We start from the raw sequence: 144179 nt of genomic DNA, 5'->3' as shown, positions 1-144179 counted from the left end.
ATTGTAGAACCCTGTACCCTGGAAACATGACTGCGACCTGATACTTGAAACCCATGGCTTGGGAACTTGACATTGGTTTGATTCTGGAACCCTGTGGCCAGGGAACATGACTGAGGCGAGATTCTGGAATCCTGTGCCCAGGAAACATGACTGTGGCTTGGTACTGGAAACCCATGGCCTAGGAATTTGACATTGGTTTGATTCTGGAACCCTGTGGCCTGGGAACATGACTGAGGCGTGATTCTGGAATCCTGCGGCCTGGGAACATGACATCTGTTTAGATTATGGAATACTGTGCCCTGGGAACCTGACTGAAAGCTTGGTTCTGGAATCCTGTGGACTGGGAACATTACTGAGGTTTGATTCTGGAACCATGTGGCCTGGGAATATGACTGTGGTTTGATTTTGGAAACCATGGGCCTGTGAACATGACTGATGTTAGATTGAGGAATCCTGGGGCCTGGGAACATGACATCACTTTGGATTCTGGTACCCTGTTGCCTGGGAACATGAAATCGGTTTGATTGTGGAAACCTGTGGTCTGGGAATATGACTGAGGTTTGATGGTGGTACCCTATGGCCTGGCAACATGACTGAGGTTTGATTCTGGATCCCTGTGGCCAGGGAACATGACTGAGGCGTGATTCTGGAAAACTGTGGCCTGGGAATATGACTGAGGTTTGACTCTGGAAATCTGTGGCCTGGGAACTTGACTGAGGTTTGATGGCAGAAATCTGTGGACTGGCAACATTACTGAGGTTTGATTGTTGAACCCTGTTCTCTGGAAACATGACTGCGACCTGATACTTGAAACGCATGGCCTGGGAAATTGACATTGGTTTGATTCTGGAACCCTGTGGACTGGGAACATGACTGAGGTTTTATTCTGGAACCCTGTAGCCTGGGAATATAACTGAGGATTGTTTCTGGAACCCGGTGGCCTGGTAACATGACTGAGGCGTGATTCTGGAAAAGTGTGGCCTGGGAATATGACTGAGGTTTGATTCTGGAAATCTGTGGCCTGGGAACTTGACTGAGGTTTGATGGCAGAAATCTGTGGACTGGCAACATTACTGAGGTTTGATTGTAGAACCCTGTGCCCTGGAAACATGACTGCGACCTGATACTTGAAACCCATGGCCTGGGAATTTGACATTGGTTTGATTCTGGAACCCTGTGGCCAGGAACAAGACTGAGGCGTGATTCTGGAATCCTGTTGCCTGGGAACATGACATCTGTTTAGATTGTGGAATACTGGGCCCTGGGAATCTGACTGAGGCTTGGTTTTGGTACCCTGTGGACTGGGAACATGACTGAGGTTTTATTCTGGAACCCTGTAGCCTGCGAAAATAACTGAGGATTGTTTCTCGAACCCTGTGGCCTGGGAACATGACATCAGTGGATTCTGGAACCCAGTGGCCTGGGAACATGAGAACGGTTTGATTCTGGAACCCTGTGGGCTGGGAACATGTCTGAGGTTTGATGGTGGAAACCTGTGGCTTGGCAACATGACTGAGGTTTGTTTCTGGAACCCTGTTCCCTGGGAACATGACTGAGGTTTGATTCTGGACACCTTTGTGCTGGGAACATGACTGTGTTCTGATTGTAGAATCATGGGTCCTGCAAACATGACTGAGGTTTGATTCTGGAACCATGTGTCCTGCGAATATGACTGAGGTTTGATATTGGAAATCTTTGGCCTGGGAACTTGACTGAGGTTTGATGGCAGAAACCTGTGGACTGGCAACATGACTGAGGTTTGATTGTAGAACCCTGTGCCCTGGAAACGTGACTGTGGCCTGGTAGTGGAAACCCATGGCCTAGGAGTTTGACATTGGTTTGATTCTGGAACGCTGTGGCCTGGGAACATGACTGAGGCATGATTCTGGAAAAGTGTGGCCTGGGAATATGACTGAAGTTTGATTCTGGAAATCTGTGGCCTGGGAACTTGACTGAGGTTTGATGGCAGAAATCTGTGGACTGGCAACATGACTGAGGTTTGATTGTAGAACCCTGTGCCCTGGAAACATGACTGCGACCTGATACTTGAAACCCATGGCTTGGGAACTTGACATTGGTTTGATTCTGGGACCCTGTGGCCAGGGAACATGACTGAGGCGAGATTCTGGAATCCTGTGCCCAGGAAACATGACTGTGGCTTGGTACTGGAAACCCATGGCCTAGGAATTTGATATTGGTTTGATTCTGGAACCCTGTGGCCTGGGAACATGACTGAGGCGTGATTCTGGAATCCTGCGGCCTGGGAACATGACATCTGTTTAGATTATGGAATACTGTGCCCTGGGAACCTGACTGAAAGCTTGGTTCTGGAATCCTGTGGACTGGGAACATGACTGAGGTTTGATTCTGGAACCATGTGGCCTGGGAATATGACTGTGGTTTGATTTTGGAAACCATGGGCCTGTGAACATGACTGATGTTAGATTGAGGAATCCTGGGGCCTGGGAACATGACATCACTTTGGATTCTGGTACCCTGTTGCCTGGGAACATGAAATCGGTTTGATTGTGGAAACCTGTGGTCTGGGAATATGACTGAGGTTTGATGGTGGTACCCTATGGCCTGGCAACATGACTGAGGTTTGATTCTGGATCCCTGTGGCCAGGGAACATGACTGAGGCGTGATTCTGGAAAACTGTGCCCTGGGAATATGACTGAGGTTTGATTCTGGAAATCTGTGGCCTGGGAACTTGACTGAGGTTTGATGGCAGAAATCTGTGGACTGGCAACATTACTGAGGTTTGACTGTTGAACCCTGTGCTCTGGAAACATGACTGTGACCTGATACTTGAAACGCATGGCCTGAGAAATTGACATTGGTTTGATTCTGGAACCCTGTGGACTGGGAACATGACTGAGGTTTTATTCTGGAACCCTGTAGCCTGGGAATATAACTGAGGATTGTTTCTGGAACCCGGTGGCCTGGTAACATGACTGAGGCGTGATTCTGGAAAAGTGTGGCCTGGGAATATGACTGAGGTTTGATTCTGGAAATCTGTGGCCTGGGAACTTGACTGAGGTTTGATGGCAGAAATCTGTGGACTGGCAACATTACTGAGGTTTGATTGTATAACCCTGTGCCCTGGAAACATGACTGCGACCTGATACTTGAAACCCATGGCCTGGGAATTTGACATTGGTTTGATTCTGGAACCCTGTGGCCAGGAACAAGACTGAGGCGTGATTCTGGAATTCTGTTGCCTGGGAACATGACATCTTTTTAGATTGTGGAATACTGGGCCCTGGGAATCTGACTGAGGCTTGGTTTTGGTACCCTGTGGACTGGGAACATGACTGAGGTTTTATTCTGGAACCCTGTAGCCTGCAAAAATAACTGAGGATTGTTTCTCGAACCCTGTGGCCTGGGAACAAGACATCAGTGGATTCTGGAACCCTGTGGCCTGGGAACATGAGAACGGTTTGATTCTGGAACCCTGTGGCCTGGGAACATGTCTGAGGTTTGATGGTGGAAACCAGTGGCTTGGCAACATGACTGAGGTTTGTTTCTGGAACCCTGTTCCCTGGGAACATGAGTGAGTTTTGCTTCTGGACACCTTTGTCCTGGGAACATGACTGTGGTTTGATTGTGGAACCATGGGTCCTGCAAACATGACTGAGGTTTGATTCTGGAACCATGTGTCCTGGGAATATGACTGAGCTATGATTCTGGAAATCTGTGGCCTGGGAACTTGACTGAGGTTTGATGGCAGAAATCTGTGGACTGGCAACATTACTTAGGTTTGATTGTAGAACCCTGTGCTATGGAAATATGACTGAGACCTGATACTTGAAACGCATGGCCTGGGAAATTGACATTGGTTTGATTCTGGAACCCTGTGGACTGGGAACATGACTGAGGTTTTATTCTGGAACCCTGTAGCCTGGGAATATAACTGAGGATTGTTGCTGGAACCCTGTGGCCTGGGAACATGACTGAGGCGTGATTCTGGAAAAGTGTGGCCTGGGAATATGACTGAGGTTTGATTCTGGAAATCTGTGGCCTGGGAACTTGACTGAGGTTTGATGGCAGAAATCTGTGGACTGGCAACATTACTGAGGTTTGATTGTATAACCCTGTGCCCTGGAAACATGACTGCGACCTGATACTTGAAACCCATGGCCTGGGAACTTGACATTGGTTTGATTCTGGAACCCTGTGGCCAGGAACAAGACTGAGGCGTGATTCTGGAATGCTGTGCCCTGGGAACATGAGATCTGTTTAGATTGTGGAATTCTGGGCCCTGGGAACCTGACTGAGGCTTGGTTCTGGAACCCTGTGGACAGGGAACTTGACTGAGGTTTTATTCTGGAATCCTGTGGCCTGGGAACATGACATCAGTGGATTCTGGAACCCTGTGGCCGGGGAACATGTCATCAGTGGATTCTGGAACCCTGTGGCCTGGGAACATGAGAATGGTTTGATTCTGGAACCCTGTGGCCTGGGAACATGTCTGAGGTTTGATGGTGGAAACCTGTGGCTTGGCAACATGACTGAGGTTTGTTTCTGGAACCCTGTTCCCTGGGAACATGACTGAGGTTTGATTTGGACACCTTTGTGCTGGGAACATGACTGTGTTCTGATTGTAGAATCATGGGTCCTGCAAACATGACTGAGGTTTGATTCTGGAACCATGTGTCCTTCGAATATGACTGAGGTTTGATATTGGAAATCTTTGGCCTGGGAACTTGACTGAGGTTTGATGGCAGAAACCTGTGGACTGGCAACATGACTGAGGTTTGATTGTAGAACCCTGTGCCCTGGAAACATGACTGTGGCCTGGTAGTGGAAACCCATGGCCTAGGAGTTTGACATTGGTTTGATTCGGGAACGCTGTGGCCTGGAAACATGACTGAGGCGTGATTCTGGAAAAGTGTGGCCTGGGAATATGACTGAAGTTTGATTCTGGAAATCTGTGGCCTGGGAACTTGACTGAGGTTTGATGGCAGAAATCTGTGGACTGGCAATATGACTGAGGTTTGATTGTAGAACCCTGTACCCTGGAAACATGACTGAGACCTGATACTTGAAACCCATGGCCTGGGAACTTGACATTGGTTTGATTCTGGAACCCTGTGACCAGGAACAAGACTGAGGCGTGATTCTGGAATGCAGTGCCCTGGGAACATGAGATATGTTTAGATTGTGGAATTCTGGGCCCTGGGAACCTGACTGAGGCTTGGTTCTGGAACCCTGTGGACAGGGAACTTGATTGAGGTTTTATTCTGGAATCCTGTGGCCTGGGAACATGACATCAGTGGATTCTGGAACCCTCTGGCCGAGGAACATGTCATCAGTGGATTCTGGAACCCTGTGGCATGGGAACATGAGAACGGTTTGATTCTGGAACCCTGTGGCTTGGGAATATGTCTGAGGTTTGATGGTGGAAACCTGTGGCCTGGCAACATGACTGAGGTTTGTTTCTGGAACCCTGTTCCCTGGGAACATGACTGAGGTTTGCTTCTGGACACCTTTCTCCTGGGAACATGACTGTGGTTTGATTGTGGAATCCTGTGGCCTGCGAACATGACTGAGGTTTGATTCTGGAACCATGTGTCCTGGGAATATGACTGAGCTTTGATTCTGGAAATCTGTGGCCTGGGAACTTGACTGAGGTTTGATGGCAGAAACCTGTGGACTGGCAACATGACTGAGGTTTGATTGTAGAACCCTGTACCCTGGAAACATGACTGGGACCTGATACTTGAAACCCATGGCTTGGGAACTTGACATTGGTTTGATTCTGGAACCCTGTGGCCAGGGAACATGACTGAGGCGAGATTCTGGAATCCTGTGCCCAGGAAACATGACTGTGGCTTGGTACTGGAAACCCATGGCCTAGGAATTTGACATTGGTTTGATTCTGGAACCCTGTGGCCTGGGAACATGACTGAGGCGTGATTCTGGAATCCTGCGGCCTGGGAACATGACATCTGTTTAGATTATGGAATACTGTGCCCTGGGAACCTGACTGAAAGCTTGGTTCTGGAATCCTGTGGACTGGGAACATGACTGAGGTTTGATTCTGGAACCATGTGGCCTGGGAATATGACTGTGGTTTGATTTTGGAAACCATGGGCCTGTGAACATGACTGATGTTAGATTGAGGAATCCTGGGGCCTGGGAACATGACATCACTTTGGATTCTGGTACCCTGTTGCCTGGGAACATGAAATCGGTTTGATTGTGGAAACCTGTGGTCTGGTAATATGACTGAGGTTTGATGGTGGTATCCTATGGCCTGGCAACATGACTGAGGTTTGATTCTGGATCCCTGTGGCCAGGGAACATGACTGAGGCGTGATTCTGGAAAACTGTGGCCTGGGAATATGACTGAGCTTTGATTCTGGAAATCTGTGGCCTGGGAACTTGACTGAGGTTTGATGGCAGAAATCTGTGGACTGGCAACATTACTGAGGTTTGATTGTTGAACCCTGTTCTCTGGAAACATGACTGCGACCTGATACTTGAAACGCATGGCCTGGGAAATTGACATTGGTTTGATTCTGGAACGCTGTGGACTGGGAACATGACTGAGGTTTTATTCTGGAACCCTGTAGCCTGGGAATATAACTGAGGATTGTTTCTGGAACCCGGTGGCCTGGTAACATGACTGAGGCGTGATTCTGGAAAAGTGTGGCCTGGGAATATGGCTGAGGTTTGATTCTGGAAATCTGTGGCCTGGGAACTTGACTGAGGTTTGATGGCAGAAATCTGTGGACTGGCAACATTACTGAGGTTTGATTGTAGAACCCTGTGCCCTGGAAACATGACTGCGACCTGATACTTGAAACCCATGGCCTGGGAATTTGACATTGGTTTGATTCTGGAACCCTGTGGCCAGGAACAAGACTGAGGCGTGATTCTGGAATCCTGTTGCCTGGGAACATGACATCTGTTTAGATTGTGGAATACTGGGCCCTGGGAATCTGACTGAGGCTTGGTTTTGGTACCCTGTGGACTGGGAACATGACTGAGGTTTTATTCTGGAACCCTGTAGCCTGCGAAAATAACTGAGGATTGTTTCTCGAACCCTGTGGCCTGGGAACATGACATCAGTGGTTTCTGGAACCCTGTGGCCTGGGAACATGAGAACGGTTTGATTCTGGAACCCTGTGGCCTGGGAACATGTCTGAGGTTTGATGGTGGAAACCTGTGGCTTGGCAACATGACTGAGGTTTGTTTCTGGAACCCTGTTCCCTGGGAACATGACTGAGGTTTGATTCTGGACACCTTTGTGCTGGGAACATGACTGTGTTCTGATTGTAGAATCATGGGTCCTGCAAACATGACTGAGGTTTGATTCTGGAACCATGTGTCCTGCGAATATGACTGAGGTTTGATATTGGAAATCTTTGGCCTGGGAACTTGACTGAGGTTTGATGGCAGAAACCTGTGGACTGGCAACATGACTGAGGTTTGATTGTAGAACCCTGTGCCCTGGAAACATGACTGTGGCCTGGTAGTGGAAACCCATGGCCTAGGAGTTTGACATTGGTTTGATTCGGGAACGCTGTGGCCTGGAAACATGACTGAGGCGTGATTCTGGAAAAGTGTGGCCTGGGAATATGACTGAAGTTTGATTCTGGAAATCTGTGGCCTGGGAACTTGACTGAGGTTTGATGGCAGAAATCTGTGGACTGGCAATATGACTGAGGTTTGATTGTAGAACCCTGTACCCTGGAAACATGACTGAGACCTGATACTTGAAACCCATGGCCTGGGAACTTGACATTGGTTTGATTCTGGAACCCTGTGGCCAGGAACAAGACTGAGGCGTGATTCTGGAATGCAGTGCCCTGGGAACATGAGATATGTTTAGATTGTGGAATTCTGGGCCCTGGGAACCTGACTGAGGCTTGGTTCTGGAACCCTGTGGACAGGGAACTTGATTGAGGTTTTATTCTGGAATCCTGTGGCCTGGGAACATGACATCAGTGGATTCTGGAACCCTCTGGCCGAGGAACATGTCATCAGTGGATTCTGGAACCCTGTGGCATGGGAACATGAGAACGGTTTGATTCTGGAACCCTGTGGCTTGGGAATATGTCTGAGGTTTGATGGTGGAAACCTGTGGCCTGGCAACATGACTGAGGTTTGTTTCTGGAACCCTGTTCCCTGCGAACATGACTGAGGTTTGCTTCTGGACACCTTTCTCCTGGGAACATGACTGTGGTTTGATTGTGGAATCCTGTGGCCTGCGAACATGACTGAGGTTTGATTCTGGAACCATGTGTCCTGGGAATATGACTGAGCTTTGATTCTGGAAATCTGTGGCCTGGGAACTTGACTGAGGTTTGATGGCAGAAACCTGTGGACTGGCAACATGACTGAGGTTTGATTGTAGAACCCTGTACCCTGGAAACATGACTGCGACCTGATACTTGAAACCCATGGCTTGGGAACTTGACATTGGTTTGATTCTGGAACCCTGTGGCCAGGGAACATGACTGAGGCGAGATTCTGGAATCCTGTGCCCAGGAAACATGACTGTGGCTTGGTACTGGAAACCCATGGCCTAGGAATTTGACATTGGTTTGATTCTGGAACCCTGTGGCCTGGGAACATGACTGAGGCGTGATTCTGGAATCCTGCGGCCTGGGAACATGACATCTGTTTAGATTATGGAATACTGTGCCCTGGGAACCTGACTGAAAGCTTGGTTCTGGAATCCTGTGGACTGGGAACATGACTGAGGTTTGATTCTGGAACCATGTGGCCTGGGAATATGACTGTGGTTTGATTTTGGAAACCATTGGCCTGTGAACATGACTGATGTTAGATTGAGGAATCCTGGGGCCTGGGAACATGACATCACTTTGGATTCTGGTACCCTGTTGCCTGGGAACATGAAATCGGTTTGATTGTGGAAACCTGTGGTCTGGGAATATGACTGAGGTTTGATGGTGGTATCCTATGGCCTGGCAACATGACTGAGGTTTGATTCTGGATCCCTGTGGCCAGGGAACATGACTGAGGCGTGATTCTGGAAAACTGTGGCCTGGGAATATGACTGAGGTTTGACTCTGGAAATCTGTGGCCTGGGAACTTGACTGAGGTTTGATGGCAGAAATCTGTGGACTGGCAACATTACTTAGGTTTGATTGTAGAACCCTGTGCTATGGAAACATGACTGAGACCTGATACTTGAAACGCATGGCCTGGGAAATTGACATTGGTTTGATTCTGGAACGCTGTGGACTGGGAACATGACTGAGGTTTTATTCTGGAACCCTGTAGCCTGGGAATATAACTGAGGATTGTTTCTGGAACCCGGTGGCCTGGTAACATGACTGAGGCGTGATTCTGGAAAAGTGTGGCCTGGGAATATGGCTGAGGTTTGATTCTGGAAATCTGTGGCCTGGGAACTTGACTGAGGTTTGATGGCAGAAATCTGTGGACTGGCAACATTACTGAGGTTTGATTGTATAACCCTGTGCCCTGGAAACATGACTGCGACCTGATACTTGAAACCCATGGCCTGGGAATTTGACATTGGTTTGATTCTGGAACCCTGTGGCCAGGAACAAGACTGAGGCGTTATTCTGGAATCCTGTTGCCTGGGAACATGACATCTGTTTAGATTGTGGAATACTGGGCCCTGGGAATGTGACTGAGGCTTGGTTCTGGTACCCTGTGGACTGGGAACATGACTGAGGTTTTATTCTGGCACCCTGTAGCCTGCGAACATAACTGAGGATTGTTTCGCGAACCCTGTGGCCTGGGAACATGACATCAGTGGATTCTGGAACCCAGTGGCCTGGGAACATGAGAACGGTTTGATTCTGGAACCCTGTTCCCTGGGAACATGACTGAGGTTTGATTCTGGACACCTTTGTGCTGGGAACATGACTGTGTTTTGATTGTGGAATCATGGGTCCTGCAAACATGACTGAGGTTTGATTCTGGAACCATGTGTCCTGAGAATATGGCTGAGGTTTGATATTGGAAATCTTTGGCCTGGGAACTTGACTGAGGTTTGATGGCAGAAACCTGTGGACTGGCAACATGACTGAGGTTTGATTGTAGAACCCTGTGCCCTGGAAACATGACTGTGGCCTGGTAGTGGAAACCCATGGCCTAGGAGTTTGACATTGGTTTGATTCGGGAACGCTGTGGCCTGGAAACATGACTGAGGCGTGATTCTGGAAAAGTGTGGCCTGGGAATATGACTGAAGTTTGATTCTGGAAATCTGTGGCCTGGGAACTTGACTGAGGTTTGATGGCAGAAATCTGTGGACTGGCAATATGACTGAGGTTTGATTGTAGAACCCTGTACCCTGGAAACATGACTGAGACCTGATACTTGAAACCCATGGCCTGGGAACTTGACATTGGTTTGATTCTGGAACCCTGTGGCCAGGAACAAGACTGAGGCGTGATTCTGGAATGCAGTGCCCTGGGAACATGAGATATGTTTAGATTGTGGAATTCTGGGCCCTGGGAACCTGACTGAGGCTTGGTTCTGGAACCCTGTGGACAGGGAACTTGATTGAGGTTTTATTCTGGAATCCTGTGGCCTGGGAACATGACATCAGTGGATTCTGGAACCCTCTGGCCGAGGAACATGTCATCAGTGGATTCTGGAACCCTGTGGCATGGGAACATGAGAACGGTTTGATTCTGGAACCCTGTGGCTTGGGAATATGTCTGAGGTTTGATGGTGGAAACCTGTGGCCTGGCAACATGACTGAGGTTTGTTTCTGGAACCCTGTTCCCTGGGAACATGACTGAGGTTTGCTTCTGGACACCTTTCTCCTGGGAACATGACTGTGGTTTGATTGTGGAATCCTGTGGCCTGCGAACATGACTGAGGTTTGATTCTGGAACCATGTGTCCTGGGAATATGACTGAGCTTTGATTCTGGAAATCTGTGGCCTGGGAACTTGACTGAGGTTTGATGGCAGAAACCTGTGGACTGGCAACATGACTGAGGTTTGATTGTAGAACCCTGTACCCTGGAAACATGACTGGGACCTGATACTTGAAACCCATGGCTTGGGAACTTGACATTGGTTTGATTCTGGAACCCTGTGGCCAGGGAACATGACTGAGGCGAGATTCTGGAATCCTGTGCCCAGGAAACATGACTGTGGCTTGGTACTGGAAACCCATGGCCTAGGAATTTGACATTGGTTTGATTCTGGAACCCTGTGGCCTGGGAACATGACTGAGGCGTGATTCTGGAATCCTGCGGCCTGGGAACATGACATCTGTTTAGATTATGGAATACTGTGCCCTGGGAACCTGACTGAAAGCTTGGTTCTGGAATCCTGTGGACTGGGAACATGACTGAGGTTTGATTCTGGAACCATGTGGCCTGGGAATATGACTGTGGTTTGATTTTGGAAACCATGGGCCTGTGAACATGACTGATGTTAGATTGAGGAATCCTGGGGCCTGGGAACATGACATCACTTTGGATTCTGGTACCCTGTTGCCTGGGAACATGAAATCGGTTTGATTGTGGAAACCTGTGGTCTGGTAATATGACTGAGGTTTGATGGTGGTACCCTATGGCCTGGCAACATGACTGAGGTTTGATTCTGGATCCCTGTGGCCAGGGAACATGACTGAGGCGTGATTCTGGAAAACTGTGGCCTGGGAATATGACTGAGCTTTGATTCTGGAAATCTGTGGCCTGGGAACTTGACTGAGGTTTGATGGCAGAAATCTGTGGACTGGCAACATTACTGAGGTTTGATTGTTGAACCCTGTTCTCTGGAAACATGACTGCGACCTGATACTTGAAACGCATGGCCTGGGAAATTGACATTGGTTTGATTCTGGAACCCTGTGGACTGGGAACATGACTGAGGTTTTATTCTGGAACCCTGTAGCCTGGGAATATAACTGAGGATTGTTTCTGGAACCCGGTGGCCTGGTAACATGACTGAGGCGTGATTCTGGAAAAGTGTGGCCTGGGAATATGACTGAGGTTTGATTCTGGAAATCTGTGGCCTGGGAACTTGACTGAGGTTTGATGGCAGAAATCTGTGGACTGGCAACATTACTGAGGTTTGATTGTTGAACCCTGTTCTCTGGAAACATGACTGCGACCTGATACTTGAAACGCATGGCCTGGGAAATTGACATTGGTTTGATTCTGGAACGCTGTGGACTGGGAACATGACTGAGGTTTTATTCTGGAACCCTGTAGCCTGGGAATATAACTGAGGATTGTTTCTGGAACCCGGTGGCCTGGTAACATGACTGAGGCGTGATTCTGGAAAAGTGTGGCCTGGGAATATGGCTGAGGTTTGATTCTGGAAATCTGTGGCCTGGGAACTTGACTGAGGTTTGATGGCAGAAATCTGTGGACTGGCAACATTACTGAGGTTTGATTGTAGAACCCTGTGCCCTGGAAACATGACTGCGACCTGATACTTGAAACCCATGGCCTGGGAATTTGACATTGGTTTGATTCTGGAACCCTGTGGCCAGGAACAAGACTGAGGCGTGATTCTGGAATCCTGTTGCCTGGGAACATGACATCTGTTTAGATTGTGGAATACTGGGCCCTGGGAATCTGACTGAGGCTTGGTTTTGGTACCCTGTGGACTGGGAACATGACTGAGGTTTTATTCTGGAACCCTGTAGCCTGCGAAAATAACTGAGGATTGTTTCTCGAACCCTGTGGCCTGGGAACATGACATCAGTGGTTTCTGGAACCCTGTGGCCTGGGAACATGAGAACGGTTTGATTCTGGAACCCTGTGGCCTGGGAACATGTCTGAGGTTTGATGGTGGAAACCTGTGGCTTGGCAACATGACTGAGGTTTGTTTCTGGAACCCTGTTCCCTGGGAACATGACTGAGGTTTGATTCTGGACACCTTTGTGCTGGGAACATGACTGTGTTCTGATTGTAGAATCATGGGTCCTGCAAACATGACTGAGGTTTGATTCTGGAACCATGTGTCCTGCGAATATGACTGAGGTTTGATATTGGAAATCTTTGGCCTGGGAACTTGACTGAGGTTTGATGGCAGAAACCTGTGGACTGGCAACATGACTGAGGTTTGATTGTAGAACCCTGTGCCCTGGAAACATGACTGTGGCCTGGTAGTGGAAACCCATGGCCTAGGAGTTTGACATTGGTTTGATTCTGGAACGCTGTGGCCTGGAAACATGACTGAGGCGTGATTCTGGAAAAGTGTGGCCTGGGAATATGACTGAAGTTTGATTCTGGAAATCTGTGGCCTGGGAACTTGACTGAGGTTTGATGGCAGAAATCTGTGGACTGGCAATATGACTGAGGTTTGATTGTAGAACCCTGTACCCTGGAAACATGACTGAGACCTGATACTTGAAACCCATGGCCTGGGAACTTGACATTGGTTTGATTCTGGAACCCTGTGGCCAGGAACAAGACTGAGGCGTGATTCTGGAAAGCAGTGCCCTGGGAACATGAGATATGTTTAGATTGTGGAATTCTAGGCCCTGGGAACCTGACTGAGGCTTGGTTCTGGAACCCTGTGGACAGGGAACTTGATTGAGGTTTTATTCTGGAATCCTGTGGCCTGGGAACATGACATCAGTGGATTCTGGAACCCTCTGGCCGAGGAACATGTCATCAGTGGATTCTGGAACCCTGTGGCCTGGGAACATGAGAACGGTTTGATTCTGGAACCCTGTGGCTTGGGAATATGTCTGAGGTTTGATGGTGGAAACCTGTGGCCTGGCAACATGACTGAGGTTTGTTTCTGGAACCCTGTTCCCTGGGAACATGACTGAGGTTTGCTTCTGGACACCTTTCTCCTGGGAACATGACTGTGGTTTGATTGTGGAATCCTGTGGCCTGCGAACATGACTGAGGTTTGATTCTGGAACCATGTGTCCTGGGAATATGACTGAGCTTTGATTCTGGAAATCTGTGGCCTGGGAACTTGACTGAGGTTTGATGGCAGAAACCTGTGGACTGGCAACATGACTGAGGTTTGATTGTAGAACCCTGTACCCTGGAAACATGACTGCGACCTGATACTTGAAACCCATGGCTTGGGAACTTGACATTGGTTTGATTCTGGAACCCTGTGGCCAGGGAACATGACTGAGGCGAGATTCTGGAATCCTGTGCCCAGGAAACATGACTGTGGCTTGGTACTGGAAACCCATGGCCTAGGAATTTGACATTGGTTTGATTCTGGAACCCTGTGGCCTGGGAACATGACTGAGGCGTGATTCTGGAATCCTGCGGCCTGGGAACATGACATCTGTTTAGATTATGGAATACTGTGCCCTGGGAACCTGACTGAAAGCTTGGTTCTGGAATCCTGTGGACTGGGAACATTACTGAGGTTTGATTCTGGAACCATGTGGCCTGGGAATATGACTGTGGTTTGATTTTGGAAACCATGGGCCTGTGAACATGACTGATGTTAGATTGAGGAATCCTGGGGCCTGGGAACATGACATCACTTTGGATTCTGGTACCCTGTTGCCTGGGAACATGAAATCGGTTTGATTGTGGAAACCTGTGGTCTGGGAATATGACTGAGGTTTGATGGTGGTACCCTATGGCCTGGCAACATGACTGAGGTTTGATTCTGGATCCCTGTGGCCAGGGAACATGACTGAGGCGTGATTCTGGAAAACTGTGGCCTGGGAATATGACTGAGCTTTGATTCTGGAAATCTGTGGCCTGGGAACTTGACTGAGGTTTGATGGCAGAAATCTGTGGACTGGCAACATTACTGAGGTTTGATTGTTGAACCCTGTTCTCTGGAAACATGACTGCGACCTGATACTTGAAACGCATGGCCTGGGAAATTGACATTGGTTTGATTCTGGAACCCTGTGGACTGGGAACATGACTGAGGTTTTATTCTGGAACCCTGTAGCCTGGGAATATAACTGAGGATTGTTTCTGGAACCCGGTGGCCTGGTAACATGACTGAGGCGTGATTCTGGAAAAGTGTGGCCTGGGAATATGACTGAGGTTTGATTCTGGAAATCTGTGGCCTGGGAACTTGACTGAGGTTTGATGGCAGAAATCTGTGGACTGGCAACATTACTGAGGTTTGATTGTAGAACCCTGTGCCCTGGAAACATGACTGCGACCTGATACTTGAAACCCATGGCCTGGGAATTTGACATTGGTTTGATTCTGGAACCCTGTGGCCAGGAACAAGACTGAGGCGTGATTCTGGAATCCTGTTGCCTGGGAACATGACATCTGTTTAGATTGTGGAATACTGGGCCCTGGGAATCTGACTGAGGCTTGGTTTTGGTACCCTGTGGACTGGGAACATGACTGAGGTTTTATTCTGAAACCCTGTAGCCTGCGAAAATAACTGAGGATTGTTTCTCGAACCCTGTGGCCTGGGAACATGACATCAGTGGATTCTGGAACCCAGTGGCCTGGGAACATGAGAACGGTTTGATTCTGGAACCCTGTGGGCTGGGAACATGTCTGAGGTTTGATGGTGGAAACCTGTGGCTTGGCAACATGACTGAGGTTTGTTTCTGGAACCCTGTTCCCTGGGAACATGACTGAGGTTTGATTCTGGACACCTTTGTGCTGGGAACATGACTGTGTTCTGATTGTAGAATCATGGGTCCTGCAAACATGACTGAGGTTTGATTCTGGAACCATGTGTCCTGCGAATATGACTGAGGTTTGATATTGGAAATCTTTGGCCTGGGAACTTGACTGAGGTTTGATGGCAGAAACCTGTGGACTGGCAACATGACTGAGGTTTGATTGTAGAACCCTGTGCCCTGGAAACGTGACTGTGGCCTGGTAGTGGAAACCCATGGCCTAGGAGTTTGACATTGGTTTGATTCTGGAACGCTGTGGCCTGGGAACATGACTGAGGCATGATTCTGGAAAAGTGTGGCCTGGGAATATGACTGAAGTTTGATTCTGGAAATCTGTGGCCTGGGAACTTGACTGAGGTTTGATGGCAGAAATCTGTGGACTGGCAACATGACTGAGGTTTGATTGTAGAACCCTGTGCCCTGGAAACATGACTGCGACCTGATACTTGAAACCCATGGCTTGGGAACTTGACATTGGTTTGATTCTGGGACCCTGTGGCCAGGGAACATGACTGAGGCGAGATTCTGGAATCCTGTGCCCAGGAAACATGACTGTGGCTTGGTACTGGAAACCCATGGCCTAGGAATTTGATATTGGTTTGATTCTGGAACCCTGTGGCCTGGGAACATGACTGAGGCGTGATTCTGGAATCCTGCGGCCTGGGAACATGACATCTGTTTAGATTATGGAATACTGTGCCCTGGGAACCTGACTGAAAGCTTGGTTCTGGAATCCTGTGGACTGGGAACATGACTGAGGTTTGATTCTGGAACCATGTGGCCTGGGAATATGACTGTGGTTTGATTTTGGAAACCATGGGCCTGTGAACATGACTGATGTTAGATTGAGGAATCCTGGGGCCTGGGAACATGACATCACTTTGGATTCTGGTACCCTGTTGCCTGGGAACATGAAATCGGTTTGATTGTGGAAACCTGTGGTCTGGGAATATGACTGAGGTTTGATGGTGGTACCCTATGGCCTGGCAACATGACTGAGGTTTGATTCTGGATCCCTGTGGCCAGGGAACATGACTGAGGCGTGATTCTGGAAAACTGTGCCCTGGGAATATGACTGAGGTTTGATTCTGGAAATCTGTGGCCTGGGAACTTGACTGAGGTTTGATGGCAGAAATCTGTGGACTGGCAACATTACTGAGGTTTGACTGTTGAACCCTGTGCTCTGGAAACATGACTGTGACCTGATACTTGAAACGCATGGCCTGAGAAATTGACATTGGTTTGATTCTGGAACCCTGTGGACTGGGAACATGACTGAGGTTTTATTCTGGAACCCTGTAGCCTGGGAATATAACTGAGGATTGTTTCTGGAACCCGGTGGCCTGGTAACATGACTGAGGCGTGATTCTGGAAAAGTGTGGCCTGGGAATATGACTGAGGTTTGATTCTGGAAATCTGTGGCCTGGGAACTTGACTGAGGTTTGATGGCAGAAATCTGTGGACTGGCAACATTACTGAGGTTTGATTGTAGAACCCTGTGCCCTGGAAACATGACTGCGACCTGATACTTGAAACCCATGGCCTGGGAATTTGACATTGGTTTGATTCTGGAACCCTGTGGCCAGGAACAAGACTGAGGCGTGATTCTGGAATTCTGTTGCCTGGGAACATGACATCTTTTTAGATTGTGGAATACTGGGCCCTGGGAATCTGACTGAGGCTTGGTTTTGGTACCCTGTGGACTGGGAACATGACTGAGGTTTTATTCTGGAACCCTGTAGCCTGCAAAAATAACTGAGGATTGTTTCTCGAACCCTGTGGCCTGGGAACAAGACATCAGTGGATTCTGGAACCCTGTGGCCTGGGAACATGAGAACGGTTTGATTCTGGAACCCTGTGGCCTGGGAACATGTCTGAGGTTTGATGGTGGAAACCAGTGGCTTGGCAACATGACTGAGGTTTGTTTCTGGAACCCTGTTCCCTGGGAACATGAGTGAGTTTTGCTTCTGGACACCTTTGTCCTGGGAACATGACTGTGGTTTGATTGTGGAACCATGGGTCCTGCAAACATGACTGAGGTTTGATTCTGGAACCATGTGTCCTGGGAATATGACTGAGCTATGATTCTGGAAATCTGTGGCCTGGGAACTTGACTGAGGTTTGATGGCAGAAATCTGTGGACTGGCAACATTACTTAGGTTTGATTGTAGAACCCTGTGCTATGGAAATATGACTGAGACCTGATACTTGAAACGCATGGCCTGGGAAATTGACATTGGTTTGATTCTGGAACCCTGTGGACTGGGAACATGACTGAGGTTTTATTCTGGAACCCTGTAGCCTGGGAATATAACTGAGGATTGTTGCTGGAACCCTGTGGCCTGGGAACATGACTGAGGCGTGATTCTGGAAAAGTGTGGCCTGGGAATATGACTGAGGTTTGATTCTGGAAATCTGTGGCCTGGGAACTTGACTGAGGTTTGATGGCAGAAATCTGTGGACTGGCAACATTACTGAGGTTTGATTGTATAACCCTGTGCCCTGGAAACATGACTGCGACCTGATACTTGAAACCCATGGCCTGGGAACTTGACATTGGTTTGATTCTGGAACCCTGTGGCCAGGAACAAGACTGAGGCGTGATTCTGGAATGCTGTGCCCTGGGAACATGAGATCTGTTTAGATTGTGGAATTCTGGGCCCTGGGAACCTGACTGAGGCTTGGTTCTGGAACCCTGTGGACAGGGAACTTGACTGAGGTTTTATTCTGGAATCCTGTGGCCTGGGAACATGACATCAGTGGATTCTGGAACCCTGTGGCCGGGGAACATGACATCAGTGGATTCTGGAACCCTGTGGCCTGGGAACATGAGAACGGTTTGATTCTGGAACCCTGTGGCTTGGGAATATGTCTGAGGTTTGATGGTGGAAACCTGTGGCTTGGCAACATGACTGAGGTTTGTTTCTGGAACCCTGTTCCCTGGGAACATGAGTGAGTTTTGCTTCTGGACACCTTTGTCCTGGGAACATGACTGTGGTTTGATTGTGGAACCATGGGTCCTGCAAACATGACTGAGGTTTGATTCTGGAACCATGTGTCCTGGGAATATGACTGAGCTTTGATTCTGGAAATCTGTGGCCTGGGAACTTGACTGAGGTTTGATGGCAGAAATCTGTGGACTGGCAACATGACTGAGGTTTGATTGTAGAACCCTGTGCCCTGGAAACATGACTGCGACCTGATACTTGAAACCCATGGCTTGGGAACTTGACATTGGTTTGATTCTGGAACCCTGTGGCCAGGGAACATGACTGAGGCGAGATTCTGGAATCCTGTGCCCAGGAAACATGACTGTGGCTTGGTACTGGAAACCCATGGCCTAGGAATTTGATATTGGTTTGATTCTGGAACCCTGTGGCCTGGGAAAATGACTGAGGCGTGATTCTGGAATCCTGCGGCCTGGGAACATGACATCTGTTTAGATTATGGAATACTGTGCCCTGGGAACCTGACTGAAAGCTTGGTTCTGGAATCCTGTGGACTGGGAACATGACTGAGGTTTGATTCTGGATCCCTGTGGCCAGGGAACATGACTGAGGCGTGATTCTGGAAAACTGTGGCCTGGAAATATGACTGAGGTTTGATTCTGGAAATCTGTGGCCTGGGAACTTGACTGAGGTTTGATGGCAGAAATCTGTGGACTGGCAACATTACTGAGGTTTGACTGTTGAACCCTGTGCTCTGGAAACATGACTGCGACCTGATACTTGAAACGCATGGCCTGGGAAATTGACATTGGTTTGATTCTGGAACCCTGTGGACCGGGAACATGACTGAGGTTTTATTCTGGAACCCTGTAGCCTGGGAATATAACTGAGGATTGTTTCTGGAACCCGGTGGCCTGGTAACATGACTGAGGCGTGATTCTGGAAAAGTGTGGCCTGGGAATATGACTGAGGTTTGATTCTGGAAATCTGTGGCCTGGGAACTTGACTGAGGTTTGATGGCAGAAATCTGTGGACTGGCAACATTACTGAGGTTTGATTGTAGAACCCTGTGCCCTGGAAACATGACTGCGACCTGATACTTGAAACCCATGGCCTGGGAATTTGACATTGGTTTGATTCTGGAACCCTGTGGCCAGGAACAAGACTGAGGCGAGATTCTGGAATTCTGTTGCCTGGGAACAAGACATCTGTTTAGATTGTGGAATACTGGGCCCTGGGAATCTGACTGAGGCTTGGTTTTGGTACCCTGTGGACTGGGAACATGACTGAGGTTTTATTCTGGAACCCTGTAGCCTGCGAAAATAACTGAGGATTGTTTCTCGAACCCTGTGGCCTGGGAACATGACATCAGTGGATTCTGGAACCCTGTGGCCTGGGAACATGAGAACGGTTTGATTCTGGAACCCTGTGGCCTGGGAACATGTCTGAGGTTTGATGGTGGAAACCTGTGGCTTGGCAACATGACTGAGGTTTGTTTCTGGAACCCTGTTCCCTGGGAACATGACTGAGGTTTGATTTGGACACCTTTGTGCTGGGAACATGACTGTGTTCTGATTGTAGAATCATGGGTCCTGCAAACATGACTGAGGTTTGATTCTGGAACCATGTGTCCTGCGAATATGACTGAGGTTTGATATTGGAAATCTTTGGCCTGGGAACTTGACTGAGGTTTGATGGCAGAAACCTGTGGACTGGCAACATGACTGAGGTTTGATTGTAGAACCCTGTGCCCTGGAAATATGACTGTGGCCTGGTAGTGGAAACCCATGGCCTAGGAGTTTGACATTGGTTTGATTCTGGAACGCTGTGGCCTGGGAACATGACTGAGGCGTGATTCTGGAAAAGTGTGGCCTGGGAATATGACTGAAGTTTGATTCTGGAAATCTGTGGCCTGGGAACTTGACTGAGGTTTGATGGCAGAAATCTGTGGACTGGCAACATGACTGAGGTTTGATTGTAGAACCCTGTACCCTGGAAACATGACTGAGACCTGATACTTGAAACCCATGGCCTGGGAACTTGACATTGGTTTGATTCTTTAACCCTGTAGCCAGGGAACATGACTGAGGCGAAATTCTGGAATCCTGTGCCCAGGAAACATGACTGTGGCTTGGTACTGGAAACCCATGGCCTAGGAATTTGACATTGGTTTGATTCTGGAACCCTGTGGCCTGGGAACATGACTGAGGCGTGATTCTGGAATCCTGCGGCCTGGGAACATGACATCTGTTTAGATTATGGAATACTGTGCCCTGGGAACCTGACTGAAAGCTTGGTTCTGGAATCCTGTGGACTGGGAACATGACTGAGGTTTGATTCTGGAACCATGTGGCCTGGGAATATGACTGTGGTTTGATTTTGGAAACCATTGGCCTGTGAACATGACTGATGTTAGATTGAGGAATCCTGGGGCCTGGGAACATGACATCACTTTGGATTCTGGTACCCTGTTGCCTGGGAACATGAAATCGGTTTGATTGTGGAAACCTGTGGTCTGGGAATATGACTGAGGTTTGATGGTGGTATCCTATGGCCTGGCAACATGACTGAGGTTTGATTCTGGATCCCTGGGGCCAGGGAACATGACTGAGGCGTGATTCTGGAAAACTGTGGCCTGGGAATATGACTGAGGTTTGACTCTGGAAATCTGTGGCCTGGGAACTTGACTGAGGTTTGATGGCAGAAATCTGTGGACTGGCAACATTACTTAGGTTTGATTGTAGAACCCTGTGCTATGGAAACATGACTGAGACCTGATACTTGAAACGCATGGCCTGGGAAATTGACATTGGTTTGATTCTGGAACCCTGTGGACTGGGAACATGACTGAGGTTTTATTCTGGAACCCTGTAGCCTGGGAATATAACTGAGGATTGTTGCTGGAACCCTGTGGCCTGGGAACATGACTGTGGCGTGATTCTGGAAAAGTGTGGCCTGGGAATATGACTGAGGTTTGATTCTGGAAATCTGTGGCCTGGGAACTTGACTGAGGTTTGATGGCAGAAATCTGTGGACTGGCAACATTACTGAGGTTTGATTGTAGAACCCTGTGCCCTGGAAACATGACTGAGACCTGATACTTGAAACCCATGGCCTGGGAACTTGACATTGGTTTGATTCTGGAACCCTGTGGCCAGGAACAAGACTGAGGCGTGATTCTGGAATGTTGTGCCCTGGGAACATGAGATCTGTTTAGATTGTGGAATTCTGGGCCCTGGGAACCTGACTGAGGCTTGGTTCTGGAACCCTGTGGACAGGGAACTTGACTGAGGTTTTATTCTGGAATCCTGTGGCCTGGGAACATGACATCAGTGGATTCTGGAACCCTGTGGCCGGGGAACATGACATCAGTGGATTCTGGAACCCTGTGGCCTGGGAACATGAGAACGGTTTGATTCTGGAACCCTGTGGCCTGGGAACATGTCTGAGGTTTGATGGTGGAAACCTGTGGCTTGGCAACATGACTGAGGTTTGTTTCTGGAACCCTGTTCCCTGGGAACATGACTGAGGTTTGATTCTGGACACCTTTGTGCTGGGAACATGACTGTGTTCTGATTGTAGAATCATGGGTCCTGCAAACATGACTGAGGTTTGATTCTGGAACCATGTGTCCTGCGAATATGACTGAGGTTTGATATTGGAAATCTTTGGCCTGGGAACTTGACTGAGGTTTGATGGCAGAAACCTGTGGACTGGCAACATGACTGAGGTTTGATTGTAGAACCCTCTGCCCTGGAAACATGACTGTGGCCTGGTAGTGGAAACCCATGGCCTAGGAGTTTGACATTGGTTTCATTCTGGAACACTGTGGCCTGGGAACATGACTGAGGCGTGATTCTGGAAAAGTGTGGCCTGGGAATATGACTGAAGTTTGATTCTGGAAATCTGTGGCCTGGGAACTTGACTGAGGTTTGATGGCAGAAATCTGTGGACTGGCAACATGACTGAGGTTTGATTGTAGAACCCTGTACCCTGGAAACATGACTGAGACCTGATACTTGAAACCCATGGCCTGGGAACTTGACATTGGTTTGATTCTGGAACCCTGTGGCCAGGAACAAGACTGAGGCGTGATTCTGGAATGCTGTGCCCTGGGAACATGACATCTGTTTAGATTGTGGAATACTGGGCCCTGGGAACCTGACTGAGGCTTGGTTCTGGAACCCTGTGGACAGGGAACTTGACTGAGGTTTTATTCTGGAATCCTGTGGCCTGGGAACATGACATCAGTGGATTCTGGAACCCTGTGGCCGGGGAACATGTCATCAGTGGATTCTGGAACCCTGTGGCCTGGGAACATGAGAATGGTTTGATTCTGGAACCCTGTGGCTTGGGAATATGCCTGAGGTTTGATGGTGGAAACCTGTGGCCTGGCAACATGACTGAGGTTTGTTTCTGGAACCCTGTTCCCTGGGAACATGACTGAGGTTTGCTTCTGGACACCTTTCTCCTGGGAACATGACTGTGGTTTGATTGTGGAATCCTGTGGCCTGCGAACATGACTGAGGTTTGATTCTGGAACCATGTGTCCTGGGAATATGACTGAGCTTTGATTCTGGAAATCTGTGGCCTGGGAACTTGACTGAGGTTTGATGGCAGAAACCTGTGGACTGGCAACATGACTGAGGTTTGATTGTAGAACCCTGTGCCCTGGAAACATGACTGCGACCTGATACTTGAAACCCATGGCTTGGGAACTTGACATTGCTTTGATTCTTTAACCCTGTAGCCAGGGAACATGACTGAGGCGAGATTCTGGAATCCTGTGCCCAGGAAACATGACTGTGGCTTGGTACTGGAAACCCATGGCCTAGGAATTTGACATTGGTTTGATTCTGGAACCCTGTGGCCTGGGAACATGACTGAGGCGTGATTCTGGAATCCTGCGGCCTGGGAACATGACATCTGTTTAGATTATGGAATACTGTGCCCTGGGAACCTGACTGAAAGCTTGGTTCTGGAATCCTGTGGACTGGGAACATGACTGAGGTTTGATTCTGGAACCATGTGGCCTGGGAATATGACTGTGGTTTCATTTTGGAAACCATTGGCCTGTGAACATGACTGATGTTAGATTGAGGAATCCTGGGGCCTGGGAACATGACATCACTTTGGATTCTGGTACCCTGTTGCCTGGGAACATGAAATCGGTTTGATTGTGGAAACCTGTGGTCTGGGAATATGACTGAGGTTTGATGGTGGTATCCTATGGCCTGGCAACATGACTGAGGTTTGATTCTGGATCCCTGGGGCCAGGGAACATGACTGAGGCGTGATTCTGGAAAACTGTGGCCTGGGAATATGACTGAGGTTTGACTCTGGAAATCTGTGGCCTGGGAACTTGACTGAGGTTTGATGGCAGAAATCTGTGGACTGGCAACATTACTTAGGTTTGATTGTAGAACCCTGTTCTCTGGAAACATGACTGCGACCTGATACTTGAAACGCATGGCCTGGGAAATTGACATTGGTTTGATTCTGGAACCCTGTGGACTGGGAACATGACTGAGGTTTTATTCAGGAACCCTGTAGCCTGGGAATATAACTGAGGATTGTTGCTGGAACCCTGTGGCCTGGGAACATGACTGAGGCGTGATTCTGGAAAACTGTGGCCTGGGAATATGACTGAGCTTTGATTCTGGAAATCTGTGGCCTGGGAACTTGACTGAGGTTTGATGGCAGAAACCTGTGGACTGGCAACATGACTGAGGTTTGATTGTAGAACCCTGTGCCCTGGAAACATGACTGCGACCTGATACTTGAAACCCATGGCTTGGGAACTTGACATTGCTTTTATTCTGGAACCCTGTGGCCAGGGAACATGACTGAGGCGAGATTCTGGAATCCTGTGCCCAGGAAACATGACTGTGGCTTGGTACTGGAAACCCATGGCCTAGGAATTTGACATTGGTTTGATTCTGGAACCCTGTGGCCTGGGAACATGACTGAGGCGTGATTCTGGAATCCTGCGGCCTGGGAACATGACATCTGTTTAGATTATGGAATACTGTGCCCTGGGAACCTGACTGAAAGCTTGGTTCTGGAATCCTGTGGACTGGGAACATGACTGAGGTTTGATTCTGGAACCATGTGGCCTGGGAATATGACTGTCGTTTGATTTTGGAAACCATTGGCCTGTGAACATGACTGATGTTAGATTGAGGAATCCTGGGGCCTGGGAACATGACATCACTTTGGATTCTGGTACCCTGTTGCCTGGGAACATGAAATCGGTTTGATTGTGGAAACCTGTGGTCTGGGAATATGACTGAGGTTTGATGGTGGTATCCTATGGCCTGGCAACATGACTGAGGTTTGATTCTGGATCCCTGGGGCCAGGGAACATGACTGAGGCGTGATTCTGGAAAACTGTGGCCTGGGAATATGACTGAGGTTTGACTCTGGAAATCTGTGGCCTGGGAACTTGACTGAGGTTTGATGGCAGAAATCTGTGGACTGGCAACATTACTTAGGTTTGATTGTAGAACCCTGTGCCCTGGAAACATGACTGCGACCTGATACTTGAAACCCATGGCTTGGGAAATTGACATTGGTTTGATTCTGGAACCCTGTGGACTGGGAACATGACTGAGGTTTTATTCAGGAACCCTGTAGCCTGGGAATATAACTGAGGATTGTTGCTGGAACCCTGTGGCCTGGGAACATGACTGAGGCGTGATTCTGGAAAACTGTGGCCTGGGAATATGACTGAGCTTTGATTCTGGAAATCTGTGGCCTGGGAACTTGACTGAGGTTTGATGGCAGAAACCTGTGGACTGGCAACATGACTGAGGTTTGATTGTAGAACCCTGTGCCCTGGAAACATGACTGCGACCTGATACTTGAAACCCATGGCTTGGGAACTTGACATTGCTTTTATTCTGGAACCCTGTGGCCAGGGAACATGACTGAGGCGAGATTCTGGAATCCTGTGCCCAGGAAACATGACTGTGGCTTGGTACTGGAAACCCATGGCCTAGGAATTTGACATTGGTTTGATTCTGGAACCCTGTGGCCTGGGAACATGAGAACGGTTTGATTCTGGAACCCTGTGGCCTGGGAACATGTCTGAGGTTTGATGGTGGAAACCTGTGGCTTGGCAACATGACTGAGGTTTGTTTCTGGAACCCTGTTCCCTGGGAACATGACTGAGGTTTGATTTGGACACCTTTGTGCTGGGAACATGACTGTGTTCTGATTGTAGAATCATGGGTCCTGCAAACATGACTGAGGTTTGATTCTGGAACCATGTGTCCTGCGAATATGACTGAGGTTTGATATTGGAAATCTTTGGCCTGGGAACTTGACTGAGGTTTGATGGCAGAAACCTGTGGACTGGCAACATGACTGAGGTTTGATTGTAGAACCCTGTGCCCTGGAAATATGACTGTGGCCTGGTAGTGGAAACCCATGGCCTAGGAGTTTGACATTGGTTTGATTCTGGAACGCTGTGGCCTGGGAACATGACTGAGGCGTGATTCTGGAAAAGTGTGGCCTGGGAATATGACTGAAGTTTGATTCTGGAAATCTGTGGCCTGGGAACTTGACTGAGGTTTGATGGCAGAAATCTGTGGACTGGCAACATGACTGAGGTTTGATTGTAGAACCCTGTACCCTGGAAACATGACTGAGACCTGATACTTGAAACCCATGGCCTGGGAACTTGACATTGGTTTGATTCTTTAACCCTGTAGCCAGGGAACATGACTGAGGCGAGATTCTGGAATCCTGTGCCCAGGAAACATGACTGTGGCTTGGTACTGGAAACCCATGGCCTAGGAATTTGACATTGGTTTGATTCTGGAACCCTGAGGCCTGGGAACATGACTGAGGCGTGATTCTGGAATCCTGCGGCCTGGGAACATGACATCTGTTTAGATTATGGAATACTGTGCCCTGGGAACCTGACTGAAAGCTTGGTTCTGGAATCCTGTGGACTGGGAACATGACTGAGGTTTGATTCTGGAACCATGTGGCCTGGGAATATGACTGTGGTTTGATTTTGGAAACCATTGGCCTGTGAACATGACTGATGTTAGATTGAGGAATCCTGGGGCCTGGGAACATGACATCACTTTGGATTCTGGTACCCTGTTGCCTGGGAACATGAAATCGGTTTGATTGTGGAAACCTGTGGTCTGGGAATATGACTGAGGTTTGATGGTGGTATCCTATGGCCTGGCAACATGACTGAGGTTTGATTCTGGATCCCTGTGGCCAGGGAACATGACTGAGGCGTGATTCTGGAAAACTGTGGCCTGGGAATATGACTGAGGTTTGACTCTGGAAATCTGTGGCCTGGGAACTTGACTGAGGTTTGATGGCAGAAATCTGTGGACTGGCAACATTACTTAGGTTTGATTGTAGAACCCTGTGCTATGGAAACATGACTGAGACCTGATACTTGAAACGCATGGCCTGGGAAATTGACATTGGTTTGATTCTGGAACCCTGTGGACTGGGAACATGACTGAGGTTTTATTCTGGAACCCTGTAGCCTGGGAATATAACTGAGGATTGTTGCTGGAACCCTGTGGCCTGGGAACATGACTGTGGCGTGATTCTGGAAAAGTGTGGCCTGGGAATATGACTGAGGTTTGATTCTGGAAATCTGTGGCCTGGGAACTTGACTGAGGTTTGATGGCAGAAATCTGTGGACTGGCAACATTACTGAGGTTTGATTGTAGAACCCTGTGCCCTGGAAACATGACTGAGACCTGATACTTGAAACCCATGGCCTGGGAACTTGACATTGGTTTGATTCTGGAACCCTGTGGCCAGGAACAAGACTGAGGCGTGATTCTGGAATGTTGTGCCCTGGGAACATGAGATCTGTTTAGATTGTGGAATTCTGGGCCCTGGGAACCTGACTGAGGCTTGGTTCTGGAACCCTGTGGACAGGGAACTTGACTGAGGTTTTATTCTGGAATCCTGTGGCCTGGGAACATGACATCAGTGGATTCTGGAACCCTGTGGCCTGGGAACATGAGAACGGTTTGATTCTGGAACCCTGTGGCTTGGGAATATGTCTGAGGTTTGATGGTGGAAACCTGTGGCTTGGCAACATGACTGAGGTTTGTTTCTGGAACCCTGTTCCCTGGGAACATGAGTGAGTTTTGCTTCTGGACACCTTTGTCCTGGGAACATGACTGTGGTTTGATTGTGGAACCATGGGTCCTGCAAACATGACTGAGGTTTGATTCTGGAACCATGTGTCCTGGGAATATGACTGAGCTTTGATTCTGGAAATCTGTGGCCTGGGAACTTGACTGAGGTTTGATGGCAGAAATCTGTGGACTGGCAACATGACTGAGGTTTGATTGTAGAACCCTGTGCCCTGGAAACATGACTGCGACCTGATACTTGAAACCCATGGCTTGGGAACTTGACATTGCTTTGATTCTTTAACCCTGTAGCCAGGGAACATGACTGAGGCGAGATTCTGGAATCCTGTGCCCAGGAAACATGACTGTGGCTTGGTACTGGAAGCCCATGGCCTAGGAATTTGACATTGGTTTGATTCTGGAACCCTGTGGCCTGGGAACATGACTGAGGCGTGATTCTGGAATCCTGCGGCCTGGGAACATGACATCTGTTTAGATTATGGAATACTGTGCCCTGGGAACCTGACTGAAAGCTTGGTTCTGGAATCCTGTGGACTGGGAACATGATTGAGGTTTGATTCTGGAACCATGTGGCCTGGGAATATGACTGTGGTTTGATTTTGGAAACCATTGGCCTGTGAACATGACTGATGTTAGATTGAGGAATCCTGGGGCCTGGGAACATGACATCACTTTGGATTCTGGTACCCTGTTGCCTGGGAACATGAAATCGGTTTGATTGTGGAAACCTGTGGTCTGGGAATATGACTGAGGTTTGATGGTGGTATCCTATGGCCTGGCAACATGACTGAGGTTTGATTCTGGATCCCTGGGGCCAGGGAACATGACTGAGGCGTGATTCTGGAAAACTGTGGCCTGGGAATATGACTGAGGTTTGACTCTGGAAATCTGTGGCCTGGGAACTTGACTGAGGTTTGATGGCAGAAATCTGTGGACTGGCAACATTACTTAGGTTTGATTGTAGAACCCTGTGCTATGGAAACATGACTGAGACCTGATACTTGAAACGCATGGCCTGGGAAATTGACATTGGTTTGATTCTGGAACCCTGTGGACTGGGAACATGACTGAGGTTTTATTCTGGAACCCTGTAGCCTGGGAATATAACTGAGGATTGTTGCTGGAACCCTGTGGCCTGGGAACATGACTGTGGCGTGATTCTGGAAAAGTGTGGCCTGGGAATATGACTGAGGTTTGATTCTGGAAATCTGTGGCCTGGGAACTTGACTGAGGTTTGATGGCAGAAATCTGTGGACTGGCAACATTACTGAGGTTTGATTGTAGAACCCTGTGCCCTGGAAACATGACTGAGACCTGATACTTGAAACCCATGGCCTGGGAACTTGACATTGGTTTGATTCTGGAACCCTGTGGCCAGGAACAAGACTGAGGCGTGATTCTGGAATGTTGTGCCCTGGGAACATGAGATCTGTTTAGATTGTGGAATTCTGGGCCCTGGGAACCTGACTGAGGCTTGGTTCTGGAACCCTGTGGACAGGGAACTTGACTGAGGTTTTATTCTGGAATCCTGTGGCCTGGGAACATGACATCAGTGGATTCTGGAACCCTGTGGCCGGGGAACATGACATCAGTGGATTCTGGAACCCTGTGGCCTGGGAACATGAGAACGGTTTGATTCTGGAACCCTGTGGCCTGGGAACATGTCTGAGGTTTGATGGTGGAAACCTGTGGCTTGGCAACATGACTGAGGTTTGTTTCTGGAACCCTGTTCCCTGGGAACATGACTGAGGTTTGATTCTGGACACCTTTGTGCTGGGAACATGACTGTGTTCTGATTGTAGAATCATGGGTCCTGCAAACATGACTGAGGTTTGATTCTGGAACCATGTGTCCTGCGAATATGACTGAGGTTTGATATTGGAAATCTTTGGCCTGGGAACTTGACTGAGGTTTGATGGCAGAAACCTGTGGACTGGCAACATGACTGAGGTTTGATTGTAGAACCCTCTGCCCTGGAAACATGACTGTGGCCTGGTAGTGGAAACCCATGGCCTAGGAGTTTGACATTGGTTTCATTCTGGAACGCTGTGGCCTGGGAACATGACTGAGGCGTGATTCTGGAAAAGTGTGGCCTGGGAATATGACTGAAGTTTGATTCTGGAAATCTGTGGCCTGGGAACTTGACTGAGGTTTGATGGCAGAAATCTGTGGACTGGCAACATGACTGAGGTTTGATTGTAGAACCCTGTACCCTGGAAACATGACTGAGACCTGATACTTGAAACCCATGGCCTGGGAACTTGACATTGGTTTGATTCTGGAACCCTGTGGCCAGGAACAAGACTGAGGCGTGATTCTGGAATGCTGTGCCCTGGGAACATGACATCTGTTTAGATTGTGGAATACTGGGCCCTGGGAACCTGACTGAGGCTTGGTTCTGGAACCCTGTGGACAGGGAACTTGACTGAGGTTTTATTCTGGAATCCTGTGGCCTGGGAACATGACATCAGTGGATTCTGGAACCCTGTGGCCGGGGAACATGTCATCAGTGGATTCTGGAACCCTGTGGCCTGGGAACATGAGAATGGTTTGATTCTGGAACCCTGTGGCTTGGGAATATGCCTGAGGTTTGATGGTGGAAACCTGTGGCCTGGCAACATGACTGAGGTTTGTTTCTGGAACCCTGTTCCCTGGGAACATGACTGAGGTTTGCTTCTGGACACCTTTCTCCTGGGAACATGACTGTGGTTTGATTGTGGAATCCTGTGGCCTGCGAACATGACTGAGGTTTGATTCTGGAACCATGTGTCCTGGGAATATGACTGAGCTTTGATTCTGGAAATCTGTGGCCTGGGAACTTGACTGAGGTTTGATGGCAGAAACCTGTGGACTGGCAACATGACTGAGGTTTGATTGTAGAACCCTGTGCCCTGGAAACATGACTGCGACCTGATACTTGAAACCCATGGCTTGGGAACTTGACATTGCTTTGATTCTTTAACCCTGTAGCCAGGGAACATGACTGAGGCGAGATTCTGGAATCCTGTGCCCAGGAAACATGACTGTGGCTTGGTACTGGAAACCCATGGCCTAGGAATTTGACATTGGTTTGATTCTGGAACCCTGTGGCCTGGGAACATGACTGAGGCGTGATTCTGGAATCCTGCGGCCTGGGAACATGACATCTGTTTAGATTATGGAATACTGTGCCCTGGGAACCTGACTGAAAGCTTGGTTCTGGAATCCTGTGGACTGGGAACATGACTGAGGTTTGATTCTGGAACCATGTGGCCTGGGAATATGACTGTGGTTTCATTTTGGAAACCATTGGCCTGTGAACATGACTGATGTTAGATTGAGGAATCCTGGGGCCTGGGAACATGACATCACTTTGGATTCTGGTACCCTGTTGCCTGGGAACATGAAATCGGTTTGATTGTGGAAACCTGTGGTCTGGGAATATGACTGAGGTTTGATGGTGGTATCCTATGGCCTGGCAACATGACTGAGGTTTGATTCTGGATCCCTGGGGCCAGGGAACATGACTGAGGCGTGATTCTGGAAAACTGTGGCCTGGGAATATGACTGAGGTTTGACTCTGGAAATCTGTGGCCTGGGAACTTGACTGAGGTTTGATGGCAGAAATCTGTGGACTGGCAACATTACTTAGGTTTGATTGTAGAACCCTGTTCTCTGGAAACATGACTGCGACCTGATACTTGAAACGCATGGCCTGGGAAATTGACATTGGTTTGATTCTGGAACCCTGTGGACTGGGAACATGACTGAGGTTTTATTCAGGAACCCTGTAGCCTGGGAATATAACTGAGGATTGTTGCTGGAACCCTGTGGCCTGGGAACATGACTGAGGCGTGATTCTGGAAAACTGTGGCCTGGGAATATGACTGAGCTTTGATTCTGGAAATCTGTGGCCTGGGAACTTGACTGAGGTTTGATGGCAGAAACCTGTGGACTGGCAACATGACTGAGGTTTGATTGTAGAACCCTGTGCCCTGGAAACATGACTGCGACCTGATACTTGAAACCCATGGCTTGGGAACTTGACATTGCTTTTATTCTGGAACCCTGTGGCCAGGGAACATGACTGAGGCGAGATTCTGGAATCCTGTGCCCAGGAAACATGACTGTGGCTTGGTACTGGAAACCCATGGCCTAGGAATTTGACATTGGTTTGATTCTGGAACCCTGTGGCCTGGGAACATGACTGAGGCGTGATTCTGGAATCCTGCGGCCTGGGAACATGACATCTGTTTAGATTATGGAATACTGTGCCCTGGGAACCTGACTGAAAGCTTGGTTCTGGAATCCTGTGGACTGGGAACATGACTGAGGTTTGATTCTGGAACCATGTGGCCTGGGAATATGACTGTCGTTTGATTTTGGAAACCATTGGCCTGTGAACATGACTGATGTTAGATTGAGGAATCCTGGGGCCTGGGAACATGACATCACTTTGGATTCTGGTACCCTGTTGCCTGGGAACATGAAATCGGTTTGATTGTGGAAACCTGTGGTCTGGGAATATGACTGAGGTTTGATGGTGGTATCCTATGGCCTGGCAACATGACTGAGGTTTGATTCTGGATCCCTGGGGCCAGGGAACATGACTGAGGCGTGATTCTGGAAAACTGTGGCCTGGGAATATGACTGAGGTTTGACTCTGGAAATCTGTGGCCTGGGAACTTGACTGAGGTTTGATGGCAGAAATCTGTGGACTGGCAACATTACTTAGGTTTGATTGTAGAACCCTGTGCCCTGGAAACATGACTGCGACCTGATACTTGAAACCCATGGCTTGGGAAATTGACATTGGTTTGATTCTGGAACCCTGTGGACTGGGAACATGACTGAGGTTTTATTCAGGAACCCTGTAGCCTGGGAATATAACTGAGGATTGTTGCTGGAACCCTGTGGCCTGGGAACATGACTGAGGCGTGATTCTGGAAAACTGTGGCCTGGGAATATGACTGAGCTTTGATTCTGGAAATCTGTGGCCTGGGAACTTGACTGAGGTTTGATGGCAGAAACCTGTGGACTGGCAACATGACTGAGGTTTGATTGTAGAACCCTGTGCCCTGGAAACATGACTGCGACCTGATACTTGAAACCCATGGCTTGGGAACTTGACATTGCTTTTATTCTGGAACCCTGTGGCCAGGGAACATGACTGAGGCGAGATTCTGGAATCCTGTGCCCAGGAAACATGACTGTGGCTTGGTACTGGAAACCCATGGCCTAGGAATTTGACATTGGTTTGATTCTGGAACCCTGTGGCCTGGGAACATGAGAACGGTTTGATTCTGGAACCCTGTGGCCTGGGAACATGTCTGAGGTTTGATGGTGGAAACCTGTGGCTTGGCAACATGACTGAGGTTTGTTTCTGGAACCCTGTTCCCTGGGAACATGACTGAGGTTTGATTTGGACACCTTTGTGCTGGGAACATGACTGTGTTCTGATTGTAGAATCATGGGTCCTGCAAACATGACTGAGGTTTGATTCTGGAACCATGTGTCCTGCGAATATGACTGAGGTTTGATATTGGAAATCTTTGGCCTGGGAACTTGACTGAGGTTTGATGGCAGAAACCTGTGGACTGGCAACATGACTGAGGTTTGATTGTAGAACCCTGTGCCCTGGAAATATGACTGTGGCCTGGTAGTGGAAACCCATGGCCTAGGAGTTTGACATTGGTTTGATTCTGGAACGCTGTGGCCTGGGAACATGACTGAGGCGTGATTCTGGAAAAGTGTGGCCTGGGAATATGACTGAAGTTTGATTCTGGAAATCTGTGGCCTGGGAACTTGACTGAGGTTTGATGGCAGAAATCTGTGGACTGGCAACATGACTGAGGTTTGATTGTAGAACCCTGTACCCTGGAAACATGACTGAGACCTGATACTTGAAACCCATGGCCTGGGAACTTGACATTGGTTTGATTCTTTAACCCTGTAGCCAGGGAACATGACTGAGGCGAGATTCTGGAATCCTGTGCCCAGGAAACATGACTGTGGCTTGGTACTGGAAACCCATGGCCTAGGAATTTGACATTGGTTTGATTCTGGAACCCTGAGGCCTGGGAACATGACTGAGGCGTGATTCTGGAATCCTGCGGCCTGGGAACATGACATCTGTTTAGATTATGGAATACTGTGCCCTGGGAACCTGACTGAAAGCTTGGTTCTGGAATCCTGTGGACTGGGAACATGACTGAGGTTTGATTCTGGAACCATGTGGCCTGGGAATATGACTGTGGTTTGATTTTGGAAACCATTGGCCTGTGAACATGACTGATGTTAGATTGAGGAATCCTGGGGCCTGGGAACATGACATCACTTTGGATTCTGGTACCCTGTTGCCTGGGAACATGAAATCGGTTTGATTGTGGAAACCTGTGGTCTGGGAATATGACTGAGGTTTGATGGTGGTATCCTATGGCCTGGCAACATGACTGAGGTTTGATTCTGGATCCCTGTGGCCAGGGAACATGACTGAGGCGTGATTCTGGAAAACTGTGGCCTGGGAATATGACTGAGGTTTGACTCTGGAAATCTGTGGCCTGGGAACTTGACTGAGGTTTGATGGCAGAAATCTGTGGACTGGCAACATTACTTAGGTTTGATTGTAGAACCCTGTGCTATGGAAACATGACTGAGACCTGATACTTGAAACGCATGGCCTGGGAAATTGACATTGGTTTGATTCTGGAACCCTGTGGACTGGGAACATGACTGAGGTTTTATTCTGGAACCCTGTAGCCTGGGAATATAACTGAGGATTGTTGCTGGAACCCTGTGGCCTGGGAACATGACTGTGGCGTGATTCTGGAAAAGTGTGGCCTGGGAATATGACTGAGGTTTGATTCTGGAAATCTGTGGCCTGGGAACTTGACTGAGGTTTGATGGCAGAAATCTGTGGACTGGCAACATTACTGAGGTTTGATTGTAGAACCCTGTGCCCTGGAAACATGACTGAGACCTGATACTTGAAACCCATGGCCTGGGAACTTGACATTGGTTTGATTCTGGAACCCTGTGGCCAGGAACAAGACTGAGGCGTGATTCTGGAATGTTGTGCCCTGGGAACATGAGATCTGTTTAGATTGTGGAATTCTGGGCCCTGGGAACCTGACTGAGGCTTGGTTCTGGAACCCTGTGGACAGGGAACTTGACTGAGGTTTTATTCTGGAATCCTGTGGCCTGGGAACATGACATCAGTGGATTCTGGAACCCTGTGGCCTGGGAACATGAGAACGGTTTGATTCTGGAACCCTGTGGCTTGGGAATATGTCTGAGGTTTGATGGTGGAAACCTGTGGCTTGGCAACATGACTGAGGTTTGTTTCTGGAACCCTGTTCCCTGGGAACATGAGTGAGTTTTGCTTCTGGACACCTTTGTCCTGGGAACATGACTGTGGTTTGATTGTGGAACCATGGGTCCTGCAAACATGACTGAGGTTTGATTCTGGAACCATGTGTCCTGGGAATATGACTGAGCTTTGATTCTGGAAATCTGTGGCCTGGGAACTTGACTGAGGTTTGATGGCAGAAATCTGTGGACTGGCAACATGACTGAGGTTTGATTGTAGAACCCTGTGCCCTGGAAACATGACTGCGACCTGATACTTGAAACCCATGGCTTGGGAACTTGACATTGCTTTGATTCTTTAACCCTGTAGCCAGGGAACATGACTGAGGCGAGATTCTGGAATCCTGTGCCCAGGAAACATGACTGTGGCTTGGTACTGGAAACCCATGGCCTAGGAATTTGACATTGGTTTGATTCTGGAACCCTGTGGCCTGGGAACATGACTGAGGCGTGATTCTGGAATCCTGCGGCCTGGGAACATGACATCTGTTTAGATTATGGAATACTGTGCCCTGGGAACCTGACTGAAAGCTTGGTTCTGGAATCCTGTGGACTGGGAACATGACTGAGGTTTGATTCTGGAACCATGTGGCCTGGGAATATGACTGTGGTTTGATTTTGGAAACCATTGGCCTGTGAACATGACTGATGTTAGATTGAGGAATCCTGGGGCCTGGGAACATGACATCACTTTGGATTCTGGTACCCTGTTGCCTGGGAACATGAAATCGGTTTGATTGTGGAAACCTGTGGTCTGGGAATATGACTGAGGTTTGATGGTGGTATCCTATGGCCTGGCAACATGACTGAGGTTTGATTCTGGATCCCTGGGGCCAGGGAACATGACTGAGGCGTGATTCTGGAAAACTGTGGCCTGGGAATATGACTGAGGTTTGACTCTGGAAATCTGTGGCCTGGGAACTTGACTGAGGTTTGATGGCAGAAATCTGTGGACTGGCAACATTACTTAGGTTTGATTGTAGAACCCTGTGCTATGGAAACATGACTGAGACCTGATACTTGAAACGCATGGCCTGGGAAATTGACATTGGTTTGATTCTGGAACCCTGTGGACTGGGAACATGACTGAGGTTTTATTCAGGAACCCTGTAGCCTGGGAATATAACTGAGGATTGTTTCTGGAACCCGGTGGCCTGGTAACATGACTGAGGCGTGATTCTGGAAAAGTGTGGCCTGGGAATATGACTGAGGTTTGATTCTGGAAATCTGTGGCCTGGGAACTTGACTGAGGTTTGATGGCAGAAATCTGTGGACTGGCAACATTACTGAGGTTTGATTGTAGAACCCTGTGCCCTGGAAACATGACTGCGACCTGATACTTGAAACCCATGGCCTGGGAATTTGACATTGGTTTGATTCTGGAACCCTGTGGCCAGGAACAAGACTGAGGCGAGATTCTGGAATTCTGTTGCCTGGGAACAAGACATCTGTTTAGATTGTGGAATACTGGGCCCTGGGAATCTGACTGAGGCTTGGTTTTGGTACCCTGTGGACTGGGAACATGACTGAGGTTTTATTCTGGAACCCTGTAGCCTGCGAAAATAACTGAGGATTGTTTCTCGAACCCTGTGGCCTGGGAACATGACATCAGTGGATTCTGGAACCCTGTGGCCTGGGAACATGAGAACGGTTTGATTCTGGAACCCTGTGGCCTGGGAACATGTCTGAGGTTTGATGGTGGAAACCTGTGGCTTGGCAACATGACTGAGGTTTGTTTCTGGAACCCTGTTCCCTGGGAACATGACTGAGGTTTGATTTGGACACCTTTGTGCTGGGAACATGACTGTGTTCTGATTGTAGAATCATGGGTCCTGCAAACATGACTGAGGTTTGATTCTGGAACCATGTGTCCTGCGAATATGACTGAGGTTTGATATTGGAAATCTTTGGCCTGGGAACTTGACTGAGGTTTGATGGCAGAAACCTGTGGACTGGCAACATGACTGAGGTTTGATTGTAGAACCCTGTGCCCTGGAAATATGACTGTGGCCTGGTAGTGGAAACCCATGGCCTAGGAGTTTGACATTGGTTTGATTCTGGAACGCTGTGGCCTGGGAACATGACTGAGGCGTGATTCTGGAAAAGTGTGGCCTGGGAATATGACTGAAGTTTGATTCTGGAAATCTGTGGCCTGGGAACTTGACTGAGGTTTGATGGCAGAAATCTGTGGACTGGCAACATGACTGAGGTTTGATTGTAGAACCCTGTACCCTGGAAACATGACTGAGACCTGATACTTGAAACCCATGGCCTGGGAACTTGACATTGGTTTGATTCTTTAACCCTGTAGCCAGGGAACATGACTGAGGCGAAATTCTGGAATCCTGTGCCCAGGAAACATGACTGTGGCTTGGTACTGGAAACCCATGGCCTAGGAATTTGACATTGGTTTGATTCTGGAACCCTGTGGCCTGGGAACATGACTGAGGCGTGATTCTGGAATCCTGCGGCCTGGGAACATGACATCTGTTTAGATTATGGAATACTGTGCCCTGGGAACCTGACTGAAAGCTTGGTTCTGGAATCCTGTGGACTGGGAACATGACTGAGGTTTGATTCTGGAACCATGTGGCCTGGGAATATGACTGTGGTTTGATTTTGGAAACCATTGGCCTGTGAACATGACTGATGTTAGATTGAGGAATCCTGGGGCCTGGGAACATGACATCACTTTGGATTCTGGTACCCTGTTGCCTGGGAACATGAAATCGGTTTGATTGTGGAAACCTGTGGTCTGGGAATATGACTGAGGTTTGATGGTGGTATCCTATGGCCTGGCAACATGACTGAGGTTTGATTCTGGATCCCTGGGGCCAGGGAACATGACTGAGGCGTGATTCTGGAAAACTGTGGCCTGGGAATATGACTGAGGTTTGACTCTGGAAATCTGTGGCCTGGGAACTTGACTGAGGTTTGATGGCAGAAATCTGTGGACTGGCAACATTACTTAGGTTTGATTGTAGAACCCTGTGCTATGGAAACATGACTGAGACCTGATACTTGAAACGCATGGCCTGGGAAATTGACATTGGTTTGATTCTGGAACCCTGTGGACTGGGAACATGACTGAGGTTTTATTCTGGAACCCTGTAGCCTGGGAATATAACTGAGGATTGTTGCTGGAACCCTGTGGCCTGGGAACATGACTGTGGCGTGATTCTGGAAAAGTGTGGCCTGGGAATATGACTGAGGTTTGATTCTGGAAATCTGTGGCCTGGGAACTTGACTGAGGTTTGATGGCAGAAATCTGTGGACTGGCAACATTACTGAGGTTTGATTGTAGAACCCTGTGCCCTGGAAACATGACTGAGACCTGATACTTGAAACCCATGGCCTGGGAACTTGACATTGGTTTGATTCTGGAACCCTGTGGCCAGGAACAAGACTGAGGCGAGATTCTGGAATTCTGTTGCCTGGGAACAAGACATCTGTTTAGATTGTGGAATACTGGGCCCTGGGAATCTGACTGAGGCTTGGTTTTGGTACCCTGTGGACTGGGAACATGACTGAGGTTTTATTCTGGAACCCTGTAGCCTGCGAAAATAACTGAGGATTGTTTCTCGAACCCTGTGGCCTGGGAACATGACATCAGTGGATTCTGGAACCCTGTGGCCTGGGAACATGAGAACGGTTTGATTCTGGAACCCTGTGGCCTGGGAACATGTCTGAGGTTTGATGGTGGAAACCTGTGGCTTGGCAACATGACTGAGGTTTGTTTCTGGAACCCTGTTCCCTGGGAACATGACTGAGGTTTGATTTGGACACCTTTGTGCTGGGAACATGACTGTGTTCTGATTGTAGAATCATGGGTCCTGCAAACATGACTGAGGTTTGATTCTGGAACCATGTGTCCTGCGAATATGACTGAGGTTTGATATTGGAAATCTTTGGCCTGGGAACTTGACTGAGGTTTGATGGCAGAAACCTGTGGACTGGCAACATGACTGAGGTTTGATTGTAGAACCCTGTGCCCTGGAAATATGACTGTGGCCTGGTAGTGGAAACCCATGGCCTAGGAGTTTGACATTGGTTTGATTCTGGAACGCTGTGGCCTGGGAACATGACTGAGGCGTGATTCTGGAAAAGTGTGGCCTGGGAATATGACTGAAGTTTGATTCTGGAAATCTGTGGCCTGGGAACTTGACTGAGGTTTGATGGCAGAAATCTGTGGACTGGCAACATGACTGAGGTTTGATTGTAGAACCCTGTACCCTGGAAACATGACTGAGACCTGATACTTGAAACCCATGGCCTGGGAACTTGACATTGGTTTGATTCTTTAACCCTGTAGCCAGGGAACATGACTGAGGCGAAATTCTGGAATCCTGTGCCCAGGAAACATGACTGTGGCTTGGTACTGGAAACCCATGGCCTAGGAATTTGACATTGGTTTGATTCTGGAACCCTGTGGCCTGGGAACATGACTGAGGCGTGATTCTGGAATCCTGCGGCCTGGGAACATGACATCTGTTTAGATTATGGAATACTGTGCCCTGGGAACCTGACTGAAAGCTTGGTTCTGGAATCCTGTGGACTGGGAACATGACTGAGGTTTGATTCTGGAACCATGTGGCCTGGGAATATGACTGTGGTTTGATTTTGGAAACCATTGGCCTGTGAACATGACTGATGTTAGATTGAGGAATCCTGGGGCCTGGGAACATGACATCACTTTGGATTCTGGTACCCTGTTGCCTGGGAACATGAAATCGGTTTGATTGTGGAAACCTGTGGTCTGGGAATATGACTGAGGTTTGATGGTGGTATCCTATGGCCTGGCAACATGACTGAGGTTTGATTCTGGATCCCTGGGGCCAGGGAACATGACTGAGGCGTGATTCTGGAAAACTGTGGCCTGGGAATATGACTGAGGTTTGACTCTGGAAATCTGTGGCCTGGGAACTTGACTGAGGTTTGATGGCAGAAATCTGTGGACTGGCAACATTACTTAGGTTTGATTGTAGAACCCTGTGCTATGGAAACATGACTGAGACCTGATACTTGAAACGCATGGCCTGGGAAATTGACATTGGTTTGATTCTGGAACCCTGTGGACTGGGAACATGACTGAGGTTTTATTCTGGAACCCTGTAGCCTGGGAATATAACTGAGGATTGTTGCTGGAACCCTGTGGCCTGGGAACATGACTGTGGCGTGATTCTGGAAAAGTGTGGCCTGGGAATATGACTGAGGTTTGATTCTGGAAATCTGTGGCCTGGGAACTTGACTGAGGTTTGATGGCAGAAATCTGTGGACTGGCAACATTACTGAGGTTTGATTGTAGAACCCTGTGCCCTGGAAACATGACTGAGACCTGATACTTGAAACCCATGGCCTGGGAACTTGACATTGGTTTGATTCTGGAACCCTGTGGCCAGGAACAAGACTGAGGCGTGATTCTGGAATGTTGTGCCCTGGGAACATGAGATCTGTTTAGATTGTGGAATTCTGGGCCCTGGGAACCTGACTGAGGCTTGGTTCTGGAACCCTGTGGACAGGGAACTTGACTGAGGTTTTATTCTGGAATCCTGTGGCCTGGGAACATGACATCAGTGGATTCTGGAACCCTGTGGCCGGGGAACATGACATCAGTGGATTCTGGAACCCTGTGGCCTGGGAACATGAGAACGGTTTGATTCTGGAACCCTGTGGCCTGGGAACATGTCTGAGGTTTGATGGTGGAAACCTGTGGCTTGGCAACATGACTGAGGTTTGTTTCTGGAACCCTGTTCCCTGGGAACATGACTGAGGTTTGATTCTGGACACCTTTGTGCTGGGAACATGACTGTGTTCTGATTGTAGAATCATGGGTCCTGCAAACATGACTGAGGTTTGATTCTGGAACCATGTGTCCTGCGAATATGACTGAGGTTTGATATTGGAAATCTTTGGCCTGGGAACTTGACTGAGGTTTGATGGCAGAAACCTGTGGACTGGCAACATGACTGAGGTTTGATTGTAGAACCCTCTGCCCTGGAAACATGACTGTGGCCTGGTAGTGGAAACCCATGGCCTAGGAGTTTGACATTGGTTTCATTCTGGAACGCTGTGGCCTGGGAACATGACTGAGGCGTGATTCTGGAAAAGTGTGGCCTGGGAATATGACTGAAGTTTGATTCTGGAAATCTGTGGCCTGGGAACTTGACTGAGGTTTGATGGCAGAAATCTGTGGACTGGCAACATGACTGAGGTTTGATTGTAGAACCCTGTACCCTGGAAACATGACTGAGACCTGATACTTGAAACCCATGGCCTGGGAACTTGACATTGGTTTGATTCTGGAACCCTGTGGCCAGGAACAAGACTGAGGCGTGATTCTGGAATGCTGTGCCCTGGGAACATGACATCTGTTTAGATTGTGGAATACTGGGCCCTGGGAACCTGACTGAGGCTTGGTTCTGGAACCCTGTGGACAGGGAACTTGACTGAGGTTTTATTCTGGAATCCTGTGGCCTGGGAACATGACATCAGTGGATTCTGGAACCCTGTGGCCGGGGAACATGTCATCAGTGGATTCTGGAACCCTGTGGCCTGGGAACATGAGAATGGTTTGATTCTGGAACCCTGTGGCTTGGGAATATGCCTGAGGTTTGATGGTGGAAACCTGTGGCCTGGCAACATGACTGAGGTTTGTTTCTGGAACCCTGTTCCCTGGGAACATGACTGAGGTTTGCTTCTGGACACCTTTCTCCTGGGAACATGACTGTGGTTTGATTGTGGAATCCTGTGGCCTGCGAACATGACTGAGGTTTGATTCTGGAACCATGTGTCCTGGGAATATGACTGAGCTTTGATTCTGGAAATCTGTGGCCTGGGAACTTGACTGAGGTTTGATGGCAGAAACCTGTGAACTGGCAACATGACTGAGGTTTGATTGTAGAACCCTGTGCCCTGGAAACATGACTGCGACCTGATACTTGAAACCCATGGCTTGGGAACTTGACATTGCTTTGATTCTTTAACCCTGTAGCCAGGGAACATGACTGAGGCGAGATTCTGGAATCCTGTGCCCAGGAAACATGACTGTGGCTTGGTACTGGAAACCCATGGCCTAGGAATTTGACATTGGTTTGATTCTGGAACCCTGTGGCCTGGGAACATGACTGAGGCGTGATTCTGGAATCCTGCGGCCTGGGAACATGACATCTGTTTAGATTATGGAATACTGTGCCCTGGGAACCTGACTGAAAGCTTGGTTCTGGAATCCTATGGACTGGGAACATGACTGAGGTTTGATTCTGGAACCATGTGGCCTGGGAATATGACTGTGGTTTCATTTTGGAAACCATTGGCCTGTGAACATGACTGATGTTAGATTGAGGAATCCTGGGGCCTGGGAACATGACATCACTTTGGATTCTGGTACCCTGTTGCCTGGGAACATGAAATCGGTTTGATTGTGGAAACCTGTGGTCTGGGAATATGACTGAGGTTTGATGGTGGTATCCTATGGCCTGGCAACATGACTGAGGTTTGATTCTGGATCCCTGGGGCCAGGGAACATGACTGAGGCGTGATTCTGGAAAACTGTGGCCTGGGAATATGACTGAGGTTTGACTCTGGAAATCTGTGGCCTGGGAACTTGACTGAGGTTTGATGGCAGAAATCTGTGGACTGGCAACATTACTTAGGTTTGATTGTAGAACCCTGTTCTCTGGAAACATGACTGCGACCTGATACTTGAAACGCATGGCCTGGGAAATTGACATTGGTTTGATTCTGGAACCCTGTGGACTGGGAACATGACTGAGGTTTTATTCAGGAACCCTGTAGCCTGGGAATATAACTGACGATTGTTGCTGGAACCCTGTGGCCTGGGAACATGACTGAGGCGTGATTCTGGAAAACTGTGGCCTGGGAATATGACTGAGCTTTGATTCTGGAAATCTGTGGCCTGGGAACTTGACTGAGGTTTGATGGCAGAAACCTGTGGACTGGCAACATGACTGAGGTTTGATTGTAGAACCCTGTGCCCTGGAAACATGACTGCGACCTGATACTTGAAACCCATGGCTTGGGAACTTGACATTGCTTTTATTCTGGAACCCTGTGGCCAGGGAACATGACTGAGGCGAGATTCTGGAATCCTGTGCCCAGGAAACATGACTGTGGCTTGGTACTGGAAACCCATGGCCTAGGAATTTGACATTGGTTTGATTCTGGAACCCTGTGGCCTGGGAACATGACTGAGGCGTGATTCTGGAATCCTGCGGCCTGGGAACATGACATCTGTTTAGATTATGGAATACTGTGCCCTGGGAACCTGACTGAAAGCTTGGTTCTGGAATCCTGTGGACTGGGAACATGACTGAGGTTTGATTCTGGAACCATGTGGCCTGGGAATATGACTGTCGTTTGATTTTGGAAACCATTGGCCTGTGAACATGACTGATGTTAGATTGAGGAATCCTGGGGCCTGGGAACATGACATCACTTTGGATTCTGGTACCCTGTTGCCTGGGAACATGAAATCGGTTTGATTGTGGAAACCTGTGGTCTGGGAATATGACTGAGGTTTGATGGTGGTATCCTCTGGCCTGGCAACATGACTGAGGTTTGATTCTGGATCCCTGGGGCCAGGGAACATGACTGAGGCGTGATTCTGGAAAACTGTGGCCTGGGAATATGACTGAGGTTTGACTCTGGAAATCTGTGGCCTGGGAACTTGACTGAGGTTTGATGGCAGAAATCTGTGGACTGGCAACATTACTTAGGTTTGATTGTAGAACCCTGTGCCCTGGAAACATGACTGCGACCTGATACTTGAAACCCATGGCTTGGGAAATTGACATTGGTTTGATTCTGGAACCCTGTGGACTGGGAACATGACTGAGGTTTTATTCAGGAACCCTGTAGCCTGGGAATATAACTGAGGATTGTTGCTGGAACCCTGTGGCCTGGGAACATGACTGAGGCGTGATTCTGGAAAAGTGTGGCCTGGGAATATGACTGAAGTTTGATTCTGGAAATCTGTGGCCTGGGAACTTGACTGAGGTTTGATGGCAGAAATCTGTGGACTGGCAACATGACTGAGGTTTGATTGTAGAACCCTGTACCCTGGAAACATGACTGAGACCTGATACTTGAAACCCATGGCCTGGGAACTTGACATTGGTTTGATTCTGGAACCCTGTGGCCAGGAACAAGACTGAGGCGTGATTCTGGAATGCTGTGCCCTGGGAACATGACATCTGTTTAGATTGTGGAATACTGGGCCCTGGGAACCTGACTGAGGCTTGGTTCTGGAACCCTGTGGACAGGGAACTTGACTGAGGTTTTATTCTGGAATCCTGTGGCCTGGGAACATGACATCAGTGGATTCTGGAACCCTGTGGCCGGGGAACATGTCATCAGTGGATTCTGGAACCCTGTGGCCTGGGAACATGAGAATGGTTTGATTCTGGAACCCTGTGGCTTGGGAATATGCCTGAGGTTTGATGGTGGAAACCTGTGGCCTGGCAACATGACTGAGGTTTGTTTCTGGAACCCTGTTCCCTGGGAACATGACTGAGGTTTGCTTCTGGACACCTTTCTCCTGGGAACATGACTGTGGTTTGATTGTGGAATCCTGTGGCCTGCGAACATGACTGAGGTTTGATTCTGGAACCATGTGTCCTGGGAATATGACTGAGCTTTGATTCTGGAAATCTGTGGCCTGGGAACTTGACTGAGGTTTGATGGCAGAAACCTGTGGACTGGCAACATGACTGAGGTTTGATTGTAGAACCCTGTGCCCTGGAAACATGACTGCGACCTGATACTTGAAACCCATGGCTTGGGAACTTGACATTGCTTTGATTCTTTAACCCTGTAGCCAGGGAACATGACTGAGGCGAGATTCTGGAATCCTGTGCCCAGGAAACATGACTGTGGCTTGGTACTGGAAACCCATGGCCTAGGAATTTGACATTGGTTTGATTCTGGAACCCTGTGGCCTGGGAACATGACTGAGGCGTGATTCTGGAATCCTGCGGCCTGGGAACATGACATCTGTTTAGATTATGGAATACTGTGCCCTGGGAACCTGACTGAAAGCTTGGTTCTGGAATCCTGTGGACTGGGAACATGACTGAGGTTTGATTCTGGAACCATGTGGCCTGGGAATATGACTGTGGTTTCATTTTGGAAACCATTGGCCTGTGAACATGACTGATGTTAGATTGAGGAATCCTGGGGCCTGGGAACATGACATCACTTTGGATTCTGGTACCCTGTTGCCTGGGAACATGAAATCGGTTTGATTGTGGAAACCTGTGGTCTGGGAATATGACTGAGGTTTGATGGTGGTATCCTATGGCCTGGCAACATGACTGAGGTTTGATTCTGGATCCCTGTGGCCAGGGAACATGACTGAGGCGTGATTCTGGAAAACTGTGGCCTGGGAATATGACTGAGGTTTGACTCTGGAAATCTGTGGCCTGGGAACTTGACTGAGGTTTGATGGCAGAAATCTGTGGACTGGCAACATTACTTAGGTTTGATTGTAGAACCCTGTTCTCTGGAAACATGACTGCGACCTGATACTTGAAACGCATGGCCTGGGAAATTGACATTGGTTTGATTCTGGAACCCTGTGGACTGGGAACATGACTGAGGTTTTATTCAGGAACCCTGTAGCCTGGGAATATAACTGAGGATTGTTGCTGGAACCCTGTGGCCTGGGAACATGACTGAGGCGTGATTCTGGAAAACTGTGGCCTGGGAATATGACTGAGCTTTGATTCTGGAAATCTGTGGCCTGGGAACTTGACTGAGGTTTGATGGCAGAAACCTGTGGACTGGCAACATGACTGAGGTTTGATTGTAGAACCCTGTGCCCTGGAAACATGACTGCGACCTGATACTTGAAACCCATGGCTTGGGAACTTGACATTGCTTTTATTCTGGAACCCTGTGGCCAGGGAACATGACTGAGGCGAGATTCTGGAATCCTGTGCCCAGGAAACATGACTGTGGCTTGGTACTGGAAACCCATGGCCTAGGAATTTGACATTGGTTTGATTCTGGAACCCTGTGGCCTGGGAACATGACTGAGGCGTGATTCTGGAATCCTGCGGCCTGGGAACATGACATCTGTTTAGATTATGGAATACTGTGCCCTGGGAACCTGACTGAAAGCTTGGTTCTGGAATCCTGTGGACTGGGAACATGACTGAGGTTTGATTCTGGAACCATGTGGCCTGGGAATATGACTGTCGTTTGATTTTGGAAACCATTGGCCTGTGAACATGACTGATGTTAGATTGAGGAATCCTGGGGCCTGGGAACATGACATCACTTTGGATTCTGGTACCCTGTTGCCTGGGAACATGAAATCGGTTTGATTGTGGAAACCTGTGGTCTGGGAATATGACTGAGGTTTGATGGTGGTATCCTATGGCCTGGCAACATGACTGAGGTTTGATTCTGGATCCCTGGGGCCAGGGAACATGACTGAGGCGTGATTCTGGAAAACTGTGGCCTGGGAATATGACTGAGGTTTGACTCTGGAAATCTGTGGCCTGGGAACTTGACTGAGGTTTGATGGCAGAAATCTGTGGACTGGCAACATTACTTAGGTTTGATTGTAGAACCCTGTGCCCTGGAAACATGACTGCGACCTGATACTTGAAACCCATGGCTTGGGAAATTGACATTGGTTTGATTCTGGAACCCTGTGGACTGGGAACATGACTGAGGTTTTATTCAGGAACCCTGTAGCCTGGGAATATAACTGAGGATTGTTGCTGGAACCCTGTGGCCTGGGAACATGACTGAGGCGTGATTCTGGAAAACTGTGGCCTGGGAATATGACTGAGCTTTGATTCTGGAAATCTGTGGCCTGGGAACTTGACTGAGGTTTGATGGCAGAAACCTGTGGACTGGCAACATGACTGAGGTTTGATTGTAGAACCCTGTGCCCTGGAAACATGACTGCGACCTGATACTTGAAACCCATGGCTTGGGAACTTGACATTGCTTTTATTCTGGAACCCTGTGGCCAGGGAACATGACTGAGGCGAGATTCTGGAATCCTGTGCCCAGGAAACATGACTGTGGCTTGGTACTGGAAACCCATGGCCTAGGAATTTGACATTGGTTTGATTCTGGAACCCTGTGGCCTGGGAACATGAGAACGGTTTGATTCTGGAACCCTGTGGCCTGGGAACATGTCTGAGGTTTGATGGTGGAAACCTGTGGCTTGGCAACATGACTGAGGTTTGTTTCTGGAACCCTGTTCCCTGGGAACATGACTGAGGTTTGATTTGGACACTTTTGTGCTGGGAACATGACTGTGTTCTGATTGTAGAATCATGGGTCCTGCAAACATGACTGAGGTTTGATTCTGGAACCATGTGTCCTGCGAATATGACTGAGGTTTGATATTGGAAATCTTTGGCCTGGGAACTTGACTGAGGTTTGATGGCAGAAACCTGTGGACTGGCAACATGACTGAGGTTTGATTGTAGAACCCTGTGCCCTGGAAATATGACTGTGGCCTGGTAGTGGAAACCCATGGCCTAGGAGTTTGACATTGGTTTGATTCTGGAACGCTGTGGCCTGGGAACATGACTGAGGCGTGATTCTGGAAAAGTGTGGCCTGGGAATATGACTGAAGTTTGATTCTGGAAATCTGTGGCCTGGGAACTTGACTGAGGTTTGATGGCAGAAATCTGTGGACTGGCAACATGACTGAGGTTTGATTGTAGAACCCTGTACCCTGGAAACATGACTGAGACCTGATACTTGAAACCCATGGCCTGGGAACTTGACATTGGTTTGATTCTTTAACCCTGTAGCCAGGGAACATGACTGAGGCGAGATTCTGGAATCCTGTGCCCAGGAAACATGACTGTGGCTTGGTACTGGAAACCCATGGCCTAGGAATTTGACATTGGTTTGATTCTGGAACCCTGAGGCCTGGGAACATGACTGAGGCGTGATTCTGGAATCCTGCGGCCTGGGAACATGACATCTGTTTAGATTATGGAATACTGTGCCCTGGGAACCTGACTGAAAGCTTGGTTCTGGAATCCTGTGGACTGGGAACATGACTGAGGTTTGATTCTGGAACCATGTGGCCTGGGAATATGACTGTGGTTTGATTTTGGAAACCATTGGCCTGTGAACATGACTGATGTTAGATTGAGGAATCCTGGGGCCTGGGAACATGACATCACTTTGGATTCTGGTACCCTGTTGCCTGGGAACATGAAATCGGTTTGATTGTGGAAACCTGTGGTCTGGGAATATGACTGAGGTTTGATGGTGGTATCCTATGGCCTGGCAACATGACTGAGGTTTGATTCTGGATCCCTGTGGCCAGGGAACATGACTGAGGCGTGATTCTGGAAAACTGTGGCCTGGGAATATGACTGAGGTTTGACTCTGGAAATCTGTGGCCTGGGAACTTGACTGAGGTTTGATGGCAGAAATCTGTGGACTGGCAACATTACTTAGGTTTGATTGTAGAACCCTGTGCTATGGAAACATGACTGAGACCTGATACTTGAAACGCATGGCCTGGGAAATTGACATTGGTTTGATTCTGGAACCCTGTGGACTGGGAACATGACTGAGGTTTTATTCTGGAACCCTGTAGCCTGGGAATATAACTGAGGATTGTTGCTGGAACCCTGTGGCCTGGGAACATGACTGTGGCGTGATTCTGGAAAAGTGTGGCCTGGGAATATGACTGAGGTTTGATTCTGGAAATCTGTGGCCTGGGAACTTGACTGAGGTTTGATGGCAGAAATCTGTGGACTGGCAACATTACTGAGGTTTGATTGTAGAACCCTGTGCCCTGGAAACATGACTGAGACCTGATACTTGAAACCCATGGCCTGGGAACTTGACATTGGTTTGATTCTGGAACCCTGTGGCCAGGAACAAGACTGAGGCGTGATTCTGGAATGTTGTGCCCTGGGAACATGAGATCTGTTTAGATTGTGGAATTCTGGGCCCTGGGAACCTGACTGAGGCTTGGTTCTGGAACCCTGTGGACAGGGAACTTGACTGAGGTTTTATTCTGGAATCCTGTGGCCTGGGAACATGACATCAGTGGATTCTGGAACCCTGTGGCCTGGGAACATGAGAACGGTTTGATTCTGGAACCCTGTGGCTTGGGAATATGTCTGAGGTTTGATGGTGGAAACCTGTGGCTTGGCAACATGACTGAGGTTTGTTTCTGGAACCCTGTTCCCTGGGAACATGAGTGAGTTTTGCTTCTGGACACCTTTGTCCTGGGAACATGACTGTGGTTTGATTGTGGAACCATGGGTCCTGCAAACATGACTGAGGTTTGATTCTGGAACCATGTGTCCTGGGAATATGACTGAGCTTTGATTCTGGAAATCTGTGGCCTGGGAACTTGACTGAGGTTTGATGGCAGAAATCTGTGGACTGGCAACATGACTGAGGTTTGATTGTAGAACCCTGTGCCCTGGAAACATGACTGCGACCTGATACTTGAAACCCATGGCTTGGGAACTTGACATTGCTTTGATTCTTTAACCCTGTAGCCAGGGAACATGACTGAGGCGAGATTCTGGAATCCTGTGCCCAGGAAACATGACTGTGGCTTGGTACTGGAAACCCATGGCCTAGGAATTTGACATTGGTTTGATTCTGGAACCCTGTGGCCTGGGAACATGACTGAGGCGTGATTCTGGAATCCTGCGGCCTGGGAACATGACATCTGTTTAGATTATGGAATACTGTGCCCTGGGAACCTGACTGAAAGCTTGGTTCTGGAATCCTGTGGACTGGGAACATGATTGAGGTTTGATTCTGGAACCATGTGGCCTGGGAATATGACTGTGGTTTGATTTTGGAAACCATTGGCCTGTGAACATGACTGATGTTAGATTGAGGAATCCTGGGGCCTGGGAACATGACATCACTTTGGATTCTGGTACCCTGTTGCCTGGGAACATGAAATCGGTTTGATTGTGGAAACCTGTGGTCTGGGAATATGACTGAGGTTTGATGGTGGTATCCTATGGCCTGGCAACATGACTGAGGTTTGATTCTGGATCCCTGGGGCCAGGGAACATGACTGAGGCGTGATTCTGGAAAACTGTGGCCTGGGAATATGACTGAGGTTTGACTCTGGAAATCTGTGGCCTGGGAACTTGACTGAGGTTTGATGGCAGAAATCTGTGGACTGGCAACATTACTTAGGTTTGATTGTAGAACCCTGTGCTATGGAAACATGACTGAGACCTGATACTTGAAACGCATGGCCTGGGAAATTGACATTGGTTTGATTCTGGAACCCTGTGGACTGGGAACATGACTGAGGTTTTATTCAGGAACCCTGTAGCCTGGGAATATAACTGAGGATTGTTTCTGGAACCCGGTGGCCTGGTAACATGACTGAGGCGTGATTCTGGAAAAGTGTGGCCTGGGAATATGACTGAGGTTTGATTCTGGAAATCTGTGGCCTGGGAACTTGACTGAGGTTTGATGGCAGAAATCTGTGGACTGGCAACATTACTGAGGTTTGATTGTAGAACCCTGTGCCCTGGAAACATGACTGCGACCTGATACTTGAAACCCATGGCCTGGGAATTTGACATTGGTTTGATTCTGGAACCCTGTGGCCAGGAACAAGACTGAGGCGAGATTCTGGAATTCTGTTGCCTGGGAACAAGACATCTGTTTAGATTGTGGAATACTGGGCCCTGGGAATCTGACTGAGGCTTGGTTTTGGTACCCTGTGGACTGGGAACATGACTGAGGTTTTATTCTGGAACCCTGTAGCCTGCGAAAATAACTGAGGATTGTTTCTCGAACCCTGTGGCCTGGGAACATGACATCAGTGGATTCTGGAACCCTGTGGCCTGGGAACATGAGAACGGTTTGATTCTGGAACCCTGTGGCCTGGGAACATGTCTGAGGTTTGATGGTGGAAACCTGTGGCTTGGCAACATGACTGAGGTTTGTTTCTGGAACCCTGTTCCCTGGGAACATGACTGAGGTTTGATTTGGACACCTTTGTGCTGGGAACATGACTGTGTTCTGATTGTAGAATCATGGGTCCTGCAAACATGACTGAGGTTTGATTCTGGAACCATGTGTCCTGCGAATATGACTGAGGTTTGATATTGGAAATCTTTGGCCTGGGAACTTGACTGAGGTTTGATGGCAGAAACCTGTGGACTGGCAACATGACTGAGGTTTGATTGTAGAACCCTGTGCCCTGGAAATATGACTGTGGCCTGGTAGTGGAAACCCATGGCCTAGGAGTTTGACATTGGTTTGATTCTGGAACGCTGTGGCCTGGGAACATGACTGAGGCGTGATTCTGGAAAAGTGTGGCCTGGGAATATGACTGAAGTTTGATTCTGGAAATCTGTGGCCTGGGAACTTGACTGAGGTTTGATGGCAGAAATCTGTGGACTGGCAACATGACTGAGGTTTGATTGTAGAACCCTGTACCCTGGAAACATGACTGAGACCTGATACTTGAAACCCATGGCCTGGGAACTTGACATTGGTTTGATTCTTTAACCCTGTAGCCAGGGAACATGACTGAGGCGAAATTCTGGAATCCTGTGCCCAGGAAACATGACTGTGGCTTGGTACTGGAAACCCATGGCCTAGGAATTTGACATTGGTTTGATTCTGGAACCCTGTGGCCTGGGAACATGACTGAGGCGTGATTCTGGAATCCTGCGGCCTGGGAACATGACATCTGTTTAGATTATGGAATACTGTGCCCTGGGAACCTGACTGAAAGCTTGGTTCTGGAATCCTGTGGACTGGGAACATGACTGAGGTTTGATTCTGGAACCATGTGGCCTGGGAATATGACTGTGGTTTGATTTTGGAAACCATTGGCCTGTGAACATGACTGATGTTAGATTGAGGAATCCTGGGGCCTGGGAACATGACATCACTTTGGATTCTGGTACCCTGTTGCCTGGGAACATGAAATCGGTTTGATTGTGGAAACCTGTGGTCTGGGAATATGACTGAGGTTTGATGGTGGTATCCTATGGCCTGGCAACATGACTGAGGTTTGATTCTGGATCCCTGGGGCCAGGGAACATGACTGAGGCGTGATTCTGGAAAACTGTGGCCTGGGAATATGACTGAGGTTTGACTCTGGAAATCTGTGGCCTGGGAACTTGACTGAGGTTTGATGGCAGAAATCTGTGGACTGGCAACATTACTTAGGTTTGATTGTAGAACCCTGTGCTATGGAAACATGACTGAGACCTGATACTTGAAACGCATGGCCTGGGAAATTGACATTGGTTTGATTCTGGAACCCTGTGGACTGGGAACATGACTGAGGTTTTATTCTGGAACCCTGTAGCCTGGGAATATAACTGAGGATTGTTGCTGGAACCCTGTGGCCTGGGAACATGACTGTGGCGTGATTCTGGAAAAGTGTGGCCTGGGAATATGACTGAGGTTTGATTCTGGAAATCTGTGGCCTGGGAACTTGACTGAGGTTTGATGGCAGAAATCTGTGGACTGGCAACATTACTGAGGTTTGATTGTAGAACCCTGTGCCCTGGAAACATGACTGAGACCTGATACTTGAAACCCATGGCCTGGGAACTTGACATTGGTTTGATTCTGGAACCCTGTGGCCAGGAACAAGACTGAGGCGTGATTCTGGAATGTTGTGCCCTGGGAACATGAGATCTGTTTAGATTGTGGAATTCTGGGCCCTGGGAACCTGACTGAGGCTTGGTTCTGGAACCCTGTGGACAGGGAACTTGACTGAGGTTTTATTCTGGAATCCTGTGGCCTGGGAACATGACATCAGTGGATTCTGGAACCCTGTGGCCGGGGAACATGACATCAGTGGATTCTGGAACCCTGTGGCCTGGGAACATGAGAACGGTTTGATTCTGGAACCCTGTGGCCTGGGAACATGTCTGAGGTTTGATGGTGGAAACCTGTGGCTTGGCAACATGACTGAGGTTTGTTTCTGGAACCCTGTTCCCTGGGAACATGACTGAGGTTTGATTCTGGACACCTTTGTGCTGGGAACATGACTGTGTTCTGATTGTAGAATCATGGGTCCTGCAAACATGACTGAGGTTTGATTCTGGAACCATGTGTCCTGCGAATATGACTGAGGTTTGATATTGGAAATCTTTGGCCTGGGAACTTGACTGAGGTTTGATGGCAGAAACCTGTGGACTGGCAACATGACTGAGGTTTGATTGTAGAACCCTCTGCCCTGGAAACATGACTGTGGCCTGGTAGTGGAAACCCATGGCCTAGGAGTTTGACATTGGTTTCATTCTGGAACGCTGTGGCCTGGGAACATGACTGAGGCGTGATTCTGGAAAAGTGTGGCCTGGGAATATGACTGAAGTTTGATTCTGGAAATCTGTGGCCTGGGAACTTGACTGAGGTTTGATGGCAGAAATCTGTGGACTGGCAACATGACTGAGGTTTGATTGTAGAACCCTGTACCCTGGAAACATGACTGAGACCTGATACTTGAAACCCATGGCCTGGGAACTTGACATTGGTTTGATTCTGGAACCCTGTGGCCAGGAACAAGACTGAGGCGTGATTCTGGAATGCTGTGCCCTGGGAACATGACATCTGTTTAGATTGTGGAATACTGGGCCCTGGGAACCTGACTGAGGCTTGGTTCTGGAACCCTGTGGACAGGGAACTTGACTGAGGTTTTATTCTGGAATCCTGTGGCCTGGGAACATGACATCAGTGGATTCTGGAACCCTGTGGCCGGGGAACATGTCATCAGTGGATTCTGGAACCCTGTGGCCTGGGAACATGAGAATGGTTTGATTCTGGAACCCTGTGGCTTGGGAATATGCCTGAGGTTTGATGGTGGAAACCTGTGGCCTGGCAACATGACTGAGGTTTGTTTCTGGAACCCTGTTCCCTGGGAACATGACTGAGGTTTGCTTCTGGACACCTTTCTCCTGGGAACATGACTGTGGTTTGATTGTGGAATCCTGTGGCCTGCGAACATGACTGAGGTTTGATTCTGGAACCATGTGTCCTGGGAATATGACTGAGCTTTGATTCTGGAAATCTGTGGCCTGGGAACTTGACTGAGGTTTGATGGCAGAAACCTGTGAACTGGCAACATGACTGAGGTTTGATTGTAGAACCCTGTGCCCTGGAAACATGACTGCGACCTGATACTTGAAACCCATGGCTTGGGAACTTGACATTGCTTTGATTCTTTAACCCTGTAGCCAGGGAACATGACTGAGGCGAGATTCTGGAATCCTGTGCCCAGGAAACATGACTGTGGCTTGGTACTGGAAACCCATGGCCTAGGAATTTGACATTGGTTTGATTCTGGAACCCTGTGGCCTGGGAACATGACTGAGGCGTGATTCTGGAATCCTGCGGCCTGGGAACATGACATCTGTTTAGATTATGGAATACTGTGCCCTGGGAACCTGACTGAAAGCTTGGTTCTGGAATCCTATGGACTGGGAACATGACTGAGGTTTGATTCTGGAACCATGTGGCCTGGGAATATGACTGTGGTTTCATTTTGGAAACCATTGGCCTGTGAACATGACTGATGTTAGATTGAGGAATCCTGGGGCCTGGGAACATGACATCACTTTGGATTCTGGTACCCTGTTGCCTGGGAACATGAAATCGGTTTGATTGTGGAAACCTGTGGTCTGGGAATATGACTGAGGTTTGATGGTGGTATCCTATGGCCTGGCAACATGACTGAGGTTTGATTCTGGATCCCTGGGGCCAGGGAACATGACTGAGGCGTGATTCTGGAAAACTGTGGCCTGGGAATATGACTGAGGTTTGACTCTGGAAATCTGTGGCCTGGGAACTTGACTGAGGTTTGATGGCAGAAATCTGTGGACTGGCAACATTACTTAGGTTTGATTGTAGAACCCTGTTCTCTGGAAACATGACTGCGACCTGATACTTGAAACGCATGGCCTGGGAAATTGACATTGGTTTGATTCTGGAACCCTGTGGACTGGGAACATGACTGAGGTTTTATTCAGGAACCCTGTAGCCTGGGAATATAACTGACGATTGTTGCTGGAACCCTGTGGCCTGGGAACATGACTGAGGCGTGATTCTGGAAAACTGTGGCCTGGGAATATGACTGAGCTTTGATTCTGGAAATCTGTGGCCTGGGAACTTGACTGAGGTTTGATGGCAGAAACCTGTGGACTGGCAACATGACTGAGGTTTGATTGTAGAACCCTGTGCCCTGGAAACATGACTGCGACCTGATACTTGAAACCCATGGCTTGGGAACTTGACATTGCTTTTATTCTGGAACCCTGTGGCCAGGGAACATGACTGAGGCGAGATTCTGGAATCCTGTGCCCAGGAAACATGACTGTGGCTTGGTACTGGAAACCCATGGCCTAGGAATTTGACATTGGTTTGATTCTGGAACCCTGTGGCCTGGGAACATGACTGAGGCGTGATTCTGGAATCCTGCGGCCTGGGAACATGACATCTGTTTAGATTATGGAATACTGTGCCCTGGGAACCTGACTGAAAGCTTGGTTCTGGAATCCTGTGGACTGGGAACATGACTGAGGTTTGATTCTGGAACCATGTGGCCTGGGAATATGACTGTCGTTTGATTTTGGAAACCATTGGCCTGTGAACATGACTGATGTTAGATTGAGGAATCCTGGGGCCTGGGAACATGACATCACTTTGGATTCTGGTACCCTGTTGCCTGGGAACATGAAATCGGTTTGATTGTGGAAACCTGTGGTCTGGGAATATGACTGAGGTTTGATGGTGGTATCCTCTGGCCTGGCAACATGACTGAGGTTTGATTCTGGATCCCTGGGGCCAGGGAACATGACTGAGGCGTGATTCTGGAAAACTGTGGCCTGGGAATATGACTGAGGTTTGACTCTGGAAATCTGTGGCCTGGGAACTTGACTGAGGTTTGATGGCAGAAATCTGTGGACTGGCAACATTACTTAGGTTTGATTGTAGAACCCTGTGCCCTGGAAACATGACTGCGACCTGATACTTGAAACCCATGGCTTGGGAAATTGACATTGGTTTGATTCTGGAACCCTGTGGACTGGGAACATGACTGAGGTTTTATTCAGGAACCCTGTAGCCTGGGAATATAACTGAGGATTGTTGCTGGAACCCTGTGGCCTGGGAACATGACTGAGGCGTGATTCTGGAAAACTGTGGCCTGGGAATATGACTGAGCTTTGATTCTGGAAATCTGTGGCCTGGGAACTTGACTGAGGTTTGATGGCAGAAACCTGTGGACTGGCAACATGACTGAGGTTTGATTGTAGAACCCTGTGCCCTGGAAACATGACTGCGACCTGATACTTGAAACCCATGGCTTGGGAACTTGACATTGCTTTTATTCTGGAACCCTGTGGCCAGGGAACATGACTGAGGCGAGATTCTGGAATCCTGTGCCCAGGAAACATGACTGTGGCTTGGTACTGGAAACCCATGGCCTAGGAATTTGACATTGGTTTGATTCTGGAACCCTGTGGCCTGGGAACATGAGAACGGTTTGATTCTGGAACCCTGTGGCCTGGGAACATGTCTGAGGTTTGATGGTGGAAACCTGTGGCTTGGCAACATGACTGAGGTTTGTTTCTGGAACCCTGTTCCCTGGGAACATGACTGAGGTTTGATTTGGACACCTTTGTGCTGGGAACATGACTGTGTTCTGATTGTAGAATCATGGGTCCTGCAAACATGACTGAGGTTTGATTCTGGAACCATGTGTCCTGCGAATATGACTGAGGTTTGATATTGGAAATCTTTGGCCTGGGAACTTGACTGAGGTTTGATGGCAGAAACCTGTGGACTGGCAACATGACTGAGGTTTGATTGTAGAACCCTGTGCCCTGGAAATATGACTGTGGCCTGGTAGTGGAAACCCATGGCCTAGGAGTTTGACATTGGTTTGATTCTGGAACGCTGTGGCCTGGGAACATGACTGAGGCGTGATTCTGGAAAAGTGTGGCCTGGGAATATGACTGAAGTTTGATTCTGGAAATCTGTGGCCTGGGAACTTGACTGAGGTTTGATGGCAGAAATCTGTGGACTGGCAACATGACTGAGGTTTGATTGTAGAACCCTGTACCCTGGAAACATGACTGAGACCTGATACTTGAAACCCATGGCCTGGGAACTTGACATTGGTTTGATTCTTTAACCCTGTAGCCAGGGAACATGACTGAGGCGAGATTCTGGAATCCTGTGCCCAGGAAACATGACTGTGGCTTGGTACTGGAAACCCATGGCCTAGGAATTTGACATTGGTTTGATTCTGGAACCCTGAGGCCTGGGAACATGACTGAGGCGTGATTCTGGAATCCTGCGGCCTGGGAACATGACATCTGTTTAGATTATGGAATACTGTGCCCTGGGAACCTGACTGAAAGCTTGGTTCTGGAATCCTGTGGACTGGGAACATGACTGAGGTTTGATTCTGGAACCATGTGGCCTGGGAATATGACTGTGGTTTGATTTTGGAAACCATTGGCCTGTGAACATGACTGATGTTAGATTGAGGAATCCTGGGGCCTGGGAACATGACATCACTTTGGATTCTGGTACCCTGTTGCCTGGGAACATGAAATCGGTTTGATTGTGGAAACCTGTGGTCTGGGAATATGACTGAGGTTTGATGGTGGTATCCTATGGCCTGGCAACATGACTGAGGTTTGATTCTGGATCCCTGTGGCCAGGGAACATGACTGAGGCGTGATTCTGGAAAACTGTGGCCTGGGAATATGACTGAGGTTTGACTCTGGAAATCTGTGGCCTGGGAACTTGACTGAGGTTTGATGGCAGAAATCTGTGGACTGGCAACATTACTTAGGTTTGATTGTAGAACCCTGTGCTATGGAAACATGACTGAGACCTGATACTTGAAACGCATGGCCTGGGAAATTGACATTGGTTTGATTCTGGAACCCTGTGGACTGGGAACATGACTGAGGTTTTATTCTGGAACCCTGTAGCCTGGGAATATAACTGAGGATTGTTGCTGGAACCCTGTGGCCTGGGAACATGACTGTGGCGTGATTCTGGAAAAGTGTGGCCTGGGAATATGACTGAGGTTTGATTCTGGAAATCTGTGGCCTGGGAACTTGACTGAGGTTTGATGGCAGAAATCTGTGGACTGGCAACATTACTGAGGTTTGATTGTAGAACCCTGTGCCCTGGAAACATGACTGAGACCTGATACTTGAAACCCATGGCCTGGGAACTTGACATTGGTTTGATTCTGGAACCCTGTGGCCAGGAACAAGACTGAGGCGTGATTCTGGAATGTTGTGCCCTGGGAACATGAGATCTGTTTAGATTGTGGAATTCTGGGCCCTGGGAACCTGACTGAGGCTTGGTTCTGGAACCCTGTGGACAGGGAACTTGACTGAGGTTTTATTCTGGAATCCTGTGGCCTGGGAACATGACATCAGTGGATTCTGGAACCCTGTGGCCTGGGAACATGAGAACGGTTTGATTCTGGAACCCTGTGGCTTGGGAATATGTCTGAGGTTTGATGGTGGAAACCTGTGGCTTGGCAACATGACTGAGGTTTGTTTCTGGAACCCTGTTCCCTGGGAACATGAGTGAGTTTTGCTTCTGGACACCTTTGTCCTGGGAACATGACTGTGGTTTGATTGTGGAACCATGGGTCCTGCAAACATGACTGAGGTTTGATTCTGGAACCATGTGTCCTGGGAATATGACTGAGCTTTGATTCTGGAAATCTGTGGCCTGGGAACTTGACTGAGGTTTGATGGCAGAAATCTGTGGACTGGCAACATGACTGAGGTTTGATTGTAGAACCCTGTGCCCTGGAAACATGACTGCGACCTGATACTTGAAACCCATGGCTTGGGAACTTGACATTGCTTTGATTCTTTAACCCTGTAGCCAGGGAACATGACTGAGGCGAGATTCTGGAATCCTGTGCCCAGGAAACATGACTGTGGCTTGGTACTGGAAACCCATGGCCTAGGAATTTGACATTGGTTTGATTCTGGAACCCTGTGGCCTGGGAACATGACTGAGGCGTGATTCTGGAATCCTGCGGCCTGGGAACATGACATCTGTTTAGATTATGGAATACTGTGCCCTGGGAACCTGACTGAAAGCTTGGTTCTGGAATCCTGTGGACTGGGAACATGATTGAGGTTTTAATTCTGGAACCATGTGGCCTGGGAATATGACTGTGGTTTGATTTTGGAAACCATTGGCCTGTGAACATGACTGATGTTAGATTGAGGAATCCTGGGGCCTGGGAACATGACATCACTTTGGATTCTGGTACCCTGTTGCCTGGGAACATGAAATCGGTTTGATTGTGGAAACCTGTGGTCTGGGAAAATGACTGAGGTTTGATGGTGGTATCCTATGGCCTGGCAACATGACTGAGGTTTGATTCTGGATCCCTGGGGCCAGGGAACATGACTGAGGCGTGATTCTGGAAAACTGTGGCCTGGGAATATGACTGAGGTTTGACTCTGGAAATCTGTGGCCTGGGAACTTGACTGAGGTTTGATGGCAGAAATCTGTGGACTGGCAACATTACTTAGGTTTGATTGTAGAACCCTGTGCTATGGAAACATGACTGAGACCTGATACTTGAAACGCATGGCCTGGGAAATTGACATTGGTTTGATTCTGGAACCCTGTGGACTGGGAACATGACTGAGGTTTTATTCAGGAACCCTGTAGCCTGGGAATATAACTGAGGATTGTTGCTGGAACCCTGTGGCCTTGGAACATGACTGAGGCGTGATTCTGGAAAACTGTGGCCTGGGAATATGACTGAGCTTTGATTCTGGAAATCTGTGGCCTGGGAACTTGACTGAGGTTTGATGGCAGAAACCTGTGGACTGGCAACATGACTGAGGTTTGATTGTAGAACCCTGTGCCCTGGAAACATGACTGCGACCTGATACTTGAAACCCATGGCTTGGGAACTTGACATTGCTTTTATTCTGGAACCCTGTGGCCAGGGAACATGACTGAGGCGAGATTCTGGAATCCTGTGCCCAGGAAACATGACTGTGGCTTGGTACTGGAAACCCATGGCCTAGGAATTTGACATTGGTTTGATTCTGGAACCCTGTGGCCTGGGAACATGACTGAGGCGTGATTCTGGAATCCTGCGGCCTGGGAACATGACATCTGTTTAGATTATGGAATACTGTGCCCTGGGAACCTGACTGAAAGCTTGGTTCTGGAATCCTGTGGACTGGGAACATGACTGAGGTTTGATTCTGGAACCATGTGGCCTGGGAATATGACTGTGGTTTGATTTTGGAAACCATTGGCCTGTGAACATGACTGATGTTAGATTGAGGAATCCTGGGGCCTGGGAACATGACATCACTTTGGATTCTGGTACCCTGTTGCCTGGGAACATGAAATCGGTTTGATTGTGGAAACCTGTGGTCTGGGAATATGACTGAGGTTTGATGGTGGTATCCTATGGCCTGGCAACATGACTGAGGTTTGATTCTGGATCCCTGGGGCCAGGGAACATGACTGAGGCGTGATTCTGGAAAACTGTGGCCTGGGAATATGACTGAGGTTTGACTCTGGAAATCTGTGGCCTGGGAACTTGACTGAGGTTTGATGGCAGAAATCTGTGGACTGGCAACATTACTTAGGTTTGATTGTAGAACCCTGTGCTATGGAAACATGACTGAGACCTGATACTTGAAACGCATGGCCTGGGAAATTGACATTGGTTTGATTCTTTAACCCTGTAGCCAGGGAACATGACTGAGGCGAGATTCTGGAATCCTGTGCCCAGGAAACATGACTGTGGCTTGGTACTGGAAACCCATGGCCTAGGAATTTGACATTGGTTTGATTCTGGAACCCTGTGGCCTGGGAACATGAGAACGGTTTGATTCTGGAACCCTGTGGCCTGGGAACATGTCTGAGGTTTGATGGTGGAAACCTGTGGCTTGGCAACATGACTGAGGTTTGTTTCTGGAACCCTGTTCCCTGGGAACATGACTGAGGTTTGATTTGGACACCTTTGTGCTGGGAACATGACTGTGTTCTGATTGTAGAATCATGGGTCCTGCAAACATGACTGAGGTTTGATTCTGGAACCATGTGTCCTGCGAATATGACTGAGGTTTGATATTGGAAATCTTTGGCCTGGGAACTTGACTGAGGTTTGATGGCAGAAACCTGTGGACTGGCAACATGACTGAGGTTTGATTGTAGAACCCTGTGCCCTGGAAATATGACTGTGGCCTGGTAGTGGAAACCCATGGCCTAGGAGTTTGACATTGGTTTGATTCTGGAACGCTGTGGCCTGGGAACATGACTGAGGCGTGATTCTGGAAAAGTGTGGCCTGGGAATATGACTGAAGTTTGATTCTGGAAATCTGTGGCCTGGGAACTTGACTGAGGTTTGATGGCAGAAATCTGTGGACTGGCAACATGACTGAGGTTTGATTGTAGAACCCTGTACCCTGGAAACATGACTGAGACCTGATACTTGAAACCCATGGCCTGGGAACTTGACATTGGTTTGATTCTTTAACCCTGTAGCCAGGGAACATGACTGAGGCGAGATTCTGGAATCCTGTGCCCAGGAAACATGACTGTGGCTTGGTACTGGAAACCCATGGCCTAGGAATTTGACATTGGTTTGATTCTGGAACCCTGAGGCCTGGGAACATGACTGAGGCGTGATTCTGGAATCCTGCGGCCTGGGAACATGACATCTGTTTAGATTATGGAATACTGTGCCCTGGGAACCTGACTGAAAGCTTGGTTCTGGAATCCTGTGGACTGGGAACATGACTGAGGTTTGATTCTGGAACCATGTGGCCTGGGAATATGACTGTGGTTTGATTTTGGAAACCATTGGCCTGTGAACATGACTGATGTTAGATTGAGGAATCCTGGGGCCTGGGAACATGACATCACTTTGGATTCTGGTACCCTGTTGCCTGGGAACATGAAATCGGTTTGATTGTGGAAACCTGTGGTCTGGGAATATGACTGAGGTTTGATGGTGGTATCCTATGGCCTGGCAACATGACTGAGGTTTGATTCTGGATCCCTGTGGCCAGGGAACATGACTGAGGCGTGATTCTGGAAAACTGTGGCCTGGGAATATGACTGAGGTTTGACTCTGGAAATCTGTGGCCTGGGAACTTGACTGAGGTTTGATGGCAGAAATCTGTGGACTGGCAACATTACTTAGGTTTGATTGTAGAACCCTGTGCTATGGAAACATGACTGAGACCTGATACTTGAAACGCATGGCCTGGGAAATTGACATTGGTTTGATTCTGGAACCCTGTGGACTGGGAACATGACTGAGGTTTTATTCTGGAACCCTGTAGCCTGGGAATATAACTGAGGATTGTTGCTGGAACCCTGTGGCCTGGGAACATGACTGTGGCGTGATTCTGGAAAAGTGTGGCCTGGGAATATGACTGAGGTTTGATTCTGGAAATCTGTGGCCTGGGAACTTGACTGAGGTTTGATGGCAGAAATCTGTGGACTGGCAACATTACTGAGGTTTGATTGTAGAACCCTGTGCCCTGGAAACATGACTGAGACCTGATACTTGAAACCCATGGCCTGGGAACTTGACATTGGTTTGATTCTGGAACCCTGTGGCCAGGAACAAGACTGAGGCGTGATTCTGGAATGTTGTGCCCTGGGAACATGAGATCTGTTTAGATTGTGGAATTCTGGGCCCTGGGAACCTGACTGAGGCTTGGTTCTGGAACCCTGTGGACAGGGAACTTGACTGAGGTTTTATTCTGGAATCCTGTGGCCTGGGAACATGACATCAGTGGATTCTGGAACCCTGTGGCCTGGGAACATGAGAACGGTTTGATTCTGGAACCCTGTGGCTTGGGAATATGTCTGAGGTTTGATGGTGGAAACCTGTGGCTTGGCAACATGACTGAGGTTTGTTTCTGGAACCCTGTTCCCTGGGAACATGAGTGAGTTTTGCTTCTGGACACCTTTGTCCTGGGAACATGACTGTGGTTTGATTGTGGAACCATGGGTCCTGCAAACATGACTGAGGTTTGATTCTGGAACCATGTGTCCTGGGAATATGACTGAGCTTTGATTCTGGAAATCTGTGGCCTGGGAACTTGACTGAGGTTTGATGGCAGAAATCTGTGGACTGGCAACATGACTGAGGTTTGATTGTAGAACCCTGTGCCCTGGAAACATGACTGCGACCTGATACTTGAAACCCATGGCTTGGGAACTTGACATTGCTTTGATTCTTTAACCCTGTAGCCAGGGAACATGACTGAGGCGAGATTCTGGAATCCTGTGCCCAGGAAACATGACTGTGGCTTGGTACTGGAAACCCATGGCCTAGGAATTTGACATTGGTTTGATTCTGGAACCCTGTGGCCTGGGAACATGACTGAGGCGTGATTCTGGAATCCTGCGGCCTGGGAACATGACATCTGTTTAGATTATGGAATACTGTGCCCTGGGAACCTGACTGAAAGCTTGGTTCTGGAATCCTGTGGACTGGGAACATGATTGAGGTTTGATTCTGGAACCATGTGGCCTGGGAATATGACTGTGGTTTGATTTTGGAAACCATTGGCCTGTGAACATGACTGATGTTAGATTGAGGAATCCTGGGGCCTGGGAACATGACATCACTTTGGATTCTGGTACCCTGTTGCCTGGGAACATGAAATCGGTTTGATTGTGGAAACCTGTGGTCTGGGAAAATGACTGAGGTTTGATGGTGGTATCCTATGGCCTGGCAACATGACTGAGGTTTGATTCTGGATCCCTGGGGCCAGGGAACATGACTGAGGCGTGATTCTGGAAAACTGTGGCCTGGGAATATGACTGAGGTTTGACTCTGGAAATCTGTGGCCTGGGAACTTGACTGAGGTTTGATGGCAGAAATCTGTGGACTGGCAACATTACTTAGGTTTGATTGTAGAACCCTGTGCTATGGAAACATGACTGAGACCTGATACTTGAAACGCATGGCCTGGGAAATTGACATTGGTTTGATTCTGGAACCCTGTGGACTGGGAACATGACTGAGGTTTTATTCAGGAACCCTGTAGCCTGGGAATATAACTGAGGATTGTTGCTGGAACCCTGTGGCCTGGGAACATGACTGAGGCGTGATTCTGGAAAACTGTGGCCTGGGAATATGACTGAGCTTTGATTCTGGAAATCTGTGGCCTGGGAACTTGACTGAGGTTTGATGGCAGAAACCTGTGGACTGGCAACATGACTGAGGTTTGATTGTAGAACCCTGTGCCCTGGAAACATGACTGCGACCTGATACTTGAAACCCATGGCTTGGGAACTTGACATTGCTTTTATTCTGGAACCCTGTGGCCAGGGAACATGACTGAGGCGAGATTCTGGAATCCTGTGCCCAGGAAACATGACTGTGGCTTGGTACTGGAAACCCATGGCCTAGGAATTTGACATTGGTTTGATTCTGGAACCCTGTGGCCTGGGAACATGACTGAGGCGTGATTCTGGAATCCTGCGGCCTGGGAACATGACATCTGTTTAGATTATGGAATACTGTGCCCTGGGAACCTGACTGAAAGCTTGGTTCTGGAATCCTGTGGACTGGGAACATGACTGAGGTTTGATTCTGGAACCATGTGGCCTGGGAATATGACTGTGGTTTGATTTTGGAAACCATTGGCCTGTGAACATGACTGATGTTAGATTGAGGAATCCTGGGGCCTGGGAACATGACATCACTTTGGATTCTGGTACCCTGTTGCCTGGGAACATGAAATCGGTTTGATTGTGGAAACCTGTGGTCTGGGAATATGACTGAGGTTTGATGGTGGTATCCTATGGCCTGGCAACATGACTGAGGTTTGATTCTGGATCCCTGGGGCCAGGGAACATGACTGAGGCGTGATTCTGGAAAACTGTGGCCTGGGAATATGACTGAGGTTTGACTCTGGAAATCTGTGGCCTGGGAACTTGACTGAGGTTTGATGGCAGAAATCTGTGGACTGGCAACATTACTTAGGTTTGATTGTAGAACCCTGTGCTATGGAAACATGACTGAGACCTGATACTTGAAACGCATGGCCTGGGAAATTGACATTGGTTTGATTCTGGAACCCTGTGGACTGGGAACATGACTGAGGTTTTATTCTGGAACCCTGTAGCCTGGGAATATAACTGAGGATTGTTGCTGGAACCCTGTGGCCTGGGAACATGACTGTGGCGTGATTCTGGAAAAGTGTGGCCTGGGAATATGACTGAGGTTTGATTCTGGAAATCTGTGGCCTGGGAACTTGACTGAGGTTTGATGGCAGAAATCTGTGGACTGGCAACATTACTGAGGTTTGATTGTAGAACCCTGTGCCCTGGAAACATGACTGCGACCTGATACTTGAAACCCATGGCTTGGGAACTTGACATTGCTTTTATTCTGGAACCCTGTGGCCAGGGAACATGACTGAGGCGAGATTCTGGAATCCTGTGCCCAGGAAACATGACTGTGGCTTGGTACTGGAAACCCATGGCCTAGGAATTTGACATTGGTTTGATTCTGGAACCCTGTGGCCTGGGAACATGAGAACGGTTTGATTCTGGAACCCTGTGGCCTGGGAACATGTCTGAGGTTTGATGGTGGAAACCTGTGGCTTGGCAACATGACTGAGGTTTGTTTCTGGAACCCTGTTCCCTGGGAACATGACTGAGGTTTGATTTGGACACCTTTGTGCTGGGAACATGACTGTGTTCTGATTGTAGAATCATGGGTCCTGCAAACATGACTGAGGTTTGATTCTGGAACCATGTGTCCTGCGAATATGACTGAGGTTTGATATTGGAAATCTTTGGCCTGGGAACTTGACTGAGGTTTGATGGCAGAAACCTGTGGACTGGCAACATGACTGAGGTTTGATTGTAGAACCCTGTGCCCTGGAAATATGACTGTGGCCTGGTAGTGGAAACCCATGGCCTAGGAGTTTGACATTGGTTTGATTCTGGAACGCTGTGGCCTGGGAACATGACTGAGGCGTGATTCTGGAAAAGTGTGGCCTGGGAATATGACTGAAGTTTGATTCTGGAAATCTGTGGCCTGGGAACTTGACTGAGGTTTGATGGCAGAAATCTGTGGACTGGCAACATGACTGAGGTTTGATTGTAGAACCCTGTACCCTGGAAACATGACTGAGACCTGATACTTGAAACCCATGGCCTGGGAACTTGACATTGGTTTGATTCTTTAACCCTGTAGCCAGGGAACATGACTGAGGCGAGATTCTGGAATCCTGTGCCCAGGAAACATGACTGTGGCTTGGTACTGGAAACCCATGGCCTAGGAATTTGACATTGGTTTGATTCTGGAACCCTGAGGCCTGGGAACATGACTGAGGCGTGATTCTGGAATCCTGCGGCCTGGGAACATGACATCTGTTTAGATTATGGAATACTGTGCCCTGGGAACCTGACTGAAAGCTTGGTTCTGGAATCCTGTGGACTGGGAACATGACTGAGGTTTGATTCTGGAACCATGTGGCCTGGGAATATGACTGTGGTTTGATTTTGGAAACCATTGGCCTGTGAACATGACTGATGTTAGATTGAGGAATCCTGGGGCCTGGGAACATGACATCACTTTGGATTCTGGTACCCTGTTGCCTGGGAACATGAAATCGGTTTGATTGTGGAAACCTGTGGTCTGGGAATATGACTGAGGTTTGATGGTGGTATCCTATGGCCTGGCAACATGACTGAGGTTTGATTCTGGATCCCTGTGGCCAGGGAACATGACTGAGGCGTGATTCTGGAAAACTGTGGCCTGGGAATATGACTGAGGTTTGACTCTGGAAATCTGTGGCCTGGGAACTTGACTGAGGTTTGATGGCAGAAATCTGTGGACTGGCAACATTACTTAGGTTTGATTGTAGAACCCTGTGCTATGGAAACATGACTGAGACCTGATACTTGAAACGCATGGCCTGGGAAATTGACATTGGTTTGATTCTGGAACCCTGTGGACTGGGAACATGACTGAGGTTTTATTCTGGAACCCTGTAGCCTGGGAATATAACTGAGGATTGTTGCTGGAACCCTGTGGCCTGGGAACATGACTGTGGCGTGATTCTGGAAAAGTGTGGCCTGGGAATATGACTGAGGTTTGATTCTGGAAATCTGTGGCCTGGGAACTTGACTGAGGTTTGATGGCAGAAATCTGTGGACTGGCAACATTACTGAGGTTTGATTGTAGAACCCTGTGCCCTGGAAACATGACTGAGACCTGATACTTGAAACCCATGGCCTGGGAACTTGACATTGGTTTGATTCTGGAACCCTGTGGCCAGGAACAAGACTGAGGCGTGATTCTGGAATGTTGTGCCCTGGGAACATGAGATCTGTTTAGATTGTGGAATTCTGGGCCCTGGGAACCTGACTGAGGCTTGGTTCTGGAACCCTGTGGACAGGGAACTTGACTGAGGTTTTATTCTGGAATCCTGTGGCCTGGGAACATGACATCAGTGGATTCTGGAACCCTGTGGCCTGGGAACATGAGAACGGTTTGATTCTGGAACCCTGTGGCTTGGGAATATGTCTGAGGTTTGATGGTGGAAACCTGTGGCTTGGCAACATGACTGAGGTTTGTTTCTGGAACCCTGTTCCCTGTGAACATGAGTGAGTTTTGCTTCTGGACACCTTTGTCCTGGGAACATGACTGTGGTTTGATTGTGGAACCATGGGTCCTGCAAACATGACTGAGGTTTGATTCTGGAACCATGTGTCCTGGGAATATGACTGAGCTTTGATTCTGGAAATCTGTGGCCTGGGAACTTGACTGAGGTTTGATGGCAGAAATCTGTGGACTGGCAACATGACTGAGGTTTGATTGTAGAACCCTGTGCCCTGGAAACATGACTGCGACCTGATACTTGAAACCCATGGCTTGGGAACTTGACATTGGTTTGATTCTGGAACCCTGTGGCCAGGGAACATGACTGAGGCGAGATTCTGGAATCCTGTGCCCAGGAAACATGACTGTGGCTTGGTACTGGAAACCCATGGCCTAGGAATTTGATATTGGTTTGATTCTGGAACCCTGTGGCCTGGGAAAATGACTGAGGCGTGATTCTGGAATCCTGCGGCCTGGGAACATGACATCTGTTTAGATTATGGAATACTGTGCCCTGGGAACCTGACTGAAAGCTTGGTTCTGGAATCCTGTGGACTGGGAACATGACTGAGGTTTGATTCTGGAACCATGTGGCCTGGGAATATGACTGTGGTTTGATTTTGGAAACCATTGGCCTGTGAACATGACTGATGTTAGATTGAGGAATCCTGGGGCCTGGGAACATGACATCACTTTGGATTCTGGTACCCTGTTGCCTGGGAACATGAAATCGGTTTGATTGTGGAAACCTGTGGTCTGGGAATATGACTGAGGTTTGATGGTGGTACCCTATGGCCTGGCAACATGACTGAGGTTTGATTCTGGATCCCTGTGGCCAGGGAACATGACTGAGGCGTGATTCTGGAAAACTGTGGCCTGGAAATATGACTGAGGTTTGATTCTGGAAATCTGTGGCCTGGGAACTTGACTGAGGTTTGATGGCAGAAATCTGTGGACTGGCAACATTACTGAGGTTTGACTGTTGAACCCTGTGCTCTGGAAACATGACTGCGACCTGATACTTGAAACGCATGGCCTGGGAAATTGACATTGGTTTGATTCTGGAACCCTGTGGACCGGGAACATGACTGAGGTTTTATTCTGGAACCCTGTAGCCTGGGAATATAACTGAGGATTGTTTCTGGAACCCGGTGGCCTGGTAACATGACTGAGGCGTGATTCTGGAAAAGTGTGGCCTGGGAATATGACTGAGGTTTGATTCTGGAAATCTGTGGCCTGGGAACTTGACTGAGGTTTGATGGCAGAAATCTGTGGACTGGCAACATTACTGAGGTTTGATTGTAGAACCCTGTGCCCTGGAAACATGACTGCGACCTGATACTTGAAACCCATGGCCTGGGAATTTGACATTGGTTTGATTCTGGAACCCTGTGGCCAGGAACAAGACTGAGGCGAGATTCTGGAATTCTGTTGCCTGGGAACAAGACATCTGTTTAGATTGTGGAATACTGGGCCCTGGGAATCTGACTGAGGCTTGGTTTTGGTTCCCTGTGGACTGGGAACATGACTGAGGTTTTATTCTGGAACCCTGTAGCCTGCGAAAATAACTGAGGATTGTTTCTCGAACCCTGTGGCCTGGGAACATGACATCAGTGGATTCTGGAACCCTGTGGCCTGGGAACATGAGAACGGTTTGATTCTGGAACCCTGTGGCCTGGGAACATGTCTGAGGTTTGATGGTGGAAACCTGTGGCTTGGCAACATGACTGAGGTTTGTTTCTGGAACCCTGTTCCCTGGGAACATGACTGAGGTTTGATTTGGACACCTTTGTGCTGGGAACATGACTGTGTTCTGATTGTAGAATCATGGGTCCTGCAAACATGACTGAGGTTTGATTCTGGAACCATGTGTCCTGCGAATATGACTGAGGTTTGATATTGGAAATCTTTGGCCTGGGAACTTGACTGAGGTTTGATGGCAGAAACCTGTGGACTGGCAACATGACTGAGGTTTGATTGTAGAACCCTGTGCCCTGGAAATATGACTGTGGCCTGGTAGTGGAAACCCATGGCCTAGGAGTTTGACATTGGTTTGATTCTGGAACGCTGTGGCCTGGGAACATGACTGAGGCGTGATTCTGGAAAAGTGTGGCCTGGGAATATGACTGAAGTTTGATTCTGGAAATCTGTGGCCTGGGAACTTGACTGAGGTTTGATGGCAGAAATCTGTGGACTGGCAACATGACTGAGGTTTGATTGTAGAACCCTGTACCCTGGAAACATGACTGAGACCTGATACTTGAAACCCATGGCCTGGGAACTTGACATTGGTTTGATTCTTTAACCCTGTAGCCAGGGAACATGACTGAGGCGAGATTCTGGAATCCTGTGCCCAGGAAACATGACTGTGGCTTGGTACTGGAAACCCATGGCCTAGGAATTTGACATTGGTTTGATTCTGGAACCCTGTGGCCTGGGAACATGACTGAGGCGTGATTCTGGAATCCTGCGGCCTGGGAACATGACATCTGTTTAGATTATGGAATACTGTGCCCTGGGAACCTGACTGAAAGCTTGGTTCTGGAATCCTGTGGACTGGGAACATGACTGAGGTTTGATTCTGGAACCATGTGGCCTGGGAATATGACTGTGGTTTGATTTTGGAAACCATTGGCCTGTGAACATGACTGATGTTAGATTGAGGAATCCTGGGGCCTGGGAACATGACATCACTTTGGATTCTGGTACCCTGTTGCCTGGGAACATGAAATCGGTTTGATTGTGGAAACCTGTGGTCTGGGAATATGACTGAGGTTTGATGGTGGTATCCTATGGCCTGGCAACATGACTGAGGTTTGATTCTGGATCCCTGGGGCCAGGGAACATGACTGAGGCGTGATTCTGGAAAACTGTGGCCTGGGAATATGACTGAGGTTTGACTCTGGAAATCTGTGGCCTGGGAACTTGACTGAGGTTTGATGGCAGAAATCTGTGGACTGGCAACATTACTTAGGTTTGATTGTAGAACCCTGTGCTATGGAAACATGACTGAGACCTGATACTTGAAACGCATGGCCTGGGAAATTGACATTGGTTTGATTCTGGAACCCTGTGGACTGGGAACATGACTGAGGTTTTATTCTGGAACCCTGTAGCCTGGGAATATAACTGAGGATTGTTGCTGGAACCCTGTGGCCTGGGAACATGACTGAGGCGTGATTCTGGAAAACTGTGGCCTGGGAATATGACTGAGGTTTGATTCTGGAAATCTGTGGCCTGGGAACTTGACTGAGGTTTGATGGCAGAAATCTGTGGACTGGCAACATGACTGAGGTTTGATTGTAGAACCCTGTACCCTGGAAACATGACTGAGACCTGATACTTGAAACCCATGGCCTGGGAACTTGACATTGGTTTGATTCTGGAACCCTGTGGCCAGGAACAAGACTGAGGCGTGATTCTGGAATGTTGTGCCCTGGGAACATGAGATCTGTTTAGATTGTGGAATTCTGGGCCCTGGGAACCTGACTGAGGCTTGGTTCTGGAACCCTGTGGACAGGGAACTTGACTGAGGTTTTATTCTGGAATCCTGTGGCCTGGGAACATGACATCAGTGGATTCTGGAACCCTGTGGCCGGGGAACATGACATCAGTGGATTCTGGAACCCTGTGGCCTGGGAACATGAGAACGGTTTGATTCTGGAACCCTGTGGCCTGGGAACATGTCTGAGGTTTGATGGTGGAAACCTGTGGCTTGGCAACATGACTGAGGTTTGTTTCTGGAACCCTGTTCCCTGGGAACATGACTGAGGTTTGATTCTGGACACCTTTGTGCTGGGAACATGACTGTGTTCTGATTGTAGAATCATGGGTCCTGCAAACATGACTGAGGTTTGATTCTGGAACCATGTGTCCTGCGAATATGACTGAGGTTTGATATTGGAAATCTTTGGCCTGGGAACTTGACTGAGGTTTGATGGCAGAAACCTGTGGACTGGCAACATGACTGAGGTTTGATTGTAGAACCCTCTGCCCTGGAAACATGACTGTGGCCTGGTAGTGGAAACCCATGGCCTAGGAGTTTGACATTGGTTTGATTCTGGAGCGCTGTGGCCTGGGAACATGACTGAGGCGTGATTCTGGAAAAGTGTGGCCTGGGAATATGACTGAAGTTTGATTCTGGAAATCTGTGGCCTGGGAACTTGACTGAGGTTTGATGGCAGAAATCTGTGGACTGGCAACATGACTGAGGTTTGATTGTAGAACCCTGTACCCTGGAAACATGACTGAGACCTGATACTTGAAACCCATGGCCTGGGAACTTGACATTGGTTTGATTCTGGAACCCTGTGGCCAGGAACAAGACTGAGGCGTGATTCTGGAATGCTGTGCCCTGGGAACATGACATCTGTTTAGATTGTGGAATACTGGGCCCTGGGAACCTGACTGAGGCTTGGTTCTGGAACCCTGTGGACAGGGAACTTGACTGAGGTTTTATTCTGGAATCCTGTGGCCTGGGAACATGACATCAGTGGATTCTGGAACCCTGTGGCCGGGGAACATGTCATCAGTGGATTCTGGAACCCTGTGGCCTGGGAACATGAGAATGGTTTGATTCTGGAACCCTGTGGCTTGGGAATATGCCTGAGGTTTGATGGTGGAAACCTGTGGCCTGGCAACATGACTGAGGTTTGTTTCTGGAACCCTGTTCCCTGGGAACATGACTGAGGTTTGCTTCTGGACACCTTTCTCCTGGGAACATGACTGTGGTTTGATTGTGGAATCCTGTGGCCTGCGAACATGACTGAGGTTTGATTCTGGAACCATGTGTCCTGGGAATATGACTGAGCTTTGATTCTGGAAATCTGTGGCCTGGGAACTTGACTGAGGTTTGATGGCAGAAACCTGTGGACTGGCAACATGACTGAGGTTTGATTGTAGAACCCTGTGCCCTGGAAACATGACTGCGACCTGATACTTGAAACCCATGGCTTGGGAACTTGACATTGCTTTGATTCTTTAACCCTGTAGCCAGGGAACATGACTGAGGTGAGATTCTGAAATCCTGTGCCCAGGAAACATGACTGTGGCTTGGTACTGGAAACCCATGGCCTAGGAATTTGACATTGGTTTGATTCTGGAACCCTGTGGCCTGGGAACATGACTGAGGCGTGATTCTGGAATCCTGCGGCCTGGGAACATGACATCTGTTTAGATTATGGAATACTGTGCCCTGGGAACCTGACTGAAAGCTTGGTTCTGGAATCCTGTGGACTGGGAACATGACTGAGGTTTGATTCTGGAACCATGTGGCCTGGGAATATGACTGTGGTTTGATTTTGGAAACCATTGGCCTGTGAACATGACTGATGTTAGATTGAGGAATCCTGGGGCCTGGGAACATGACATCACTTTGGATTCTGGTACCCTGTTGCCTGGGAACATGAAATCGGTTTGATTGTGGAAACCTGTGGTCTGGGAATATGACTGAGGTTTGATGGTGGTATCCTATGGCCTGGCAACATGACTGAGGTTTGATTCTGGATCCCTGGGGCCAGGGAACATGACTGAGGCGTGATTCTGGAAAACTGTGGCCTGGGAATATGACTGAGGTTTGACTCTGGAAATCTGTGGCCTGGGAACTTGACTGAGGTTTGATGGCAGAAATCTGTGGACTGGCAACATTACTTAGGTTTGATTGTAGAACCCTGTGCTATGGAAACATGACTGAGACCTGATACTTGAAACGCATGGCCTGGGAAATTGACATTGGTTTGATTCTGGAACCCTGTGGACTGGGAACATGACTGAGGTTTTATTCAGGAACCCTGTAGCCTGGGAATATAACTGAGGATTGTTGCTGGAACCCTGTGGCCTGGGAACATGACTGAGGCGTGATTCTGGAAAACTGTGGCCTGGGAATATGACTGAGCTTTGATTCTGGAAATCTGTGGCCTGGGAACTTGACTGAGGTTTGATGGCAGAAACCTGTGGACTGGCAACATGACTGAGGTTTGATTGTAGAACCCTGTGCCCTGGAAACATGACTGCGACCTGATACTTGAAACCCATGGCTTGGGAACTTGACATTGCTTTTATTCTGGAACCCTGTGGCCAGGGAACATGACTGAGGCGAGATTCTGGAATCCTGTGCCCAGGAAACATGACTGTGGCTTGGTACTGGAAACCCATGGCCTAGGAATTTGACATTGGTTTGATTCTGGAACCCTGTGGCCTGGGAACATGAGAACGGTTTGATTCTGGAACCCTGTGGCCTGGGAACATGTCTGAGGTTTGATGGTGGAAACCTGTGGCTTGGCAACATGACTGAGGTTTGTTTCTGGAACCCTGTTCCCTGGGAACATGACTGAGGTTTGATTTGGACACCTTTGTGCTGGGAACATGACTGTGTTCTGATTGTAGAATCATGGGTCCTGCAAACATGACTGAGGTTTGATTCTGGAACCATGTGTCCTGCGAATATGACTGAGGTTTGATATTGGAAATCTTTGGCCTGGGAACTTGACTGAGGTTTGATGGCAGAAACCTGTGGACTGGCAACATGACTGAGGTTTGATTGTAGAACCCTGTGCCCTGGAAATATGACTGTGGCCTGGTAGTGGAAACCCATGGCCTAGGAGTTTGACATTGGTTTGATTCTGGAACGCTGTGGCCTGGGAACATGACTGAGGCGTGATTCTGGAAAAGTGTGGCCTGGGAATATGACTGAAGTTTGATTCTGGAAATCTGTGGCCTGGGAACTTGACTGAGGTTTGATGGCAGAAATCTGTGGACTGGCAACATGACTGAGGTTTGATTGTAGAACCCTGTACCCTGGAAACATGACTGAGACCTGATACTTGAAACCCATGGCCTGGGAACTTGACATTGGTTTGATTCTTTAACCCTGTAGCCAGGGAACATGACTGAGGCGAGATTCTGGAATCCTGTGCCCAGGAAACATGACTGTGGCTTGGTACTGGAAACCCATGGCCTAGGAATTTGACATTGGTTTGATTCTGGAACCCTGAGGCCTGGGAACATGACTGAGGCGTGATTCTGGAATCCTGCGGCCTGGGAACATGACATCTGTTTAGATTATGGAATACTGTGCCCTGGGAACCTGACTGAAAGCTTGGTTCTGGAATCCTGTGGACTGGGAACATGACTGAGGTTTGATTCTGGAACCATGTGGCCTGGGAATATGACTGTGGTTTGATTTTGGAAACCATTGGCCTGTGAACATGACTGATGTTAGATTGAGGAATCCTGGGGCCTGGGAACATGACATCACTTTGGATTCTGGTACCCTGTTGCCTGGGAACATGAAATCGGTTTGATTGTGGAAACCTGTGGTCTGGGAATATGACTGAGGTTTGATGGTGGTATCCTATGGCCTGGCAACATGACTGAGGTTTGATTCTGGATCCCTGTGGCCAGGGAACATGACTGAGGCGTGATTCTGGAAAACTGTGGCCTGGGAATATGACTGAGGTTTGACTCTGGAAATCTGTGGCCTGGGAACTTGACTGAGGTTTGATGGCAGAAATCTGTGGACTGGCAACATTACTTAGGTTTGATTGTAGAACCCTGTGCTATGGAAACATGACTGAGACCTGATACTTGAAACGCATGGCCTGGGAAATTGACATTGGTTTGATTCTGGAACCCTGTGGACTGGGAACATGACTGAGGTTTTATTCTGGAACCCTGTAGCCTGGGAATATAACTGAGGATTGTTGCTGGAACCCTGTGGCCTGGGAACATGACTGTGGCGTGATTCTGGAAAAGTGTGGCCTGGGAATATGACTGAGGTTTGATTCTGGAAATCTGTGGCCTGGGAACTTGACTGAGGTTTGATGGCAGAAATCTGTGGACTGGCAACATTACTGAGGTTTGATTGTAGAACCCTGTGCCCTGGAAACATGAATGAGACCTGATACTTGAAACCCATGGCCTGGGAATTTGACATTGGTTTGATTCTGGAACCCTGTGGCCAGGAACAAGACTGAGGCGTGATTCTGGAATGTTGTGCCCTGGGAACATGAGATCTGTTTAGATTGTGGAATTCTGGGCCCTGGGAACCTGACTGAGGCTTGGTTCTGGAACCCTGTGGACAGGGAACTTGACTGAGGTTTTATTCTGGAATCCTGTGGCCTGGGAACATGACATCAGTGGATTCTGGAACCCTGTGGCCTGGGAACATGAGAACGGTTTGATTCTGGAACCCTGTGGCTTGGGAATATGTCTGAGGTTTGATGGTGGAAACCTGTGGCTTGGCAACATGACTGAGGTTTGTTTCTGGAACCCTGTTCCCTGGGAACATGAGTGAGTTTTGCTTCTGGACACCTTTGTCCTGGGAACATGACTGTGGTTTGATTGTGGAACCATGGGTCCTGCAAACATGACTGAGGTTTGATTCTGGAACCATGTGTCCTGGGAATATGACTGAGCTTTGATTCTGGAAATCTGTGGCCTGGGAACTTGACTGAGGTTTGATGGCAGAAATCTGTGGACTGGCAACATGACTGAGGTTTGATTGTAGAACCCTGTGCCCTGGAAACATGACTGCGACCTGATACTTGAAACCCATGGCTTGGGAACTTGACATTGGTTTGATTCTGGAACCCTGTGGCCAGGGAACATGACTGAGGCGAGATTCTGGAATCCTGTGCCCAGGAAACATGACTGTGGCTTGGTACTGGAAACCCATGGCCTAGGAATTTGACATTGGTTTGATTCTGGAACCCTGTGGCCTGGGAAAATGACTGAGGCGTGATTCTGGAATCCTGCGGCCTGGGAACATGACATCTGTTTAGATTATGGAATACTGTGCCCTGGGAACCTGACTGAAAGCTTGGTTCTGGAATCCTGTGGACTGGGAACATGACTGAGGTTTGATTCTGGAACCATGTGGCCTGGGAATATGACTGTGGTTTGATTTTGGAAACCATTGGCCTGTGAACATGACTGATGTTAGATTGAGGAATCCTGGGGCCTGGGAACATGACATCACTTTGGATTCTGGTACCCTGTTGCCTGGGAACATGAAATCGGTTTGATTGTGGAAACCTGTGGTCTGGGAATATGACTGAGGTTTGATGGTGGTACCCTATGGCCTGGCAACATGACTGAGGTTTGATTCTGGATCCCTGTGGCCAGGGAACATGACTGAGGCGTGATGCTGGAAAACTGTGGCCTGGAAATATGACTGAGGTTTGATTCTGGAAATCTGTGGCCTGGGAACTTGACTGAGGTTTGATGGCAGAAATCTGTGGACTGGCAACATTACTGAGGTTTGACTGTTGAACCCTGTGCTCTGGAAACATGACTGCGACCTGATACTTGAAACGCATGGCCTGGGAAATTGACATTGGTTTGATTCTGGAACCCTGTGGACCGGGAACATGACTGAGGTTTTATTCTGGAACCCTGTAGCCTGGGAATATAACTGAGGATTGTTTCTGGAACCCGGTGGCCTGGTAACATGACTGAGGCGTGATTCTGGAAAAGTGTGGCCTGGGAATATGACTGAGGTTTGATTCTGGAAATCTGTGGCCTGGGAACTTGACTGAGGTTTGATGGCAGAAATCTGTGGACTGGCAACATGACTGAGGTTTGATTGTAGAACCCTGTGCCCTGGAAACATGACTGCGACCTGATACTTGAAACCCATGGCCTGGGAATTTGACATTGGTTTGATTCTGGAACCCTGTGGCCAGGAACAAGACTGAGGCGAGATTCTGGAATTCTGTTGCCTGGGAACAAGACATCTGTTTAGATTGTGGAATACTGGGCCCTGGGAATCTGACTGAGGCTTGGTTTTGGTACCCTGTGGACTGGGAACATGACTGAGGTTTTATTCTGGAACCCTGTAGCCTGCGAAAATAACTGAGGATTGTTTCTCGAACCCTGTGGCCTGGGAACATGACATCAGTGGATTCTGGAACCCTGTGGCCTGGGAACATGAGAACGGTTTGATTCTGGAACCCTGTGGCCTGGGAACATGTCTGAGGTTTGATGGTGGAAACCTGTGGCTTGGCAACATGACTGAGGTTTGTTTCTGGAACCCTGTTCCCTGGGAACATGACTGAGGTTTGATTTGGACACCTTTGTGCTGGGAACATGACTGTGTTCTGATTGTAGAATCATGGGTCCTGCAAACATGACTGAGGTTTGATTCTGGAACCATGTGTCCTGCGAATATGACTGAGGTTTGATATTGGAAATCTTTGGCCTGGGAACTTGACTGAGGTTTGATGGCAGAAACCTGTGGACTGGCAACATGACTGAGGTTTGATTGTAGAACCCTGTGCCCTGGAAATATGACTGTGGCCTGGTAGTGGAAACCCATGGCCTAGGAGTTTGACATTGGTTTGATTCTGGAACGCTGTGGCCTGGGAACATGACTGAGGCGTGATTCTGGAAAAGTGTGGCCTGGGAATATGACTGAAGTTTGATTCTGGAAATCTGTGGCCTGGGAACTTGACTGAGGTTTGATGGCAGAAATCTGTGGACTGGCAACATGACTGAGGTTTGATTGTAGAACCCTGTACCCTGGAAACATGACTGAGACCTGATACTTGAAACCCATGGCCTGGGAACTTGACATTGGTTTGATTCTTTAACCCTGTAGCCAGGGAACATGACTGAGGCGAGATTCTGGAATCCTGTGCCCAGGAAACATGACTGTGGCTTGGTACTGGAAACCCATGGCCTAGGAATTTGACATTGGTTTGATTCTGGAACCCTGTGGCCTGGGAACATGACTGAGGCGTGATTCTGGAATCCTGCGGCCTGGGAACATGACATCTGTTTAGATTATGGAATACTGTGCCCTGGGAACCTGACTGAAAGCTTGGTTCTGGAATCCTGTGGACTGGGAACATGACTGAGGTTTGATTCTGGAACCATGTGGCCTGGGAATATGACTGTGGTTTGATTTTGGAAACCATTGGCCTGTGAACATGACTGATGTTAGATTGAGGAATCCTAGGGCCTGGGAACATGACATCACTTTGGATTCTGGTACCCTGTTGCCTGGGAACATGAAATCGGTTTGATTGTGGAAACCTGTGGTCTGGGAATATGACTGAGGTTTGATGGTGGTATCCTATGGCCTGGCAACATGACTGAGGTTTGATTCTGGATCCCTGGGGCCAGGGAACATGACTGAGGCGTGATTCTGGAAAACTGTGGCCTGGGAATATGACTGAGGTTTGACTCTGGAAATCTGTGGCCTGGGAACTTGACTGAGGTTTGATGGCAGAAATCTGTGGACTGGCAACATTACTTAGGTTTGATTGTAGAACCCTGTGCTATGGAAACATGACTGAGACCTGATACTTGAAACGCATGGCCTGGGAAATTGACATTGGTTTGATTCTGGAACCCTGTGGACTGGGAACATGACTGAGGTTTTATTCTGGAACCCTGTAGCCTGGGAATATAACTGAGGATTGTTGCTGGAACCCTGTGGCCTGGGAACATGACTGTGGCGTGATTCTGGAAAAGTGTGGCCTGGGAATATGACTGAGGTTTGATTCTGGAAATCTGTGGCCTGGGAACTTGACTGAGGTTTGATGGCAGAAATCTGTGGACTGGCAACATTACTGAGGTTTGATTGTAGAACCCTGTGCCCTGGAAACATGACTGAGACCTGATACTTGAAACCCATGGCCTGGGAACTTGACATTGGTTTGATTCTGGAACCCTGTGGCCAGGAACAAGACTGAGGCGTGATTCTGGAATGTTGTGCCCTGGGAACATGAGATCTGTTTAGATTGTGGAATTCTGGGCCCTGGGAACCTGACTGAGGCTTGGTTCTGGAACCCTGTGGACAGGGAACTTGACTGAGGTTTTATTCTGGAATCCTGTGGCCTGGGAACATGACATCAGTGGATTCTGGAACCCTGTGGCCGGGGAACATGACATCAGTGGATTCTGGAACCCTGTGGCCTGGGAACATGAGAACGGTTTGATTCTGGAACCCTGTGGCCTGGGAACATGTCTGAGGTTTGATGGTGGAAACCTGTGGCTTGGCAACATGACTGAGGTTTGTTTCTGGAACCCTGTTCCCTGGGAACATGACTGAGGTTTGATTCTGGACACCTTTGTGCTGGGAACATGACTGTGTTCTGATTGTAGAATCATGGGTCCTGCAAACATGACTGAGGTTTGATTCTGGAACCATGTGTCCTGCGAATATGACTGAGGTTTGATATTGGAAATCTTTGGCCTGGGAACTTGACTGAGGTTTGATGGCAGAAACCTGTGGACTGGCAACATGACTGAGGTTTGATTGTAGAACCCTCTGCCCTGGAAACATGACTGTGGCCTGGTAGTGGAAACCCATGGCCTAGGAGTTTGACATTGGTTTCATTCTGGAACGCTGTGGCCTGGGAACATGACTGAGGCGTGATTCTGGAAAAGTGTGGCCTGGGAATATGACTGAAGTTTGATTCTGGAAATCTGTGGCCTGGGAACTTGACTGAGGTTTGATGGCAGAAATCTGTGGACTGGCAACATGACTGAGGTTTGATTGTAGAACCCTGTACCCTGGAAACATGACTGAGACCTGATACTTGAAACCCATGGCCTGGGAACTTGACATTGGTTTGATTCTGGAACCCTGTGGCCAGGAACAAGACTGAGGCGTGATTCTGGAATGCTGTGCCCTGGGAACATGACATCTGTTTAGATTGTGGAATACTGGGCCCTGGGAACCTGACTGAGGCTTGGTTCTGGAACCCTGTGGACAGGGAACTTGACTGAGGTTTTATTCTGGAATCCTGTGGCCTGGGAACATGACATCAGTGGATTCTGGAACCCTGTGGCCGGGGAACATGTCATCAGTGGATTCTGGAACCCTGTGGCCTGGGAACATGAGAATGGTTTGATTCTGGAACCCTGTGGCTTGGGAATATGCCTGAGGTTTGATGGTGGAAACCTGTGGCCTGGCAACATGACTGAGGTTTGTTTCTGGAACCCTGTTCCCTGGGAACATGACTGAGGTTTGCTTCTGGACACCTTTCTCCTGGGAACATGACTGTGGTTTGATTGTGGAATCCTGTGGCCTGCGAACATGACTGAGGTTTGATTCTGGAACCATGTGTCCTGGGAATATGACTGAGCTTTGATTCTGGAAATCTGTGGCCTGGGAACTTGACTGAGGTTTGATGGCAGAAACCTGTGGACTGGCAACATGACTGAGGTTTGATTGTAGAACCCTGTGCCCTGGAAACATGACTGCGACCTGATACTTGAAACCCATGGCTTGGGAACTTGACATTGCTTTGATTCTTTAACCCTGTAGCCAGGGAACATGACTGAGGCGAGATTCTGGAATCCTGTGCCCAGGAAACATGACTGTGGCTTGGTACTGGAAACCCATGGCCTAGGAATTTGACATTGGTTTGATTCTGGAACCCTGTGGCCTGGGAACATGACTGAGGCGTGATTCTGGAATCCTGCGGCCTGGGAACATGACATCTGTTTAGATTATGGAATACTGTGCCCTGGGAACCTGACTGAAAGCTTGGTTCTGGAATCCTGTGGACTGGGAACATGACTGAGGTTTGATTCTGGAACCATGTGGCCTGGGAATATGACTGTGGTTTGATTTTGGAAACCATTGGCCTGTGAACATGACTGATGTTAGATTGAGGAATCCTGGGGCCTGGGAACATGACATCACTTTGGATTCTGGTACCCTGTTGCCTGGGAACATGAAATCGGTTTGATTGTGGAAACCTGTGGTCTGGGAATATGACTGAGGTTTGATGGTGGTATCCTATGGCCTGGCAACATGACTGAGGTTTGATTCTGGATCCCTGGGGCCAGGGAACATGACTGAGGCGTGATTCTGGAAAACTGTGGCCTGGGAATATGACTGAGGTTTGACTCTGGAAATCTGTGGCCTGGGAACTTGACTGAGGTTTGATGGCAGAAATCTGTGGACTGGCAACATTACTTAGGTTTGATTGTAGAACCCTGTGCTATGGAAACATGACTGAGACCTGATACTTGAAACGCATGGCCTGGGAAATTGACATTGGTTTGATTCTGGAACCCTGTGGACTGGGAACATGACTGAGGTTTTATTCAGGAACCCTGTAGCCTGGGAATATAACTGAGGATTGTTGCTGGAACCCTGTGGCCTGGGAACATGACTGAGGCGTGATTCTGGAAAACTGTGGCCTGGGAATATGACTGAGGTTTGATTCTGGAAATCTGTGGCCTGGGAACTTGACTGAGGTTTGATGGCAGAAATCTGTGGACTGGCAACATTACTGAGGTTTGATTGTAGAACCCTGTGCCCTGGAAACATGACTGAGACCTGATACTTGAAACCCATGGCCTGGGAACTTGACATTGGTTTGATTCTGGAACCCTGTGGCCAGGAACAAGACTGAGGCGTGATTCTGGAATGTTGTGCCCTGGGAACATGAGATCTGTTTAGATTGTGGAATTCTGGGCCCTGGGAACCTGACTGAGGCTTGGTTCTGGAACCCTGTGGACAGGGAACTTGACTGAGGTTTTATTCTGGAATCCTGTGGCCTGGGAACATGACATCAGTGGATTCTGGAACCCTGTGGCCTGGGAACATGAGAACGGTTTGATTCTGGAACCCTGTGGCTTGGGAATATGTCTGAGGTTTGATGGTGGAAACCTGTGGCTTGGCAACATGACTGAGGTTTGTTTCTGGAACCCTGTTCCCTGGGAACATGAGTGAGTTTTGCTTCTGGACACCTTTGTCCTGGGAACATGACTGTGGTTTGATTGTGGAACCATGGGTCCTGCAAACATGACTGAGGTTTGATTCTGGAACCATGTGTCCTGGGAATATGACTGAGCTTTGATTCTGGAAATCTGTGGCCTGGGAACTTGACTGAGGTTTGATGGCAGAAATCTGTGGACTGGCAACATGACTGAGGTTTGATTGTAGAACCCTGTGCCCTGGAAACATGACTGCGACCTGATACTTGAAACCCATGGCTTGGGAACTTGACATTGGTTTGATTCTGGAACCCTGTGGCCAGGGAACATGACTGAGGCGAGATTCTGGAATCCTGTGCCCAGGAAACATGACTGTGGCTTGGTACTGGAAACCCATGGCCTAGGAATTTGATATTGGTTTGATTCTGGAACCCTGTGGCCTGGGAAAATGACTGAGGCGTGATTCTGGAATCCTGCGGCCTGGGAACATGACATCTGTTTAGATTATGGAATACTGTGCCTTGGGAACCTGACTGAAAGCTTGGTTCTGGAATCCTGTGGACTGGGAACATGACTGAGGTTTGATTCTGGAACCATGTGGCCTGGGAATATGACTGTGGTTTGATTTTGGAAACCATTGGCCTGTGAACATGACTGATGTTAGATTGAGGAATCCTGGGGCCTGGGAACATGACATCACTTTGGATTCTGGTACCCTGTTGCCTGGGAACATGAAATCGGTTTGATTGTGGAAACCTGTGGTCTGGGAATATGACTGAGGTTTGATGGTGGTACCCTAAGGCCTGGCAACATGACTGAGGTTTGATTCTGGATCCCTGTGGCCAGGGAACATGACTGAGGCGTGATGCTGGAAAACTGTGGCCTGGAAATATGACTGAGGTTTGATTCTGGAAATCTGTGGCCTGGGAACTTGACTGAGGTTTGATGGCAGAAATCTGTGGACTGGCAACATTACTGAGGTTTGACTGTTGAACCCTGTGCTCTGGAAACATGACTGCGACCTGATACTTGAAACGCATGGCCTGGGAAATTGACATTGGTTTGATTCTGGAACCCTGTGGACCGGGAACATGACTGAGGTTTTATTCTGGAACCCTGTAGCCTGGGAATATAACTGAGGATTGTTTCTGGAACCCGGTGGCCTGGTAACATGACTGAGGCGTGATTCTGGAAAAGTGTGGCCTGGGAATATGACTGAGGTTTGATTCTGGAAATCTGTGGCCTGGGAACTTGACTGAGGTTTGATGGCAGAAATCTGTGGACTGGCAACATGACTGAGGTTTGATTGTAGAACCCTGTGCCCTGGAAACATGACTGCGACCTGATACTTGAAACCCATGGCCTGGGAATTTGACATTGGTTTGATTCTGGAACCCTGTGGCCAGGAACAAGACTGAGGCGAGATTCTGGAATTCTGTTGCCTGGGAACAAGACATCTGTTTAGATTGTGGAATACTGGGCCCTGGGAATCTGACTGAGGCTTGGTTTTGGTACCCTGTGGACTGGGAACATGACTGAGGTTTTATTCTGGAACCCTGTAGCCTGCGAAAATAACTGAGGATTGTTTCTCGAACCCTGTGGCCTGGGAACATGACATCAGTGGATTCTGGAACCCTGTGGCCTGGGAACATGAGAACGGTTTGATTCTGGAACCCTGTGGCCTGGGAACATGTCTGAGGTTTGATGGTGGAAACCTGTGGCTTGGCAACATGACTGAGGTTTGTTTCTGGAACCCTGTTCCCTGGGAACATGACTGAGGTTTGATTTGGACACCTTTGTGCTGGGAACATGACTGTGTTCTGATTGTAGAATCATGGGTCCTGCAAACATGACTGAGGTTTGATTCTGGAACCATGTGTCCTGCGAATATGACTGAGGTTTGATATTGGAAATCTTTGGCCTGGGAACTTGACTGAGGTTTGATGGCAGAAACCTGTGGACTGGCAACATGACTGAGGTTTGATTGTAGAACCCTGTGCCCTGGAAATATGACTGTGGCCTGGTAGTGGAAACCCATGGCCTAGGAGTTTGACATTGGTTTGATTCTGGAACGCTGTGGCCTGGGAACATGACTGAGGCGTGATTCTGGAAAAGTGTGGCCTGGGAATATGACTGAAGTTTGATTCTGGAAATCTGTGGCCTGGGAACTTGACTGAGGTTTGATGGCAGAAATCTGTGGACTGGCAACATGACTGAGGTTTGATTGTAGAACCCTGTACCCTGGAAACATGACTGAGACCTGATACTTGAAACCCATGGCCTGGGAACTTGACATTGGTTTGATTCTTTAACCCTGTAGCCAGGGAACATGACTGAGGCGAGATTCTGGAATCCTGTGCCCAGGAAACATGACTGTGGCTTGGTACTGGAAACCCATGGCCTAGGAATTTGACATTGGTTTGATTCTGGAACCCTGTGGCCTGGGAACATGACTGAGGCGTGATTCTGGAATCCTGCGGCCTGGGAACATGACATCTGTTTAGATTATGGAATACTGTGCCCTGGGAACCTGACTGAAAGCTTGGTTCTGGAATCCTGTGGACTGGGAACATGACTGAGGTTTGATTCTGGAACCATGTGGCCTGGGAATATGACTGTGGTTTGATTTTGGAAACCATTGGCCTGTGAACATGACTGATGTTAGATTGAGGAATCCTGGGGCCTGGGAACATGACATCACTTTGGATTCTGGTACCCTGTTGCCTGGGAACATGAAATCGGTTTGATTGTGGAAACCTGTGGTCTGGGAATATGACTGAGGTTTGATGGTGGTATCCTATGGCCTGGCAACATGACTGAGGTTTGATTCTGGATCCCTGGGGCCAGGGAACATGACTGAGGCGTGATTCTGGAAAACTGTGGCCTGGGAATATGACTGAGGTTTGACTCTGGAAATCTGTGGCCTGGGAACTTGACTGAGGTTTGATGGCAGAAATCTGTGGACTGGCAACATTACTTAGGTTTGATTGTAGAACCCTGTGCTATGGAAACATGACTGAGACCTGATACTTGAAACGCATGGCCTGGGAAATTGACATTGGTTTGATTCTGGAACCCTGTGGACTGGGAACATGACTGAGGTTTTATTCTGGAACCCTGTAGCCTGGGAATATAACTGAGGATTGTTGCTGGAACCCTGTGGCCTGGGAACATGACTGTGGCGTGATTCTGGAAAAGTGTGGCCTGGGAATATGACTGAGGTTTGATTCTGGAAATCTGTGGCCTGGGAACTTGACTGAGGTTTGATGGCAGAAATCTGTGGACTGGCAACATTACTGAGGTTTGATTGTAGAACCCTGTGCCCTGGAAACATGACTGAGACCTGATACTTGAAACCCATGGCCTGGGAACTTGACATTGGTTTGATTCTGGAACCCTGTGGCCAGGAACAAGACTGAGGCGTGATTCTGGAATGTTGTGCCCTGGGAACATGAGATCTGTTTAGATTGTGGAATTCTGGGCCCTGGGAACCTGACTGAGGCTTGGTTCTGGAACCCTGTGGACAGGGAACTTGACTGAGGTTTTATTCTGGAATCCTGTGGCCTGGGAACATGACATCAGTGGATTCTGGAACCCTGTGGCCGGGGAACATGACATCAGTGGATTCTGGAACCCTGTGGCCTGGGAACATGAGAACGGTTTGATTCTGGAACCCTGTGGCCTGGGAACATGTCTGAGGTTTGATGGTGGAAACCTGTGGCTTGGCAACATGACTGAGGTTTGTTTCTGGAACCCTGTTCCCTGGGAACATGACTGAGGTTTGATTCTGGACACCTTTGTGCTGGGAACATGACTGTGTTCTGATTGTAGAATCATGGGTCCTGCAAACATGACTGAGGTTTGATTCTGGAACCATGTGTCCTGCGAATATGACTGAGGTTTGATATTGGAAATCTTTGGCCTGGGAACTTGACTGAGGTTTGATGGCAGAAACCTGTGGACTGGCAACATGACTGAGGTTTGATTGTAGAACCCTCTGCCCTGGAAACATGACTGTGGCCTGGTAGTGGAAACCCATGGCCTAGGAGTTTGACATTGGTTTCATTCTGGAACGCTGTGGCCTGGGAACATGACTGAGGCGTGATTCTGGAAAAGTGTGGCCTGGGAATATGACTGAAGTTTGATTCTGGAAATCTGTGGCCTGGGAACTTGACTGAGGTTTGATGGCAGAAATCTGTGGACTGGCAACATGACTGAGGTTTGATTGTAGAACCCTGTACCCTGGAAACATGACTGAGACCTGATACTTGAAACCCATGGCCTGGGAACTTGACATTGGTTTGATTCTGGAACCCTGTGGCCAGGAACAAGACTGAGGCGTGATTCTGGAATGCTGTGCCCTGGGAACATGACATCTGTTTAGATTGTGGAATACTGGGCCCTGGGAACCTGACTGAGGCTTGGTTCTGGAACCCTGTGGACAGGGAACTTGACTGAGGTTTTATTCTGGAATCCTGTGGCCTGGGAACATGACATCAGTGGATTCTGGAACCCTGTGGCCGGGGAACATGTCATCAGTGGATTCTGGAACCCTGTGGCCTGGGAACATGAGAATGGTTTGATTCTGGAACCCTGTGGCTTGGGAATATGCCTGAGGTTTGATGGTGGAAACCTGTGGCCTGGCAACATGACTGAGGTTTGTTTCTGGAACCCTGTTCCCTGGGAACATGACTGAGGTTTGCTTCTGGACACCTTTCTCCTGGGAACATGACTGTGGTTTGATTGTGGAATCCTGTGTCCTGCGAACATGACTGAGGTTTGATTCTGGAACCATGTGTCATGGGAATATGACTGAGCTTTGAATCTGGAAATCTGTGGCCTGGGAACTTGACTGAGGTTTGATGGCAGAAGCCTGTGGACTGGCAACATGACTGAGGTTTGATTGTAGAACCCTGTGCCCTGGAAACATGACTGCGACCTGATACTTGAAACCCATGGCTTGGGAACTTGACATTGCTTTGATTCTTTAACCCTGTAGCCAGGGAACATGACTGAGGCGAGATTCTGGAATCCTGTGCCCAGGAAACATGACTGTGGCTTGGTACTGGAAACCCATGGCCTAGGAATTTGACATTGGTTTGATTCTGGAACCCTGTGGCCTGGGAACATGACTGAGGCGTGATTCTGGAATCCTGCGGCCTGGGAACATGACATCTGTTTAGATTATGGAATACTGTGCCCTGGGAACGTGACTGAAAGCTTGGTTCTGGAATCCTGTGGACTGGGAATATGACTGAGGTTTGATTCTGGAACCATGTGGCCTGGGAATATGACTGTGGTTTGATTTTGGAAACCATTGGCCTGTGAACATGACTGATGTTAGATTGAGGAATCCTGGGGCCTGGGAACATGACATCACTTTGGATTCTGGTACCCTGTTGCCTGGGAACATGAAATCGGTTTGATTGTGGAAACCTGTGGTCTGGGAATATGACTGAGGTTTGATGGTGGTATCCTATGGCCTGGCAACATGACTGAGGTTTGATTCTGGATCCCTGGGGCCAGGGAACATGACTGAGGCGTGATTCTGGAAAACTGTGGCCTGGGAATATGACTGAGGTTTGACTCTGGAAATCTGTGGCCTGGGAACTTGACTGAGGTTTGATGGCAGAAATCTGTGGACTGGCAACATTACTTAGGTTTGATTGTAGAACCCTGTGCTATGGAAACATGACTGAGACCTGATACTTGAAACGCATGGCCTGGGAAATTGACATTGGTTTGATTCTGGAACCCTGTGGACTGGGAACATGACTGAGGTTTTATTCAGGAACCCTGTAGCCTGGGAATATAACTGAGGATTGTTGCTGGAACCCTGTGGCCTGGGAACATGACTGAGGCGTGATTCTGGAAAACTGTGGCCTGGGAATATGACTGAGCTTTGATTCTGGAAATCTGTGGCCTGGGAACTTGACTGAGGTTTGATGGCAGAAACCTGTGGACTGGCAACATGACTGAGGTTTGATTGTAGAACCCTGTGCCCTGGAAACATGACTGCGACCTGATACTTGAAACCCATGGCTTGGGAACTTGACATTGGTTTGATTCTTTAACCCTGTGGCCAGGGAACATGACTGAGGCGAGATTCTGGAATCCTGTGCCCAGGAAACATGACTGTGGCTTGGTACTGGAAACCCATGGCCTAGGAATTTGACATTGGTTTGATTCTGGAACCCTGTGGCCTGGGAACATGACTGAGGCGTGATTCTGGAATCCTGCGGCCTGGGAACATGACATCTGTTTAGATTATGGAATACTGTGCCCTGGGAACCTGACTGAAAGCTTGGTTCTGGAATCCTGTGGACTGGGAACATGACTGAGGTTTGATTCTGGAACCATGTGGCCTGGGAATATGACTGTGGTTTGATTTTGGAAACCATTGGCCTGTGAACATGACTGATGTTAGATTGAGGAATCCTGGGGCCTGGGAACATGACATCACTTTGGATTCTGGTACCCTGTTGCCTGGGAACATGAAATCGGTTTGATTGTGGAAACCTGTGGTCTGGGAATATGACTGAGGTTTGATGGTGGTACCCTATGGCCTGGCAACATGACTGAGGTTTGATTCTGGATCCCTGTGGCCAGGGAACATGACTGAGGGGTGATTCTGGAAAACTGTGGCCTGGGAATATGACTGAGGTTTGATTCTGGAAATCTGTGGCCTGGGAACTTGACTGAGGTTTGATGGCAGAAATCTGTGGACTGGCAACATTACTGAGGTTTGACTGTTGAACCCTGTGCTCTGGAAACATGACTGTGACCTGATACTTGAAACGCATGGCCTGAGAAATTGACATTGGTTTGATTCTGGAACCCTGTGGACCGGGAACATGACTGAGGTTTTATTCTGGAACCCTGTAGCCTGGGAATATAACTGAGGATTGTTTCTGGAACCCGGTGGCCTGGTAACATGACTGAGGCGTGATTCTGGAAAAGTGTGGCCTGGGAATATGACTGAGGTTTGATTCTGGAAATCTGTGGCCTGGGAACTTGACTGAGGTTTGATGGCAGAAATCTGTGGACTGGCAACATTACTGAGGTTTGATTGTAGAACCCTGTGCCCTGGAAACATGACTGCGACCTGATACTTGAAACCCATGGCCTGGGAATTTGACATTGGTTTGATTCTGGAACCCTGTGGCCAGGAACAAGACTGAGGCGTGATTCTGGAATTCTGTTGCCTGGGAACATGACATCTGTTTAGATTGTGGAATACTGGGCCCTGGGAATCTGACTGAGGCTTGGTTTTGGTACCCTGTGGACTGGGAACATGACTGAGGTTTTATTCTGGAACCCTGTAGCCTGCAAAAATAACTGAGGATTGTTTCTCGAACCCTGTGGCCTGGGAACATGACATCAGTGGATTCTGGAACCCTGTGGCCTGGGAACATGAGAACGGTTTGATTCTGGAACCCTGTGGGCTGGGAACATGTCTGAGGTTTGATGGTGGAAACCTGTGGCTTGGCAACATGACTGAGGTTTGTTTCTGGAACCCTGTTCCCTGGGAACATGACTGAGGTTTGATTCTGGACACCTTTGTGCTGGGAACATGACTGTGTTCTGATTGTAGAATCATGGGTCCTGCAAACATGACTGAGGTTTGATTCTGGAACCATGTGTCCTGCGAATATGACTGAGGTTTGATATTGGAAATCTTTGGCCTGGGAACTTGACTGAGGTTTGATGGCAGAAACCTGTGGACTGGCAACATGACTGAGGTTTGATTGTAGAACCCTGTGCCCTGGAAATATGACTGGGGCCTGGTAGTGGAAACCCATGGCCTAGGAGTTTGACATTGGTTTGATTCTGGAACGCTGTGGCCTGGGAACATGACTGAGGCGTGATTCTGGAAAAGTGTGGCCTGGGAATATGACTGAAGTTTGATTCTGGAAATCTGTGGCCTGGGAACTTGACTGAGGTTTGATGGCAGAAATCTGTGGACTGGCAACATGACTGAGGTTTGATTGTAGAACCCTGTACCCTGGAAACATGACTGAAACCTGATACTTGAAACCCATGGCCTGGGAACTTGACATTGGTTTGATTCTTTAACCCTGTAGCCAGGGAACATGACTGAGGCGAGATTCTGGAATCCTGTGCCCAGGAAACATGACTGTGGCTTGGTACTGGAAACCCATGGCCTAGGAATTTGACATTGGTTTGATTCTGGAACCCTGTGGCCTGGGAACATGACTGAGGCGTGATTCTGGAATCCTGCGGCCTGGGAACATGACATCTGTTTAGATTATGGAATACTGTGCCCTGGGAACCTGACTGAAAGCTTGGTTCTGGAATCCTGTGGACTGGGAACATGACTGAGGTTTGATTCTGGAACCATGTGGCCTGGGAATATGACTGTGGTTTGATTTTGGAAACCATTGGCCTGTGAACATGACTGATGTTAGATTGAGGAATCCTGGGGCCTGGGAACATGACATCACTTTGGATTCTGGTACCCTGTTGCCTGGGAACATGAAATCGGTTTGATTGTGGAAACCTGTGGTCTGGGAATATGACTGAGGTTTGATGGTGGTATCCTATGGCCTGGCAACATGACTGAGGTTTGATTCTGGATCCCTGGGGCCAGGGAACATGACTGAGGCGTGATTCTGGAAAACTGTGGCCTGGGAATATGACTGAGGTTTGACTCTGGAAATCTGTGGCCTGGGAACTTGACTGAGGTTTGATGGCAGAAATCTGTGGACTGGCAACATTACTTAGGTTTGATTGTAGAACCCTGTGCTATGGAAACATGACTGAGACCTGATACTTGAAACGCATGGCCTGGGAAATTGACATTGGTTTGATTCTGGAACCCTGTGGACTGGGAACATGACTGAGGTTTTATTCAGGAACCCTGTAGCCTGGGAATATAACTGAGGATTGTTGCTGGAACCCTGTGGCCTGGGAACATGACTGAGGCGTGATTCTGGAAAAGTGTGGCCTGGGAATATGACTGAGGTTTGATTCTGGAAATCTGTGGCCTGGGAACTTGACTGAGGTTTGATGGCAGAAATCTGTGGACTGGCAACATTACTGAGGTTTGATTGTAGAACCCTGTGCCCTGGAAACATGACTGAGACCTGATACTTGAAACCCATGGCCTGGGAACTTGACATTGGTTTGATCCTGGAACCCTGTGGCCAGGAAGAAGACTGAGGCGTGATTCTGGAATGTTGTGCCCTGGGAACATGAGATCTGTTTAGATTGTGGAATTCTGGGCCCTGGGAACCTGACTGAGGCTTGGTTCTGGAACCCTGTGGACAGGGAACTTGACTGAGGTTTTATTCTGGAATCCTGTGGCCTGGGAACATGACATCAGTGGATTCTGGAACCCTGTGGCCGGGGAACATGACATCAGTGGATTCTGGAACCCTGTGGCCTGGGAACATGAGAACGGTTTGATTCTGGAACCCTGTGGCTTGGGAATATGTCTGAGGTTTGATGGTGGAAACCTGTGGCTTGGCAACATGACTGAGGTTTGTTTCTGGAACCCTGTTCCCTGGGAACATGACTGAGGTTTGATACTGGACACCTTTGTGCTGGGAACATGACTGTGTTCTGATTGTAGAATCATGGGTCCTGCAAACATGACTGAGGTTTGATTCTGGAACCATGTGTCCTGCGAATATGACTGAGGTTTGATATTGGAAATCTTTGGCCTGGGAACTTGACTGAGGTTTGATGGCAGAAACCTGTGGACTGGCAACATGACTGAGGTTTGATTGTAGAACCCTGTGCCCTGGAAACATGACTGTGGCCTGGTAGTGGAAACCCATGGCTTAGGAGTTTGACATTGGTTTGATTCTGGAACGCTGTGGCCTGGGAACATGACTGAGGCGTGATTCTGGAAAAGTGTGGCCTGGGAATATGACTGAAGTTTGATTCTGGAAATCTGTGGCCTGGGAACTTGACTGAGGTTTGATGGCAGAAATCTGTGGACTGGCAACATGACTGAGGTTTGATTGTAGAACCCTGTACCCTGGAAACATGACTGAGACCTGATACTTGAAACCCATGGCCTGGGAACTTGACATTGGTTTGATTCTGGAACCCTGTGGCCAGGAACAAGACTGAGGCGTGATTCTGGAATGCTGTGCCCTGGGAACATGACATCTGTTTAGATTGTGGAATACTGGGCCCTGGGAACCTGACTGAGGCTTGGTTCTGGAACCCTGTGGACAGGGAACTTGACTGAGGTTTTATTCTGGAATCCTGTGGCCTGGGAACATGACATCAGTGGATTCTGGAACCCTGTGGCCGGGGAACATGTCATCAGTGGATTCTGGAACCCTGTGGCCTGGGAACATGAGAATGGTTTGATTCTGGAACCCTGTGGCTTGGGAATATGCCTGAGGTTTGATGCTGGAAACCTGTGGCCTGGCAACATGACTGAGGTTTGTTTCTGGAACCCTGTTCCCTGGGAACATGACTGAGGTTTGCTTCTGGACACCTTTCTCCTGGGAACATGACTGTGGTTTGATTGTGGAATCCTGTGGCCTGCGAACATGACTGACGTTTGATTCTGGAACCATGTGTCATGGGAATATGACTGAGCTTTGATTCTGGAAATCTGTGGCCTGGGAACTTGACTGAGGTTTGATGGCAGAAACCTGTGGACTGGCAACATGACTGAGGTTTGATTGTAGAACCCTGTGCCCTGGAAACATGACTGCGACCTGATACTTGAAACCCATGGCTTGGGAACTTGACATTGCTTTTATTCTGGAACCCTGTGGCCAGGGAACATGACTGAGGCGAGATTCTGGAATCCTGTGCCCAGGAAACATGACTGTGGCTTGGTACTGGAAACCCATGGCCTAGGAATTTGACATTGGTTTGATTCTGGAACCCTGTGGCCTGGGAACATGACTGAGGCGTGATTCTGGAATCCTGCGGCCTGGGAACATGACATCTGTTTAGATTATGGAATACTGTGCCCTGGGAACCTGACTGAAAGCTTGGTTCTGGAATCCTGTGGACTGGGAACATGACTGAGGTTTGATTCTGGAACCATGTGGCCTGGGAATATGACTGTGGTTTGATTTTGGAAACCATTGGCCTGTGAACATGACTGATGTTAGATTGAGGAATCCTGGGGCCTGGGAACATGACATCACTTTGGATTCTGGTACCCTGTTGCCTGGGAACATGAAATCGGTTTGATTGTGGAAACCTGTGGTCTGGGAATATGACTGAGGTTTGATGGTGGTATCCTATGGCCTGGCAACATGACTGAGGTTTGATTCTGGATCCCTGTGGCCAGGGAACATGACTGAGGCGTGATTCTGGAAAACTGTGGCCTGGGAATATGACTGAGGTTTGATTCTGGAAATCTGTGGCCTGGGAACTTGACTGAGGTTTGATGGCAGAAATCTGTGGACTGGCAACATTACTGAGGTTTGATTGTTGAACCCTGTGCTCTGGAAACATGACTGCGACCTGATACTTGAAACGCATGGCCTGGGAAATTGACATTGGTTTGAATCTGGAACCCTGTGGACTGGGAACATGACTGAGGTTTTATTCTGGAACCCTGTAGCCTGGGAATATAACTGAGGATTGTTTCTGGAACCCGGTGGCCTGGTAACATGACTGAGGCGTGATTCTGGAAAAGTGTGGCCTGGGAATATGACTGAGGTTTGATTCTGGAAATCTGTGGCCTGGGAACTTGACTGAGGTTTGATGGCAGAAATCTGTGGACTGGCAACATTACTGAGGTTTGATTGTAGAACCCTGTGCCCTGGAAACATGACTGCGACCTGATACTTGAAACCCATGGCCTGGGAATTTGACATTGGTTTGATTCTGGAACCCTGTGGCCAGGAACAAGACTGAGGCGTGATTCTGGAATCCTGTTGCCTGGGAACATGACATCTGTTTAGATTGTGGAATACTGGGCCCTGGGAATCTGACTGAGGCTTGGTTTTGGTACCCTGTGGACTGGGAACATGACTGAGGTTTTATTCTGGAACCCTGTAGCCTGCGAAAATAACTGAGGATTGTTTCTCGAACCCTGTGGCCTGGGAACATGACATCAGTGGTTTCTGGAACCCTGTGGCCTGGGAACATGAGAACGATTTGATTCTGGAACCCTGTGGCCTGGGAACATGTCTGAGGTTTGATGGTGGAAACCTGTGGCTTGGCAACATGACTGAGGTTTGTTTCTGGAACCCTGTTCCCTGGGAACATGACTGAGGTTTGATTCTGGACACCTTTGTGCTGGGAACATGACTGTGTTCTGATCGTAGAATCATGGGTCCTGCAAACATGACTGAGGTTTGATTCTGGAACCATGTGTCCTGCGAATATGACTGAGGTTTGATATTGGAAATCTTTGGCCTGGGAACTTGACTGAGGTTTGATGGCAGAAACCTGTGGACTGGCAACATGACTGAGGTTTGATTGTAGAACCCTGTGCCCTGGAAACATGACTGTGGCCTGGTAGTGGAAACCCATGGCCTAGGAGTTTGACATTGGTTTGATTCTGGAACGCTGTGGCCTGGAAACATGACTGAGGCGTGATTCTGGAAAAGTGTGGCCTGGGAATATGACTGAAGTTTGATTCTGGAAATCTGTGGCCTGGGAACTTGACTGAGGTTTGATGGCAGAAATCTGTGGACTGGCAATATGACTGAGGTTTGATTGTAGAACCATGTACCCTGGAAACATGACTGAGACCTGATACTTGAAACCCATGGCCTGGGAACTTGACATTGGTTTGATTCTGGAACCCTGTGGCCAGGAACAAGACTGAGGCGTGATTCTGGAATGCAGTGCCCTGGGAACATGAGATATGTTTAGATTGTGGAATTCTGGGCCCTGGGAACCTGACTGAGGCTTGGTTCTGGAACCCTGTGGACAGGGAACTTGATTGAGGTTTTATTCTGGAATCCTGTGGCCTGGGAACATGACATCAGTGGATTCTGGAACCCTCTGGCCGAGGAACATGTCATCAGTGGATTCTGGAACCCTGTGGCATGGGAACATGAGAACGGTTTGATTCTGGAACCCTGTGGCTTGGGAATATGTCTGAGGTTTGATGGTGGAAACCTGTGGCCTGGCAACATGACTGAGGTTTGTTTCTGGAACCCTGTTCCCTGGGAACATGACTGAGGTTTGCTTCTGGACACCTTTCTCCTGGGAACATGACTGTGGTTTGATTGTGGAATCCTGTGTCCTGCGAACATGACTGAGGTTTGATTCTGGAACCATGTGTCCTGCGAATATGACTGAGGTTTGATATTGGAAATCTTTGGCCTGGGAACTTGACTGAGGTTTGATGGCAGAAACCTGTGGACTGGCAACATGACTGAGGTTTGATTGTAGAACCCTGTGCCCTGGAAACATGACTGTGGCCTGGTAGTGGAAACCCATGGCCTAGGAGTTTGACATTGGTTTGATTCGGGAACGCTGTGGCCTGGAAACATGACTGAGGCGTGATTCTGGAAAAGTGTGGCCTGGGAATATGACTGAAGTTTGATTCTGGAAATCTGTGGCCTGGGAACTTGACTGAGGTTTGATGGCAGAAATCTGTGGACTGGCAATATGACTGAGGTTTGATTGTAGAACCCTGTACCCTGGAAACATGACTGAGACCTGATACTTGAAACCCATGGCCTGGGAACTTGACATTGGTTTGATTCTGGAACCCTGTGGCCAGGAACAAGACTGAGGCGTGATTCTGGAATGCAGTGCCCTGGGAACATGAGATATGTTTAGATTGTGGAATTCTGGGCCCTGGGAACCTGACTGAGGCTTGGTTCTGGAACCCTGTGGACAGGGAACTTGATTGAGGTTTTATTCTGGAATCCTGTGGCCTGGGAACATGACATCAGTGGATTCTGGAACCCTCTGGCCGAGGAACATGTCATCAGTGGATTCTGGAACCCTGTGGCATGGGAACATGAGAACGGTTTGATTCTGGAACCCTGTGGCTTGGGAATATGTCTGAGGTTTGATGGTGGAAACCTGTGGCCTGGCAACATGACTGAGGTTTGTTTCTGGAACCCTGTTCCCTGGGAACATGACTGAGGTTTGCTTCTGGACACCTTTCTCCTGGGAACATGACTGTGGTTTGATTGTGGAATCCTGTGTCCTGCGAACATGACTGAGGTTTGATTCTGGAACCATGTGTCCTGGGAATATGACTGAGCTTTGATTCTGGAAATCTGTGGCCTGGGAACTTGACTGAGGTTTGATGGCAGAAACCTGTGGACTGGCAACATGACTGAGGTTTGATTGTAGAACCCTGTGCCCTGGAAACATGACTGCGACCTGATACTTGAAACCCATGGCTTGGGAACTTGACATTGGTTTGATTCTGGAACCCTGTGGCCAGGGAACATGACTGAGGCGAGATTCTGGAATCCTGTGCCCAGGAAACATGACTGTGGTTTGGTACTGGAAACCCATGGCCTAGGAATTTGACATTGGTTTGATTCTGGAACCCTGTGGCCTGGGAACATGACTGAGGCGTGATTCTGGAATCCTGCGGCCTGGGAACATGACATCTGTTTAGATTATGGAATACTGTGCCCTGGGAACCTGACTGAAAGCTTGGTTCTGGAATCCTGTGGACTGGGAACATGACTGAGGTTTGATTCTGGAACCATGTGGCCTGGGAATATGACTGTGGTTTGATTTTGGAAACCATTGGCCTGTGAACATGACTGATGTTAGATTGAGGAATCCTGGGGCCTGGGAACATGACATCACTTTGGATTCTGGTACCCTGTTGCCTGGGAACATGAAATCGGTTTGATTGTGGAAACCTGTGGTCTGGGAATATGACTGAGGTTTGATGGTGGTATCCTATGGCCTGGCAACATGACTGAGGTTTGATTCTGGATCCCTGTGGCCAGGGAACATGACTGAGGCGTGATTCTGGAAAACTGTGGCCTGGGAATATGACTGAGGTTTGACTCTGGAAATCTGTGGCCTGGGAACTTGACTGAGGTTTGATGGCAGAAATCTGTGGACTGGCAACATTACTTAGGTTTGATTGTAGAACCCTGTGCTATGGAAACATGACTGAGACCTGATACTTGAAACGCATGGCCTGGGAAATTGACATTGGTTTGAATCTGGAACCCTGTGGACTGGGAACATGACTGAGGTTTTATTCTGGAACCCTGTAGCCTGGGAATATAACTGAGGATTGTTGCTGGAACCCTGTGGCCTGGGAACATGACTGAGGCGTGATTCTGGAAAAGTGTGGCCTGGGAATATGACTGAGGTTTGATTCTGGAAATCTGTGGCCTGGGAACTTGACTGAGGTTTGATGGCAGAAATCTGTGGACTGGCAACATTACTGAGGTTTGATTGTAGAACCCTGTGCCCTGGAAACATGACTGAGACCTGATACTTGAAACCCATGGCCTGGGAACTTGACATTGGTTTGATTCTGGAACCCTGTGGCCAGGAACAAGATTGAGGCGTGATTCTGGAATGCTGTGCCCTGGGAACATGAGATCTGTTTAGATTGTGGAATTCTGGGCCCTGGGAACCTGACTGAGGCTTGGTTCTGGAACCCTGTGGACAGGGAACTTGATTGAGGTTTTATTCTGGAATCCTGTGGCCTGGGAACATGACATCAGTGGATTCTGGAACCCTGTGGCCGGGGAACATGACATCAGTGGATTCTGGAACCCTGTGGCCTGGGAACATGAGAACGGTTTGATTCTGGAACCCTGTGGCTTGGGAATATGTCTGAGGTTTGATGGTGGAAACCTGTGGCCTGGCAACATGACTGAGGTTTGTTTCTGAAACCCTGTTCCCTGGGAACATGAGTGAGTTTTGCTTCTGGACACCTTTGTCCTGGGAACATGACTGTGGTTTGATTGTGGAACCATGGGTCCTGCAAACATGACTGAGGTTTGATTCTGGAACCATGTGTCCTGGGAATATGACTGAGCTTTGATTCTGGAAATCTGTTGCCTGGGAACTTGACTGAGGTTTGATGGCAGAAATCTGTGGACTGGCAACATGACTGAGGTTTGATTGTAGAACCCTGTGCCCTGGAAACATGACTGCGACCTGATACTTGAAACCCATGGCTTGGGAACTTGACATTGGTTTGATTCTGGAACCCTGTGGCCAGGGAACATAACTGAGGCGAGATTCTGGAATCCTGTGCCCAGGAAACATGACTGTGGCTTGGTACTGGAAACCCATGGCCTAGGAATTTGATATTGGTTTGATTCTGGAACCCTGTGGCCTGGGAACATGACTGAGGCGTGATTCTGGAATCCTGCGGCCTGGGAACATGACATCTGTTTAGATTATGGAATACTGTGCCCTGGGAACCTGACTGAAAGCTTGGTTCTGGAATCCTGTGGACTGGGAACATGACTGAGGTTTGATTCTGGAACCATGTGGCCTGGGAATATGACTGTGGTTTGATTTTGGAAACCATTGGCCTGTGAACATGACTGATGTTAGATTGAGAAATCCTGGGGCCTGGGAAGATGACATCACTTTGGATTCTGGTACCCTGTTGCCTGGGAACATGAAATCGGTTTGATTGTGGAAACCTGTGGTCTGGGAATATGACTGAGGTTTGATGGTGGTACCGTATGGCCTGGCAACATGACTGAGGTTTGATTCTGGATCCCTGTGGCCAGGGAACATGACTGAGGCGTGATTCTGGAAAACTGTGGCCTGGGAATATGACTGAGGTTTGATTCTGGAAATCTGTGGCCTGGGAACTTGACTGAGGTTTGATGGCAGAAATCTGTGGACTGGCAACATTACTGAGGTTTGACTGTTGAACCCTGTGCTCTGGAAACATGACTGCGACCTGATACTTGAAACGCATGGCCTGGGAAATTGACATTGGTTTGATTCTGGAACCCTGTGGACCGGGAACATGACTGAGGTTTTATTCTGGAACCCTGTAGCCTGGGAATATAACTGAGGATTGTTTCTGGAACCCGGTGGCCTGGTAACATGACTGAGGCGTGATTCTGGAAAAGTGTGGCCTGGGAATATGACTGAGGTTTGATTCTGGAAATCTGTGGCCTGGGAACTTGACTGAGGTTTGATGGCAGAAATCTGTGGACTGGCAACATTACTGAGGTTTGATTGTAGAACCCTGTGCCCTGGAAACATGACTGCGACCTGATACTTGAAACCCATGGCCTGGGAATTTGACATTGGTTTGATTCTGGAACCCTGTGGCCAGGAACAAGACTGAGGCGTGATTCTGGAATCCTGTTGCCTGGGAACATGACATCTGTTTAGATTGTGGAATACTGGGCCCTGGGAATCTGACTGAGGCTTGGTTCTGGTACCCTGTGGACTGGGAACATGACTGAGGTTTTATTCTGGAACCCTGTAGCCTGCGAAAATAACTGAGGATTGTTTCTCGAACCCTGTGGCCTGGGAACATGACATCAGTGGTTTCTGGAACCCTGAGGCCTGGGAACATGAGAACGGTTTGATTCTGGAACCCTGTGGCCTGGGAACATGTCTGAGGTTTGATGGTGGAAACCTGTGGCTTGGCAACATGACTGAGGTTTGTTTCTGGAACCCTGTTCCCTGGGAACATGACTGAGGTTTGATTCTGGACACCTTTGTGCTGGGAACATGACTGTGTTCTGATTGTAGAATCATGGGTCTTGCAAACATGACTGAGGTTTGATTCTGGAACCATGTGTCCTGCGAATATGACTGAGGTTTGATATTGGAAATCTTTGGCCTGGGAACTTGACTGAGGTTTGATGGCAGAAACCTGTGGACTGGCAACATGACTGAGGTTTGATTGTAGAACCCTGTGCCCTGGAAACATGACTGTGGCCTGGTAGTGGAAACCCATGGCCTAGGAGTTTGACATATGTTTGATTCTGGAACGCTGTGGCCTGGGAACATGACTGAGGCGTGATTCTGGAAAAGTGTGGCCTGGGAATATGACTGAAGTTTGATTCTGGAAATCTGTGGCCTGGGAACTTGACTGAGGTTTGATGGCAGAAATCTGTGGACTGGCAACATGACTGAGGTTTGATTGTAGAACCCTGTACCCTGGAAACATGACTGAGACCTGATACTTGAAACCCATGGCCTGGGAACTTGACATTGGTTTGATTCTGGAACCCTGTGGCCAGGAACAAGACTGAGGCGTGATTCTGGAATGCTGTGCCCTGGGAACATGACATCTGTTTAGATTGTGGAATACTGGGCCCTGGGAACCTGACTGAGGCTTGGTTCTGGAACCCTGTGGACAGGGAACTTGACTGAGGTTTTATTCTGGAATCCTGTGGCCTGGGAACATGACATCAGTGGATTCTGGAACCCTGTGGCCGGGGAACATGTCATCAGTGGATTCTGGAACCCTGTGGCCTGGGAACATGAGAACGGTTTGATTCTGGAACCCTGTGGCTTGGGAATATGACTGAGGTTTGATGGTGGAAACCTGTGGCCTGGCAACATGACTGAGGTTTGTTTCTGGAACCCTGTTCCCTGGGAACATGACTGAGGTTTGCTTCTGGACACCTTTCTCCTGGGAACATGACTGTGGTTTGATTGTGGAATCCTGTGGCCTGCGAACATGACTGAGGTTTGATTCTGGAACCATGTGTCATGGGAATATGACTGAGCTTTGATTCTGGAAATCTGTGGCCTGGGAACTTGACTGAGGTTTGATGGCAGAAACCTGTGGACTGGCAACATGACTGAGGTTTGATTGTAGAACCCTGTGCCCTGGAAACATGACTGCGACCTGATACTTGAAACCCATGGCTTGGGAACTTGACATTGGTTTGATTCTGGAACCCTGTGGCCAGGGAACATGACTGAGGCGAGATTCTGGAATCCTGTGCCCAGGAAACATGACTGTGGCTTGGTACTGGAAACCCATGGCCTAGGAATTTGACATTGGTTTGATTCTGGAACCCTGTGGCCTGGGAACATGACTGAGGCGTGATTCTGGAATCCTGCGGCCTGGGAACATGACATCTGTTTAGATTGTGGAATACTGTGCCCTGGGAATCTGACTGAGGCTTGGTTCTGGAACCCTGTGGACTGGGAACATGAATGACGTTTTATTCTGGAACCCTGTAGCCTGCGAACATAACTGAGGATTGATTCTGGAACCCTGTGTCCGGGGAACATGACTTCAGTGGATTCTGGAACCCTGTGGCCCGGGAACATGAGAATGGTTTGATTCTGGAACCCTGGGCCTTGGGAATATGTCTGAGGTTTGATGGTGGAAACCTGTGGCTTGGCAACATGACTGAGGTTTGTTTCTGGAACCCTGTTCCCTGGGAACATGACTGAGGTTTGATTCTGGACACCTTTGTGCTGGGAACATGACTGTGTTCTGATTGTAGAATCATGGGTCCTGCAAACATGACTGAGGTTTGATTCTGGAACCATGTGTCCTGCGAATATGACTGAGGTTTGATATTGGAAATCTTTGGCCTGGGAACTTGACTGAGGTTTGATGGCAGAAACCTGTGGACTGGCAACATGACTGAGGTTTGATTGTAGAACCCTGTGCCCTGGAAACATGACTGTGGCCTGGTAGTGGAAACCCATGGCCTAGGAGTTTGACATTGGTTTGATTCTGGAACGCTGTGGCCTGGGAACATGACTGAGGCGTGATTCTGGAAAAGTGTGGCCTGGGAATATGACTGAAGTTTGATTCTGGAAATCTGTGGCCTGGGAACTTGACTGAGGTTTGATGGCAGAAATCTGTGGACTGGCAACATGACTGAGGTTTGATTGTAGAACCCTGTACCCTGGAAACATGACTGAGACCTGATACTTGAAACCCATGGCCTGGGAACTTGACATTGGTTTGATTCTGGAACCCTGTGGCCAGGAACAAGACTGAGGCGTGATTCTGGAATGCTGTGCCCTGGGAACATGACATCTGTTTAGATTGTGGAATACTGGGCCCTGGGAACCTGACTGAGGCTTGGTTCTGGAACCCTGTGGACAGGGAACTTGACTGAGGTTTTATTCTGGAATCCTGTGGCCTGGGAACATGACATCAGTGGATTCTGGAACCCTGTGGCCGGGGAACATGTCATCAGTGGATTCTGGAACCCTGTGGCCTGGGAACATGAGAATGGTTTGATTCTGGAACCCTGTGGCTTGGGAATATGCCTGAGGTTTGATGCTGGAAACCTGTGGCCTGGCAACATGACTGAGGTTTGTTTCTGGAACCCTGTTCCCTGGGAACATGACTGAGGTTTGCTTCTGGACACCTTTCTCCTGGGAACATGACTGTGGTTTGATTGTGGAATCCTGTGGCCTGCGAACATGACTGAGGTTTGATTCTGGAACCATGTGTCATGGGAATATGACTGAGCTTTGATTCTGGAAATCTGTGGCCTGGGAACTTGACTGAGGTTTGATGGCAGAAGCCTGTGGACTGGCAACATGACTGAGGTTTGATTGTAGAACCCTGTGCCCTGGAAACATGACTGCGACCTGATACTTGAAACCCATGGCTTGGGAACTTGACATTGGTTTGATTCTGGAACCCTGTGGCCAGGGAACATGACTGAGGCGAGATTCTGGAATCCTGTGCCCAGGAAACATGACTGTGGCTTGGTACTGGAAACCCATGGCCTAGGAATTTGACATTGGTTTGATTCTGGAACCCTGTGGCCTGGGAACATGACTGAGGCGTGATTCTGGAATCCTGCGGCCTGGGAACATGACATCTGTTTAGATTATGGAATACTGTGCCCTGGGAACCTGACTGAAAGCTTGGTTCTGGAATCCTGTGGACTGGGAACATGACTGAGGTTTGATTCTGGAACCATGTGGCCTGGGAATATGACTGTGGTTTGATTTTGGAAACCATTGGCCTGTGAACATGACTGATGTTAGATTGAGGAATCCTGGGGCCTGGGAACATGACATCACTTTGGATTCTGGTACCCTGTTGCCTGGGAACATGAAATCGGTTTGATTGTGGAAACCTGTGGTCTGGGAATATGACTGAGGTTTGATGGTGGTATCCTATGGCCTGGCAACATGACTGAGGTTTGATTCTGGATCCCTGTGGCCAGGGAACATGACTGAGGCGTGATTCTGGAAAACTGTGGCCTGGGAATATGACTGAGGTTTGATTCTGGAAATCTGTGGCCTGGGAACTTGACTGAGGTTTGATGGCAGAAATCTGTGGACTGGCAACATTACTGAGGTTTGATTGTTGAACCCTGTGCTATGGAAACATGACTGCGACCTGATAATGAAACGCATGGCCTGGGAAATTGACATTGGTTTGATTCTGGAACCCTGTGGACTGGGAACATGACTGAGGTTTTATTCTGGAACCCTGTAGCCTGGGAATATAACTGAGGATTGTTTCTGGAACCCGGTGGCCTGGTAACATGACTGAGGCGTGATTCTGGAAAAGTGTGGCCTGGGAATATGACTGAGGTTTGATTCTGGAAATCTGTGGCCTGGGAACTTGACTGAGGTTTGATGGCAGAAATCTGTGGACTGGCAACATTACTGAGGTTTGATTGTAGAACCCTGTGCCCTGGAAACATGACTGCGACCTGATACTTGAAACCCATGGCCTGGGAATTTGACATTGGTTTGATTCTGGAACCCTGTGGCCAGGAACAAGACTGAGGCGTGATTCTGGAATCCTGTTGCCTGGGAACATGACATCTGTTTAGATTGTGGAATACTGGGCCCTGGGAATCTGACTGAGGCTTGGTTTTGGTACCCTGTGGACTGGGAACATGACTGAGGTTTTATTCTGGAACCCTGTAGCCTGCGAAAATAACTGAGGATTGTTTCTCGAACCCTGTGGCCTGGGAACATGACATCAGTGGTTTCTGGAACCCTGTGGCCTGGGAACATGAGAACGGTTTGATTCTGGAACCCTGTGGCCTGGGAACATGTCTGAGGTTTGATGGTGGAAACCTGTGGCTTGGCAACATGACTGAGGTTTGTTTCTGGAACCCTGTTCCCTGGGAACATGACTGAGGTTTGATTCTGGACACCTTTGTGCTGGGAACATGACTGTGTTCTGATTGTAGAATCATGGGTCCTGCAAACATGACTGAGGTTTGATTCTGGAACCATGTGTCCTGCGAATATGACTGAGGTTTGATATTGGAAATCTTTGGCCTGGGAACTTGACTGAGGTTTGATGGCAGAAACCTGTGGACTGGCAACATGACTGAGGTTTGATTGTAGAACCCTGTGCCCTGGAAACATGACTGTGGCCTGGTAGTGGAAACCCATGGCCTAGGAGTTTGACATTGGTTTGATTCTGGAACGCTGTGGCCTGGAAACATGACTGAGGCGTGATTCTGGAAAAGTGTGGCCTGGGAATATGACTGAAGTTTGATTCTGGAAATCTGTGGCCTGGGAACTTGACTGAGGTTTGATGGCAGAAATCTGTGGACTGGCAATATGACTGAGGTTTGATTGTAGAACCCTGTACCCTGGAAACATGACTGAGACCTGATACTTGAAACCCATGGCCTGGGAACTTGACATTGGTTTGATTCTGGAACCCTGTGGCCAGGAACAAGACTGAGGCGTGATTCTGGAATGCAGTGCCCTGGGAACATGAGATATGTTTAGATTGTGGAATTCTGGGCCCTGGGAACCTGACTGAGGCTTGGTTCTGGAACCCTGTGGACAGGGAACTTGATTGAGGTTTTATTCTGGAATCCTGTGGCCTGGGAACATGACATCAGTGGATTCTGGAACCCTCTGGCCGAGGAACATGTCATCAGTGGATTCTGGAACCCTGTGGCATGGGAACATGAGAACGGTTTGATTCTGGAACCCTGTGGCTTGGGAATATGTCTGAGGTTTGATGGTGGAAACCTGTGGCCTGGCAACATGACTGAGGTTTGTTTCTGGAACCCTGTTCCCTGGGAACATGACTGAGGTTTGCTTCTGGACACCTTTCTCCTGGGAACATGACTGTGGTTTGATTGTGGAATCCTGTGGCCTGCGAACATGACTGAGGTTTGATTCTGGAACCATGTGTCCTGGGAATATGACTGAGCTTTGATTCTGGAAATCTGTGGCCTGGGAACTTGACTGAGGTTTGATGGCAGAAACCTGTGGACTGGCAACATGACTGAGGTTTGATTGTAGAACCCTGTGCCCTGGAAACATGACTGCGACCTGATACTTGAAACCCATGGCTTGGGAACTTGACATTGGTTTGATTCTGGAACCCTGTGGCCAGGGAACATGACTGAGGCGAGATTCTGGAATCCTGTGCCCAGGAAACATGACTGTGGCTTGGTACTGGAAACCCATGGCCTAGGAATTTGACATTGGTTTGATTCTGGAACCCTGTGGCCTGGGAACATGACTGAGGCGTGATTCTGGAATCCTGCGGCCTGGGAACATGACATCTGTTTAGATTATGGAATACTGTGCCCTGGGAACCTGACTGAAAGCTTGGTTCTGGAATCCTGTGGACTGGGAACATGACTGAGGTTTGATTCTGGAACCATGTGGCCTGGGAATATGACTGTGGTTTGATTTTGGAAACCATTGGCCTGTGAACATGACTGATGTTAGATTGAGGAATCCTGGGGCCTGGGAACATGACATCACTTTGGATTCTGGTACCCTGTTGCCTGGGAACATGAAATCGGTTTGATTGTGGAAACCTGTGGTCTGGGAATATGACTGAGGTTTGATGGTGGTATCCTATGGCCTGGCAACATGACTGAGGTTTGATTCTGGATCCCTGTGGCCAGGGAACATGACTGAGGCGTGATTCTGGAAAACTGTGGCCTGGGAATATGACTGAGGTTTGACTCTGGAAATCTGTGGCCTGGGAACTTGACTGAGGTTTGATGGCAGAAATCTGTGGACTGGCAACATTACTTAGGTTTGATTGTAGAACCCTGTGCTATGGAAACATGACTGAGACCTGATACTTGAAACGCATGGCCTGGGAAATTGACATTGGTTTGATTCTGGAACCCTGTGGACTGGGAACATGACTGAGGTTTTATTCTGGAACCCTGTAGCCTGGGAATATAACTGAGGATTGTTGCTGGAACCCTGTGGCCTGGGAACATGACTGAGGCGTGATTCTGGAAAAGTGTGGCCTGGGAATATGACTGAGGTTTGATTCTGGAAATCTGTGGCCTGGGAACTTGACTGAGGTTTGATGGCAGAAATCTGTGGACTGGCAACATTACTGAGGTTTGATTGTAGAACCCTGTGCCCTGGAAACATGACTGAGACCTGATACTTGAAACCCATGGCCTGGGAACTTGACATTGGTTTGATTCTGGAACCCTGTGGACAGGAACAAGATTGAGGCGTGATTCTGGAATGCTGTGCCCTGGGAACATGAGATCTGTTTAGATTGTGGAATTCTGGGCCCTGGGAACCTGACTGAGGCTTGGTTCTGGAACCCTGTGGACAGGGAACTTGACTGAGGTTTTATTCTGGAATCCTGTGGCCTGGGAACATGACATCAGTGGATTCTGGAACCCTGTGGCCGGGGAACATGACATCAGTGGATTCTGGAACCCTGTGGCCTGGGAACATGAGAACGGTTTGATTCTGGAACCCTGTGGCTTGGGAATATGTCTGAGGTTTGATGGTGGAAACCTGTGGCTTGGCAACATGACTGAGGTTTGTTTCTGGAACCCTGTTCCCTGGGAACATGACTGAGGTTTGATTCTGGACACCTTTGTGCTGGGAACATGACTGTGTTCTGATTGTAGAATCATGGGTCCTGCAAACATGACTGAGGTTTGATTCTGGAACCATGTGTCCTGCGAATATGACTGAGGTTTGATATTGGAAATCTTTGGCCTGGGAACTTGACTGAGGTTTGATGGCAGAAACCTGTGGACTGGCAACATGACTGAGGTTTGATTGTAGAACCCTGTGCCCTGGAAACATGACTGTGGCCTGGTAGTGGAAACCCATGGCCTAGGAGTTTGACATTTGTTTGATTCTGGAACGCTGTGGCCTGGAAACATGACTGAGGCGTGATTCTGGAAAAGTGTGGCCTGGGAATAGGACTGAAGTTTGATTCTGGAAATCTGTGGCCTGGGAACTTGACTGAGGTTTGATGGCAGAAATCTGTGGACTGGCAACATGACTGAGGTTTGATTGTAGAACCCTGTACCCTGGAAACATGACTGAGACCTGATACTTGAAACCCATGGCCTGGGAACTTGACATTGGTTTGATTCTGGAACCCTGTGGCCAGGAACAAGACTGAGGCGTGATTCTGGAATGCTGTGCCCTGGGAACATGACATCTGTTTAGATTGTGGAATACTGGGCCCTGGGAACCTGACTGAGGCTTGGTTCTGGAACCCTGTGGACAGGGAACTTGACTGAGGTTTTATTCTGGAATCCTGTGGCCTGGGAACATGACATCAGTGGATTCTGGAACCCTGTGGCCGGGGAACATGTCATCAGTGGATTCTGGAACCCTGTGGCCTGGGAACATGAGAATGGTTTGATTCTGGAACCCTGTGGCTTGGGAATATGCCTGAGGTTTGATGCTGGAAACCTGTGGCCTGGCAACATGACTGAGGTTTGTTTCTGGAACCCTGTTCCCTGGGAACATGACTGAGGTTTGCTTCTGGACACCTTTCTCCTGGGAACATGACTGTGGTTTGATTGTGGAATCCTGTGTCCTGCGAACATGACTGAGGTTTGATTCTGGGACCATGTGTCATGGGAATATGACTGAGCTTTGATTCTGGAAATCTGTGGCCTGGGAACTTGACTGAGGTTTGATGGCAGAAGCCTGTGGACTGGCAACATGACTGAGGTTTGATTGTAGAACCCTGTGCCCTGGAAACATGACTGCGACCTGATACTTGAAACCCATGGCTTGAGAACTTGACATTGCTTTGATTCTGGAACCCTGTGGCCAGGGAACATGACTGAGGCGAGATTCTGGAATCCTGTGCCCAGGAAACATGACTGTGGCTTGGTACTGGAAACCCATGGCCTAGGAATTTGACATTGGTTTGATTCTGGAACCCTGTGGCCTGGGAACATGACTGAGGCGTGATTCTGGAATCCTGCGGCCTGGGAACATGACATCTGTTTAGATTATGGAATACTGTGCCCTGGGAACCTGACTGAAAGCTTGGTTCTGGAATCCTGTGGACTGGGAACATGACTGAGGTTTGATTCTGGAACCATGTGGCCTGGGAATATGACTGTGGTTTGATTTTGGAAACCATTGGCCTGTGAACATGACTGATGTTAGATTGAGGAATCCTGGGGCCTGGGAACATGACATCACTTTGGATTCTGGTACCCTGTTGCCTGGGAACATGAAATCGGTTTGATTGTGGAAACCTGTGGTCTGGGAATATGACTGAGGTTTGATGGTGGTATCCTATGGCCTGGCAACATGACTGAGGTTTGATTCTGGATCCCTGTGGCCTGGGAATATGACTGAGGTTTGATTCTGGAAATCTGTGGCCTGGGAACTTGACTGAGGTTTGATGGCAGAAATCTGTGGACTGGCAACATTACTGAGGTTTGATTGTTGAACCCTGTGCTCTGGAAACATGACTGCGACCTGATACTTGAAACGCATGGCCTGGGAAATTGACATTGGTTTGATTCTGGAACCCTGTGGACTGGGAACATGACTGAGGTTTTATTCTGGAACCCTGTAGCCTGGGAATATAACTGAGGATTGTTTCTGGAACCCGGTGGCCTGGTAACATGACTGAGGCGTGATTCTGGAAAAGTGTGGCCTGGGAATATGACTGAGGTTTGATTCTGGAAATCTGTGGCCTGGGAACTTGACTGAGGTTTGATGGCAGAAATCTGTGGACTGGCAACATTACTGAGGTTTGATTGTAGAACCCTGTGCCCTGGAAACATGACTGCGACCTGATACTTGAAACCCATGGCCTGGGAATTTGACATTGGTTTGATTCTGGAACCCTGTGGCCAGGAACAAGACTGAGGCGTGATTCTGGAATCCTGTTGCCTGGGAACATGACATCTGTTTAGATTGTGGAATACTGGGCCCTGGGAATCTGACTGAGGCTTGGTTTTGGTACCCTGTGGACTGGGAACATGACTGAGGTTTTATTCTGGAACCCTGTAGCCTGCGAAAATAACTGAGGATTGTTTCTCGAACCCTGTGGCCTGGGAACATGACATCAGTGGTTTCTGGAACCCTGTGGCTTGGGAACATGAGAACGGTTTGATTCTGGAACCCTGTGGCCTGGGAACATGTCTGAGGTTTGATGGTGGAAACCTGTGGCTTGGCAACATGACTGAGGTTTGTTTCTGGAACCCTGTTCCCTGGGAACATGACTGAGGTTTGATTCTGGACACCTTTGTGCTGGGAACATGACTGTGTTCTGATTGTAGAATCATGGGTCCTGCAAACATGACTGAGGTTTGATTCTGGAACCATGTGTCCTGCGAATATGACTGAGGTTTGATATTGGAAATCTTTGGCCTGGGAACTTGACTGAGGTTTGATGGCAGAAACCTGTGGACTGGCAACATGACTGAGGTTTGATTGTAGAACCCTGTGCCCTGGAAACATGACTGTGGCCTGGTAGTGGAAACCCATGGCCTAGGAGTTTGACATTGGTTTGATTCGGGAACGCTGTGGCCTGGAAACATGACTGAGGCGTGATTCTGGAAAAGTGTGGCCTGGGAATATGACTGAAGTTTGATTCTGGAAATCTGTGGCCTGGGAACTTGACTGAGGTTTGATGGCAGAAATCTGTGGACTGGCAATATGACTGAGGTTTGATTGTAGAACCCTGTACCCTGGAAACATGACTGAGACCTGATACTTGAAACCCATGGCCTGGGAACTTGACATTGGTTTGATTCTGGAACCCTGTGGCCAGGAACAAGACTGAGGCGTGATTCTGGAATGCAGTGCCCTGGGAACATGAGATATGTTTAGATTGTGGAATTCTGGGCCCTGGGAACCTGACTGAGGCTTGGTTCTGGAACCCTGTGGACAGGGAACTTGATTGAGGTTTTATTCTGGAATCCTGTGGCCTGGGAACATGACATCAGTGGATTCTGGAACCCTCTGGCCGAGGAACATGTCATCAGTGGATTCTGGAACCCTGTGGCATGGGAACATGAGAACGGTTTGATTCTGGAACCCTGTGGCTTGGGAATATGTCTGAGGTTTGATGGTGGAAACCTGTGGCCTGGCAACATGACTGAGGTTTGTTTCTGGAACCCTGTTCCCTGGGAACATGACTGAGGTTTGCTTCTGGACCCCTTTCTCCTGGGAACATGACTGTGGTTTGATTGTGGAATCCTGTGGCCTGCGAACATGACTGAGGTTTGATTCTGGAACCATGTGTCCTGGGAATATGACTGAGCTTTGATTCTGGAAATCTGTGGCCTGGGAACTTGACTGAGGTTTGATGGCAGAAACCTGTGGACTGGCAACATGACTGAGGTTTGATTGTAGAACCCTGTGCCCTGGAAACATGACTGCGACCTGATACTTGAAACCCATGGCTTGGGAACTTGACATTGGTTTGATTCTGGAACCCTGTGGCCAGGGAACATGACTGAGGCGAGATTCTGGAATCCTGTGCCCAGGAAACATGACTGTGGCTTGGTACTGGAAACCCATGGCCTAGGAATTTGACATTGGTTTGATTCTGGAACCCTGTGGCCTGGGAACATGACTGAGGCGTGATTCTGGAATCCTGCGGCCTGGGAACATGACATCTGTTTAGATTATGGAATACTGTGCCCTGGGAACCTGACTGAAAGCTTGGTTCTGGAATCCTGTGGACTGGGAACATGACTGAGGTTTGATTCTGGAACCATGTGGCCTGGGAATATGACTGTGGTTTGATTTTGGAAACCATTGGCCTGTGAACATGACTGATGTTAGATTGAGGAATCCTGGGGCCTGGGAACATGACATCACTTTGGATTCTGGTACCCTGTTGCCTGGGAACATGAAATCGGTTTGATTGTGGAAACCTGTGGTCTGGGAATATGACTGAGGTTTGATGGTGGTATCCTATGGCCTGGCAACATGACTGAGGTTTGATTCTGGATCCCTGTGGCCAGGGAACATGACTGAGGCGTGATTCTGGAAAACTGTGGCCTGGGAATATGACTGAGGTTTGACTCTGGAAATCTGTGGCCTGGGAACTTGACTGAGGTTTGATGGCAGAAATCTGTGGACTGGCAACATTACTTAGGTTTGATTGTAGAACCCTGTGCTATGGAAACATGACTGAGACCTGATACTTGAAACGCATGGCCTGGGAAATTGACATTGGTTTGATTCTGGAACCCTGTGGACTGGGAACATGACTGAGGTTTTATTCTGGAACCCTGTAGCCTGGGAATATAACTGAGGATTGTTGCTGGAACCCTGTGGCCTGGGAACATGACTGAGGCGTGATTCTGGAAAAGTGTGGCCTGGGAATATGACTGAGGTTTGATTCTGGAAATCTGTGGCCTGGGAACTTGACTGAGGTTTGATGGCAGAAATCTGTGGACTGGCAACATTACTGAGGTTTGATTGTAGAACCCTGTGCCCTGGAAACATGACTGAGACCTGATACTTGAAACCCATGGCCTGGGAACTTGACATTGGTTTGATTCTGGAACCCTGTGGACAGGAACAAGATTGAGGCGTGATTCTGGAATGCTGTGCCCTGGGAACATGAGATCTGTTTAGATTGTGGAATTCTGGGCCCTGGGAACCTGACTGAGGCTTGGTTCTGGAATCCTGTGGACAGGGAACTTGACTGAGGTTTTATTCTGGAATCCTGTGGCCTGGGAACATGACATCAGTGGATTCTGGAACCCTGTGGCCGGGGAACATGACATCAGTGGATTCTGGAACCCTGTGGCCTGGGAACATGAGAACGGTTTGATTCTGGAACCCTGTGGCTTGGGAATATGTCTGAGGTTTGATGGTGGAAACCTGTGGCCTGGCAACATGACTGAGTTTTGTTTCTGAAACCCTGTTCCCTGGGAACATGAGTGAGTTTTGCTTCTGGAAACCTTTGTCCTGGGAACATGACTGTGGTTTGATTGTGGAACCATGGGTCCTGCAAACATGACTGAGGTTTGATTCTGGAACCATGTGTCCTGGGAATATGACTGAGCTTTGATTCTGGAAATCTGTGGTCTGGGAACTTGACTGAGGTTTGATGGCAGAAATCTGTGGACTGGCAACATGACTGAGGTTTGATTGTAGAACCCTGTGCCCTGGAAACATGACTGCGACCTGATACTTGAAACCCATGGCCTGGGAACTTGACATTGGTTTGATTCTGGAACCCTGTGGCCAGGAACAAGACTGAGGCGTGATTCTGGAATGCTGTGCCCTGTGAACATGAGATCTGTTTAGATTGTGGAATTCTGGGCCCTGGGAACCTGACTGAGGCTTGGTTCTGGAACCCTGTGGACAGGGAACTTGACTGAGGTTTTATTCTGGAATCCTGTGGCCTGGGAACATGACATCAGTGGATTCTGGAACCCTGTGGCCGGGGAACATGACATCAGTGGATTCTGGAACCCTGTGGCCTGGGAACATGAGAACTGTTTGATTCTGGAACCCTGTGGCTTGGGAATATGTCTGAGGTTTGATGGTGGAAACCTGTGGCCTGGCAACATGACTGAGGTTTGTTTCTGGAACCCTGTTCCCTGGGAACATGACTGAGGTTTGCTTCTGGACACCTTTCTCCTGGGAACATGACTGTGGTTTGATTGTGGAATCCTGTGGCCTGCGAACATGACTGAGGTTTGATTCTGGAACCATGTGTCCTGGGAATATGACTGAGCTTTGATTCTGGAAATCTGTGGCCTGGGAACTTGACTGAGGTTTGATGGCAGAAACCTGTGGACTGGCAACATGACTGAGGTTTGATTGTAGAACCCTGTGCCCTGGAAACATGACTGCGACCTGATACTTGAAACCCATGGCTTGGGAACTTGACATTGCTTTGATTCTGGAACCCTGTGGCCAGGGAACATGACTGAGGCGAGATTCTGGAATCCTGTGCCCAGGAAACATGACTGTGGCTTGGTACTGGAAACCCATGGCCTAGGAATTTGACATTGGTTTGATTCTGGAACCCTGTGGCCTGGGAACATGACTGAGGCGTGATTCTGGAATCCTGCGGCCTGGGAACATGACATCTGTTTAGATTATGGAATACTGTGCCCTGGGAACCTGACTGAAAGCTTGGTTCTGGAATCCTGTGGACTGGGAACATGACTGAGGTTTGATTCTGGAACCATGTGGCCTGGGAATATGACTGTGGTTTGATTTTGGAAACCATTGGCCTGTGAACATGACTGATGTTAGATTGAGGAATCCTGGGGCCTGGGAACATGACATCACTTTGGATTCTGGTACCCTGTTGCCTGGGAACATGAAATCGGTTTGATTGTGGAAACCTGTGGTCTGGGAATATGACTGAGGTTTGATGGTGGTATCCTATGGCCTGGCAACATGACTGAGGTTTGATTCTGGATCCCTGTGGCCAGGGAACATGACTGAGGCGTGATTCTGGAAAACTGTGGCCTGGGAATATGACTGAGGTTTGATTCTGGAAATCTGTGGCCTGGGAACTTGACTGAGGTTTGATGGCAGAAATCTGTGGACTGGCAACATTACTGAGGTTTGATTGTTGAACCCTGTGCTCTGGAAACATGACTGCGACCTGATACTTGAAACGCATGGCCTGGGAAATTGACATTGGTTTGATTCTGGAACCCTGTGGACTGGGAACATGACTGAGGTTTTATTCTGGAACCCTGTAGCCTGGGAATATAACTGAGGATTGTTTCTGGAACCCGGTGGCCTGGTAACATGACTGAGGCGTGATTCTGGAAAAGTGTGGCCTGGGAATATGACTGAGGTTTGATTCTGGAAATCTGTGACCTGGGAACTTGACTGAGCTTTGATGGCAGAAATCTGTGGACTGGCAACATTACTGAGGTTTGATTGTAGAACCCTGTGCCCTGGAAACATGACTGCGACCTGATACTTGAAACCCATGGCCTGGGAATTTGACATTGGTTTGATTCTGGAACCCTGTGGCCAGGAACAAGACTGAGGCGTGATTCTGGAATCCTGTTGCCTGGGAACATGACATCTGTTTAGATTGTGGAATACTGGGCCCTGGGAATCTGACTGAGGCTTGGTTTTGGTACCCTGTGGACTGGGAACATGACTGAGGTTTTATTCTGGAACCCTGTAGCCTGCGAAAATAACTGAGGATTGTTTCTCGAACCCTGTGGCCTGGGAACATGACATCAGTGGTTTCTGGAACCCTGTGGCCTGGGAACATGAGAACGGTTTGATTCTGGAACCCTGTGGCCTGGGAACATGTCTGAGGTTTGATGGTGGAAACCTGTGGCTTGACAACATGACTGAGGTTTGTTTCTGGAACCCTGTTCCCTGGGAACATGACTGAGGTTTGATTCTGGACACCTTTGTGCTGGGAACATGACTGTGTTCTGATTGTAGAATCATGGGTCCTGCAAACATGACTGAGGTTTGATTCTGGAACCATGTGTCCTGCGAATATGACTGAGGTTTGATATTGGAAATCTTTGGCCTGGGAACTTGACTGAGGTTTGATGGCAGAAACCTGTGGACTGGCAACATGACTGAGGTTTGATTGTAGAACCCTGTGCCCTGGAAACATGACTGTGGCCTGGTAGTGGAAACCCATGGCCTAGGAGTTTGACATTGGTTTGATTCGGGAACGCTGTGGCCTGGAAACATGACTGAGGCGTGATTCTGGAAAAGTGTGGCCTGGGAATATGACTGAAGTTTGATTCTGGAAATCTGTGGCCTGGGAACTTGACTGAGGTTTGATGGCAGAAATCTGTGGACTGGCAATATGACTGAGGTTTGATTGTAGAACCCTGTACCCTGGAAACATGACTGAGACCTGATACTTGAAACCCATGGCCTGGGAACTTGACATTGGTTTGATTCTGGAACCCTGTGGCCAGGAACAAGACTGAGGCGTGATTCTGGAATGCAGTGCCCTGGGAACATGAGATATGTTTAGATTGTGGAATTCTGGGCCCTGGGAACCTGACTGAGGCTTGGTTCTGGAACCCTGTGGACAGGGAACTTGATTGAGGTTTTATTCTGGAATCCTGTGGCCTGGGAACATGACATCAGTGGATTCTGGAACCCTCTGGCCGAGGAACATGTCATCAGTGGATTCTGGAACCCTGTGGCATGGGAACATGAGAACGGTTTGATTCTGGAACCCTGTGGCTTGGGAATATGTCTGAGGTTTGATGGTGGAAACCTGTGGCCTGGCAACATGACTGAGGTTTGTTTCTGGAACCCTGTTCCCTGGGAACATGACTGAGGTTTGCTTCTGGACACCTTTCTCCTGGGAACATGACTGTGGTTTGATTGTGGAATCCTGTGGCCTGCGAACATGACTGAGGTTTGATTCTGGAACCATGTGTCCTGGGAATATGACTGAGCTTTGATTCTGGAAATCTGTGGCCTGGGAACTTGACTGAGGTTTGATGGCAGAAACCTGTGGACTGGCAACATGACTGAGGTTTGATTGTAGAACCCTGTGCCCTGGAAACATGACTGCGACCTGATACTTGAAACCCATGGCTTGGGAACTTGACATTGGTTTGATTCTGGAACCCTGTGGCCAGGGAACATGACTGAGGCGAGATTCTGGAATCCTGTGCCCAGGAAACATGACTGTGGCTTGGTACTGGAAACCCATGGCCTAGGAATTTGACATTGGTTTGATTCTGGAACCCTGTGGCCTGGGAACATGACTGAGGCGTGATTCTGGAATCCTGCGGCCTGGGAACATGACATCTGTTTAGATTATGGAATACTGTGCCCTGGGAACCTGACTGAAAGCTTGGTTCTGGAATCCTGTGGACTGGGAACATGACTGAGGTTTGATTCTGGAACCATGTGGCCTGGGAATATGACTGTGGTTTGATTTTGGAAACCATTGGCCTGTGAACATGACTGATGTTAGATTGAGGAATCCTGGGGCCTGGGAACATGACATCACTTTGGATTCTGGTACCCTGTTGCCTGGGAACATGAAATCGGTTTGATTGTGGAAACCTGTGGTCTGGGAATATGACTGAGGTTTGATGGTGGTATCCTATGGCCTGGCAACATGACTGAGGTTTGATTCTGGATCCCTGTGGCCAGGGAACATGACTGAGGCGTGATTCTGGAAAACTGTGGCCTGGGAATATGACTGAGGTTTGACTCTGGAAATCTGTGGCCTGGGAACTTGACTGAGGTTTGATGGCAGAAATCTGTGGACTGGCAACATTACTTAGGTTTGATTGTAGAACCCTGTGCTATGGAAACATGACTGAGACCTGATACTTGAAACGCATGGCCTGGGAAATTGACATTGGTTTGATTCTGGAACCCTGTGGACTGGGAACATGACTGAGGTTTTATTCTGGAACCCTGTAGCCTGGGAATATAACTGAGGATTGTTGCTGGAACCCTGTGGCCTGGGAACATGACTGAGGCGTGATTCTGGAAAAGTGTGGCCTGGGAATATGACTGAGGTTTGATTCTGGAAATCTGTGGCCTGGGAACTTGACTGAGGTTTGATGGCAGAAATCTGTGGACTGGCAACATTACTGAGGTTTGATTGTAGAACCCTGTGCCCTGGAAACATGACTGAGACCTGATACTTGAAACCCATGGCCTGGGAACTTGACATTGGTTTGATTCTGGAACCCTGTGGACAGGAACAAGATTGAGGCGTGATTCTGGAATGCTGTGCCCTGGGAACATGAGATCTGTTTAGATTGTGGAATTCTGGGCCCTGGGAACCTGACTGAGGCTTGGTTCTGGAATCCTGTGGACAGGGAACTTGACTGAGGTTTTATTCTGGAATCCTGTGGCCTGGGAACATGACATCAGTGGATTCTGGAACCCTGTGGCCGGGGAACATGACATCAGTGGATTCTGGAACCCTGTGGCCTGGGAACATGAGAACGGTTTGATTCTGGAACCCTGTGGCTTGGGAATATGTCTGAGGTTTGATGGTGGAAACCTGTGGCCTGGCAACATGACTGAGTTTTGTTTCTGAAACCCTGTTCCCTGGGAACATGAGTGAGTTTTGCTTCTGGAAACCTTTGTCCTGGGAACATGACTGTGGTTTGATTGTGGAACCATGGGTCCTGCAAACATGACTGAGGTTTGATTCTGGAACCATGTGTCCTGGGAATATGACTGAGCTTTGATTCTGGAAATCTGTGGTCTGGGAACTTGACTGAGGTTTGATGGCAGAAATCTGTGGACTGGCAACATGACTGAGGTTTGATTGTAGAACCCTGTGCCCTGGAAACATGACTGCGACCTGATACTTGAAACCCATGGCTTGGGAACTTGACATTGGTTTGATTCTGGGACCCTGTGGCCAGGGAACATGACTGAGGCGAGATTCTGGAATCCTGTGCCCAGGAAACATGACTGTGGCTTGGTAATGGAAACCCATGGCCTAGGAATTTGATATTGGTTTGATTCTGGAACCCTGTGGCCTGGGAACATGACTGAGGCGTGATTCTGGAATCCTGCGGCCTGGGAACATGACATCTGTTTAGATTATGGAATACTGTGCCCTGGGAACCTGACTGAAAGCTTGGTTCTGGAATCCTGTGGACTGGGAACATGACTGAGGTTTGATTCTGGAACCATGTGGCCTGGGAATATGACTGTGGTTTGATTTTGGAAACCATGGGCCTGTGAACATGACTGATGTTAGATTGAGGAATCCTGGGGCCTGGGAACATGACATCACTTTGGATTCTGGTACCCTGTTGCCTGGGAACATGAAATCGGTTTGATTGTGGAAACCTGTGGTCTGGGAATATGACTGAGGTTTGATGGTGGTACCCTATGGCCTGGCAACATGACTGAGGTTTGATTCTGGATCCCTGAGGCCAGGGAACATGACTGAGGCGTGATTCTGGAAAACTGTGGCCTGGGAATATGACTGAGGTTTGACTCTGGAAATCTGTGGCCTGGGAACTTGACTGAGGTTTGATGGCAGAAATCTGTGGACTGGCAACATTACTGAGGTTTGACTGTTGAACCCTGTGCTCTGGAAACATGACTGTGACCTGATACTTGAAACGCATGGCCTGGGAAATTGACATTGGTTTGATTCTGGAACCCTGTGGACTGGGAACATGACTGAGGTTTTATTCTGGAACCCTGTAGCCTGGGAATATAACTGAGGATTGTTTCTGGAACCCGGTGGCCTGGTAACATGACTGAGACGTGATTCTGGAAAAGTGTGGCCTGGGAATATGACTGAGGTTTGATTCTGGAAATCTGTGGCCTGGGAACTTGACTGAGGTTTGATGGCAGAAATCTGTGGACTGGCAACATTACTGAGGTTTGATTGTAGAACCCTGTGCCCTGGAAACATGACTGCGACCTGATACTTGAAACCCATGGCCTGGGAATTTGACATTGGTTTGATTCTGGAACCCTGTGGCCAGGAACAAGACTGAGGCATGATTCTGGAATTCTGTTGCCTGGGAACATGACATCTTTTTAGATTGTGGAATACTGGGCCCTGGGAATCTGACTGAGGCTTGGTTTTGGTACCCTGTGGACTGGGAACATGACTGAGGTTTTATTCTGGAACCCTGTAGCCTGCAAAAATAACTGAGGATTGTTTCTCGAACCCTGTGGCCTGGGAACATGACATCAGTGGATTCTGGAACCCTGTGGCCTGGGAACATGAGAACGGTTTGATTCTGGAACCCTGTGGCCTGGGAACATGTCTGAGGTTTGATGGTGGAAACCAGTGGCTTGGCAACATGACTGAGGTTTGTTTCTGGAACCCTGTTCCCTGGGAACATGAGTGAGTTTTGCTTCTGGACACCTTTGTCCTGGGAACATGACTGTGGTTTGATTGTGGAACCATGGGTCCTGCAAACATGACTGAGGTTTGATTCTGGAACCATGTGTCCTGGGAATATGACTGAGCTTTGATTCTGGAAATCTGTGGCCTGGGAACTTGACTGAGGTTTGATGGCAGAAATCTGTGGACTGGCAACATTACTTAGGTTTGATTGTAGAACCCTGTGCTATGGAAACATGACTGAGACCTGATACTTGAAACGCATGGCCTGGGAAATTGACATTGGTTTGATTCTGGAACCCTGTGGACTGGGAACATGACTGAGGATTTATTCTGGAACCCTGTAGCCTGGGAATATAACTGAGGATTGTTGCTGGAACCCTGTGGCCTGGGAACATGACTGAGGCGTGATTCTGGAAAAGTGTGGCCTGGGAATATGACTGAGGTTTGATTCTGGAAATCTGTGGCCTGGGAACTTGACTGAGGTTTGATGGCAGAAATCTGTGGACTGGCAACATTACTGAGGTTTGAGTGTAGAACCCTGTGCCCTGGAAACATGACTGAGACCTGATACTTGAAACCCATGGCCTGGGAACTTGACATTGGTTTGATTCTGGAACCCTGTGGCCAGGAACAAGACTGAGGCGTGATTCTGGAATGCTGTGCCCTGGGAACATGAGATCTGTTTAGATTGTGGAATTCTGGGCCCTGCGAACCTGACTGAGGCTAGGTTCTGGAACCCTGTGGACAGGGAACTTGACTGAGGTTTTATTCTGGAATCCTGTGGCCTGGGAACATGACATCAGTGGATTCTGGAACCCTGTGGCCGGGGAACATGACATCAGTGGATTCTGGAACCCTGTGGCCTGGGAACATGAGAACGGTTTGATTCTGGAACCCTGTGGCTTGGGAATATGTCTGAGGTTTGATGGTGGAAACCTGTGGCCTGGCAACATGACTGAGGTTTGTTTCTGAAACCCTGTTCCCTGGGAACATGACTGAGGTTTGCTTCTGGACACCTTTCTCCTGGGAACATGACTGTGGTTTGATTGTGGAACCATGGGTCCTGCAAACATGACTGAGGTTTGATTCTGGAACCATGTGTCCTGGGAATATGACTGAGCTTTGATTCTGGAAATCTGTGGCCTGGGAACTTGACTGAGGTTTGATGGCAGAAACCTGTGGACTGGCAACATGACTGAGGTTTGATTGTAGAACCCTGTGCCCTGGAAACATGACTGCGACCTGATACTTGAAACCCATGGCTTGGGAACTTGACATTGGTTTGATTCTGGAACCCTGTGGCCAGGGAACATGACTGAGGCGAGATTCTGGAATCCTGTGCCCAGGAAACATGACTGTGGCTTGGTACTGGAAACCCATGGCCTAGGAATTTGATATTGGTTTGATTCTGGAACCCTGTGGCCTGGGAACATGACTGAGGCGTGATTCTGGAATCCTGCGGCCTGGGAACATGACATCTGTTTAGATTATGGAATACTGTGCCCTGGGAACCTGACTGAAAGCTTGGTTCTGGAATCCTGTGGACTGGGAACATGACTGAGGTTTGATTCTGGAACCATGTGGCCTGGGAATATGACTGTGGTTTGATTTTGGAAACCATTGGCCTGTGAACATGACTGATGTTAGATTGAGGAATCCTGGGGCCTGGGAACATGACATCACTTTGGATTCTGGTACCCTGTTGCCTGGGAACATGAAATCGGTTTGATTGTGGAAACCTGTGGTCTGGGAATATGACTGAGGTTTGATGGTGGTACCCTATGGCCTGGCAACATGACTGAGGTTTGATTCTGGATCCCTGTGGCCAGGGAACATGACTGAGGCGTGATTCTGGAAAACTGTGGCCTGGAAATATGACTGAGGTTTGATTCTGGAAATCTGTGGCCTGGGAACTTGACTGAGGTTTGATGGCAGAAATCTGTGGACTGGCAACATTACTGAGGTTTGACTGTTGAACCCTGTGCTCTGGAAACATGACTGCGACCTGATACTTGAAACGCATGGCCTGGGAAATTGACATTGGTTTGATTCTGGAACCCTGTGGACCGGGAACATGACTGAGGTTTTATTCTGGAACCCTGTAGCCTGGGAATATAACTGAGGATTGTTTCTGGAACCCGGTGGCCTGGTAACATGACTGAGGTGTGATTCTGGAAAAGTGTGGCCTGGGAATATGACTGAGGTTTGATTCTGGAAATCTGTGGCCTGGGAACTTGACTGAGGTTTGATGGCAGAAATCTGTGGACTGGCAACATTACTGAGGTTTGATTGTAGAACCCTGTGCCCTGGAAACATGACTGCGACCTGATACTTGAAACCCATGGCCTGGGAATTTGACATTGGTTTGATTCTGGAACCCTGTGGCCAGGAACAAGACTGAGGCGTGATTCTGGAATTCTGTTGCCTGGGAACATGACATCTGTTTAGATTGTGGAATACTGGGCCCTGGGAATCTGACTGAGGCTTGGTTTTGGTACCCTGTGGACTGGGAACATGACTGAGGTTTTATTCTGGAACCCTGTAGCCTGCAAAAATAACTGAGGATTGTTTCTCGAACCCTGTGGCCTGGGAACATGACATCAGTGGATTCTGGAACCCTGTGGCCTGGGAACATGAGAACGGTTTGATTCTGGAACCCTGTGGCCTGGGAACATGTCTGAGGTTTGATGGTGGAAACCAGTGGCTTGGCAACATGACTGAGGTTTGTTTCTGGAACCCTGTTCCCTGGGAACATGAGTGAGTTTTGCTTCTGGACACCTTTGTCCTGGGAACATGACTGTGGTTTGATTGTGGAACCATGGGTCCTGCAAACATGACTGAGGTTTGATTCTGGAACCATGTGTCCTGGGAATATGACTGAGCTTTGATTCTGGAAATCTGTGGCCTGGGAACTTGACTGAGGTTTGATGGCAGAAATCTGTGGACTGGCAACATTACTTAGGTTTGATTGTAGAACCCTGTGCTATGGAAACATGACTGAGACCTGATACTTGAAACGCATGGCCTGGGAAATTGACATTGGTTTGATTCTGGAACCCTGTGGACTGGGAACATGACTGAGGTTTTATTCTGGAACCCTGTAGCCTGGGAATATAACTGAGGATTGTTGCTGGAACCCTGTGGCCTGGGAACATGACTGAGGCGTGATTCTGGAAAAGTGTGGCCTGGGAATATGACTGAGGTTTGATTCTGGAAATCTGTGGCCTGGGAACTTGACTGAGGTTTGATGGCAGAAATCTGTGGACTGGCAACATTACTGAGGTTTGATTGTAGAACCCTGTGCCCTGGAAACATGACTGCGACCTGATACTTGAAACCCATGGCCTGGGAACTTGACATTGGTTTGATTCTGGAACCCTGTGGCCAGGAACAAGACTGAGGCGTGATTCTGGAATGCTGTGCCCTGGGAACATGAGATCTGTTTAGATTGTGGAATTCTGGGCCCTGGGAACCTGACTGAGGCTTGGTTCTGGAACCCTGTGGACAGGGAACTTGACTGAGGTTTTATTCTGGAATCCTGTGGCCTGGGAACATGACATCAGTGGATTCTGGAACCCTGTGGCCGGGGAACATGACATCAGTGGATTCTGGAACCCTGTGGCCGGGGAACATGAGAACGGTTTGATTCTGGAAGCCTGTGGCTTGGGAATATGTCTGAGGTTTGATGGTGGAAACCTGTGGCTTGGCAACATGACTGAGGTTTGTTTCTGGAACCCTGTTCCCTGGGAACATGAGTGAGTTTTGCTTCTGGACACCTTTGTCCTGGGAACATGACTGTGGTTTGATTGTGGAACCATGGGTCCTGCAAACATGACTGAGGTTTGATTCTGGAACCATGTGTCCTGGGAATATGACTGAGCTTTGATTCTGGAAATCTGTGGCCTGGGAACTTGACTGAGGATTGATGGCAGAAATCTGTGGACTGGCAACATGACTGAGGTTTGATTGTAGAACCCTGTGCCCTGGAAACATGACTGCGACCTGATACTTGAAACCCATGGCTTGGGAACTTGACATTGGTTTGATTCTGGAACCCTGTGGCCAGGGAACATGACTGAGGCGAGATTCTGGAATCCTGTGCCCAGGAAACATGACTGTGGCTTGGTACTGGAAACCCATGGCCTAGGAATTTGATATTGGTTTGATTCTGGAACCCTGTGGCCTGGGAAAATGACTGAGGCGTGATTCTGGAATCCTGCGGCCTGGGAACATGACATCTGTTTAGATTATGGAATACTGTGCCCTGGGAACCTGACTGAAAGCTTGGTTCTGGAATCCTGTGGACTGGGAACATGACTGAGGTTTGATTCTGGAACCATGTGGCCTGGGAATATGACTGTGGTTTGATTTTGGAAACCATTGGCCTGTGAACATGACTGATGTTAGATTGAGGAATCCTGGGGCCTGGGAACATGACATCACTTTGGATTCTGGTACCCTGTTGCCTGGGAACATGAAATCGGTTTGATTGTGGAAACCTGTGGTCTGGGAATATGACTGAGGTTTGATGGTGGTACCCTATGGCCTGGCAACATGACTGAGGTTTGATTCTGGATCCCTGTGGCCAGGGAACATGACTGAGGCGTGATGCTGGAAAACTGTGGCCTGGAAATATGACTGAGGTTTGATTCTGGAAATCTGTGGCCTGGGAACTTGACTGAGGTTTGATGGCAGAAATCTGTGGACTGGCAACATTATTGAGGTTTGACTGTTGAACCCTGTGCTCTGGAAACATGACTGCGACCTGATACTTGAAACGCATGGCCTGGGAAATTGACATTGGTTTGATTCTGGAACCCTGTGGACCGGGAACATGACTGAGGTTTTATTCTGGAACCCTGTAGCCTGGGAATATAACTGAGGATTGTTTCTGGAACCCGGTGGCCTGGTAACATGACTGAGGCGTGATTCTGGAAAAGTGTGGCCTGGGAATATGACTGAGGTTTGATTCTGGAAATCTGTGGCCTGGGAACTTGACTGAGGTTTGATGGCAGAAATCTGTGGACTGGCAACATTACTGAGGTTTGATTGTAGAACCCTGTGCCCTGGAAACATGACTGCGACCTGATACTTGAAACCCATGGCCTGGGAATTTGACATTGGTTTGATTCTGGAACCCTGTGGCCAGGAACAAGACTGAGGCGAGATTCTGGAATTCTGTTGCCTGGGAACAAGACATCTGTTTAGATTGTGGAATACTGGGCCCTGGGAATCTGACTGAGGCTTGGTTTTGGTACCCTGTGGACTGGGAACATGACTGAGGTTTTATTCTGGAACCCTGTAGCCTGCGAAAATAACTGAGGATTGTTTCTCGAACCCTGTGGCCTGGGAACATGACATCAGTGGATTCTGGAACCCTGTGGCCTGGGAACATGAGAACGGTTTGATTCTGGAACCCTGTGGCCTGGGAACATGTCTGAGGTTTGATGGTGGAAACCTGTGGCTTGGCAACATGACTGAGGTTTGTTTCTGGAACCCTGTTCCCTGGGAACATGACTGAGGTTTGATTTGGACACCTTTGTGCTGGGAACATGACTGTGTTCTGATTGTAGAATCATGGGTCCTGCAAACATGACTGAGGTTTGATTCTGGAACCATGTGTCCTGCGAATATGACTGAGGTTTGATATTGGAAATCTTTGGCCTGGGAACTTGACTGAGGTTTGATGGCAGAAACCTGTGGACTGGCAACATGACTGAGGTTTGATTGTAGAACCCTGTGCCCTGGAAATATGACTGTGGCCTGGTAGTGGAAACCCATGGCCTAGGAGTTTGACATTGGTTTGATTCTGGAACGCTGTGGCCTGGGAACATGACTGAGGCGTGATTCTGGAAAAGTGTGGCCTGGGAATATGACTGAAGTTTGATTCTGGAAATCTGTGGCCTGGGAACTTGACTGAGGTTTGATGGCAGAAATCTGTGGACTGGCAACATGACTGAGGTTTGATTGTAGAACCCTGTACCCTGGAAACATGACTGAGACCTGATACTTGAAACCCATGGCCTGGGAACTTGACATTGGTTTGATTCTTTAACCCTGTAGCCAGGGAACATGACTGAGGCGAGATTCTGGAATCCTGTGCCCAGGAAACATGACTGTGGCTTGGTACTGGAAACCCATGGCCTAGGAATTTGACATTGGTTTGATTCTGGAACCCTGTGGCCTGGGAACATGACTGAGGCGTGATTCTGGAATCCTGCGGCCTGGGAACATGACATCTGTTTAGATTATGGAATACTGTGCCCTGGGAACCTGACTGAAAGCTTGGTTCTGGAATCCTGTGGACTGGGAACATGACTGAGGTTTGATTCTGGAACCATGTGGCCTGGGAATATGACTGTGGTTTGATTTTGGAAACCATTGGCCTGTGAACATGACTGATGTTAGATTGAGGAATCCTGGGGCCTGGGAACATGACATCACTTTGGATTCTGGTACCCTGTTGCCTGGGAACATGAAATCGGTTTGATTGTGGAAACCTGTGGTCTGGGAATATGACTGAGGTTTGATGGTGGTATCCTATGGCCTGGCAACATGACTGAGGTTTGATTCTGGATCCCTGGGGCCAGGGAACATGACTGAGGCGTGATTCTGGAAAACTGTGGCCTGGGAATATGACTGAGGTTTGACTCTGGAAATCTGTGGCCTGGGAACTTGACTGAGGTTTGATGGCAGAAATCTGTGGACTGGCAACATTACTTAGGTTTGATTGTAGAACCCTGTGCTATGGAAACATGACTGAGACCTGATACTTGAAACGCATGGCCTGGGAAATTGACATTGGTTTGATTCTGGAACCCTGTGGACTGGGAACATGACTGAGGTTTTATTCTGGAACCCTGTAGCCTGGGAATATAACTGAGGATTGTTGCTGGAACCCTGTGGCCTGGGAACATGACTGTGGCGTGATTCTGGAAAAGTGTGGCCTGGGAATATGACTGAGGTTTGATTCTGGAAATCTGTGGCCTGGGAACTTGACTGAGGTTTGATGGCAGAAATCTGTGGACTGGCAACATTACTGAGGTTTGATTGTAGAACCCTGTGCCCTGGAAACATGACTGAGACCTGATACTTGAAACCCATGGCCTGGGAACTTGACATTGGTTTGATTCTGGAACCCTGTGGCCAGGAACAAGACTGAGGCGTGATTCTGGAATGTTGTGCCCTGGGAACATGAGATCTGTTTAGATTGTGGAATTCTGGGCCCTGGGAACCTGACTGAGGCTTGGTTCTGGAACCCTGTGGACAGGGAACTTGACTGAGGTTTTATTCTGGAATCCTGTGGCCTGGGAACATGACATCAGTGGATTCTGGAACCCTGTGGCCGGGGAACATGACATCAGTGGATTCTGGAACCCTGTGGCCTGGGAACATGAGAACGGTTTGATTCTGGAACCCTGTGGCCTGGGAACATGTCTGAGGTTTGATGGTGGAAACCTGTGGCTTGGCAACATGACTGAGGTTTGTTTCTGGAACCCTGTTCCCTGGGAACATGACTGAGGTTTGATTCTGGACACCTTTGTGCTGGGAACATGACTGTGTTCTGATTGTAGAATCATGGGTCCTGCAAACATGACTGAGGTTTGATTCTGGAACCATGTGTCCTGCGAATATGACTGAGGTTTGATATTGGAAATCTTTGGCCTGGGAACTTGACTGAGGTTTGATGGCAGAAACCTGTGGACTGGCAACATGACTGAGGTTTGATTGTAGAACCCTCTGCCCTGGAAACATGACTGTGGCCTGGTAGTGGAAACCCATGGCCTAGGAGTTTGACATTGGTTTCATTCTGGAACGCTGTGGCCTGGGAACATGACTGAGGCGTGATTCTGGAAAAGTGTGGCCTGGGAATATGACTGAAGTTTGATTCTGGAAATCTGTGGCCTGGGAACTTGACTGAGGTTTGATGGCAGAAATCTGTGGACTGGCAACATGACTGAGGTTTGATTGTAGAACCCTGTACCCTGGAAACATGACTGAGACCTGATACTTGAAACCCATGGCCTGGGAACTTGACATTGGTTTGATTCTGGAACCCTGTGGCCAGGAACAAGACTGAGGCGTGATTCTGGAATGCTGTGCCCTGGGAACATGACATCTGTTTAGATTGTGGAATACTGGGCCCTGGGAACCTGACTGAGGCTTGGTTCTGGAACCCTGTGGACAGGGAACTTGACTGAGGTTTTATTCTGGAATCCTGTGGCCTGGGAACATGACATCAGTGGATTCTGGAACCCTGTGGCCGGGGAACATGTCATCAGTGGATTCTGGAACCCTGTGGCCTGGGAACATGAGAATGGTTTGATTCTGGAACCCTGTGGCCTGGGAACATGTCTGAGGTTTGATGGTGGAAACCTGTGGCTTGGCAACATGACTGAGGTTTGTTTCTGGAACCCTGTTCCCTGGGAACATGACTGAGGTTTGATTTGGACACCTTTGTGCTGGGAACATGACTGTGTTCTGATTGTAGAATCATGGGTCCTGCAAACATGACTGAGGTTTGATTCTGGAACCATGTGTCCTTCGAATATGACTGAGGTTTGATATTGGAAATCTTTGGCCTGGGAACTTGACTGAGGTTTGATGGCAGAAACCTGTGGACTGGCAACATGACTGAGGTTTGATTGTAGAACCCTGTGCCCTGGAAATATGACTGTGGCCTGGTAGTGGAAACCCATGGCCTAGGAGTTTGACATTGGTTTGATTCTGGAACGCTGTGGCCTGGGAACATGACTGAGGCGTGATTCTGGAAAAGTGTGGCCTGGGAATATGACTGAAGTTTGATTCTGGAAATCTGTGGCCTGGGAACTTGACTGAGGTTTGATGGCAGAAATCTGTGGACTGGCAACATGACTGAGGTTTGATTGTAGAACCCTGTACCCTGGAAACATGACTGAGACCTGATACTTGAAACCCATGGCCTGGGAACTTGACATTGGTTTGATTCTTTAACCCTGTAGCCAGGGAACATGACTGAGGCGAGATTCTGGAATCCTGTGCCCAGGAAACATGACTGTGGCTTGGTACTGGAAACCCATGGCCTAGGAATTTGACATTGGTTTGATTCTGGAACCCTGTGGCCTGGGAACATGACTGAGGCGTGATTCTGGAATCCTGCGGCCTGGGAACATGACATCTGTTTAGATTATGGAATACTGTGCCCTGGGAACCTGACTGAAAGCTTGGTTCTGGAATCCTGTGGACTGGGAACATGACTGAGGTTTGATTCTGGAACCATGTGGCCTGGGAATATGACTGTGGTTTGATTTTGGAAACCATTGGCCTGTGAACATGACTGATGTTAGATTGAGGAATCCTGGGGCCTGGGAACATGACATCACTTTGGATTCTGGTACCCTGTTGCCTGGGAACATGAAATCGGTTTGATTGTGGAAACCTGTGGTCTGGGAATATGACTGAGGTTTGATGGTGGTATCCTATGGCCTGGCAACATGACTGAGGTTTGATTCTGGATCCCTGGGGCCAGGGAACATGACTGAGGCGTGATTCTGGAAAACTGTGGCCTGGGAATATGACTGAGGTTTGACTCTGGAAATCTGTGGCCTGGGAACTTGACTGAGGTTTGATGGCAGAAATCTGTGGACTGGCAACATTACTTAGGTTTGATTGTAGAACCCTGTGCTATGGAAACATGACTGAGACCTGATACTTGAAACGCATGGCCTGGGAAATTGACATTGGTTTGATTCTGGAACCCTGTGGACTGGGAACATGACTGAGGTTTTATTCTGGAACCCTGTAGCCTGGGAATATAACTGAGGATTGTTGCTGGAACCCTGTGGCCTGGGAACATGACTGTGGCGTGATTCTGGAAAAGTGTGGCCTGGGAATATGACTGAGGTTTGATTCTGGAAATCTGTGGCCTGGGAACTTGACTGAGGTTTGATGGCAGAAATCTGTGGACTGGCAACATTACTGAGGTTTGATTGTAGAACCCTGTGCCCTGGAAACATGACTGAGACCTGATACTTGAAACCCATGGCCTGGGAACTTGACATTGGTTTGATTCTGGAACCCTGTGGCCAGGAACAAGACTGAGGCGTGATTCTGGAATGTTGTGCCCTGGGAACATGAGATCTGTTTAGATTGTGGAATTCTGGGCCCTGGGAACCTGACTGAGGCTTGGTTCTGGAACCCTGTGGACAGGGAACTTGACTGAGGTTTTATTCTGGAATCCTGTGGCCTGGGAACATGACATCAGTGGATTCTGGAACCCTGTGGCCGGGGAACATGACATCAGTGGATTCTGGAACCCTGTGGCCTGGGAACATGAGAACGGTTTGATTCTGGAACCCTGTGGCCTGGGAACATGTCTGAGGTTTGATGGTGGAAACCTGTGGCTTGGCAACATGACTGAGGTTTGTTTCTGGAACCCTGTTCCCTGGGAACATGACTGAGGTTTGATTCTGGACACCTTTGTGCTGGGAACCTGACTGTGTTCTGATTGTAGAATCATGGGTCCTGCAAACATGACTGAGGTTTGATTCTGGAACCATGTGTCCTGCGAATATGACTGAGGTTTGATATTGGAAATCTTTGGCCTGGGAACTTGACTGAGGTTTGATGGCAGAAACCTGTGGACTGGCAACATGACTGAGGTTTGATTGTAGAACCCTCTGCCCTGGAAACATGACTGTGGCCTGGTAGTGGAAACCCATGGCCTAGGAGTTTGACATTGGTTTCATTCTGGAACGCTGTGGCCTGGGAACATGACTGAGGCGTGATTCTGGAAAAGTGTGGCCTGGGAATATGACTGAAGTTTGATTCTGGAAATCTGTGGCCTGGGAACTTGACTGAGGTTTGATGGCAGAAATCTGTGGACTGGCAACATGACTGAGGTTTGATTGTAGAACCCTGTACCCTGGAAACATGACTGAGACCTGATACTTGAAACCCATGGCCTGGGAACTTGACATTGGTTTGATTCTGGAACCCTGTGGCCAGGAACAAGACTGAGGCGTGATTCTGGAATGCTGTGCCCTGGGAACATGACATCTGTTTAGATTGTGGAATACTGGGCCCTGGGAACCTGACTGAGGCTTGGTTCTGGAACCCTGTGGACAGGGAACTTGACTGAGGTTTTATTCTGGAATCCTGTGGCCTGGGAACATGACATCAGTGGATTCTGGAACCCTGTGGCCGGGGAACATGTCATCAGTGGATTCTGGAACCCTGTGGCCTGGGAACATGAGAATGGTTTGATTCTGGAACCCTGTGGCTTGGGAATATGCCTGAGGTTTGATGGTGGAAACCTGTGGCCTGGCAACATGACTGAGGTTTGTTTCTGGAACCCTGTTCCCTGGGAACATGACTGAGGTTTGCTTCTGGACACCTTTCTCCTGGGAACATGACTGTGGTTTGATTGTGGAATCCTGTGGCCTGCGAACATGACTGAGGTTTGATTCTGGAACCATGTGTCCTGGGAATATGCCTGAGCTTTGATTCTGGAAATCTGTGGCCTGGGAACTTGACTGAGGTTTGATGGCAGAAACCTGTGGACTGGCAACATGACTGAGGTTTGATTGTAGAACCCTGTGCCCTGGAAACATGACTGCGACCTGATACTTGAAACCCATGGCTTGGGAACTTGACATTGCTTTGATTCTTTAACCCTGTAGCCAGGGAACATGACTGAGGCGAGATTCTGGAATCCTGTGCCCAGGAAACATGACTGTGGCTTGGTACTGGAAACCCATGGCCTAGGAATTTGACATTGGTTTGATTCTGGAACCCTGTGGCCTGGGAACATGACTGAGGCGTGATTCTGGAATCCTGCGGCCTGGGAACATGACATCTGTTTAGATTATGGAATACTGTGCCCTGGGAACCTGACTGAAAGCTTGGTTCTGGAATCCTGTGGACTGGGAACATGACTGAGGTTTGATTCTGGAACCATGTGGCCTGGGAATATGACTGTGGTTTGATTTTGGAAACCATTGGCCTGTGAACATGACTGATGTTAGATTGAGGAATCCTGGGGCCTGGGAACATGACATCACTTTGGATTCTGGTACCCTGTTGCCTGGGAACATGAAATCGGTTTGATTGTGGAAACCTGTGGTCTGGGAATATGACTGAGGTTTGATGGTGGTATCCTATGGCCTGGCAACATGACTGAGGTTTGATTCTGGATCCCTGGGGCCAGGGAACATGACTGAGGCGTGATTCTGGAAAACTGTGGCCTGGGAATATGACTGAGGTTTGACTCTGGAAATCTGTGGCCTGGGAACTTGACTGAGGTTTGATGGCAGAAATCTGTGGACTGGCAACATTACTTAGGTTTGATTGTAGAACCCTGTGCTATGGAAACATGACTGAGACCTGATACTTGAAACGCATGGCCTGGGAAATTGACATTGGTTTGATTCTGGAACCCTGTGGACTGGGAACATGACTGAGGTTTTATTCAGGAACCCTGTAGCCTGGGAATATAACTGAGGATTGTTGCTGGAACCCTGTGGCCTGGGAACATGACTGAGGCGTGATTCTGGAAAACTGTGGCCTGGGAATATGACTGAGGTTTGATTCTGGAAATCTGTGGCCTGGGAACTTGACTGAGGTTTGATGGCAGAAATCTGTGGACTGGCAACATTACTGAGGTTTGATTGTAGAACCCTGTGCCCTGGAAACATGACTGAGACCTGATACTTGAAACCCATGGCCTGGGAACTTGACATTGGTTTGATTCTGGAACCCTGTGGCCAGGAACAAGACTGAGGCGTGATTCTGGAATGTTGTGCCCTGGGAACATGAGATCTGTTTAGATTGTGGAATTCTGGGCCCTGGGAACCTGACTGAGGCTTGGTTCTGGAACCCTGTGGACAGGGAACTTGACTGAGGTTTTATTCTGGAATCCTGTGGCCTGGGAACATGACATCAGTGGATTCTGGAACCCTGTGGCCTGGGAACATGAGAACGGTTTGATTCTGGAACCCTGTGGCTTGGGAATATGTCTGAGGTTTGATGGTGGAAACCTGTGGCTTGGCAACATGACTGAGGTTTGTTTCTGGAACCCTGTTCCCTGGGAACATGAGTGAGTTTTGCTTCTGGACACCTTTGTCCTGGGAACATGACTGTGGTTTGATTGTGGAACCATGGGTCCTGCAAACATGACTGAGGTTTTATTCTGGAACCATGTGTCCTGGGAATATGACTGAGCTTTGATTCTGGAAATCTGTGGCCTGGGAACTTGACTGAGGTTTGATGGCAGAAATCTGTGGACTGGCAACATGACTGAGGTTTGATTGTAGAACCCTGTGCCCTGGAAACATGACTGCGACCTGATACTTGAAACCCATGGCTTGGGAACTTGACATTGGTTTGATTCTGGAACCCTGTGGCCAGGGAACATGACTGAGGCGAGATTCTGGAATCCTGTGCCCAGGAAACATGACTGTGGCTTGGTACTGGAAACCCATGGCCTAGGAATTTGATATTGGTTTGATTCTGGAACCCTGTGGCCTGGGAAAATGACTGAGGCGTGATTCTGGAATCCTGCGGCCTGGGAACATGACATCTGTTTAGATTATGGAATACTGTGCCCTGGGAACCTGACTGAAAGCTTGGTTCTGGAATCCTGTGGACTGGGAACATGACTGAGGTTTGATTCTGGAACCATGTGGCCTGGGAATATGACTGTGGTTTGATTTTGGAAACCATTGGCCTGTGAACATGACTGATGTTAGATTGAGGAATCCTGGGGCCTGGGAACATGACATCACTTTGGATTCTGGTACCCTGTTGCCTGGGAACATGAAATCGGTTTGATTGTGGAAACCTGTGGTCTGGGAATATGACTTAGGTTTGATGGTGGTACCCTATGGCCTGGCAACATGACTGAGGTTTGATTCTGGATCCCTGTGGCCAGGGAACATGACTGAGGCGTGATGCTGGAAAACTGTGGCCTGGAAATATGACTGAGGTTTGATTCTGGAAATCTGTGGCCTGGGAACTTGACTGAGGTTTGATGGCAGAAATCTGTGGACTGGCAACATTACTGAGGTTTGACTGTTGAACCCTGTGCTCTGGAAACATGACTGCGACCTGATACTTGAAACGCATGGCCTGGGAAATTGACATTGGTTTGATTCTGGAACCCTGTGGACCGGGAACATGACTGAGGTTTTATTCTGGAACCCTGTAGCCTGGGAATATAACTGAGGATTGTTTCTGGAACCCGGTGGCCTGGTAACATGACTGAGGCGTGATTCTGGAAAAGTGTGGCCTGGGAATATGACTGAGGTTTGATTCTGGAAATCTGTGGCCTGGGAACTTGACTGAGGTTTGATGGCAGAAATCTGTGGACTGGCAACATTACTGAGGTTTGATTGTAGAACCCTGTGCCCTGGAAACATGACTGCGACCTGATACTTGAAACCCATGGCCTGGGAATTTGACATTGGTTTGATTCTGGAACCCTGTGGCCAGGAACAAGACTGAGGCGAGATTCTGGAATTCTGTTGCCTGGGAACAAGACATCTGTTTAGATTGTGGAATACTGGGCCCTGGGAATCTGACTGAGGCTTGGTTTTGGTACCCTGTGGACTGGGAACATGACTGAGGTTTTATTCTGGAACCCTGTAGCCTGCGAAAATAACTGAGGATTGTTTCTCGAACCCTGTGGCCTGGGAACATGACATCAGTGGATTCTGGAACCCTGTGGCCTGGGAACATGAGAACGGTTTGATTCTGGAACCCTGTGGCCTGGGAACATGTCTGAGGTTTGATGGTGGAAACCTGTGGCTTGGCAACATGACTGAGGTTTGTTTCTGGAACCCTGTTCCCTGGGAACATGACTGAGGTTTGATTTGGACACCTTTGTGCTGGGAACATGACTGTGTTCTGATTGTAGAATCATGGGTCCTGCAAACATGACTGAGGTTTGATTCTGGAACCATGTGTCCTGCGAATATGACTGAGGTTTGATATTGGAAATCTTTGGCCTGGGAACTTGACTGAGGTTTGATGGCAGAAACCTGTGGACTGGCAACATGACTGAGGTTTGATTGTAGAACCCTGTGCCCTGGAAATATGACTGTGGCCTGGTAGTGGAAACCCATGGCCTAGGAGTTTGACATTGGTTTGATTCTGGAACGCTGTGGCCTGGGAACATGACTGAGGCGTGATTCTGGAAAAGTGTGGCCTGGGAATATGACTGAAGTTTGATTCTGGAAATCTGTGGCCTGGGAACTTGACTGAGGTTTGATGGCAGAAATCTGTGGACTGGCAACATGACTGAGGTTTGATTGTAGAACCCTGTACCCTGGAAACATGACTGAGACCTGATACTTGAAACCCATGGCCTGGGAACTTGACATTGGTTTGATTCTTTAACCCTGTAGCCAGGGAACATGACTGAGGCGAGATTCTGGAATCCTGTGCCCAGGAAACATGACTGTGGCTTGGTACTGGAAACCCATGGCCTAGGAATTTGACATTGGTTTGATTCTGGAACCCTGTGGCCTGGGAACATGACTGAGGCGTGATTCTGGAATCCTGCGGCCTGGGAACATGACATCTGTTTAGATTATGGAATACTGTGCCCTGGGAACCTGACTGAAAGCTTGGTTCTGGAATCCTGTGGACTGGGAACATGACTGAGGTTTGATTCTGGAACCATGTGGCCTGGGAATATGACTGTGGTTTGATTTTGGAAACCATTGGCCTGTGAACATGACTGATGTTAGATTGAGGAATCCTGGGGCCTGGGAACATGACATCACTTTGGATTCTGGTACCCTGTTGCCTGGGAACATGAAATCGGTTTGATTGTGGAAACCTGTGGTCTGGGAATATGACTGAGGTTTGATGGTGGTATCCTATGGCCTGGCAACATGACTGAGGTTTGATTCTGGATCCCTGGGGCCAGGGAACATGACTGAGGCGTGATTCTGGAAAACTGTGGCCTGGGAATATGACTGAGGTTTGACTCTGGAAATCTGTGGCCTGGGAACTTGACTGAGGTTTGATGGCAGAAATCTGTGGACTGGCAACATTACTTAGGTTTGATTGTAGAACCCTGTGCTATGGAAACATGACTGAGACCTGATACTTGAAACGCATGGCCTGGGAAATTGACATTGGTTTGATTCTGGAACCCTGTGGACTGGGAACATGACTGAGGTTTTATTCTGGAACCCTGTAGCCTGGGAATATAACTGAGGATTGTTGCTGGAACCCTGTGGCCTGGGAACATGACTGTGGCGTGATTCTGGAAAAGTGTGGCCTGGGAATATGACTGAGGTTTGATTCTGGAAATCTGTGGCCTGGGAACTTGACTGAGGTTTGATGGCAGAAATCTGTGGACTGGCAACATTACTGAGGTTTGATTGTAGAACCCTGTGCCCTGGAAACATGACTGAGACCTGATACTTGAAACCCATGGCCTGGGAACTTGACATTGGTTTGATTCTGGAACCCTGTGGCCAGGAACAAGACTGAGGCGTGATTCTGGAATGTTGTGCCCTGGGAACATGAGATCTGTTTAGATTGTGGAATTCTGGGCCCTGGGAACCTGACTGAGGCTTGGTTCTGGAACCCTGTGGACAGGGAACTTGACTGAGGTTTTATTCTGGAATCCTGTGGCCTGGGAACATGACATCAGTGGATTCTGGAACCCTGTGGCCGGGGAACATGACATCAGTGGATTCTGGAACCCTGTGGCCTGGGAACATGAGAACGGTTTGATTCTGGAACCCTGTGGCCTGGGAACATGTCTGAGGTTTGATGGTGGAAACCTGTGGCTTGGCAACATGACTGAGGTTTGTTTCTGGAACCCTGTTCCCTGGGAACATGACTGAGGTTTGATTCTGGACACCTTTGTGCTGGGAACATGACTGTGTTCTGATTGTAGAATCATGAGTCCTGCAAACATGACTGAGGTTTGATTCTGGAACCATGTGTCCTGCGAATATGACTGAGGTTTGATATTGGAAATCTTTGGCCTGGGAACTTGACTGAGGTTTGATGGCAGAAACCTGTGGACTGGCAACATGACTGAGGTTTGATTGTAGAACCCTCTGCCCTGGAAACATGACTGTGGCCTGGTAGTGGAAACCCATGGCCTAGCAGTTTGACATTGGTTTCATTCTGGAACGCTGTGGCCTGGGAACATGACTGAGGCGTGATTCTGGAAAAGTGTGGCCTGGGAATATGACTGAAGTTTGATTCTGGAAATCTGTGGCCTGGGAACTTGACTGAGGTTTGATGGCAGAAATCTGTGGACTGGCAACATGACTGAGGTTTGATTGTAGAACCCTGTACCCTGGAAACATGACTGAGACCTGATACTTGAAACCCATGGCCTGGGAACTTGACATTGGTTTTATTCTGGAACCCTGTGGCCAGGAACAAGACTGAGGCGTGATTCTGGAATGCTGTGCCCTGGGAACATGACATCTGTTTAGATTGTGGAATACTGGGCCCTGGGAACCTGACTGAGGCTTGGTTCTGGAACCCTGTGGACAGGGAACTTGACTGAGGTTTTATTCTGGAATCCTGTGGCCTGGGAACATGACATCAGTGGATTCTGGAACCCTGTGGCCGGGGAACATGTCATCAGTGGATTCTGGAACCCTGTGGCCTGGGAACATGAGAATGGTTTGATTCTGGAACCCTGTGGCTTGGGAATATGCCTGAGGTTTGATGGTGGAAACCTGTGGCCTGGCAACATGACTGAGGTTTGTTTCTGGAACCCTGTTCCCTGGGAACATGACTGAGGTTTGCTTCTGGACACCTTTCTCCTGGGAACATGACTGTGGTTTGATTGTGGAATCCTGTGGCCTGCGAACATGACTGAGGTTTGATTCTGGAACCATGTGTCCTGGGAATATGCCTGAGCTTTGATTCTGGAAATCTGTGGCCTGGGAACTTGACTGAGGTTTGATGGCAGAAACCTGTGGACTGGCAACATGACTGAGGTTTGATTGTAGAACCCTGTGCCCTGGAAACATGACTGCGACCTGATACTTGAAACCCATGGCTTGGGAACTTGACATTGCTTTGATTCTTTAACCCTGTAGCCAGGGAACATGACTGAGGCGAGATTCTGGAATCCTGTGCCCAGGAAACATGACTGTGGCTTGGTACTGGAAACCCATGGCCTAGGAATTTGACATTGGTTTGATTCTGGAACCCTGTGGCCTGGGAACATGACTGAGGCGTGATTCTGGAATCCTGCGGCCTGGGAACATGACATCTGTTTAGATTATGGAATACTGTGCCCTGGGAACCTGACTGAAAGCTTGGTTCTGGAATCCTGTGGACTGGGAACATGACTGAGGTTTGATTCTGGAACCATGTGGCCTGGGAATATGACTGTGGTTTGATTTTGGAAACCATTGGCCTGTGAACATGACTGATGTTAGATTGAGGAATCCTGGGGCCTGGGAACATGACATCACTTTGGATTCTGGTACCCTGTTGCCTGGGAACATGAAATCGGTTTGATTGTGGAAACCTGTGGTCTGGGAATATGACTGAGGTTTGATGGTGGTATCCTATGGCCTGGCAACATGACTGAGGTTTGATTCTGGATCCCTGGGGCCAGGGAACATGACTGAGGCGTGATTCTGGAAAACTGTGGCCTGGGAATATGACTGAGGTTTGACTCTGGAAATCTGTGGCCTGGGAACTTGACTGAGGTTTGATGGCAGAAATCTGTGGACTGGCAACATTACTTAGGTTTGATTGTAGAACCCTGTGCTATGTAAACATGACTGAGACCTGATACTTGAAACGCATGGCCTGGGAAATTGACATTGGTTTGATTCTGGAACCCTGTGGACTGGGAACATGACTGAGGTTTTATTCAGGAACCCTGTAGCCTGGGAATATAACTGAGGATTGTTGCTGGAACCCTGTGGCCTGGGAACATGACTGAGGCGTGATTCTGGAAAACTGTGGCCTGGGAATATGACTGAGCTTTGATTCTGGAAATCTGTGGCCTGGGAACTTGACTGAGGTTTGATGGCAGAAACCTGTGGACTGGCAACATGACTGAGGTTTGATTGTAGAACCCTGTGCCCTGGAAACATGACTGCGACCTGATACTTGAAACCCATGGCTTGGGAACTTGACATTGCTTTTATTCTGGAACCCTGTGGCCAGGGAACATGACTGACGCGAGATTCTGGAATCCTGTGCCCAGGAAACATGACTGTGGCTTGGTACTGGAAACCCATGGCCTAGGAATTTGACATTGGTTTGATTCTGGAACCCTGTGGCCTGGGAACATGACTGAGGCGTGATTCTGGAATCCTGCGGCCTGGGAACATGACATCTGTTTAGATTATGGAATACTGTGCCCTGGGAACCTGACTGAAAGCTTGGTTCTGGAATCCTGTGGACTGGGAACATGACTGAGGTTTGATTCTGGAACCATGTGGCCTGGGAATATGACTGTGGTTTGATTTTGGAAACCATTGGCCTGTGAACATGACTGATGTTAGATTGAGGAATCCTGGGGCCTGGGAACATGACATCACTTTGGATTCTGGTACCCTGTTGCCTGGGAACATGAAATCGGTTTGATTGTGGAAACCTGTGGTCTGGGAATATGACTGAGGTTTGATGGTGGTACCCTATGGCCTGGCAACATGACTGAGGTTTGATTCTGGATCCCTGTGGCCAGGGAACATGACTGAGGGGTGATTCTGGAAAACTGTGGCCTGGGAATATGACTGAGGTTTGATTCTGGAAATCTGTGGCCTGGGAACTTGACTGAGGTTTGATGGCAGAAATCTGTGGACTGGCAACATTACTGAGGTTTGACTGTTGAACCCTGTGCTCTGGAAACATGACTGTGACCTGATACTTGAAACGCATGGCCTGAGAAATTGACATTGGTTTGATTCTGGAACCCTGTGGACCGGGAACATGACTGAGGTTTTATTCTGGAACCCTGTAGCCTGGGAATATAACTGAGGATTGTTTCTGGAACCCGGTGGCCTGGTAACATGACTGAGGCGTGATTCTGGAAAAGTGTGGCCTGGGAATATGACTGAGGTTTGATTCTGGAAATCTGTGGCCTGGGAACTTGACTGAGGTTTGATGGCAGAAATCTGTGGACTGGCAACATTACTGAGGTTTGATTGTAGAACCCTGTGCCCTGGAAACATGACTGCGACCTGATACTTGAAACCCATGGCCTGGGAATTTGACATTGGTTTGATTCTGGAACCCTGTGGCCAGGAACAAGACTGAGGCGTGATTCTGGAATTCTGTTGCCTGGGAACATGACATCTGTTTAGATTGTGGAATACTGGGCCCTGGGAATCTGACTGAGGCTTGGTTTTGGTACCCTGTGGACTGGGAACATGACTGAGGTTTTATTCTGGAACCCTGTAGCCTGCAAAAATAACTGAGGATTGTTTCTCGAACCCTGTGGCCTGGGAACATGACATCAGTGGATTCTGGAACCCTGTGGCCTGGGAACATGAGAACGGTTTGATTCTGGAACCCTGTGGGCTGGGAACATGTCTGAGGTTTGATGGTGGAAACCTGTGGCTTGGCAACATGACTGAGGTTTGTTTCTGGAACCCTGTTCCCTGGGAACATGACTGAGGTTTGATTCTGGACACCTTTGTGCTGGGAACATGACTGTGTTCTGATTGTAGAATCATGGGTCCTGCAAACATGACTGAGGTTTGATTCTGGAACCATGTGTCCTGCGAATATGACTGAGGTTTGATATTGGAAATCTTTGGCCTGGGAACTTGACTGAGGTTTGATGGCAGAAACCTGTGGACTGGCAACATGACTGAGGTTTGATTGTAGAACCCTGTGCCCTGGAAATATGACTGTGGCCTGGTAGTGGAAACCCATGGCCTAGGAGTTTGACATTGGTTTGATTCTGGAACGCTGTGGCCTGGGAACATGACTGAGGCGTGATTCTGGAAAAGTGTGGCCTGGGAATATGACTGAAGTTTGATTCTGGAAATCTGTGGCCTGGGAACTTGACTGAGGTTTGATGGCAGAAATCTGTGGACTGGCAACATGACTGAGGTTTGATTGTAGAACCCTGTACCCTGGAAACATGACTGAAACCTGATACTTGAAACCCATGGCCTGGGAACTTGACATTGGTTTGATTCTTTAACCCTGTAGCCAGGGAACATGACTGAGGCGAGATTCTGGAATCCTGTGCCCAGGAAACATGACTGTGGCTTGGTACTGGAAACCCATGGCCTAGGAATTTGACATTGGTTTGATTCTGGAACCCTGTGGCCTGGGAACATGACTGAGGCGTGATTCTGGAATCCTGCGGCCTGGGAACATGACATCTGTTTAGATTATGGAATACTGTGCCCTGGGAACCTGACTGAAAGCTTGGTTCTGGAATCCTGTGGACTGGGAACATGACTGAGGTTTGATTCTGGAACCATGTGGCCTGGGAATATGACTGTGGTTTGATTTTGGAAACCATTGGCCTGTGAACATGACTGATGTTAGATTGAGGAATCCTGGGGCCTGGGAACATGACATCACTTTGGATTCTGGTACCCTGTTGCCTGGGAACATGAAATCGGTTTGATTGTGGAAACCTGTGGTCTGGGAATATGACTGAGGTTTGATGGTGGTATCCTATGGCCTGGCAACATGACTGAGGTTTGATTCTGGATCCCTGGGGCCAGGGAACATGACTGAGGCGTGATTCTGGAAAACTGTGGCCTGGGAATATGACTGAGGTTTGACTCTGGAAATCTGTGGCCTGGGAACTTGACTGAGGTTTGATGGCAGAAATCTGTGGACTGGCAACATTACTTAGGTTTGATTGTAGAACCCTGTGCTATGGAAACATGACTGAGACCTGATACTTGAAACGCATGGCCTGGGAAATTGACATTGGTTTGATTCTGGAACCCTGTGGACTGGGAACATGACTGAGGTTTTATTCAGGAACCCTGTAGCCTGGGAATATAACTGAGGATTGTTGCTGGAACCCTGTGGCCTGGGAACATGACTGAGGCGTGATTCTGGAAAAGTGTGGCCTGGGAATATGACTGAGGTTTGATTCTGGAAATCTGTGGCCTGGGAACTTGACTGAGGTTTGATGGCAGAAATCTGTGGACTGGCAACATTACTGAGGTTTGATTGTAGAACCCTGTGCCCTGGAAACATGACTGAGACCTGATACTTGAAACCCATGGCCTGGGAACTTGACATTGGTTTGATTCTAGAACCCTGTGGCCAGGAAGAAGACTGAGGCGTGATTCTGGAATGTTGTGCCCTGGGAACATGAGATCTGTTTAGATTGTGGAATTCTGGGCCCTGGGAACCTGACTGAGGCTTGGTTCTGGAACCCTGTGGACAGGGAACTTGACTGAGGTTTTATTCTGGAATCCTGTGGCCTGGGAACATGACATCAGTGGATTCTGGAACCCTGTGGCCGGGGAACATGACATCAGTGGATTCTGGAACCCTGTGGCCTGGGAACATGAGAACGGTTTGATTCTGGAACCCTGTGGCTTGGGAATATGTCTGAGGTTTGATGGTGGAAACCTGTGGCTTGGCAACATGACTGAGGTTTGTTTCTGGAACCCTGTTCCCTGGGAACATGACTGAGGTTTGATACTGGACACCTTTGTGCTGGGAACATGACTGTGTTCTGATTGTAGAATCATGGGTCCTGCAAACATGACTGAGGTTTGATTCTGGAACCATGTGTCCTGCGAATATGACTGAGGTTTGATATTGGAAATCTTTGGCCTGGGAACTTGACTGAGGTTTGATGGCAGAAACCTGTGGACTGGCAACATGACTGAGGTTTGATTGTAGAACCCTGTGCCCTGGAAACATGACTGTGGCCTGGTAGTGGAAACCCATGGCCTAGGAGTTTGACATTGGTTTGATTCTGGAATGCTGTGGCCTGGGAACATGACTGAGGCGTGATTCTGGAAAAGTGTGGCCTGGGAATATGACTGAAGTTTGATTCTGGAAATCTGTGGCCTGGGAACTTGACTGAGGTTTGATGGCAGAAATCTGTGGACTGGCAACATGACTGAGGTTTGATTGTAGAACCCTGTACCCTGGAAACATGACTGAGACCTGATACTTGAAACCCATGGCCTGGGAACTTGACATTGGTTTGATTCTGGAACCCTGTGGCCAGGAACAAGACTGAGGCGTGATTCTGGAATGCTGTGCCCTGGGAACATGACATCTGTTTAGATTGTGGAATACTGGGCCCTGGGAACCTGACTGAGGCTTGGTTCTGGAACCCTGTGGACAGGGAACTTGACTGAGGTTTTATTCTGGAATCCTGTGGCCTGGGAACATGACATCAGTGGATTCTGGAACCCTGTGGCCGGGGAACATGTCATCAGTGGATTCTGGAACCCTGTGGCCTGGGAACATGAGAATGGTTTGATTCTGGAACCCTGTGGCTTGGGAATATGCCTGAGGTTTGATGCTGGAAACCTGTGGCCTGGCAACATGACTGAGGTTTGTTTCTGGAACCCTGTTCCCTGGGAACATGACTGAGGTTTGCTTCTGGACACCTTTCTCCTGGGAACATGACTGTGGTTTGATTGTGGAATCCTGTGGCCTGCGAACATGACTGACGTTTGATTCTGGAACCATGTGTCATGGGAATATGACTGAGCTTTGATTCTGGAAATCTGTGGCCTGGGAACTTGACTGAGGTTTGATGGCAGAAACCTGTGGACTGGCAACATGACTGAGGTTTGATTGTAGAACCCTGTGCCCTGGAAACATGACTGCGACCTGATACTTGAAACCCATGGCTTGGGAACTTGACATTGCTTTTATTCTGGAACCCTGTGGCCAGGGAACATGACTGAGGCGAGATTCTGGAATCCTGTGCCCAGGAAACATGACTGTGGCTTGGTACTGGAAACCCATGGCCTAGGAATTTGACATTGGTTTGATTCTGGAACCCTGTGGCCTGGGAACATGACTGAGGCGTGATTCTGGAATCCTGCGGCCTGGGAACATGACATCTGTTTAGATTATGGAATACTGTGCCCTGGGAACCTGACTGAAAGCTTGGTTCTGGAATCCTGTGGACTGGGAACATGACTGAGGTTTGATTCTGGAACCATGTGGCCTGGGAATATGACTGTGGTTTGATTTTGGAAACCATTGGCCTGTGAACATGACTGATGTTAGATTGAGGAATCCTGGGGCCTGGGAACATGACATCACTTTGGATTCTGGTACCCTGTTGCCTGGGAACATGAAATCGGTTTGATTGTGGAAACCTGTGGTCTGGGAATATGACTGAGGTTTGATGGTGGTATCCTATGGCCTGGCAACATGACTGAGGTTTGATTCTGGATCCCTGTGGCCAGGGAACATGACTGAGGCGTGATTCTGGAAAACTGTGGCCTGGGAATATGACTGAGGTTTGATTCTGGAAATCTGTGGCCTGGGAACTTGACTGAGGTTTGATGGCAGAAATCTGTGGACTGGCAACATTACTGAGGTTTGATTGTTGAACCCTGTGCTCTGGAAACATGACTGCGACCTGATACTTGAAACGCATGGCCTGGGAAATTGACATTGGTTTGATTCTGGAACCCTGTGGACTGGGAACATGACTGAGGTTTTATTCTGGAACCCTGTAGCCTGGGAATATAACTGAGGATTGTTTCTGGAACCCGGTGGCCTGGTAACATGACTGAGGCGTGATTCTGGAAAAGTGTGGCCTGGGAATATGACTGAGGTTTGATTCTGGAAATCTGTGGCCTGGGAACTTGACTGAGGTTTGATGGCAGAAATCTGTGGACTGGCAACATTACTGAGGTTTGATTGTAGAACCCTGTGCCCTGGAAACATGACTGCGACCTGATACTTGAAACCCATGGCCTGGGAATTTGACATTGGTTTGATTCTGGAACCCTGTGGCCAGGAACAAGACTGAGGCGTGATTCTGGAATCCTGTTGCCTGGGAACATGACATCTGTTTAGATTGTGGAATACTGGGCCCTGGGAATCTGACTGAGGCTTG

Source organism: Balaenoptera borealis (genome assembly GCF_965194805.1).
Source record: "Balaenoptera borealis genome assembly, chromosome: 19".
NCBI lineage: Eukaryota > Metazoa > Chordata > Mammalia > Artiodactyla > Balaenopteridae > Balaenoptera > Balaenoptera borealis.
The sequence above is the reverse complement of the archived record's forward strand: the minus strand, read 5'-3'. Positions refer to the sequence as shown.